Below are 108,328 nucleotides of genomic sequence, written 5' to 3' on the forward strand. Positions count from 1 at the left end.
TACCCCTGGGCCACGCTTTTGACTGAGGGGGGTTGCTGCCCAGGGTTGGGGAACATGTGAGTGCAGGGAAAGAGCAGCTTGGGATCCCATAGGACTAATTATGGGATGTTTGGGGAAGAACCAAAGGTGGGAAAAGGGGGTTTAAGTCATCTAGGGAGGACCAGGAGCAGGAAAATGATGGGCAAAGGGGCAAAAAGGCCTGGTGGCAGGAAAGTGGGTATGCTTGTCAGCCATGCCCGGCACCCAGCTAGCATAGCCTGTCCTGGCTGCTCTCCAGAGTCCTTTCTCACTCTGTCACTGATGGCTCTGTGTGTGTGTGTCTTTGTGTGCACATGTATGTATGTGTGCATGCAGATGTGTGTATGTGCACATGTGCACATGTATGTGCACACATATGGGGTCTGCCTGCAGCAACTGGGATCAGTGTGGGTGGGAGCACTGTGTCCATGGTGCAGCAACCACAGTGGGTGTGCAAGTGAGTGTGCAAGTGCCAGTGAGGAACTGACGTGGTTTAGGCCCAGCTGGCAGCTGAGCGCCACGTGGCTGCTCACTCACTCCTTCCCCAGCGGGACAGGGAGGAGAACGGACAAACAACAGTAAAGCCTCGAGGGTTGGGATAAGGGCAGTTTACTGGGGCAACAAGGGAGAGGGAAAACAATCAACAACAGTGCTGATAACAGATATTCACAAGGGGTGATAACAGAGAACGATTTACTGAACCAACGACTGACTGACCAGACACTCCAGACATTCAGCCTGTCCCGGAACTGCGCCGCCCCTCCCCTACCGACTAGCCCCCCTTTTATGGTGAGCATGACGTCACATGGCATGGAATAGCCCCCAGCCAGCTTGGGTCACCTGTCCTGGCTCCTTGTGAAATTAACTCTATCCTTGCCAGAACCAGGACATTATCCACCCCTTATTCCATACCATCTACGTCATGGCCAGATTATTTCACTGACACCATTCTCTTACTCCATGGGCCATCGCTCTAAAGTGTCCATTGAGTTCATTTAGGCTATGGCTTTGGGTTCCATCTGCCATTACAGTCTCTCAGAGCAGGAACAATGGTGCATGCTGCTGGATTGTTGCACGCTGCATCCGGAGTATTTTTCACGGCTGGTGTATCTGGTATGGTCCATGCTTGCAGTCTGGACGTCACAGATGTGATTTTCGATGAAGCTCCTGGGCACCAGTTGAAGTCAGTTCCAAAGTCCATCCTTCATTAGTTTTGGGTGATTCTTATGGTCATACCATTGATACAGTATATAGCTATTAAGATCATACAATTTAATTTATTGGCTATTTTCACCCAAAATCAGATCCCCTTGGGGTACGCACCGGACTTCCCCATCTTTTCTCATCACCCACCAAGTGCACCCTGGTCCCTGAGCAAAAGCAATCCCGCAGATGGGCTTGCCTTTGCCTAAAGCAGGGATAACCCAAACTGTTTTACCCAACCTATTCTTCATGCGCACTACAGGAACTTTATCTCCTTCTACTGGGAGTGGAAATTTTGATTGGGCAGGGCCAGCTCCATTGGCAGATCCCCTCGTGTTAACTAACCAGGTGGCCTTTGCTAAATGTGTGTCCCAGTGTTTGAGAGTCCCACCACCCATTGCTCTCAGGGTAGTTTTTAGCAGTCCATTGTACCTTTCAACTTTCCCAGAGGCTGGTGCATGGTAGGGGATGTGATAGACCCACTCAATACCATGCTCTTTGGCCCAGGTGTCTATGAGGTTGTTCCAAAAATGAGTCCCATTGTCTGACTCAGTTCTCTCTGGGGTGCCATGTCGCCACAGGACTTGCTTTTCAAGACCCAGAATAGTGTTCCGGGCAGTGGCATGGGGCACAGGATATGTTTCCAGCCATCCAGTGGTTACTTCCACCATTGTAAGAACATAACGCTTGCCTTGGCGGCTTTGTGGGAGCGTGATGTAGTCGATTTTCCATGCTTCCCCATATTTATATTTCAACCATCGGCCTCCATACCACAGAGGCTTTACCCACTTGGCTGCTTGATTGCAGCGCCTGTTTCACATTGATGGATGACCTGTGAGATGGCATCCATGCTCAAGTCCACCCCTCGATCACAGGCCCATCTATATGTCGCATCTCTTCCTTGATGACCTGAGGTGTCATGGGCCCACCGAGCTAGAAATAATTCACCCTTACGCTGCCAGTCCAAATCCACCTGAGCCACTTCAATCTTGGCAGCCTGATCTACCTGCTGGTTGTTCTGATGTTCCTCAGTGGCCCGACTCTTGGGTACGTGGGCACCTACATGACGTACCTTCACAGCCAGCTTCTCTAGCTGGACAGCAATATCTTGCCACAGTGGGGCAGCCCAGATGGGTTTGCCTCTACGCTGCCAGTTGCTCCGCTTCCACTGCTGTAACCGCCCCCACAGGGCATTGGCCACCATCCATGAGTCGGTATAGAGGTACAGTGTTGGCCATTTTTCTCTTTCAACAATATCTAAGGCCAGCTGGATGGCTTTCACCTCTGCAAACTGGCTCGATTCACCTTCTCCTTCAGCAGCTTCTGTGACTCATTGTGTAGGACTCCATACAACAACCTTCCACCTCCAATGCTTTCCCACGATGTGACCAGACCCATCAGTGAATGGGGCATATGGCTTCTCATTTTCTGGTAGTTTATTATACGCTGGGGCTTCTTCAGTGCATGTCAGCTCCTCCTCTGGTGACATTCCGAAATCTTTCCCTTCTGGCCAGTCTGTGATCACTTCCAGAATTCCTGGGCGACTGGGGCTTCCTATTCGAGCCCGCTGTGTGATCAGTGCAACCCACTTACTCCACGTAGCATCGGTTGGGTGATGTGTAGAAGGAACCCTACCTTTGAACATCCAGCGCAGCACCAGCAGTCGGGGTGCCGGGAGGAGCTGTGCTTCAGTGCCAATCACCTCTGAAGCAGCTCGAACCCCTTCATATGCTGCCAATATCTCCTTTTCCGTTGGAGTGTAGTGGGCCTCGGATCCTCTGTATCCCCGACTCCAAAACCCCAGGGGTCAACCTCAAGTCTCCCCTGGTGCTTTCTGCCAGAGACTCCAGGTGGGGCCATTCTCCCTGGCTGCGGTGTAGAGCACATTTTTGACATCTGGTCCTGCCCGGACTGGCCCAAGAGCTACAGCATGAACTATTTCTTGTTTAATTTGTTCAAAAGCTTGTTGTTGCTCAGGGCTCCATTTGAAATCATTCTTCTATGCAGGTTACGTGGTAGAGAGGGCTTACTATCAGACTGTAATTCGGAATGTGCATTCACCAGAAACCCACAACGCCTAGGAAGGCCTGTGTCTCCTTTTTGTTGGCTGGTGGAGACATGGCTGCTATTTTGTTGATAATATCCATTGGGATCTGATGCCGCCCATCATGCCACCTTATTCCTAAAAATTGGATTTCCTGCGCAGGCCCCTTCACCTTACTTTGTTTTATGGCAAAGCCAGCCTGCAGCAGGATTTGGATTATTTTCTTCCCTTTCTCAGAAACTTCCTCTGCTGAGTTGCCCCATACAATGATGTCATCAATGTGTTGCAGGTGCTCTGGGGCTTCACCCTTTTCCAAGTGCAGCCTGGATCAGTCCATGGCAAATGGTGGGGCTGTGTTTCCACCCCTGGGGCAGTCCATTCCAGGTGTACTGGATGCCCCTCCAAGTGAAGGCAAACTGTGGCCTGCACTCTGCTGCCAAAGGGATCGAGAAAAATGCATTAGCTGTATCAATTGTGGCATACCATTTGGCTGCCTTTGACTCCAAGTTCACGTTGAAGTTCCAGCACGTCTGGCATGGCAGCACTCATTGGCGGTGTGACTTCATTCAGGCCACGATAGTCTACTGTCAGCCTCCACTCTCCATTGGACTTCCGCACTGGCCACATGGGACTGTTAAAGGGTGAATGGGTTCTGCTGATCACTCCCCAACCCTCGAGTTGATGAATTAGCTTGTGGATGGGAACCAGGGAGTCTCGGTTGGTGCGGTATTGCCGCCGGTGCACAGTTGTAGTAGCAATTGGCACCTGTTGCTCTTCAACCCTCAGCAACCCTACAACAGAAGGGTCCTCTGAGAGACCGGGCAAACTAGACCATGGTTCAATTTCCTCCGCTTCCAAGGCGGCTATTCCAAAAGCCCACCGGTACCCTTTTGGGTCCTTGAAATACCCTTTCCAGAGGTAGTCTATGCCCAGGATGCACGGAGCCTCTGGCCCAGTCACAATGGGGTGCTTTTGCCACTCATTCCCGGTTTGACTTACTTCAGCCTCCAAAAGAGTCAACTGTTGGGATCCCCCTGTCACACCAGAAATAGAGATTGGTTCCACCCCTTCATAGTTCGATGGCATTAGGGTACACTGTGCATCGGTGGCCACTAGGGCCTTGTACTCCTGTGGGTCCGATGTGCCAGGCCATGGGATCCACACAGTCCAATACACTCTGTTGTCCCTTTACCTCCACCTGGCTGGAAGCAGGGCCCCTCTAATCCTGCTCATCATATTCACTGCTCACCTCTTGCAGAAAGGACTTAGAAGTCCCTTCAAGAGGATCATAAGTGCGATCAGGCCTTCCACGTGAGCTGGGGGGCTGCCCGGTGGAAACTGGAGCAGCATCCTTTCTGGAAGAGTTCCTTTGTACAGCTGTCTTGCCTTGTAGCTCATGTACGCGTGCCCGCAGGGTTGAGGTGGGCTTCCCATCCCATTTCCTCATGTCTTCTCCGTGGTCACGCAGATAAAACCACAGGATACCTCGTGCTGTGTATGCTCCATATCCTCTCTCTGGAGCAGAAAACCCCTTACTCCTAACAGCTGAAATACGGGTCTGTGCAGGTGGGGTGTACGATATATCCTCTTTGAGTTGCTGGACGTCCTGGGACAGTTTCTCCACAGCCGAGACGAGGGAGGAAGAAAGGCTCTCTTCATATTGCCAGAGTCGGCCAGCCACTTCATCCACTGTGGGTGCCTCTTCACTCTTCCAGTCGATTACTGCCAGTGAGTTGGCGTACGATGATGGTGCACTTCGCACAAATTTTCGCCACATGGGTGGGGTACACTGGACTTCATCAGGGTCTGTGGGCAACTTTGCGTTGTGTGGATTGTACTAAACCATTTCCCGCACAGCTAATTCCCTCAGATATTGGATACCTCTCTCCATGGTGGTCCACTTGCCTGGCCGACATACGACATCTTCGCTGAAAGGATACCCTTCCCTCACACTTGACAGGAGTCACCTCCAGAGGCTGAGGGCCTGCACCTTCTTCCCAATCGCCTTGTCAATGCCCCCTTCCCTAGACAAGGATCCTAGCTGCTTGGCCTCCCTGCCCTCCAGTTCCAGGCTACTGGCCCTATTATCCCAGCAGCGGAGCAGCCAGGTAATAATGTGCTCCCCTGGAAGGCGGCTGAAGTCTTTCCGCATATCTCGCAGCTCACTCAGGGACAGAGATCGGGTGATCACTTCTGGTTCTGGCTCTTCTTCTCGTGATGGCCCTGGTTCATCATCATCTCTCACTAAGCGAACCAATTTCTTTGTGTATTTCTTTTTGTGTATAGGGGCGACTGATACTGGTATGGGTTGATCTTTTGGCTCAGCTACAGTGCCTGTTGCAGGGGCTTGAGCAGCTGCAGTGCCTGTGGGTCCGCTCTCTCCCTCTGGATGGTGCTTGTCTACTATCAAGCAGTGTTTTGATAGATTGTGGCCAGGGACCAGCACAGCACAGTAAGCTGTGTCTCCTTAGAATCCCCACAGCATTTTCCTTTCAAATATTCTACCATTTTATCAGGGTCTTGCAATTGTTCAGGAGTGAAGCTCCAAACCACTGGGGGTGAAAAGGTCTCTAGATACCTGCCCATACTCTCCCACATGCCATGCCAGCCCTGACCATTCAGTCTTGGGGAAGATCCCTGGGTAATATTCTTGAAACAATTTTTGCTAACCCTGAACAGGAGTTGGAAAACATTCAGGAGACCTAGCAATAGGAATATACTGGCCTGAATATTCCAAGGGTATTCAAAATTCTCAAAAACTGTCATGACCAACCAAAAAGGAAAAGGGGAGGTGAAAGAGTGGGAGAAGGTATCCCCCCCTGTCTTCCCCATAGATCCAGTGCAGTTATTAATCAATTCTGAAAAATATTGACTGAGGTACGAAATGCTACGTACAAGTACCAGCTCAGACTCATGACTGTTGATGATATCATAAGTCATTATCACACAATACAACAATATGAGAACAGGAACCCCTCTCCCAGAGGTGATGAACAGCACCACAAGGATTATATAGAGTAAACACGGGTTTACAAACCAGAGCCATGTAACCAAACAGAACATCATTATGACCAGTGACTGTTTCAATAACATTATAAATTCTTATGACAATTTTTCGTTAACACACTTGGGTCAGACTTGTCGTTATCACAACCCCTCGGGCCCCACGTTGGGCGCCAAAAAGGACTCACGTGGTTTAGGCCCAGCCGGCAGCTGAGCGCCACGCGGCCGCTCACTCACTCCTTCCCCAGCGGGACGGGGAGGAGAACGGGAAAAAAAACAAGGGCAAAGCCTCGAGGGTTGGGATAAGGGCAGTTTACTGGGACAACAAGGGAGAGGGAAACAATCAACAACAGTACTGATAACAGATATTCACAATGGGTGATAACAGAGAACGATTTACCGAACCAACTACCAACCAGAGAATCAACCTGTCCCGGAACCGCGCCAAAACTGCGCCGCCCCTCCCCTACCCGACTAGCGCCCGCCCCCCCCCCCTTTTATGGTGAGCATGACGTCACATGGTATGGAATAGCCCCCCCGGCCAGCTTGGGTCACCTGTCCTGGCTCCTTGTAAAATTAACTCTATCCTTGCTAGAACCGGGACAGGATCATGCTGGATGGAGCGTTGGGCTAGTGAAGTGCCAGGAGTAAGTGGGTTGTGGGGATCTCTGAAAGCAAGAGCACAAGGGTATGGGGACAGGGGAGTCCCAGCCAGCTCTCTGTGCATGTGTGTGTGCGTGCACATGCATACGTGTGAGTATGCGTGAGCAACAGTCTGTCGCAGCAGCTGGCGTGGGGCTGCAGCCTCAGGGGCTGTATGTTCCAGTGCCAGCAACTGGGAAGACTGGGATCCAGGGGCCGCTGCTGGGCAGGCTGAGGGTCTGAGCCAGCTGCTGGAGGGACCCACCTTGTCCATGCACGTGTGTATTTTGTCACTTGTGGACCCCTACCCTGCTCTGCCATAGAGAGGAGTGGGATGAGACCCTCGGTGCTGTCTGTGCCTGTGTGTGTGCGTTGGGTGTCTGCCTGATCCGTGTGTCTGGACACGTATAGGTATGTATGAACGTGTGCTCTGTGTGCGTCTGCCTGCTGGGAACACATCTCCAGCCTTGCTGCTGGTTGGACCCAGTGACGTGGAGCTGAGCAGCCTCGCCTCTCCCAGGCTCTTGGATCCGGCAGCATATACTGTCCTGCAACCTAAATACGTATTTTTTAAAAATGAGAATAGAATTATTTCTGTGTAAACAGATTAATGACTTATCTATCTATCCAGAAACAAAATTTTACTTATAACTTTAGTATCTATACAAGCATAATTCTTGAGCCTATTAGGGGACTTGGATTCAGCTCCTGGGCTGATTTTTTTTTCATAAAAGACATAGCTTGTTGGCAGTTTTGTCTGAAATAGCGCTGGCTGAGGGCTATGGTCTTGATTCACCAATGATCTCAGTGCAACTGTAAGGATGCCTGCCAGGCTCAGCTGGTCTGTGCAGAAGCAAAGTAGTCATCTCTGTGAAGTGGCAAATATTTAGACTCTGGCTCACCAGTTAAATTTTAACCACTTCCCTACTATTGGAAACAACTATATCTTCTATTCCCATCTATTAACAGGATTTGACATGCAGGTTACACATGCAGATTCCATCTGAAACTAGTCAGGGTTTGTGCCACTATTTCCACTGGAGGAGTATTTCAGAAACACATTCTTCTGATGATTTGCGATTGTCTTTAATTTTTAGTCTGAAGCCAATCCCGGCTGATCTATTTTTCGTTGGTGATTATAACTCTTAAGCTCTGATGGTTTTGTTTCTTCCCTAGCATTTATCTCCTGATGCTCATATAGAGAGCAAATATATCCTTAAACAAGCCAACCATTTAAAGATTAAGTTCACCCTGCATATTTGGCCCGTGCCTGAGACTCCTAAATTTTTACTGCATCCAAACTGACACACAGCCAGGCACCAGCCTCTCAGTTTGAAAATAACAGCTAACAACTGGGAAGCAGTAAGGAACAGCTTTCTAAGCCGTCTCTCAGCTGTGACTGACAGAGCTATCCATTTTAATACAATTAAACCTAGCCAGACTGTACCCTTTACTATTCTGCTGCATATAGGAAGCAAATAATGCCTGTCCACCAACTTCCTGGATGTCCTTTTCACTTATTCTTGAACGCTATCTATTTTTTCAAGGATGCAATCAAATGCAGTGTGGTAATGCAGATGTGACCTTTCTGTCAAACACAGCATTCTGTACAGAAGAGTTTACTCCATCAAATATTGAAAAAGACTACAAGTATAATCAAGTCTTTGCAAGGCTGCATGTAACATGAAAAGAATGCAACTGTCACTTTGAGAAAAAATGCTTTTGGTATTAATAATTACTAAACATTAATTATTATTCTGGTGGTAAGAATGTGCTTGCTTCTGTTTATCTCACACATTATTCAGGCATGTAAGGATTAATTACTCTCCCTAGGGAAAAAAAAAAAAACCAACAACATATGCAATTTACTAAAAACTGTGGAAACAGTGGAAGATCTCAAGCATTTGTGATGAATAGTAATAGAAAGTATTTTAGCTTGCTTTATGGAACATATGATGAAACTATTGCATCCCATGAAACTGTTAATGTCTTTGTAATCAATGAGATTACTCATGAGTTGACCATATCATTAACCTAAATAAACTGGGATCATAATCTAGATTCCAGAATATAATCTGCAGAGAAACAAAGTATCAGCCTAGCTATGTCCAGCAGTTTCAATAGGAGATAAGTGGCCAACAGGGAGGTATCTTAATTGGCTGTTAGTTGTGGAACAGAAGATGACATGAGGTCTACTTAAATAACACAGACACAATCTTTGCCCTTTCACAAGTGTATCAAAAACATTTATTTGTGTGCATGTGCTGGTAATAGACTTGTAATACTGATGACCTAGACAGGATCTGTCCAAAACTGAATAGTTTCAAATATCCCATTTTTTTAAACTACTGATTGAATATTTTAAAGCATCTAGATTAAGTGACTTTCCTCATCTGTAAAGTGGAGATTTTCAGTAAGTTCTAGCATGTATTTGGACTCAAGTTACATTTGAAAATATTATCCTAATTATCTTTCACTGCATTTATTCTATTGGTATTCAGAAAAAGGTTGTGGTGTGTAGTAAAGCAGTAAGATGCTGTGCCATACTTTACCTGAATGCCTGCAAAAACCCTGCTGGGAAAAATTAATCTCTGTACACATTCATATTTTGTTTCCAAAATACCTTTTCATGAACCCTGAATTTTTGTTTGTTTGTTTGTTTGTATTCCAGGAAAGAGTAATCTCTTATTGTTCCCTGTCCTGGTTAGGATAGAGTTAATGTTACAAGGAGCCAGGACAGGTGACCCAAGCTGGCCAGGGGGCTATCCCATACCATGTGACGTCATGCTCATCATAGAAGGGGGCCAGTCAGGGCGTGGCTCAGGGATGGGCTGAGCATCCTGTGGGTCTGTTGGATCGGTAAACTGTTCTCTGTTATCACCCATTGTGAGTATCTGTTATCAGTACTGTTGTTGATTGTTTTCCCTCTCCCTTGCTGTCCCAGTAAACTGCCCTTATCCCAACCCTCAAGGCTTTGCCATTGTTTTTCCCGTTCTCCTCCCCATCCCGCCGCAGGGGAGGGGTGAGCGAGCAGCAGCGTGGTGCTCAGCTGCTGGCTGGGGCTGAACCACATCAATCCCTAACACTCAAAGAAAAGAGAACACCCATTCATTGAAAGTATTTATAGGGCAGGGGTCTGCATCAGGCACCAACAATATTACTGTAGGGTTTCATTAAGAACCTTTATTTTGTGTGAATGTCACTGTGAAGTCACCATTCATACTTTTTCCTCACTTCATGTCAATTTCTTTCTGTACGCAAGTAGTGCATTATACTGTTAATGTACTGGTACTTGGCTTTGAATCCTGAACTGCTTGGCTACTCTATTTCATGCGTACTTGCATATCCTGGATTTCCAACACTCAATGACAAAATTACATTTAAGATTTAAAATGTGAAATAAATAAGTATATAATACCAGAAATTCTTACCATTTCTATGGCAACATATACTTTTAAGTTTTGGCTACAACAATGTCCACTGTGTATACTTGTTCCACCTGACCAGAAATTACAGCCATTTCCTCTTCTGTATATCACTGAAATTTTTAAGGAGCATCTTAAAGCAGTGCAATACAAAAAAAATCTGGTGCTGTGCCCCACTTGACCCCCCCCAAATTTCACTTTGCCAGCAGATCGTGTTTGGGAACTGAACATGTTTTTTTCAAATGTACAACTTCCTCTCCTGTATAGCAGTCCTCTCCTGTGTTTTAGCTTGGGAGAACAGACAAGAGAACTTTTAGAACAGCAAGAGGCAGAAATTCAGCCCCTAACCATCTTTTTCTATAGGCATGTAATTCAGAGACACCCGATTGCTGTCTTGTCTCTTCTCAGCCAGCAGGATATGAGCCCTGTCATTTCGGAAGCTGCTCAGATGTCATAGGTTGGTCCGCTTTATGTGGCATCTGTCACAGACATGCTTCTGCACCAGCAGCTGTACTAGAGCTGCCTCAGAGCTCCCTGGCTCACCTGTACTGTGCTGGTGTGGGCCCACCTACTTCTTGCCATCAGGAAGTAGATCACATAAAGCTGTGGTACCACGTGACAGCTCAGACCCAAACACCCAGGGACTGGGCAATGTCTGTCTCAAATCACAGCTGACCTTTGTGACTCTCTTGAGTATGTCAGTATAAAAGTGTACGGAAGGTACATTTGAGAAAATTTGGAGTTTCCATTAAAAACTGGTGATGTTAAAAACCATGATCTACATTCTAGTTGGAGCACAAGCTATAACTTATGCAGGAATTATTTCCTGAATAATCAAAATTATTGATGATGAGCAATGGAAATATAGATGATCTACTTGAGCTTACCTAGCTTGGAAAAAAACTAGTCACCTTCAAAGGCTAATTTAAACCATCTTCAAATTATTATATCTTCATTGCTACAATGCACGTCCCCACCGGGTGTTGTCTTTTGTTTTGTTACACACCCTAAATTGCTTCTACTGCAATGCATTACAAGAACTATTTTCTGTCATCACTCTGCATGCTTAGAACAGGTTTTTCACAGAGGAAAGCACATCGGCTTCTGTTAGTCAGTTTTCCACTGGGAATGGATGGATTTTAGTTAGTGAATAATACAGAATACAGCTGCTACCACTCTTCTTACCAAAGGCAGAGTATGAAATAGAGAGGTTTTCTAATATGAAAAGTATCTTTTTTGTAAGGAGACTACATTAGCTATCCACCAGAAAAACCAATATGTAAACCTGCTATATGTTACCCAATTGTTTTAAACTAATGATAATAGTAACATCACATATCTATATATTCAGAAATTAAAAATATACTAAGATAAGCCATTCTGGAAAAAATGACACTATAGGAGAAATTGTGTTTCACAGATATATGATTAAGGACAAGCATCTAATAGAATACAATGACCCTTGCAAATCATGGCTTTTCAGGAAAATTGTCTAACCCTATCTCATTTTACAGACTGGAGCTTGGTAAGTCTTCAATGTTTCTCTAATGTGGAACTTTGAATTGTTACGCACTGCTGGTCTTAGCCCCTCCCACAGAGTGCTCAAGTATCCTCTTGGGTACTCATTAAAATAAAGTAACTGTCTGAACCAGTAAAACTGCTCTTCTTTAGCTCTTCAGTTTCAGCCTTTTGCTTGACCTCCACATAATTGTGAGAGATGTTTACCTCTAAGGAGGGAAGAGTGGTTCCTCAGCAGACTTTAGCCTCTCTTCCCCTTAATGTTGCCCCAGTAGAGAGATATGCATCTAAGCATTCAACTACTACTGCTTTCTGGGAGGAAATCTGCTATTTTGCACTCTCAGTCTTCTTGCAATGTTTCCCTAGAGTGACCAATACTATGCATTGAAAGGTCTGTCTCCTGGAGCTGGCAAAGCCTGCTCTGAGCCTTTGGATGGTCCTGGCACTTCTTGTCACCTCCTGTCATAGCCATCCATCAATGTCATTGAGTAGCTTCACTGTACTGGAGCAGGTTTAAGAGATATACTATTCAATGGTAATAGCACTGTAATGGATTCATGGCCTGAATCTGACCATGATACAGATAAAAAAGATTCTCCTTCCTCTCTTGATATGCTTTAAGCAAAACTCTTCTACTTCTTAATTTGGGAGAGGAAGGGAGATTTTTAAAGGTGGGGGTGAGGGAAGGAAAATCCTTAGAGATACGCTTCTCATTCTTGGCTTGTATCTGAAGTATTTCCTACTTCTTTTGGTAATAGCAGACAATACCTGTCAGCTCCTTGACATGGCAGGACAATCATTTCCTTTTAAGTGTATGAAAACTTAAAATTTATTCCATGTAATCCCTATTTGCAGCAGGCTACTCAGAACCCACCTTGTCATTATGCATAGTTAATGAGCATGTCAGGACTTGTCAGAGAAACCAGAGCAGGGAGGAATTAGCAGCACCATCGTAATATATCTCCTGTGGTGTGTTGTTTCTGGTGATTTTAGTAATTGCAGTGAAACTGCTCCTTTTAATCATACTTACCAGCCCAAACATGTCTACTAAACATTAGTAGAACTGTGCAGGTACTTCTGGTATTTAGGGCATGGGATTCGCAACTGATGGCACCTTGAGTATTGAGTCAGTAGGCACTAAGATCATAAATCTGTATTTACCATGGTTCAGTGATAACCCTTTCCTGTATGGCATGGTTCACCCAGTTTTAGATTGTCTTTGTCCTGTAAGGATCTTGAAATAGCCTTGAAATTGCTAGCTGACGACCTGGTAATCCTTTGATTCCTTAGAAAAAAGGATTTTGACTAGCAAGACCCAACAGAATTACTCAACATGACAAATGCTCCAAGATTTTCAGTATCTCAGTACAAATATATTAAAACTAAACAATGAGACCGTACATACACACACACAAAAAGATAATGTCTGTAAGGAATCTAAATTTGTCTTTAAGCTAAGCCAGAGGCATAAAGTGGAAACACTGATGCCACGAGGTCGTTCAACGCTCTAGTAAACAATTAAGACAGCTTATTCAATGGTTCTTTCCATCAGCAATGTTTCCTACTTTATGACTTGGGAGAAAATCTGGATGGAGTCTTCTCTGCAACACCTCAATTCAAATCCTATTGAAATTACTACGATACCAAATGAAATCTCTAAATTCTGGATCAAAATCTGAAGGCTAGAATGTCTAATGTGTTTTACTGGGACACAAACTATCTAGATACACATTGGAACTTCAAAAAAATAGCAGCATTACACTTAATTTTAATAAGCTCCTATGAATTATGGAAACAATGTGGTAGCCAAACACCTGCTGTTCCAGATGCCTGAACAATACTCTAATATCCCGCTTCAAGTGTTCAGCTGAACTAAGGTTTTACCAAGAGTTTTGTTAACCTGAATAGGCAAATCTTTCTGAAAAAATAGTTCAAATATTCTCATTTGGATTAATTGCAAACATCTGTTTCCCTGTGGCAGCACAGCAAGAGGCTGCCTTTAATGGATTTTGGATCAATCTAACAGTCCAGCCCCTTCCCTGTGGTGTGAGATGAGTGGCACCAATTTAGTCTAACTCACTGAATTTCAGGTGTACAAAGATCTTTTCGCTGTAAAAATCCATGTCCTGTATGGGTAAAATTATTCCAGTTATGATGAGCTACGTGGTTTTTGAAAGCTTTTAGTTTGTCCAAGTCACAGTTGTACATATTCCTGCTCTTGAAACCACAGTGCAGGTAACAGTTCATACCTGGCTCGGGGACATCAGTGCTGAGTATGTGGTGATCTGTGTATGTCTTTGCTCTAACACCTCCCCCTTCTTTTTTATTTTGATAGCAGAATGTTTACCCTTCCAGTTGGCAATTTTTGTGATACTCAGAGCCAAAAAGCTTAGCAGAGTCTGCTTTCTGGACAGTTATAAGGTAATGAAAACAAGGTAAAATCAGTCCAGGAAAGGAATAAAGTGCACAGCAAGACAGAGGCAAGGACCTCTGTGACCTACTCAGTTTTTGCAAACTTAAGGTATGTAATTCTATGTTAATAGATGTTCCAGTTTCTTAACATCCCTATGGAAAAAAAAATCAGTAATAATTAGGAAACAAGTTTTCTTTCTCATTTTGCTTTTGCACTTCACCATCTATCCTCTATTAACTGCTCTCTTCATTTGCTCAGTCTTGTCTCTTGAGCAGATAAAAGGGTTTCATTAAAGCAAAGCTTAATGCTGTCAGTGGCAGGAGAGCTGCCAGCCCTGGTGGTTTTAGTAAGCTGACGTAAGTGTGCTAATACTTAATAAACTCCTTCTATTCACAGCAGTCCTTTGCAAATATTCCTTTATCTCATATGAAAAACTAAGTTATGCAATTCAAAGGAGTAATAAAAGACCAGACACCACACTCTACCTTATCTTTATTTATATCTATCTATCTCTCTATAGTTCTGTCCTAAAAGAAGCAGCAGCATAGTATCAATCATAACCTCTGCGGTACCAGAAGCACTTCTTGAGATTACAGAAAAGTCTAACAACAGCTTCATGAAAGAATTCTGTTTCAGAGATTATTAAGAAGAAACCAGCACTGGACAATCAAAACAGAACTTTTTTTTCCAAGGATTTCCTGCCATAGTCCATTTGCAGAGCAGATGTTCTAAACCTATCTGAAGGATATCTGTTATAACCATCTAGTATAGTTTATCTCTAATTTATCCAGAGGGAAAAAAACCCCCAGATTCTACAAATCACTGACACCTTCTGTCACTGCCATAGCACTTAATACGGTAGAAAATACTCTGAAGAATACCAAGTGAGCTACATAAAAGTACTAGTCAGCATCATTGATTATCAAAGTAAAAGCCTTTATCCTCCTTAATATTATTTGCCTTTCTTCAGGGCTCCACAGCTCCATCTATTACTTCATGTTTAATTGAAACAAAGTTTTTACAGCAACAAAGCATTGAACAGTCATCTCTTACATAAGAGAACAAATCTGTAGCAGTAGAAGAGTTTCAATTCAACAAAAATTTTGAAAAAAATTCTAAAAAAGAAAAAATAAGAGTGCTTACATCAAAAAGAGAAGATTGATCTTAATTCTTCTCTCTTGAAAGATTAATATCATTGTTTAGATAATGTAATAAATATGGGAGAGAGGGGTGGGATGTGTGTGGAGGGACAAGTCAGGAGGGAGAAGGCACAACCCTGATGTCTAATAGAAAACATACTCAAGAAGCAACATGATTTATTTCAGTGCACATTTGTCTGAGAACTACTGTCAGGCAAGGGCAGAAATGATGGTGGAGCACTCCCATAGCATCATTTCTCCAGCCATTTGTGACAACCATAATAGAAAACATTGTCTAGCAACAGCTGATTTTTTATTCATTGCCAAGGGTACTAAAGACCTTACTTGTTTTAGTTCATACAAAATTACCACACAGGTGGAAAAATAATAAAAAGACCATGGTTTTGTGAATAGAGAGGATTGTATTTTAAACTCAAAACCTAAACTGTCTCAATAAGAAAAAAAACCCATTAATCTTTGTAAGGTTTAGCAAAGAAAAACTAATGATGCACATGCCTATTATTATATTTAGTGTAGAATTTATACACCAGCTACTCCAGTGAGGCTAACAACATATCAGCCACTTTGCAGAGAGTCAGAAGACCTACCAAGGAAAATAAACCTGCCTTCTCGATCAAGGACTGTCTGTTTCCCCAAGGAAAGATAAATTATGCTGAAGTGACCTACAACAGGTAGCACTCATGTTGCTTAGCCATAGCTGTGGTGAAGCCTTCAAATAAAGCGCAGCTTGGCACTTCGTGATGGATTAGGCTTCTTCATGGTCACCCGAGTACACTCCTAAACAATTCTCCTCCATGTTATTTCATTAATTTATTTCATATCCTTGCAGGGCAAAACAGTACTTAAACTAGATAATGCAACAGCCTGCAGACCTCTTCTCACACGGTTCAGGTCTGCTGTTCTACTACATGGGAACACCCACTTGTCAGAGACAAGAAAATAGACATGAGTTAGAGCATGAAGAAGCAAAGCAAATTCTCTCCTGGGAATAAAGTCATTTTACTTAAGAGAAATGTGGCCACATTTTCCTTTTCTTTTTTAAATAAATACTCTTAGAATCTGATCTGAATGACTCGTATGATGCTGAGTAATGCACCCATCTAATGAAGGAGAAAGACTTCAGTCATTCTGCCCCTGAATTCACATCTAAGAGCTCAGTTTTATAGCATAACACTGGGTATTTCTACATTTTATTTTTTAAGCTTATGGAAAAACACCCCCACAAATTATGGACCTTGACAAAAACCTTGTTTGCCACTGAAGGCTATGCAAATAGAAAAAAAAAAAACCAACAAAAAAAAGCAAAATCATCACAGAGAGTATCAATGTATCTTATAGATTCTTCTCTAGTGCCAAATGATTCCCCTTGGGGTAAAAACCTTAGTTAGGAAAGGAGTGTGTACAAAGGAACTCGTGACATCTGCCCTCCAACATATGTTTGTACAAAAATGGTAATTTTTTCATAACAAATACAATTATCTTGTAAAAACCCATGTATTTGTTATTGAGGAAATTGATACTGTTCAAAAAAAAAAAACAACCAAAAACACAACCCAAGTGTAAAACACCTGTTATCATTTTTCCTTCAATTACTAACTCTGGGTACCATCAACACATAAAGGTAAGAAAGGAATAAAACCATTATTTCATAAGAAATGTATAGTAATTTTGTGCACAGCTGCTGATTTATGTAAGTGGACTTTATACTGCCAGGCAAAGTGATTAATATACCAGAAAAGAAGGTAAAAAGTAGGTCAGTGATATAGGACAATGGTTCTTCAACTCGACTCCCTGCCTCCAACTTGAAGTGTAACATTCATTCCTCATATTTTGGAGCACTAAATAACATTGTAACTAGATGCAGAAGACAAGAATTATTAGACATTACCCACCCTTGATCTTTACACAAAATTCCCATGACATCTATAGAAATTCCACAGCTGCACAAAACAGAATAAGGTCCATGGCAAACACAACTTTCAGGATTTGCTCTTCAATAAATATCACAAGTGTAAGAGAGACAGCAAATGTTAACATTTTATTGTTTTCAACATATAAAGGTTGTAACTCTCTGAAACAATTCTTGTAGAGCCATCTTGTGGGAAAAATAAGCAATTGAAAACAATATATGTACTCTAACTGGTTTTCTACCAAAAAGATCACTGTTCAGTATGACATCTTCTAGTACTCTTTTAAAAAAAATAAACGTCTCAGTCACACTGCAAACTTTATACAACATTGTTTAAACCACTGGAACATGAAGTGCCTTTATGAACAATCATTTGTTAAAAGATTGGTTCTGGATAGAAAAAAAAAATCATTAAGTTAAAGATGCTATTTTTCTGAAGAATGTTTTTAGGCCACCTTCCATTCAAACTCCACCCAACTGCAGCCCACAAAAAAGCACAAAAACCTAGAGAAGCTGAGGTTTCCTTCAGAGCTCGCTTGGCCAAATGAGTAAATCAGATGGAATTATTCAATCTAACTAAAATGTGGTAAAAAAAATTCCAAATAAATCTAAACGCAGTAGTAGATTCAGTACTTGACGCTGAGAAACTTCTGTTCTTTAACATCCTTAGCATTGCCAATTTATTTAAAGTTTTGGTGATCTGCTGGTTCTGAAGTACTTTACACCAGTTGTTTACAAAGAATGCATTAAATGACAGTTTTCTGTTTGTGTACGCTTAAGTACAGGGTCGGGCAGTCATTTTCAGAATAGCTGAAAGTCATGATTGCAGGCTTCAGCTACCTAGAGCAATCAAACATCCACTGCTGCTTGATCTATGTGTCTTGTCTATGAAGCTAAGCGCTTAAATTTTATCCTAGAGAACAAAAGCGCACATGTAGTCCATATATCTTACTCATTTTTAACTTATGCCCTATTAAAATACTTCATTTAAATAGAACATTACAGCATATGACATCACATTTATCCAATACATAATTATCTTCTATTAAGACAAAAGTAAAACAGAATATCACAGAACAATTCTACAAAGTGCACATTCAAGAGGTGTCATAGAAGTATGCACTTTTTGGAGCTGTTACAATCACTGTGTAGTATAGACTAGCAAGCATCTCTGTTAATTTTCGTTTTTTAAATAAATAAGGAAATTTGACAACAAAAAGGTCCTATGCTACCCAAAGCCTTTGGACATCTGTAACTAAAGAGAACATACTGGCACCCAGATGTATAACCAGACAACTTTGCTAAGGCAAGCACGAGTATGCAATTTTTAATTTTATACTTCTACCAAACTTTGAGTGAAAGAAGGTGTACATGTGCGCTTACAGCTTTCCTTCCTCCTTAAAGATGACAATGAGATCTGCTTCCTCCACATCCTCTTTAAACTTTGGAAAGGAGCCCTGACTCAGGGGCACTCGCCTTAATGAGATTTTGGATTTCTTTGAATTTTGGATGTTCTTTATCAGCTACCAACTGCAGCAATATAGCTTCGCTAGTAGTAACTATAATTCCAGTACGAGCAAGACGCTGAAAGAGAAAAGAGCAGACAATAACATGAGATACTTGCAAATGTGAATGAGTACACATTTTGTGAAAAAGATGGGTGCTATTTTTTAAAACATCTCCTATTAACAAAGTATTGCAAATTCCATTCCAGCATTTCTTAGTGGTGTCATTTACAAAGCTAGGATGGTAAGCGACCGGTTTTAGACTTCACTGAGGAAAAAGGGTGCCCTGGATTATAAATAAGGCTTCCTACTTATACTGGATTCTTTCCCCATGTCAGATTTAATATGCAGAAGACCCACTCCCTCTTATATTAACAACCCTTTCCGCTTGCATGGTCTCAATGATAGCTTTCTTCACTCCCATGCAGATTCAAAAGGCCTGGGGAAAATGAAAATAGTGAGGTCCAAGATGAATGCATTAAGGAAGAAACTTAATTGTAACAATTTCTCTTTCAGGGCTTGTTATGCACTAGTACTTGGGTCTTTGGACTACACAGCACGCTAGTACTAATAATCTCAGGAGACAGAACAAAAAGGTCTTCTACAGACCTTATAAATCATATTGGCACAACAGCCACTCCTTTTAACCAACACGTCATTACAGCCTCAGTAACTCCCGAGTTAGTTCTCACAGGCTACAAAATAAAAAGCATTGCTACGTAGAAAGCAAAACTGAAAGACATCTGCTAGATCTTGGAAGTGTGCAACTAAACAGAGCAATGTCTCATGTAGCCCAAGCCACAGGACTTATTGCAAAGTTTCTGGACTTTTTAAGACTGTGGTTGTTGCCTATGCAGCAAAGTTATCTTTAAGTAAAGGCTGACCACCTCCTGCTCCCCATCAGCTTCCCAGCAATCATACAGATGCTTTCACAGTAAAACCCTTCATGGATCCAGAATTCCCTCCATCATCCTCTAATCAGCTGCATGCCCCACCAAATCTAATGGGGTCCTGAATGAGCCAAGGGAAGGCAAGAGGCAGAAAATACAGATACATAAGCCTTCAGACAGGTTTCAATTGTAATTGCTAAAGGAAAGACAAGCTCCAAACTTTCTAGGGCAGACATAGATGACTACTGTTTAGTTGTTCAATTACAAAGCAAATGATGGGATAAAGTTATTAATTTTAGGGGACTAGTAAAGTATATGTAACTACAGTCTATATAACGATAAACTAACTGGGCTAGATTTACTCCATTTAATGCTTCTTGCTTGCAGTAATGGCAGCAAGCCTTGGATATTCTTAAGTTGAAACAAAGCAGATAGCTTCTCCAGCTCTCCTACTCTGTACAACGACACATACATGTGGTTTGTTTAAACCATAGACACATACAAAAGAGAAAAAATAGGAAAACCAAAATGAAATATTATGGTAATGTTTTCAAGGTGTACTTCACGAGGAATACAAAGTTTTTTAACTAGTATGGATGACAGAAAAACCAGACTGTTAAAGAACCTTGCCCTCTGATGAATGTTGATTGAAAAAAGAGAATGTCTTCTCTTCAGAAGCAAAACATTCTGTAACATGTCAAAGAGGATGACATTGGTTTATACTCTACTTATTGAACTAAGTATAATTTATATAGTTTTGAGATTAGTAGAAATGAAGAAATGCACATGCTAAGCACACTGGATGATTTTCAAGGAAAGGAAAAGTTTGCTTAGAACATAGTCTTTCAGACAAAGGGAAGCAGCAAGCGTGTGTTGTATACACGTCACAGAAACAAGTAGAACAGAAAAGAAATCCAGCAAGAATAGACTAAACTGACTCAATCTGAGACCAAGCAGTGACACGAGGCATCTTCATCAGATAGGGCAGAGATTAAGATAAGCCACAATCAGGTATGGAGGAAGTTTGCACAAGAGGCAATGTCAGACTCCCTGATTAAAAAGGCATGACTAGGAACTGTCAACTGTATGGTCAGACTAAAGCAGGATTACCCAATGCTTTAGTATTCTACCAACCTCCCTAAGAAACATATGTTCAGTTAGGATTACTGACATGCCCAGTACATGTGTCCCTTTCTCCTGGTCTCCGGCTCCCAAGCATGCCCACCTCTTGCTCTCAGTAGCATTTCTAAGAGAGGGTCTACAGCACAAGAAGGAGACAATGTCAGCATGTGCAGGCATAGAGGAGGAATTACTGCCACACAACTGGCTGGCTCATCACAGTAAACCAGCAAATGTTCCCTGAATCATGTATTAATGATTACTACTTAAGGAATGACAGAAAAACATTTTGTTTGTGCTTGGTGAGAAAACATTGCAAATACATACTAAAAAGTTACCTAAAACTGACCAATTTGCCTGGATTACAGCTTTTGCAACCAACCATGCTTTTAAGATGGTCAATACCTTTTTGACCAGTAAGAAAAGCAAAGCTAGCTAGTCACTGCTTTAACCTCTTTTACACTGAACCAACTTCTATACTTGCAGACAAAGTGTAAGTGATCATCAAATATAGAAAATGATACACAATAAGGTAAACAGATTTCAGTTTTCCTCTATTTGTTTTGTCTGCTGCTGCTGTACCACATTGACTTGGGAAGTCCATGATTTCAGTCATTCCTGCATTCTCTGTGCATCACTATGCTTTATGTGACAGACAACATTAAGCTTCCACTTAAGCAAAGTCATGGGTTTCATCAAATGCTATATGCTGGTGATTTTCCTTTAGCCTTTAATTCTCTTATTCATGAGAAACAGAAGAAATTAAAAGTCTTCTCCAAATCTATGAAGAAAAGTATAAAATACTGCAGTTATTGGTTTCAATTTCCAAATAATTTCTAGGCCCTTAGGCAAAAATTGCAATACTTAATGTATGTATCAGTTTTTGATTTCCAACAGTGATTTCTGTAGGCAAGTTACAGTATACTATCAAAAAATCATTTGTATGAATTTGCTACTACAAAGTTGTACATGCTTTCAAATCTTCTTGTTACATTTATCTCCACTTTATCAACATTTAGTTAGACTAAGCTCCTAGAAGAGTGGGAAGAGAAAAAAAAAGAGACTTTACTATAATCACTGTCTTGAGATTAAGCTTTAATTTGCACTGATCAGGAAAAGCAGAGGGAGGGACAGACACACAAGAAGGAGCTTTGAACGGGATCACTTACTATATTCCATTGCATTTCAAGGAATTTCAATAGCAGAACAAATACTGTTTGGAACGACAAAACCAAAAGCTCTCTAGCACTTCTACTCTGCAGTACAGTTAACACTCACAAGAAAATATCCTAAAATGCTAATGATTGTATAGAGTAACCTAGACTGCATGAAACTATCACTTTTAAAATCCAAGTGTCTGAAATATGTTCCACATAATAAATCATAATTTAGCAAGGAAAAAGAAGGGAGTAATCGTTCTCCATCCTGGAAGCTATTCTGAGAATCAGAGCACTGACTTCTTCTCAGGTCTACATTTGTCCACTGCTTACTGTCCTTAGAAATTCCTTGTTAGCTTACAATAAGCAGGGAAATTAACATACAGACCCAAGGTGGAGAAAACCTTGACTAAGAAACTTACCTCAAGAGCAAACATTCTGTCCATCATACTTCTTGATGACGTGGCATCAGCAACGATATGAACTTCTAGACCTCTGCCGATTAATTCCAATGCTGTTTGCTGGATGCACACATGAGTCTACACAGGAGAAATCAAAGGCAAAAAACCCACCAACAAGCCATTATTATAAAACATGAGTAGCACAATGCCAAATTAGAGTACAAAATTACATAGGGTTCAAACATGTATTTTTCTACCCCTTACGTTAGTAGGGAATTCGATGTGGGTTTTAAATGCCAACCAAACTTGAGACAAGTGCCTGTAGTTTACAAATACCTCATTTCAAATTTTATTATGAGATAATATCAAAGACAAGTAACACAAGAATAATTTAATCTGTAGAGGATAACTGAGCCCTAGCAATATAAACTGACTTTTTTTTTTTCTTAAATTACAGAAAGCAATGCTTAATACTATTGTGGGCCAACAGACATTACAATAAAACAGTACAAGAATGGCAAGGCACATACTTCTACTCCAAACAGAACAACGCTGCGGACTCCAGGTATCTCTGCTAATGCTGCTTCGACTTCTGGCAACACCATGGAAAATTTTGTTTTCGGAAGCACAAGTTTAGCTCCTGTTAAATCGATTTCTTGCACAGTGCTGCCAAGACCTTTGGGATACTGTTCAGTTACAATAACTGGAATTCCTAAGAGCCGTGCACCTTGGAGCTGCAAGGGGGCAGGGAGGAAAGTGTACAAGAAAAGAAATATTAAAGAATAATAATAGCAAAGACATTGTTATTACCTGAAACTGGATAATGAGTAAATTGGCCATGTATAAAATAATAATTTTATTATTTTGATCAAAACTCACTACAAGAAAAAAACCAAACACACACAAAACATACTAGTCGTTGGCCCACGCTGATGATATCACCGAAGTACTTGATGGCAGGCCGGAATCGCTCTTGCATATCACAACAGAAAAACACAGTGCTTGAGGGTGTCAGGTTGCCCAAAGTAGTCATCTGAAAAACAAAATAAAGATAATGTTTTCTGTGGCAGTGAAGACACTTTCAGAAAAGCAGCACAATAAGTAACAGTCTGCAATACCTCTGCCAGGTAACAGATTTATGTTACTTTAAGTTAAAGTAGGAGAAACGTTTTCCAAGCCTGATTTTGGTATGTTTCTGAATTCAAATGAATGGCTGATACTGACCAGTATAATACAGTCATCAATAGGTAATGAAGATTTATTAAGTGGGAGACACAAGTCAATGTAAATGTACATGGAAACTTCTGAACCCTGAAAGGAGTTGGAGGAACAAACTGCCTAAAGTACTGTAAAAAAAAAATAGAGTACCAACAGCAAATTACATTCCTCAAATTCATTTTTAAATCCACAACTCTTTGAACTGACATAAAACCAGGATAAATTAAAGTTAAAAAAAGTCAGTCCTCCTCTTGCTTTCAATACTATGCACACATATTTTAAATAGTTTCATTGTGTAGTCAGTTTATTTTGTCTATGACATCTTTTAGCACAAGTCTGATGAAAGTCCAAAGGCTAGAATGAAAGTAGAAAAGCTTGCCAGTATTATGACCAGAAACTGAACTGAATACATTTTAATGATAAAAATAATCTCCCAGAGTTTCCCTTGTACATGCTACTGAGTGGGGTAGAAGGGGGAGGAGGTAAGGAAAAAAATAAATCAAAGACTGCTTTTTCTCACACTTTGAAAGAGTGCTTTGTATTTGTATGAAATTACTTGCACTGCCTACAGAAACAAAGCACAAGGCTTCAGCGGAGGCTACAGGGAAAGAAAGCAGCTACATAATACTATTTACTTGTAAGGCAACTCAAGAGAAATTACATCCATTCAGGAGCTTTTCAGCAGCCTGATAAATCAAATTGAATAAACTGCTTCTGGGAAGTAGCCATTGTTTGTATACACTTCATTTTCTGCAAACTGAGTTTGTGATATTTTAAACTAAAAGAAAATTACAAAATCTGTAATATAAAGTATTTTGGAAGAGCATGGATGCATTTGGTTTATGTGGCAAGGTTTTGGTAGCGGGGGGAGGCTGCAGGAGTGGCTTCTGTGAGATGCCAGAAGCTACCCCATGTTGGACAAAGCCAATGCCAGCCAGCTCCAAGACGGACCCACTACAGACCAAAGCTGAGTCCATCAGTAATGCTGGTGGCACCTCTGTGATAAAATATTTAAGAAAGGGTAAAAAAACCACTGTGCAACAGCAGCTGGGAAAGAGAAGTGAGAACATGTGAGAGAAACAACTTTGCAGACACCAAGGTCAGTGAAGAAGGAGGGGGACGAGGTGCTCCAGGTGCCAGAGCAGAGATTCCCCTGCAGCCTGTGGAGAAGACCATGGTGAGGCAGGCTGTCCCCCTGTAACCCATGGAGGATGATGGTGGAGCAGATATCCACCTGCAGCCTGTGGAGGACCCCATGCTGGAGCAAGTATATGCCTGAAGGAGGGGGAAGACCATGCTGCAGCAGGCTCCTGACAGGACCAGTGGAGAGAGGAGCCCACGCTGGAGCAGGTTTGCTGGCAGAATCTGTGGCCCCATGGAGAGGAGCCCATACTGGAACAGGTCTTCCAGCAGGACTTGTGACCTTGCTGAGGACTCACCAGAGGTCCATTCCTGAAAGACTGCACCCTGTGGAAAGGACCCATGCTGGAGCAGTTCGTGAAGAACTGCAGCCTGCGGGAAGGGCCCACGCTGGAGAAGTTCGTGAAGGACTGTCTCCTGTGAGAGGGACCCCATGCTGGAGCAGGGGAAGAGTGTGAGGAGAAAGGAGTGGCAGAGTAGAAGTGTTATGAACTGACCACAACACCCATTCCCCGTCCCCTGTGCTGCCTGCATGTAGAAGGCAGAAAAATTGGAAGTGAAGTTGAGCCTAGGAAGAATGGAGTGGTGGGGGGAAGGTGTTTCGTTTCTTCTTATTTCTCATTATTGTAGTCTGTTACTGGTTGGCAATAAATTAATTTCTCCAAGTCTGCTTTGCCTGTAACGGTAATTGGTAAGTGATATCCCTGTCCTTATCTTGACCCATGAGCTTTTTGTCATATTTTCTCCCCCTGTCCTGGTGAGGATGGGGAGTGATAGAGCAGCTTGGTGGGCACCTGGCAGCCAGCCAAGGTCAACTTGCTGCAAGGGAATTGGGAATCCTTAAATATTAGTCCCAAATCTTTCATTGACTGACATGACCACATGTCTTCTGAGTAAACCACTTTTGATCTCAATTTCCAAGGCTAAACAACTGCAGTAATGGCCATGCTCAACCATATGGAATGGCCTGTTCAAATTGCTGTGAAAATTACTTGTGCATTATAATTATAAATGCTAAATTCCCACATCTCTCAGACTCAGTACACTACTACTGTCAAAACAGCAAATGTTCATAACCACAGTTCCTCCAGTCCTTGTGGGCAAAATAGCAATACTATTAATATAAGTAGTTATGAAGGCAAATGCAGTAACAACCATAAAGCAGATGCTCTAACACAGGACCCACTGATGCCACAGAAGACAGACAAATATCACAACAGGCACTGGGGAAATCTTTTTCACTAGAAAGGTACAGCTGCACTGAAGCAGGTTACTACCAGTGATGGGATCTCCATCCTTGGAGGTTTTCAGCATTCAGCAAAGCAACAGCTGATCTGATCAAGAATTGGCTTTGCATAGGAGGTAGGGAAGGCAGCCTCTAGATCTCTCCCAAATGACACTTCTGTGATTCTATACCATGTAATAAATGAGGCCTGGGAACAAAAATGCTTGAAAATAAAATTAAATATTGAATAACTGCCTTGTTCCTGAACACAATTCATCTATGTGCTTGAACAACACAGAAGCCAGTTGGTGGGAAGTACTAACTTACAATTTAACACCACAGTGAGCACCTACTGTGACCCATTCTAAGTCTGGCACTTGCTACTGTCAGAACACTAAGTCACGACATTTAACCTTCCTACTGCTCAGCAGCAAAAAATAGAGTAATTGGAATAGACAATATTTATAAGTGTGCCACCTACTCAGAAGATGTGTCATTTTGTCTTGGCATGTATATGACAAGCAAAGACCACTATTTTCTTCCATAAATCATTCTACCACTTTATTTTTTTTAAGATTGTTTTGAACTACTGCAAACCATCACGGATTGTAGTGTGATCTATGTGGAGTTTGTTTACTGCCTTAGTATACACTTCCTATGCCAATGCAGTGGATGGCACTACCATCCTCAGCCAAGGAACAAGTATGGATAGACTAGGAAGGCCTTCAAGAAGCTGCATAGGTTGCCTCTATGGAAGGATCAACCAAATGCAAGTATTCTTCACAGATACCTACCTGGTCTGACCCATCAGCAACACACAATTTAAAGAGCTGCTATAAAATCCAACCCACAGCTCCTTTGTTGTCATTTAAAAGCATTATTTCCAGTTCTCTCCATGGTGGATTTGAAACTCAAGAGCATTACCATCCTCCTTCACCATGCATAAGCATGCACAAACATCTATTGCCATAAGTCAAGACTGAGATCCGATCTTCCCTTAGTCCTTCCCCTCCATTATTCTAAAACATATCTAATACTTTCAATCTCTCCTCCTACAACTTAGATCATTTTCATCACCCTTTCTGGGGTGCTTTTCAAATTGCAGCATATAGTGAGGGACCCAATACTCTGTAACAGTAGTATTTCTCTGCTCATAATACTTCTTAGCCCTAGTAGAACCTCAGAGAAGATAAGTTACTTCACAGACCTTGCAGGTCCCGTTCAATCTGTACTTTCCAGTACACTATTTGCTCTTTTCATAAATGATGGTACTTAGACTCCTAAGGTGCATTTTACCTCAAAATCAACCTTGAACTCTCCCTCAAGTTTTAGTTGTGTAGTTGATTATTTCTATGTTAGTGTAGGAATTATTTCTACCTTTGCTGCTTCCATTTTGAATTGCATTTTATTTCACCTTGGTTCTGTAACTTATCATAAAAAGCCTGAATTCTGCTCTCTTGGATGCTTGCAGCTCCTCCCAGCTTGACACCCTCTGCAAAAACAGTATTTGGCCTAAGTTTTGGCAATGACATGGATGACAATATTTACAAACTGGATTCAAAACAGATGTTATAAAGTCCAATTCAATATTATTCTGATTTCACAGTGAAGCATGGAAGAAAACCCGACTGCCTTTCCAGCCAGGGAGCATCCTCATTAGGCTTCCACTGTATCTATAATCCCATGTGTTTATGACAAACATTACAGGGAGCTGGAGAAACAGCCATCTATCTGCTTTCCTCTATTATCAAGTTGGTTTAATATGATATAATTTATGCCTTCAGTGTAATACCAGCAGCACTCTAAAATAAAGTTAGGTCATCTATATATTTGCTGAATAAAACTTTCACAAAATCTAACACAAATAATTCCTAATTGATTTTTATATTTATTTCTGATTATCCTGCAGTCTGAATTGAACCATGCAACACATGGCAGAATAAAAAGAAACTGGAAGAAATAGATGGCAAGATAAAAAAAAAAATCAATGCTTGCTGGTGTACTTGGAATAGCAGATGTGAGAAGGACAGAGCACAGCAAAAAGCAGTTTGAAATTAAGTTTCATAAATAGTAGGTAATGCAATCTATAAATAAATTCACAGAAGTATCTGCTACGTATAATGAAAAGTTTCCATTTACTGGTTCTTCAGTGTGCCACATAAATCCTACCATTCACTTGCTCTCAAAGCTGTCCTCCTCTTCCACAGCCACACCATGTCAGGGACATGGGACACCTCTACTTCACACATCCCCTGACAGTGAAAACCACGATCGCCCACATCGCTCCAGCATTGCACCCCACCAGTGAGCTGGGTGGGGGCAAACCTATACCTAAACAACAAAACCTGGGCTGGCATGGCAGCACCTGTTTGCTTTCACTCCAAGGAAAAGCAGGCCGTGCAAGGACAGCAAGCCACTGCAGCCATACGGTAGCTGTCTGAATCCACTCCGAATATAACATCTACTCAGCCACAATATCATTAAACAACCTAAATTTAAAAGCAAAAAAAAAAAACCCCAAACCCCAAATCACCCAAAGTTCCCACATACAGTATATAACCTTTTCCATTTGTTTCACTTCAGTCCTCTCAGTCACCAGGACTTTCTTCCCTCCAGCTGGAAGTTACCCACAGCACAACCAGAATAGGTATGTCAGGTGGACACATAACCTGATGCAGCTCTTTTATCCAGTTAGAGAAGTCATCTCTAGGATCTTGTCCAGACCAGGATTTAAAGGTATGCTGTCACGAGTTACAGCTTTAAATCTGACTCTAGAAAAGGCTTAGGTGAGAAAGGACAGGTGTTTTTTCACATCTATTTAATCTCTGCTGATTATTATTAATCATACAAAATGTGACTGTGATGAAGTACTGTAATTACAGAATCAGCTTTACAAAAATATTCACATATACTGCCTCTGCATCTGTACTGTCCCTGTTCAAACTTCAGGAAACCATTACACATACAAAATGCAATTTTCCCCCGGTATTTGTAACGAACAAGAAAATGGAAGAAGAGAAATAGTCCCATGCGACATTACTAGTCACCTCATAAATCTCCTGCCAAGGTTACCCACTAAAAGGGCAGACAGAGCAGAGGGCCTCGCAGCCTTGGTATTCCAAGGATAGCATAAAAAGACAACAATGAAAATAAGCTGCCATATTTTCTTCTCCTTTATTTCTAAAATGGAATCTGTAAGATTCATTCTTACTTTGCTGCTTATCTTTCAAATGAAGAAATTCAGTTTAATGTGTTTTAAGGGAAAAATAGTTTACAAGTCTTTCAACTTAGGAATAGATATATTTTATTTTATGCTAAGCCAAAGTGCAGCCTTTTACATGCAATTCAGCATTTTAAAAGGACAGATTTAGATAGATAAGCATATGATGTTCATATAATTAAGACAGTACAAAATTCTTCATCAAAACCCAAAATGACCAAAATGCTTGCTGCAAAGATACACATAGAAGGAGTCTGGATTTGAAGAAACCTCTCTTTCCATATTTTCAGTCCTTTTTTTTTTCCCTTCTTTAAGGTTCCAAGTGCGGCTTTCTTAAAAATTTATTCAGAAACATTGTATTTAATTGTAGCACTAATGTATCAGAATTTATAATTGCACCTTTAGGACCAAAAAGCAAACAACTCCCCTCATCCCCTGACCATATCAATTGAAGGACTCCTATCCTTCAATTTATGCTTTGGCTTTTCCTGTAAGTCTTCAGGAAATAGACTTATACTCCTGAGTTAATGTTACTTCTATTTGCAAAGCATCTGAATATCGCAATATTGGGTATGTGTAAAAAGAGTGAAAATCTGTGTAGAAATAGTTCTATTTTATTTACCTTATCTTTCAGCAACAACTAAGTATCATTCTGCAAGCAGCTTTCTGCAGAAATTATATGCCTGAGACACCAACATGTCTTTTAAAAAAACACCCTGAAGTAGACGTGCTTTATGCAATGATTTTAATAATAATTTTACCCTTTTACCTCTAGCATCTTAAGGTTACAAGTTTGTAAATGCAGAACACAAGTACTGCTGAAAAGAAGTCACCTTGAAGTTGTAACAGCGACTGTGAAATAGCCTTTCTTGGGCATATATTCGAATGCTGCCTGACCTCCTCTGTTATATGGCTGTAATGAGCACACCTGTCTTATCTTCTGGTATCTCCAAAGTGTTTTTCCTTACTGCTTCTCTCCTCCAAAGGAAGCCACAGCAGTTACAGCAAAACACAATAGTTTTAGTAGCACTATTTAGCTGCATTTAGAAGAGGTTAAAGTGGTCTGCATTCTCCCCATTCCAAATATAAATACTATTCTCTTACAACTTTTAAAATATGTAACATCCATGAAAAGCAGATGGCTCCTTTCTGCTAGTACTCAGTCCTTCAAGTTGCAAGCAAATGCCCTTCTCACCAGCTGGGAGAGGTCAAAGGAAAAGTCCCTCCACACTGCAAGTCTACGGTTGAGGACTTTCAAGAGCAGCAGCCAGGCATCAGGGTTTACTGCATCTCACCAGCTTGCCTAACACTGGGTGGCTATTAAAAGTTCAAGAGGCTATTTTGCACCAGGACAGCTAAACCAAACAAATGTACATATACGAGCAGAGTATAAAGGCACAAATACAACTGGAGAGCAAAGGTCCCTGTACAGATCAAGCCTTGAATTGAGCTGTGTGGAGTGGCTTTCTGAGGGCAGCATATGGTGATTTCTCCATGAGATTACTGCCCCCCTCAACTGCAGGGACAGGAAATTGAAACAGCCCAAACACCATTTGTGCTGACATTTCTTGAGTTACTGCAACAAAAGGCATCCTTCCATGACAGGTCTGCACAGGAATCAACTGGAGGACATTGTTCCACAACTCATGGGTGCTACTGCCCTACGGGTTAAAATGCCAACCCTAACTAAATGCATACATATATTTTATAAAGCACACACAGAAAAATACTGAAATTATTGTCTAGGGATATGAATGCTAGTATCTGTGAATCTTAATTTTAAACCAAATATATCTTTCCAAATATGCAAGTCTAATCACATCAGTGAGCAAAGGTTGTCCCTCTTGAAAGATACGTTCAAAACAGTATTTCAACTAACTATGCCACATGCAGAGTTGACAAATCTATGTCACATGCAGATAAAACATCAGAAGGGGGGAAGGGCACACAATAGTGGCAGTGCATGAATCAACATACAGAAAGAAAGTGTAATCTTCCCATCAGTAAATCCTAAAGGTTTTAAAAAGCGCAGCTGTGACCGTATCAGACCAAATGTTTCCCCAAAGGAGTGATCTCTGAGCACCTGCTGGTGGCTTAAGGCAAGCTGACTGACATCATTGTGATGTCTCCAGCTCATTCTCAGCTGCTGAAGCACATCAAGGAGGCAACTAAAATAATATGAAAGTACCATCATTTTCATATCAATAGTTGCTATTGTCACAGAATTGCAACAGTATCGGTGAAAGCAGCTAATCAGTTAGGCAATAATGCATTAAATATTGGTTCATCCCAAATGCCTGCAGTCAGTTAAACCTGTGTAGTGCATCTGCACCCTGGGAATGACGTATCCTTCCATGTCTCAACACTGACCTTTTACACAGAGATGTACATCCTGCTATGAGCGCTTGGGCTGCATGTATAGTTTCAGCGCAGAAGCCATCTGCAAGAGTCTTTGCAGAGCAGTGATCTGCACATATGAAGAAGAAACAAAATTCTGACCTGCACCACTGTTACATGCCCAGATTACACAAATTATGTTTTTAAAATCCTTGCTTGAATTAACAGCCATACCAACTCCTTTTGCAAGCTGCAGAGACTGTTCTTTCCAGTTTCTCTGGCTGGGCCCCCATCCATTCTGTTTCCAACACACAATCACCATTTTAAACTGAATATGATGGGTGATGAATGACAAAATGAATAATAAATGAAAAACTAAGTTATTAAACTAGTTTGGTCTTCTTAACCATTCTTTCCATACATATGGTTAAGGAAAGGACAAAAGACTCCAGAGGCATCCTTGATGTATAGTCTAAGCAAACAGGCCATCTTGACAGTTTATGGGTTCAAGGCACTACAATTAAGCATGGTTTGCAAACAGTGTGAATTAGACTGTTTCTGGAAACATAAAGACAAGCAATATTTCAGTTTTTATGACATCACTTTTTCAACTTGCTTGACAAACTAAAACTTCTTAAGTATAAATCAAGAAGAATGTTCTGAATCAAAACAGTAACTGTGAGTTTTGATGTTTTTGTGTGTTTGTTGTGGGGTTTTTTTGTAGTTGACTTATTTGATGCTGGAGAAAGCAAAAAGCAATTTTACTTTGAGCGTAACTGTTACAGCACAGCTAGCACAAATCTCCAGTGTGCATAAAGACATCTTAGCATGAAACACATGCACATATCCATCTGGCAGTCTGCTTTCCTGGTTTATGGCCACAAAACTAGTAAGTTATGAACCTGTAAATCGGAAAGCTTTTTTGGAGTAAGAAGGGATTCAGAAATCCTAGGGATCTATGAGCCATGAGACCAAGGTCTAGCACTGGCACGCTTTGAGTTTCCACCTAGCAGCTTTACCTCCAGTTAAAGCCGGGTAGCACCAGCCGCCTGTTTTAAAGACGTATTGATTATTTCAGCCACCAGGTTATTTTCCCATTCACGGGGTCACGTTAAGTTCTGGCTCGCTGAAGGCAAAACCTGGTAACCAAACACATGCGGCGCGGAGCGCACCCGCCTCACCGCCTTAGTAAAACAGAAGTTTCCACGGAAAAGTAAGTCAACACGTCCTGGCGGTGCTTCGCCCGCAGCTCTAGCCTGCTCCAGGTTCCCGCGGCCACCGCCCCCCAGCTCTCTCCCCCTTCTCCCCGGAAGGATCCGGGGGAGGTCGGGCAGCCGCAGCTGGCGGTGGGACGGGGCTACACGCCCATGCGCACACCTGTGGCGGCTAGCGCTGCCCCGCCTTCGGGTCTCACCTGTATCTGCAGCGGTACTAGGCGCACCTTGCAGCGTTCGCTGACCAGGAAGCCCTTGGGCAGATCTATGTACTGGCTCCACTCCTCGGCGAAGAGCTGCACCACGAACTTGCGGTGCATGTCTATCTGGTCCCCGTAGAGGCTGAGGAACTTCTGGATCAGCAGCTCGTAGCCGGCTCCATGGGGCACACTGGAGGGCCGCGCGAAGACGGAGAAGCAGAAGAGGACAGGCACCGAGCCGCCAGCGCCCGGCGAGCAGCCCCCACCGCCCGGGGCGACGGTCGCCTCCACCGCCGCCGCCATCTTCAGGGGCAGCCGCGCCGAGCCCAGCCAACTCGCCGCTGCCCGCGTCGCCGCTCCTCCTCCTACTGCCTCTTCGCGTCGGCCGGGCGGGCGGCGCCGGCAGCCCCCAATCCCGGCTGCAGCTGCTCCTGCTCCTCCTCCTCGCCATGGGGCTCAGCCCTGCCCCGTGAGCACTCCGGGGGTGGATGCGCCGCTGGGACGACGACGGCGGGCGGGCACTTACTCTCTTGCCGCCACTGCTGTCCGTCTTCAGAGGGCGGGTGCCTCCCCTTCAGGCGCGTGGCGGGAGGAGCAGTAAATCTCTGCCTTCGTCCGAGCTGACGGGGAGAGCCCGGCTCCCCCGGAGAGGGACAGGTGGCGGGAGGCAATGGCACCTCCCGCTGGGGCGGCCCGTCGTGCCCTCGGCGCGGCCGGCAGGTAACTCGTCCCTCGCCAGGACGCAGCCCACCGCCGCCGAGCTAGCGGCAGAGCCTGCTGGGGGGAAGGGGCGCGGGCTTGGAGCCGGAGGCCGCGACGCCTCGTCGGGCGGGCGCGGCGGCGAGCGGAGACGGCGGCCTCTGCGGGGCGGCTGGCAGGGAGGGAGGGGGGGCGGCCGGCCGGGCGCCGTGACGGTCCGCGGCGGGGGCCGGCGGAGACGGGCGCGGCCGCGCCTCGCGGAGGCTGTGGAGGAACCTGTTGATAGTGCCTGAAAAACGCCCGGTTTCTTTCAAGCGTTATCCAGCCCGATCTTAGATCTCGATAGGTAACAGTTGTTCGCTCTCCCGGTACCGACACCCGTTGTTGAGTTTTACACGAGGCTTTCTTCAGAAATGTTAGTTTCTGAACAGCATAAGGTACCTGAGCTGCTGCACGCCGAGGCTCCGAACCTGCAATTGTATCAACAGATGAGAAGTGATCAGGATGCAATGCATCTTCACATTTTATCCTTTGTGTTCTCTACAAAATTTCCAGATTCATTAACTACTTTTTTTTTTTTACCAGTAGTGACTGGCAGCTGGATATGTTGCCAGTATTTTTGCTATAACCACCAGATTTTCTGTTGCACTTCAGTGTGCTTGAGGGAAAGGATCTGAGTGGTGTGTTACATGTAGAAAGAAAATACTCTCCATTGAAACCAAGTAGATGTTTTCATGTGCTATCCAGTGCAGTGGCACCACCATCAAGGTTAATGGATGTCTGCCTGGCTAAATACCAACAAGCTGAAGCTCAGAATTGTTTTTATGCTTTACTGATGTTGGAAATCTGGACTGTCATGTTAAATGACAGTATTATATTTTCACTGATTTTTTTCCCCCAGAAAATACACTGCTGATGTGAATTGATTTAAAAATCACAAGTGTTAGGAGCCTTTCACAATTATATACTTACATACTTACTAGGCATTGAAGCAGCCTGATGTGATTATTTTATACACTACCCAAGAAGCAAATGAGTTCTGCACATTACAGGAAAAACATGCAAATTTTACTGTGTCTAGGCAAAAATTACACAAAGTAAGGTTTTAAAAGGATTCAATTACAAGTCTAAAATATGCATTAATTCTGCTTTCTTTTACTGCCATTGAGTTCAGTAGATTCATAGAGAGTTTGCACCCTCTTTCCAAAGGAGATAGTGTCAATCTGATTGTATTCAGTGAAACTGAACACGTCTCTGTGATTATTTAAAGAGTGAAAATGCAGGAGATCCTGTCCATCTGGGTTCCATTTAAACACTTGATCCTGTCCTGTGTGTGACAATATTTAGTTGGGGGGAAAAAAAAGCAATTTTCACCTCTAAAAATACATATATAAGAGCATTCAGTGAAGTATATACAACTCTGTTCTATGTGCCAGCTCTAAAAATATCCATCAGCCAGGGTTCAGGGCTTATTTTAATTATTTGTCCATGCTCACTGTTCTGCTGATTTAATTTATGAATACACCTGGTGATTAATGTTGTTACAGTAGAGGCATACAGGGTGAACAATTTTATGGCCCAGTCTTAGCTGACTTGAATCAGTTCCAGCTTTCCAAAAGAAGAGGTGACTAATTGAATATTCAGTGAATCCTACTTATTTTCTGGGACTTAAATTGGTTTCCAGATCTTAATTTGTACTTAATTTTAATTGAGTGCAGTTTTAAAATTCTATATATTTTTAAAACATAGCATAAGTAGTGGTTTTGTTGATTAATGGTGTTTTAAATGGGCTTCCTTTTTCCATTATAGCAAGACAGGGCTATGTGTGTTAACAAAATATGCCATAGCAATTTCTTTTCTACAATTGTGTGTACAATGAATAGATTTGAATACAAGTTACTCAGTTATTATGCAGAATACATAACTGATATTTTTGTAATTTGGCCAGATTCAAGCTTGTTTAAATAACAGAATTTTTTTGCTAGCAGGGCAATGAAAATGGCAAGGAAGCAGTACTCAGAGTCATCCAAAGTCTGGACAAGGAGGGGCTTCTCTGCTGCAGCTGACCATTGCCCCCCTCTGTCTCAGGTCAAGGCACAAACAAGAGATGGATCCAGACATGCAGAGCGGGTGCTCTCTGTGCCTCCCTCCCTCCCCAAGGTCTTGCAGACAGAGGAGCACAACCACCAGATCCCTGCGCATATACAAAGGTAAAGGCTGAAAGCTACTTTCTTTACCATGTAACCCATTTGTCCTTAGAAAGTGGTACCTAACCTTGGCCTTTATCTGTGTCTTAACTCCACTCGCATCATACTATACCACTTTGGATCTTCCATCTTGGATTTCTAATTCTTTGTCTTCCTCTAGCAAATCCACAGTCAGTCTTTTCACTTGTAGTTTATTTTTTCTTCTGAAAGCACGTAAGTCTTTTTGAGTAGCTGCCTGTGCTTGGATGGTACTGTCCCATAGAGGAAGACACTTCTGACAAAAGCAGATGTCAGACTACAAAGTTTTCGTCCCCCAACTCTGGTTTTCAAAGTATTACCTTGAGACACAAACTCAGGAAGGGATGTGTTCCAAGCATCACCAGCTGGAAGTAAGTTAGATTCACTGACCTTTCATGTGTCTTTTAATCATACAGCTCCTGTGGCAGTGGCAAATCAGACTACTTTTAAGTTGTAGAGGCATGGCACCATCACAAACATGAGGCGCTAGCCCACCTATAAAATTCAACATAGCAAGTTCTGCTTCACAGAAAGAAAAGAGGGTACAATGCACTACACAGGGAAAATGTCCAATGATCCACATTACTTTGGCCTAAAACAAAGATGTACTTTTTACCCAGTTTGAACAATAGAAGTTTCTAAGCATATTTGTAATATGTCTCTTCAGCACTTCACGTTGCAAGTACTGTGTGATCAGTCCACATACGCAATAAAGAAAAATACAACTTCTACTAGAAAGTCAATGTTACTGATCTCCAACCATGTTTTTTTAAGATGCTGCCAATTTTGCACTTAGAAGCTCAGCATATGCCAAAGTCATAACAAAGGGGATATAATCACAGTGAATACGCCTCTTGGGCGGTATATACAACACCACACTATGAAGAAATTTATTAAAAACTACTGAAGTAGCAAGGATTTTAAGTGAAGATCAAATTTCCTTAGCCTAATTCTGAAACATTTATGTCTATATCAAGCCTTCCTACTAACAAGTCCATTGGCATTCCGCTCAGACACAAGGGTCTGCCTGCCACATGGGACCTTCCTTTCCTGCTGCACAACTGAACAAGGTCATCTGATCTGTAGCCTCTGGAAAGCAAGTTTTTGTTTGTTTTCATCAGTTAAGGAGCACTTCCATCAAGAGCTAGAATGGATAAGGTGAGAGAGATGGAAGCTCATGCTATGTGCACTTTAAAAGTAGAGCCATGCGTTAGCTTTCAGATCAAAGGTCAGAATTCAGGGCATTAAAATGTAAACCTCTTAGTGTGTAAAAAGAAACGAATTTACATTTTTGTAAGACAAAACCAGTATTCTAACTTTTGGATGACTTCCTCAATTCCAAGTTTCAGAAGTGTATTTTCTGCCTGATTAATTTTACTTGTTTATATCAGTCTGCCTGAAAGCCTATTATATGGTCATCTTCTGTAGAACGAAACACAATGTCAAACAGCATCACACTCCCCAAAGTACCCTGTTGAAAATTACAGTAAAATCATGTATAGAGTAAGCCCTAGAGAAAAATGTTTACTGCTTTGTTGATGCCCTCTCTATCAGTGAGAAATATGTGAACATTGAGGCACATTGAGCAGTTAACCTTTTTGTGTTTTGAGAGTCCAAGCTGAGCAGGTAGCTTTAAAATCGGAGAGCGCTGACATTTCTTATAGTTAAAAATCCTCTTTGGCATAGCAACTGCCTGAAATTTACACAACATCTGCAATAGGAAGGAAGTCAAGGAAAAGGGAACAGCCATACTACTATACTTCATAAGCTGGCATGCATAAATACATTGCTATTCTGTGCAGTTTCATTGATTTTCTATTATTTTAATGTTACTTGGTTCCCCTCTGATATTTCAGAATTATTTTCATCTCACATCCAAATTACTGCTTTTATTCCCTATGAGGTCATGTCACAGATTACATTGTTAAGGCAATAGCATTGCCACAAAAACCTTTGTTAGATCTTGCATCTTGCCCTGCAAACCTGTATTAAGCTACCTTGTTTTTTAACCATATCACACAGCTCAGCAACAGACAGTTTTGTTTTGCAGTCCTGGCTTTGCAGTCCTCTCTGTTGACTTTAATATATCTGGCTACATCTGCGTTGTATTTTAAAAGTACCCTTGACACTGGGCTTACAGCCAGATTTATGTGCTATTTGTGCTACATACCTGAGATAGCGTCCTTTGCACTGGCTCTGAAGTAATTCTGCTGATACTGCTGGGGCTAGGACTTTGCAGGTGAGTACTTTGCACCTGCGAGTTGTGCCAGCTGCAATGTGGACTTGCCTCAGCACCCCATACTTGGCACAGCCACTTCCATTTATCTCATCTGCAGGAATACTGTATTAACATCACACAAAATCCTTTCTAAGAGAGGTGTGTATTTCTGCTGCGGTTACATGTAATGGTAATCTCTGTACAGAATGGTGGAGTCTTTAGGCATTCTGGATGTCTGTCCACCATCTGATTTTGCAGCTTGATAGGTGTTTTAAAGCTCCACCATTAATAATAAATTTGATGCCATGCCACCTAGGCTGTATTTTGATATTCTAAATTCCTTTAATGTATAACAGCAGTTGGAACAGGATAGTAAAATATGACAATAGTAAGTATATTGATGAAATATATAGTGATAAAATGTAAAAAAATAAAGAGCTTAGTCACTGAATAATTATGATTGTTTTCACTATGATACGTGAAAATAAAATGTCTTAGATATTTTTTCAGATGTGGTAGCCCTCACATTTCTACCAATATGAATAATTACATCCTTCTTAATTATTGCCATTAAATGTGGTATGGCAATTCTGTTAAAACACATTCTTAATTATCTGATTATCTTTTACCTTCCTCTGAATCACAAAGTACAACAGAGTTGTCAACATTTAGCAATTATTTCAAGATCAAGTATTGCCACCATATCTTTTCAGAGCACAGAATTACTTGGAATTACACCATTGATCAAAAATTTCAGTTAAGTTTCTGTTTGAGATGGGTTTATTATTTTTTTTTTAAATGTAAATGTACAAACACATGCTTTGCTAGTCAGACAGATTCTCACCAAATAGGAGAGGGCTTTTTTCATCCCCTGGCTTCAAGCTGGCGAATGACAATTGTAGAGATGTTAAGTCATACCTGGTAGAATCCATTTTGTTGGCTGAAGGTTGATGAACCTGAAAATGTATAGCATTTCCTTTATGATATAATTGATCTGTGTCTCTTGTAGTCACTCTTTCGTCATCTTTATATGCATTAAGTTTTGTGGGTTATTTAAAGTTCCTACTTAATTTTTCCTTTGAATCAGTAATGTTTGGTCACATGGGACACCAGTTGCCATAGTGAAGATTGTTTTCAGTGTTGTCTGTACTGTGCCTTTTGCTTGACCCACAGTTTATTTTTACGTCTTTGAAGACTTGGACATTTTTGGATCAAATAGGCATTAGTCGCAAGCTACTCTTGAAAGAATTCTCTATGCAAGTCCTTCTTTGGATTGTGTAGTTTCTCTCCAGTTCAGCAGAATTCTTCTAGTTCCTGTAATCCTGTCATATATTCAGAACTCACTTCATTTGGTTTCTATTTTGTTTATAAGGCAGAATTATTTTATAAAAAGTTGCATTTGAGAGATCTGTAGAGTTTCCACAATCTCAACAAACCTTTTGTGCTCATACTTGGAAGAGTTCCTACACTACCCAGCAGGCAATATTTTTCAATGTCCAAAGTGGCACCTTTTTCTCTTCATTCATGCTGTTAGCAGTTATGGACCTTTCCAGTTTGTCTGATTGGTTGGACAAAGATCTAGGGAGCTATCAGACCAGTCGAGGTTCCCCAAGTAACCAGGTTTTCAAACTGTGAACGTTTTTTCTCCTGCAAAATGAGCTGTTTATTCATGAATGAGTGGCTGCCAGTTCAGCTTGCTCCCCAGTTTTGTTGCCATCTCTGCCATTACACTCTGCTTCGTTGACTTTGTTGACAGGATGCTTTGGCATCCTGTCTCTGTCCCCAGCTATGATCACTTTTGCGTTTTTGCACAGTGGCTGTAATAAATGTACACGTGTGTTCATATTACTAATATATAATAGTACACACTTAATGTAATATATATAGGTACTGATTGTAGCTGTGGTAGGATGGGCAAAGTCACACTTGGGGGTGGAAGAGAAGAGTTATGGTGAGATGCCTGGTTTCTTGCAGAATGACCAGCCTCTCCCTATCAGTGCACTGATGCCTTTTCCACACTGGAAGATGTACATTGTGCTCAAGGACTTTTGGTAGGTGACACTTCTTCCACAAATGGGAGTAGTTAAATTTTTTGAACTGTACTGTCTGGTTTGTTCTTTGTAACTGAGGTGCATGGAATTACAAATGCTGTTCATTTTCTCAGATGATCACTCTTTTATTATGTTCAGACCTACTTTGCTTCTAATTGTAAACTATATGACCTTTTTGTAGTAACTAAAGCAGTAGTTTCCATTTACTGATAAAAAAGGAAAGCATTTGATGCATTTTAATAGGACAATGAAACACCTTCTCAGCTATCGAAGATGAGTTTAAATCATCTCTGTTGTCACATTCTGAGAATGGAACTGAGCTTGCAATAACTGTCCTTTGTCTCTCCAGTTTTACATAGTTCATCTTAGTCAGCTCCTTGAAGACATTAAATTCAGCCAATGGGAATATCTAAATTTAAAAAAGCCTCAAGGAATAGTAACTAACATTATTTTTCTTAATGTACATGTTTTTATGGTCTGCAAAACCCTCCGAGGTGTGTGTTTCTGGATCCTAGAAATAATTGAACGTGTGTGAAGAGTTTGCTCTGTACAAATGGGCTATGCTACCAGGGAAATACTGCCTAGGACCTGCGGGTGGCGACAAGCCAGAAGGAGGCAATGCTTTCACCATCAAGGAAACGGTCCTACAGCAGTCAGGCCACAAAAGCAGAGCAGTTCAGGAACAGCCAAGTCTCTAGCAACGAGGCAGATCCAGGGTCAAGCCGGGAAAGTTGGGACAGTGAGTCAGGGTTGGGATCAGCAAGGTGTCTCTCTGGGCTCAGTGATACCTGTAACAAAGCTCAAAGGTCTGAGGTTAGAAGTAGCTCCCTGACACAGGTTGGAAGGGCCCTGGCGAGGCACCTCGCAGCTCCTCCCCCACAGCCTGGTGCAAGTGCCAGCGGCTGCAACGTGCCAGGGCTGGTCGCCGCAGCACAGGCAGCCAGACCTGGGCTGTGGGGGCTGCAGCTTGCAGAGCCTGATGGTGCAAACAGGGTTTTGACATGAGGTCTGTAATTGTGTAGCATGAAGTATGAAGCCTGGCTTTGGCAGATGTATATTCACATCAGGTGAACAAGTTAGCCTTTAACCTTTAAAAACACAAATAGATTATTTAGTGCTAAACTCTGTAGTGTTAATTTAAATAGAACTGAATTCTTGTCCTCTCTGCTCCTTTCTCCATGTGAATAGCTACCCAAACCAACAAGGTGCTTCTATCACATTTTGCCTTTGTGTTTTCTTTTGACATGCTTTCCTCTTTGCCATGCTTTCTAACCTACGTTGGAAAGTGTAGTTCCACTTTTACAAGGTGTATCAGCAAACTGGAGGAAACTATTACAGATTTTTAAGGAGAGAAGTATCTTCTCTCTGTTCTTTCACTGTCAGCATTCCTCTCCATTGTATCTATTTTAAAACCCATCACCCCAGTCCTCAGTTTCCTGGTTCTAAATATTTTATTTTGAGGATGTAATTTACTAACTCAAGAGCTCTTTCAAAAGCTTTCTGACTTGATTACTGTCATTTGGAACATCTGCCTGACAAACTTCGGCATTAGCTGCTACTGAATGAAATGTGGTTTTCATTTCTCAGGAGATTCATAGGTTTAATTCCAGGAATCCTTAATCCATGAGTGATTTTGCATTGACTAAAGAATTACCGTTTGCCTCCTGTTTCCTTAAAATTAACCTTTTTTTTAGTGGAATAACAGAACATAGGAGAAAGAAGAGGTCCAAAGCACAGATATTTTTAGCTAGAATCTATTGTCAGTATCTTTGAGAGACCAGACTGAATAGCCTCCTTGTCACTCCAGGTCTGGTGACACCTGCAATTAATAGATTATATTCATAACAGCAAAGCTGAGTGGCAATTGACCCATTTTGCAAACAAATACATAAAGGTGTCTGAGACATCACAAAACTGTTTCTTGAGTTGGGCTTTAGTGCTGTAGCATCCAAAGAGAAGCAAAAGATGAAAAAAAGCTAAAACAAAAAAAAGGTGCGTTTTCTTTTCCTTAAAGTTCTTTGTCTTTTCTGGGGTTTCTACTACTAGAGTAGTGTTTGTGTCACTATTTGTTCAATGATGGGGTGTAAAATGAATAATTGTTGAAAGCTAAGGCTAAAAAAAAATCAGTAATTTGAACAGGGTTTTATTAATAAAGGATGATGCAGTGGAATATGCAGGGCCAAAATTATTCCCTGTGTGTTTTCATTGGGTTAACTGAATGGCATTGGCAGTGTTACTAAGAGTTTCAATAGTTGAAATCCTTTCCCTTTTTTCTAATAATCCTTGGGGGTTAATTCAAAGTGAAATGACCATATGCATTATTTGAGGTTTATAAAAGGAAAGGGAAAGCAGAACTCTAGCGCTGACTGCAGGATTATGGCTTTGAGCCATCCATGTTACTAGGCACAATGCGCTATCCTCTCTAAGAATTTACACTGAGAGAAGCTTAGTGATGGTCAGCAGCTGCCAGATGTGTGAATTAGCAGTTGTAATGCAAATTCTAATTGTTCAGAAAAACTTGTACTGAGATTAAAAAAAGCTGCAATTTTGGAAACTGGACATAAATTTTTCAATTAACTGCTTCTGGGTGACTCCAGTCTTAATGTCACAGCAGATAGATAATTCTCTTGTAGTTCAAGAAACGTCTATGTAGAACTATTTTTTCAACAGAGTGACATCAAAATGAGTCATACATTTGTGTTTTAATATTTTAATAAACGCAGCAGGCCCCATGCTATCTAGTGTATTGCTTCAGTTTATTTCTCTGTACAGTTTCAAGGTCCTGCCAGCTCTTGAGAATATGTAACAGCTTTATTTATTAAACAGAGACAGGATGGTGGTGACACAAGGCAAGATACTGTGATTTATGGGATGCAGAAAGATTTTGTTTAAATTCTGCAGATCCTGAATATACAGGTTCTAAACATAGTTGTGGCAATTGCCAACACAACACGTACAGTGCAGCTAACACAAGGGTAATTGTCATCCACTGCCTGGCTGTGTAAATAAAGACTCATCTGAAAAAGCTACTGTTAATTCACTGATGGTCCTCATTCAATCCTGGAAATTGTTTTTCTCTAGAAACTGTTTTTAGAAACTCCTTTTCTGACACTGGTCTTGGTATACCAAAGCAAGGCAGAGATTATGTTAACTAGGTCACATGTTGTCTAAGAACAACAATACTTGTACTGAACATCATATAAACAGGTTCAAGAAAAATACAGACTATAGGATCAACATTTTAGATAGGGAGGCTTTTTTTCATGTAATGTTATGAGCTAGCTGAACAAAGCGATCTCAAAAATATTTGACAATATTTTGCTTTCTTGTATGCCACATTTCTCTAAAGAAATTTAGTTTTAATATAGCACAAGAGGAAGCCAAAAGGTCTTTAAAAATAATCTGTACATCTGCAGAAAACTTACTACCTCAAGGTAGTTCAAAATATACCTGATGAATGGCATAGGGACTTCTCATTGCAGCAGAGATATGCTAGTATAAAAATGGACTAGGACAATGATGAATCATACTTGATGTTGTTTTGAACCATGAATTTCCCAACAAAACCAGTTTGTTAGTGGCAGATTACAGGTATTTGGGTAGATGTAAGCTTCTACTCACAAAAATTGGATTTTTGTGGCCAGCAAAATGGAAATGGAGCTCCAAAAGAGGTTTTCCTCATTTTATGCCACAATATGGCCTTGTTACTGCAGTAATATATGACTGATTACAGTGCTTTCACAAGCCATCAATAAATTATTTCCTCTCCTAATTTTAATTTATAATTTTAATGAAATGCTTGGATAGAAACTGAGTTGAATGCATATGGCTGTCTTTTTGCTGACAACCTGCAGAATGACAAGCATTTGCAAAAAAATTGGTTTTGTGTAATTCCAGGAGAGAGCTCAAATATCTCTGTGCTCCCAGCAAATGAGAATTAGATTCCTGTGTGCTGGCAGGAGATGGATTTAAGACATGATCCTCTTCTCACTGTTCCCCACTAGTCGATTTAAGCAGTTCTTGCTCTTTGAGCTGACTTTTGTGTATCCTGTTCCCAGGCATATAACTTTCCTCTTGAAAGTTAAGGCGCTGTCATCCAATGTGATGTCTGTGAATTTCACTAAGCATTTGAGCTCTTGAGGAAGGCACTGAAACAATGCCTGTAGCAACTCCATTTCCTTCAGCTATTCAGCTTCAAAGATGAGAGTTTGCTCCTAAGCATGATGGCTTCAGATGAAGCAGGAGCTTAGATCTCTCTTTATTATATATAAAAATAAAGAGATATATATATGTAAAGATATAGATATATGTAAAGATACAGATATGCTTGAAACAATAAAAGAAATGATAAAGGTGGAGGGTTATATGTGGAAGGGCTCCAAGTAGTAGAACTTCAAAATGTGCTACACTGTTGGAATTTAATCCAGACTTTTCAAAAATTATAGTCTCTTGGTCTCTTTGTGTCCAAGATTTTGATTTATATTATTACGGAAATAAAGATCCACTTACAAATCTGGAGTACCGTCCAAATTTTCATAGCTAATGTTTTGATTCTTGGTTTTTTAAAGAATTTTCACAGGCTAAGGGCTTCATCCCACTTTCTTATGAAACCTTACTTAGCCAAGAGTAAGTGCTAGTCTCTACCAGAAATGGTAAGGGGTTTGAAACCTTCTCTTTCCTCCCTGTATCTCTATCTGATTGGCTTAATCACCTCCAGTTCTCTAAATTGTAGTGGCTAATTTGGGGTATACTGCATTTACTGCCAATTTGCAGTTTCTTTAACAACTTTATTTAAAAAAATATAGGAAAGGTATCAAAAGTTTGCACTATGAAATGCAGCTAATGGAGATATTTAAGAGGTGTCTTTTTCAGCTATGCACATGGTGTTCATTTAATTAGAACCACAACAGAATTATACTCTAAAAGTATTGAATTTCATTGTAATGTTAGTGCAGTGGAAAGCAGTGTACAGTTCCTGCATGCTGTTTTTTAGAAGCTGACAGACATAAATACCTTTTAATTTTAAAGCTCTACTTTGACATTGGAATGAATGATGTCATACATCCACTAAAGGTGATAGCTGGTACTTTTCCTTTATAAAAAAGTTAAATGTCAGAAGACAATTTTGATGTTCACGTCAGTTTTGCTGTCTATGAATACTCTTAACTTACTGAGAAGTCATCATTCAAATGTAACTGAATTATAGATCTGAGAGGGATCTTATTTAACACAAATATATATGTGTAGCATCCTGTTTCTACATACCTTTAGGACAAGAAGCTGGTAGAATGAGATAAGGTTCAGGCGTTCCTCTCCAGAGATCTGTGTTCAAATTCATGCTTTTACAATACCAGTAAAAATGAATCCTCATACATGGAGGATACAGTTTCACACAAATCAGTCCCCCTTCATAGTTTGCTTGTGAGCTAGGACTGGTATTTATTCCTGAGCTGGAAAAGTTGTGTAGAAAAGCATGTCCAGTGTGGGGGTGGGGGGGGGAGGGAAAGGCAAGCAGAAAAAGCAGTCGTATAGATCAAGTCTTTTACTATTAAAGTACAGTCCACTCAGTTGAGAAAAATACTAGCATATAATAGAAGACAGGTGTGTTAATATATTGATAGAAAAGTACTGCAAGGTACCTAGTAGCAATGACTTCGGAAAAAAGTAATTTGGAAATACCTGGACAACTAGGCAAGTGTTTAATAATCTCATAGCTACCTATATTTAATTAATTATGTTGGTATTCGTAGAATTTTTTAAAATTCATGTGGTTATGTCCTACATTTGGAGAAAAATTTAAGTCATTCACCAGATTTTCAAAGGCAGCTACCTGGTAAAGTCTGCATGTTTAATTTTGTGCTTTCAGTGAGGCCATGAGCCTAACTAGTCCAATTTTTTAAAAAAAAAAACCCTGAGTACATTTTCACATATCTAGTATAAAAATGTGTCCAGATTACTAAAGTCAGTACTCATGACTAGGTCCGACAGAATTCCCAATTAGCATGACCAGTTTCAGCATTAGTATGTTCTATTCCCTACTTACTATTATCATTTTTTTAAATAATTAAGAATGCAAGTATATTTGTTATTAGCAAGGAGAAAAGAATGAAGAGTAAAAATAAAATTGAATGGAAATTGTGCTAATCACTACAACGTTTTTCTTGAATCACAAGTAACACCCTAGTTGGCATTACTGACAAAGTCATCACTTAGTTTCTCTACTATCCATCATCCTGTATAGGCACCTTTTGCTCTTTATATTTGTATTTGTTTAGGTTAAGTTTAATCAGGAAATACTATCTTAATGCCCATGAACACTTTAATTTTTAAAACTGTAAAGATCCTGTATATAACCATCTGATTAATTTTTGTTAACATAAATAGTGTTGATGTCAGAGTTTGTCAGTTACAGATACCTTCCATGTAAACTAGATTAAATCAACTTGTCTGATTTGGAAACCAGTGAGTATATTTTGGCCACATATAGTTAACAAAGATGCACAAATACCTGGCAAAAACAGATGAGTACTGAATTTTACCAGACAAATAAATTGTCTGGGTTTGGATCAAATCTACTTTTTTAGACAGTATTTTAAACCCAAAGATATGTCCTGCCATACAGTAAGCACTGTACAAGACTAACAACTCTGTTTATCTGTACTCAGCAGGTTGTGCTGAATGAGGAGGACTCTTCTCATGTTACAATTCCCATCAAGTCATTCACTCCTTTCTTGCAAAATGTGCTTCAAATAATTGAGTATTCAGTACTCAGTTTGTTGTAACATTCTTGGTTTGGTTTGGTTTGGTTTGCTTTGCTTTGCTTTGTTTTGCTTTAAGTGAACTAAGCCATTTAGTTGAGTTCTAAACCCAGAACTACCACAAAGACCAACTTACCAGACTTGGCCAGTCCTATACTAGTAACACTGTCCATACATACTTGCAAGAAGTATTAGTTTTGTCAGCATAGCAGTATCAGTTACTTGAAGAAAAGGAGACAACAACAACAGGTGGGTTTTTGCCAGTCTAAGTGCACTTTTTATCAGTAAGAAGTATTCCTGTATATGGTATAGCTGACATAATGCAAAACCTCCCACTTCTAATGCAGGACTATGTAATAACGGGAACTATGCAAACCTGATGGTGCCACGAACAGCTCCAGATGGAAATAAGTCAGTGTATCTCCTGCTGCAAGGCAGCAACAAAGACTGTTATATTGCAAAAGCAATTCCTGACACTTTGATTTGAACTGTGTCTGATGCAGGCTTGGAGAAATTGAATGAAGACTATTTTGGTGAAAGATTCTCAGACTTTGGGGAACTTGTGGATTTGTTAGTGATACAGGAATTTCATTTCATTTTGGTAATGACCTAGTTTATTTAAAATGAGCATTGCCTCTACATCATATAATCTGTTTGTGTAATTAAGAGTGTAATGTGTCCTGAATACCAGGACACAATCTGATGATCTGATGTTACCATCATGGTGAAATTATCAGACTGTCAGTTATTGACAGTACTGCTAATAATATACATAACATTTTTTACATTTTTTCTAAAATTCCTACCATTCATGTGCCACTTTCTTTGGCTGTCTGCTGAATCTTTGCATCTAATTTCACTGTAAACAGCATTTTTTGAGATAGCAAATTTTAAACAGAAGGACGTTAATTGCTTGAAATTAGTTTTGACTTAGTAAGTTTCATAAATACTGGTATGTGTCTTATAATTTCTGCTGTGTGAGAGAATGCACATCAGATTACTAGTTGCATTGTTAGCTGGGGACAGGCACCTAAAAATGTATCATCACATTTGTTTTTTAAGTAGAGGGTATTTTTGTCTTTCCTCCTCCCATAACCATCCAGTGATTTTTAATTTTAAAAAATGCAAACAAGACTGCTCCTACCTTTACCTCTTCCTTCTTCCATGCACAAAAAAAACAACAAAAAAAGGAAAACCAACAGTAGAAGACGTTTTCTGTATGTCATGTGCAGGGAATGTGTAGGTCAATTGAAATACATTCTTTATGGTGGCTGTTACAGGTATGGGAATGCTGGTGGGAGTATGAGGGACAGTTGAGATGCTTCATCTCTTGAAAAGCTGTATCTATCTGACTTGGGTATGTAGGATAAAATTCCTGCTATCTACTGATAGCAGATAGATCTGCTATCTACTTCATAGTTTACTGTTTCCTGGGGATCTTGAGAAAAATTTACAAAAACTAGTCCACACTATAACTGTATTAACTGTACCAGATTCACTAGGACAAGAGAGTGAGTATGTGTTTACCCTTGCAGAATTTTACGTCCCCTAAATGCTAATTCCAATCTCATTTTTTTAAAATAAACGTTTCTTTCATCATTGACCGTCCCATTGCAAAAGAAGACTTAAGATATATACGCTAAATCTCATAAATAAATACCTTTATTTTAATCTCTCTTTTTACTAGATGAGGTTACCAGTGCAGCTCTCCATCCATACCCCAGCCACCTTCAGCTGCTTCTTTACCCCTACTATGTGAAGTGAAATTTCCCAGGCAGATACTGGGGTGTAATTTTTCAGCAACACTCAAGCCCTCAGCTCTAAAGCATTCCAATGTTGATCTGGGTATGATGGTCGGAAACAAAGAATTTGGGCCAAATATTGTCTCATTGTGAAAGGAAGGCCCTCCCTGGTGTTTGACATGAACATTATTATAATCCAGCCAGTTCAACAATTTACATATCCATGGGAAATGTGACATTTTGCTGTAACATGCTTCAGTGTATCTGCTGGCACCTAACCTACTGGCTAAAAGAAGACTACTGGATTGAAAATAATATACTGTTTTCCATTTAGGAAATACAGAGCCTATGGTTCTGTAGATTTTCCCTTTATTATTATCTTCATGTCATAAGCATCCTGTCTTTGAGACAGTGCATGGGACAGCACTCTTATTAGCCTTTGAACACAGGTAGATTGCCCAGGCTGTCCTGTTCACACTAAGGAATACAGAGGAGTCACTGGAATTCTGTATTTCTATAGTGGTCACAGCTGGGAAACAAACTCCTGTAGGCTGCTGCTCAAGCTGCTGCTGCTGAAATACACTGCAGAGCTCAGAAACACCAGTTGGCTGCCCCAGTAGTGGACAGAGCATGAAAGTTAGCACACATGCATTTTTCTTCGTCTCATGCTCTCTCCACGCTAATCACTCCACACAGAAACAATCTTCTTTATCTTAGATACTTTACAAAATAAGCCACCAAATGATAACACTCAGAAACAGTTTTTTAGGGTGTTTTTTTTGTTGTTGGGGTTTTTTTTGGTTTTTTTTTGTTTGTTTGATGGAAAGGTATTTACTTGTTTTCTTACCTTTTTTATCATTCTTCACCCCCCACTCCCTTTTTCTGTTGCATCTAAGTGGTAGTACCTTTTCACTAGTCATAAATAGTACCAAATATTGTAAAGCAAAATAAAAAAGTGGCAAATCTGATAAGAAAGCTAAGCATTTGATTTCATTATATTCATTTATATTCTATTACAAAGTTAAACATGCTACTGTGGATCTCAGGGTTACAATTTTTTTTTAAATTATTAAAAAAATTATTATTTGCCATAGGAACTACATAATTTTTACATCTTTAATAGAAGAAAAGGGATCCTGAAGTATATTCAGCACACACTTAGGGTAAGATGGGCATAAGAGATAAAATGCATACAACCAATCCTTTGCTCAAAATTATAACCTAACTTGCAAAATTGGGTTTAACTTCATGGTAAATACTTGATTCTTAAATTTGCAGTCCTTGACTAGGAAATTGCAACTATCTGCAGAACAGAGCAATGGTACTGCCATCTGTCTGAATAAGCGGCAACCCACACCCCGCACCTTTCTGTCAAAGACAGCCATTTTGGTAACTACATAAAGAGATATAAAAAGTGGGACTGCTCAGGAAGTGCTAGACGTGCTAGACCATAATGACCCCTTCCATCTCTTCCCAGCAGTCCTCTCCTTTCCCCATTATGTCCGTAACAAATTACTTCTACCATAAAGCATGATGTTGATGTAAGTGCTGTTTGGTCTTGCTGCTTTGTAAACTGCAAAATTGCACACTTGCGTATTTTACTAGCAGTCCCATAAAGAATATGGTATTCAGAAATATAAGCAAGCTGTGGATTTTCATATATGTTTTACTGCATCCTTGCTTTGGGTTTTTAAGGAAAATCAATGACAGTGATAGAGAGTCAAAAGTTGACACAAGTTCTAATGTCGTTAGATGAACAAAGTAGAAAGAAACAAGAAAAGATAGTTATTTTTTTAAGTATGTTACATCCTGCTCTTTTATGAGAGCCTGATTTCATACCACAGTTATGACAGAAGAGGGACTTACGATGCCCAGTGTTAAAGAGTTGCCCTTTCAGTATTCTATGATACTGCTTCGGGCTGATCAAACCTGGCATCGCGATCCATTAGAGGAGGACACTATGCAAACAGTGTATCAGAACAGGCTACAAAACAGACTTTATGTGGACTTAAATCAAACTGAGACACTGTGGAATTTGGTTGAAATAATCTTCTAATTTATTTTAAAACTTTTAAAAAGCAATGCATTAGAACATATGATTTAGAATTTTAAAATTTCAGCTATATTTTGTACTCATAAAATAATAATCTCTGGTAGTCATTAATAAGAGTAAGGAAGCTATTAGTCAATATAATGACTTAAAGTGCTGCAATAGTTCTTTTTATGCTATATAAGCAATTTTCCCCAGTAAATGTGCACATTTTCTCTGCGTATGGTTGATCTGCTGCTAAACATTTCACAAAAGTTTGCCCTCTCATCAGAAATGGACACTCCAAACAGCCAGTTTAACAAATGAAAGAGCATGGATTATGGCAAAAAATCTCAGCAGTGATGTTAGTATAATCCTCTTAGTTTTGGGTTTGTTTGGAGGGCTTGCTTCTGCTTCACTCTCTGTCATCTTATGTTCCATCAGGAAAGTCCTCTGCAGAAGATTTATTTCTTCCAACCACTTTATTTCTTAAAATATATATTCAGAAGTATATATGAAATGTAAATTACATTTAAAAAAAGATGTTACTGGCGTATTTTCTTTCTCTAGAAACAACAACTTGTGTCACAGTATCTTTGTATGTTGAATTTTGTTTTACTATGTTTCATACCACATATCATTCATGTTCATTTAGTACGAAGAAAAACTATCAGACTCAGCATTTATATTCCAAAATTAAGATGAAATAGATTTCAGTCATGTTCTACAAGTCATTTACTTAGAAATTGGTCTCAAGAGGTAAGAAATTATTAGTGAACAATAATGATCAAGTGAGGAAAGATACAAGACATACCTGCTCGTAAATATCAACTATATAAAATATTATTCTGGATAACTACATATAAATACTGGTAATTAACGTTACTCTTTTTTCATACAGTAGCTCATACAGACTGTCCCTTAATAGACTAGTATTAGGTTAATTACAGTTTCATTTTCCCAAATAAGATCAACTCATGTACTTCTTTGGTTAACAAGACATACGCTTTCTTAGAATTATCTAAAAAATAAAGAGGATCAGTAATTGTAGATGGATTAAAACCTTCATCTACCAGTTGAAATTTTTGGTGTTTGAATGTTCCAGTCATTTCCATTTTTTTCTGTAGAAGAGAGAAAGATTTATTATTCAATAGAAGAGCTTCTTTTCTTTTGCTGACATTCACAATGCTTTTTAAAAATGTTACTTGATATAATACTGTTTAATTTCATAAACTGACTACTGCAAAATTCTTAGGTGTGATCTTGCTTGCTCCTATCAGAATGCTGCTGCAAAAGGTATCTTCCTGGACTTATGAGAGAGATATACATATATGTATATGTATGCATATGCATATATTTCAGTTTCAAGATCCTTCATAGCTTTTTCCTTTCCCTCCCTCTATTCTGAATCAGTATTCAATCTCTGATTGGCCCAGGGAACCAACTTCCATAATTTATCTTCTCTTTTCAAATAACGATTATTTTTTTCATCTTCTCCTCAGACTTAGGAGACTCCCTTCATAAATCTCTTCAAAAACATTTTTCTGTTTGCCTTTGTCATGATGTTTTCAAAACACTTACCAGAAATGAAGAAGCTCATCAGACTTCACTTATCGTGATGACCAGTATTCTATGTTTTCTATACTCTCTCATTTTTTTCTAGCCATATGCAGTCCATTTTATTGCATTTACATTTTTAACTCTCTGTTGGTGGACTATTTTTTTCCTAAATTGGACAGTTACTACAGCAAAGTATTAGTACACAAATAGGGATGACTTTGATGATTATGGTGGTGACAAAAATAATGTACATTTTTAATCCATCTTTTCAATTTGCCTAGTACCTTTTCAAATGCTTTAACTTTTGTCATTATACTACACAGCAAATAACATTTAATTATTGTGCACAGTGTCTCCTGTTTTAGCTCTACTTCTCTCTTCTTTCATTTTCACTGAATAAAGTAGATTTTAGATTATTTTCTTCAGATGCAATTGTTCGCATTTCACTAATCTGAATCTTTTTGTTTTCCGATGTTCATGCTTCTAATCTCCCTAAATCCCTTTGTATGATCTCTATCCTTACTCATTTGTCCAATTCCTCTCCTTTTAACATAATCCGCAAATTTTATTGACTTTTTGTGTAATTCCTTTCCTAGGACTCCATTAACGGAGACAGCAAATAGGACCAGTCCTAAAACTAATCAAGTGATATATGAACAAGTACTTTATGTTATTCATGTAGCCATCTCTGTGTTCAAATGATGTAGATGTTTGTATGGACTATGCAATGCAGCTTACCTGGACTCTTAAAAAAAGAGGACAAGCGTAACTTGGTAGATAGGTCACTACTTGCTTATACATTTGCTCCAAGTCTAATGATGTATTCTGCTTTAAAATAAGAGAGGCCATTCCTGCTTTTCCTTCATGATCTGGGGGAAAAGTGAGGTAAGAATTTTGAAACATTAATAAATAAAACATAAATAAATTTGACATTTTAGTGATGAACTTTACAAAAAAGAACTGTAGTGCATTAATAAACTGACAGTCATATATCATCTTCTGAGTTTCAGTAAAGCTGGAAGATTAAATTCATATTTTATATGATATCACATATATTTGGAGATCACTCAAGTGAACAATTAAGCAATAATACTGTAAATGAGTTTGGCAGGTAAGAGTAAATGGAGTCCCATGCTCAATATTAATCAATAAATGTGGACAAACAGCAACACCATTCCTATCTCAAAAACAAATAGTGCTGAACCTCTTTCCCGGATTAGCCAGTTATGTGTTCTCTTAGTTTTAGCCTTTCTCTCTTGCTAGTAAATTCTGTCAAAACTGTCAATCTGGAAGGTGTTAACAGAGAGATTAAAAGTTCTTACTGGTTTGTCTGGAAAAAGAGAGCACTGTAGGTCTATGGGAAAGACCAAAATGGGTAAAATATAAAAGCAGTGAACTTCAGCAAGCAAAAATAACTGCACACTTTAACCATTAGCTAGTAATAACAGCAGAGACATTCTGCCAACCTTTTGTCTCCTTTCTATATTTTTTTTGCTAATGCTACAAAATCTCTGATGAACTTGTTTATGTTTAAGCACAATTATCAAGACAGTCATATAGCCAGGGTAAGTATCTGCAAGTAAATGTTGCATAGGAATTAAGAACCTCTTATGGTTTTGAGTCTGATTCTCAATCTTCTTTAGTACGATCTTCTTGTTGTTTGGCTTTAAAATAGAGGCCAGTGGCACCTTTTTCACATTTTAAACTTTTATCATTTTGTAGTGGGTTCACCCTGGACAACTGCAAACATCCAGCCAGCTTCTCACTCACTCCCTTCTCCCATGGGATGGGAAGGGAATAGAAGGAAAGCAAGACAACTGTTAGCAAGATAATGGCAGTTTAATAGGGAAAGCAAAAGCTGCATGCACAAGCAAAGCAAAACCAGGACTTAATTCACTATTTCCCATGATCAGGCAGATGTCCAGCTACTTCCTGCAGGGCATGGCCTCACTCAGCACATGCGGTGGTTACTTGGGAAGACAAATGCCATAACAAACATCTCACTCTCTTTCCCCGAGCTTTTATTACTGAGCATGGCATAATATGATATGGAATATCCCTTTGGTAAATTTGGGTCCGCTGTCCCATCTACATCTGCTCCCAACTTCTTTGCCACCCCCAGCATACTCACTGCAGGCAGAAAGCCTTGATACTGTGCAAGCTTTCTTCAGCAATAGCCAAGCTCTGGTAAGTTACCATCACTGTTTTAGCTACCAGTGCAAAACAGCACCGTAAAGAAACTTACCTATACCCCAGCGAGACCTAGTACATATTTAAAAAAAAGATTTAGCATGAATGGGAATCAAGCCCAGATAATCTCATAAAAATAAAAACACCAACCAAACAATAGAAATTAATGTATTTTCTTTTAATAACTTTTCTCTGTTTTCTTTTTCACCTTGTCCTTCATTTTGTAATATATCTGTATACAGATGATTTATGAGACTAAATGAAAAGTGAAGTAAGACAGAAGAATGTCTTCACACAGTTTCCTTTAGAGTTACTGTAATTCTTACCTTTTTGACATTTTTACATAGGAATGTGTGGATTTTCCACAGCTGTGAATTTAATAAATCTTTACACTTTAATTTAGATCATGTAACTATCACAAATTCATGAAAGATAACTTTTCAAAAATACCTATCACTGCATACACATAAAAATGCATGATTCACTGGCTTATTCACAATCTGGTGGTATTTTCATTATGTACGTCTACACTTTAGCTAGCTATTAAACAGATGACTTAATCAGAAGAGATTCATAGGTTTAAAACATGAAATAACATCGTTATGAGGGTTAACAACTAACCTAGGGGAAGAAAAACATACAGTTAAAGCTTCTTTTACCTGGCACAGATACACCATACACATTTACTTCTTGTATGAAGTCCAACATTACAATGACATCGGAAACTTCTGTAGTTGCAACATTCTCCCCTTTCCATCTAAAACATGTGAAAAAAAAAATTAATCCCATGAAATATACGGCCACATTAACTTTAGTAGGAACTCCATTCATTTCAGACTACCACCACCTCAATTTGTTCCTACTTGTCACATTGGTATATTGATCTGATCACCAGAAGACAATGTTTGCAATTCAGATGGTACTGGATGTTAGCTACAAAGCACAATGAAAGCTTATCATAATCTGATACAAATTTTAAAAAATTTGACATGCACCTAAATGTATCAAATGTGACCAGTCTTCACTATTTGACATATTCTTCTCCAGTATCCAACTTCCTTGCTCGCAGCAAAACCATCACTAGTTACTATGCTTACTGGAAGGACTGTTCAAAGAGCTGTAATTCCTACAAAACATTCTGGAAATGAGCTATTGAGTTCCATGGGAACACTTTTTACAAAATTAAGCCCCTATCATCCACTTCAAGATAATTGTAAACTACATCACAATAGTAATAAACTGATCACTTCTGGTTGAAAACAAATGGAATGCTATTCTACATGTCCATGTTTTTAAATGAAGAAATGTGAAAACAAAGTGATTATACCTGAAGGTATCTCCAATCCTGTCCCAAAAATAAAGAAAATTCTCATGGTCTTGAACCATTAGATCTCCAGTGTTAAAATAAAGATCTCCCTTCTTAAATACCTCACAGAATAATTTCTTTTCTGTGTGTCTCTTGTTGCCAGCATAACCAAAGAAGGGGTTCTTCGCACTGACTTTGGAAATGAGAAGACCAGCCTCACCTATACAGAGAAGTTGAAAGAATGTAAACCTAAGATATCATTCCACATTTCCTATACTTTAATATTAATTTGGTACATACAATTTTACAAGACCAGGAAGCAAGTTTGGCAGGGTTCAGTACATAAGACCTAATAATAAAAACTTACCTGTTTCTACTACTTTGCAATTCATGTAGTCATCTCTACATGCAAAGTGGCCATAAAGACACAGTACAGTATGTCCACTCGAATTCCCAGTCTTTTCTATTTCTTCCTGATGACTCATCAGTTTTCCCTCTGAACTGTCATCTATCAATTGTGAATTCACAGGTAGGTTTACTCCCTTCTCAAAGTGCACATTTCAAGTGAATGTTATGTCCTACTCCCCACACCTTACTGAATTTCCAGTGATGAGTCTCAACTTCATCAGCTTCCTACTGAAAAACTAGTGTTAATAAAAAGCAGGTGTTCAACCCAGGCATTAAATCCCTACTTAGTCTCCTTTCAGAAGTTCTGAGAATACTTCTTAACAATTTTCATTAATGGGATATAGCCTCATTGCTTTCTTTTTGGAGTAAAATATAGAAGTTTTAACTTTTTTTTCTCAAAAAATAGGGAGAGATGGGGATAGGGTTATCTTGTTATGCATGTAGAGTATCAGGGTGTTAATTTGGTGAAAGTGGAATAGTTGTATGGACTCCTCACCTTTTTGGAAGCACATTCTGAATGATAAAGCTTAAGAGTTATATGACTTTGTATAAGAGACAAGAATTGTAAGTATGAAAATATATAAAAATAATAATGTATCCAAAGTTATGCAACTTTTTTAATTTAAGATGGCCTCCTCATAAAAGAGCTGTGCCTTTTTTCCATAAATTGGTAGTGTCTAAAGTGAAAGCGTTTAATTCACTGGTAGTGTCACTGCAGCCATGATGCTCTAAAGATGCAGGGCAGGGGTAAGACAAAGTCTAAAGATAAATGCTTTTTCTTAGATTCACCGGTATAATTGGAAAAAAAATTAGACCAAAAAAATCAGAGCGTGTGTTCCCTTCACAGGTCAGTCTAACATCCTTAACAGATAATTTCCCATAAAATTTCATGTTTTGGGGACCATATTTTCCTGAAAATGCCCATCTTTGCTTAAGACTTGTTAGAGGATCTTAACTTCTTTGAAAAATCTGCCTCAGGTCCCTGTTAAAGCTGCCTGACTGACCTTGACTTGACCTTTTTTTGCACTTCAGTTTTTCCGGCATTAATTATAGCTGTTACCTTCCTACAGTACAACAGAGATGCTTCAGTATCTGATAAACACTTTGAAAATAGGTAGAATCAAGAGATACAAGACATTTGATAAGTATTTTGAAGACAGATATAATCAAGCAATCTCTTTATTTAAAAAAAAAATCCTCCCCCCCCCCCAAATGTATAAGATTAATCAATTTACTTAGTGAGGAACAGTTAATCTCTCACCAAAAAACATGTTCTCTAATCCACCCATCTTGTAGATTTCTTAGGCAACCATCTCACTATGTTAACCTCCTTTAAAAACCACAGATGTCATTATCTACGTATTCAGAGATAATTTCACATCACCACTTTTGAACATTCCTCTTCTGTGAATATATCCAAGGATCTCCTAAATTCTTTTGGTGTCAGCACTTGTATGTTTAATGATGTTCTGCCTTAGATCAAAAATCATATTGCTTTTGTCAAAGCAAAGAGTAATAGTTGATGTTGGCATAGTACAGTAACACAATAGCAAGGCTCCTTAAAAAAACTTCTCTGGAGTATTCATATTACAATCAAAAGGCTATTACACTATTAAAATACATACTTACCTTTCTTGACTTTTTCACACCAACCCTGCTTATTTCTAATTGGTTCGTCTTTTTGGAAATCATACTTGATTAAATCAAATGGGAAAAAAAGCTAAAAAGGGAAAAAGGGTCATCAGTTATTCATCTACACAGTGACATCTGGTGGCAGCAAATGTAAGCAAGGAAATCCAGTCTTGCTCATCTAAAAGTAGAATGTAGTTTCATTTAAAACTGAAAATACTCTGTATGTAAAGTTGTACCATTTCCTGGAGGTAAGCAACATCAAAACATTTTTACAATCTTGTCACTTTCAAAAATACTTTGTGAAGACATAGAACCATAATTTTGTTAATTTTCTTACAAATAAGTTATGGGATCCACATATCAGTGGAAAGAACCTATGAGTTAGGATAACAGAAGCATATCTGGAATTTAACTGACATTTAATGGTGGTGGGCATTATGAAAAGTGTTCTTGGGGTCTTCTGGCACCTAAAACAACTGGCAAAGCAAAGGCCTAAATCTCCTTACAAAGGGAAACCTGCTTCCTGTTGGGCTTTATTCTTGCTTAACTAGCCTCAGTTCTTCCCTGGAGCTTTTTCAGGCTGGTGTATATATGGTGAAAAGCCTTGATCATGAGCACCAGCAGAACGATATGTACTCTCATGTTATTTGACATAGTTGTGTGGCTGTGCATGTTCCACAGTTATTTCAGGGTTAGTTCTGCATTTTTCTTAAATACTGTGAACCCTTGAGTTCTGACACTGCTGACCTAACTGACCTCCTAGTTTTACAACTAACCTTCCTCTTGTGCAAGGATCACAGAGAATGTGGCTCTGAGTAAGCTGAAAGAGAGGGCAAGATACTCTTGTCAAGACTAGAAATTCCAATACTTTTTTTCTCCAATATATAGGGCCTGACTCTTATTATACTTCATTTTTCTACGATGATATAAATCCAAATTAGACCTTTAAGAGACATTGCCAGATATGATATGCCTGATACTACGTGGACCACTGTGTTAGCAGTTACTATCCTAAGGCTTCAGTTTGCCTAGCTTGGGATTCTGATTCCCCTTTTCATAAAGAAGTATATCAGCAATCTATTTAACACCTAGTCAATTCAAGGATATCCAATTATCTTCTCTTGGAGAAATCTTGGGAAGCAGAGAGAACAATTATAAAAACACATGAATATACAACTGCACTGTTCACAATATGAAATGCAATATAATTTAAGGATGGTGTTATGAAAGCAACTGAAGTAAAGGACTGATGCTAAAACATAAACCCCTCTGCTTTTCTGCAGCTAATTTGGATGAAGAATTGCATAATTATTTTATCCTAGATTGAAATGTTGCTGTGGCTGTACCACATCATTCAGGAAGTCTGAATAGATAGCAACTTCAATCAAACATCAAGCACACAATTTCACCCTCAGATGGACAAACTTGTTTCACTGAGTCTTGTCAATGTTCACCACATTTTTTTCCTTCTACTCTTAAGTCTGAAACACAAAGGTATTTTTAACAATTGATCAAAGGAACAAGGTCATAGTGTGCAAAATCAATTTATGGTCCAAGAATTGGACACTTTCTGAATAAAGTGAAAGAAATTTTTTAAAATATATAGCACTTTCCAAAGTCAAGAATTTGAGAGACAAAAATTTCACCTTAATTGGAAAATAATTGTCTTAGTCTTGATGCCCAGAATGAGAAGTATTAATAATAAACAGAAGTAATTTTTTCTTAGAGTCTTCTCTTTTGGCTGTCTACATTTAATTGCTGTTCTTTTTTCATTTTCTTTTTTACATTGATATTTACTACTTTAATAGGTTTCATATGACAGACCAAATGCAATGAATAATAATAAGAATGAAGTGTTATTCTGATATTTTCGTGTTTGATTAGAACAGAAGTATGCCCTGTTTGGGCACACTGTCCATTTTTATTGGTTCATTCATTCAGAGGTCAATAGCTGTATCTTGTCAACATATTAGTCTGTGTAATGCATTATTTTAAGTTGTTATAAATATGCAGAAACTTTGATTTACTGACATAATCTAAAAAGTGTTGAGACTTTTACTATTGATGTTGCTGCATAAATCTTTTAGTGTATGCAACTTTAGAGTATTAACTATGCCTATTCCAGTTAGGTTTTTTTAAATGAGTAATGCAAATACATAATTAAAAGAGGAAAACGCCATATATTGCATTAGACATATGAATAATGAAATTATGCCAATATACATTCTGTGCAAACAGTTGTCTCTATGCAAACAGCTTTCTTTTCATATTAAATACGAAAAATGAAACCTTCAGAGCAAAGCATTTAATCTGGGTACAGGCCTACATTTGTTTTATCTCATTATTTAAAATTTATTAGAAAAGAGGGCCTGAGCTGTTGAAGCATTAACATATTATTTTCACAGAATACTGCATGCAGCATTCATCATCTTAATCTACATTTTACACCCTAAAGCACCACATAAATGTACCAAACAAAAGGCATAATTTATCTAGCTGGAACTTAAAATGAGTTAAACTGCAACACTATTTTCTGTTGCTATGCTGCCTGGATGTTATCTATTAACAGCACACTATAATCCACACCCCTTCTTATTTTAATTGGCTGGAAACATGTGAGTTTAAATATTGTTTTGAAAATAGTTTTGAAATTCCTAAAGTTCTTATAGTTTCAACTTATAAGGAATGCTTACAGAACCTTCATCAGAGAACAAAGATCACAAGCTATTACTTTTTATTTAGTTATTAATTTTTGAGGTGACATGATGTTGAATTCTCTAGGAGAATATGTGTTTATAAAACAAAGCATTACATTTACTAGATTTAGTTCCAAGCATCTTAAAAAAGTGAAATTTAAGGAAAAATATTCTGGAGCATAGTATCATCGTATCTTAAAAATGTTTTAAAAATATACTTGTAATGACTTACTTATGCTGTAAAGAGTAGATATAGGTCCTCTGCATAGTTTTGTTAGCCAAAGTAAACAAAACCAAGAAAAAACCTTATAAAGTTATGCTTGATATTAACTGAATCACCATATATTATAATAAAATACCTTGGAATACACTTGAAGTACCTTAGATTGCTTTACCTCAAAACTAGTGAAAAGAGCAGAAACACCACTAATTTTCATTGGCCAATGAATTTTAAGAACTTCCATTGCTTGGATTAACACATGCCAATGTTCTTCCTGTGAATCCAGTTTTCCGGGATGTTAAGATCTGCTTAAACCTAACTTTGTTTCTTTTTAAAGTAAAAAGTATCTCTTCCTCCACTTAAGTTCTATGACTGTATGAAAAAAGTGCATAATACTAATTCTGCATTGCTGTGTAAAAGAACATATTTTATATGTTGAAATGATTTATAATTTGTTATAAGATTTAAATGTCTCAGCTCAAAGCAGATTTTGATCCATATAATTTTGAAAAGGAGAGATTTAGATTCCTGTAATAGTTGAATATTTATGCTTAAAATAATGAAAAATACATTTATAAATAAAGTTTGGAATATTTTTTTACATGCTGTTTTTTTCAGGTTTACTTGCCATGGGTTATTTTTAGCTGTTCTTACAAGCTTCCTTGGATCTTATTAGTCCCACTCTCCCATTGCATGTTCTCTGCCGTCACTCAGAATTTATTTCAGTGTAAGAAAGAGATAGATAGATAGATAGATAGATAGATAGATAGATATAAAATAGACACAACTGAGGGTCTGACAGATTTTTCCCATATCATGTTTATATAAATACACACATAATGTATGTCATATATAATAAAAATAATTATTACTATTAACTATATACATATGTATGCCAGAAGTAAATATTAGACAGTAATTTATTATATTACTATATTCTTCTTTGTAAAACATTTAAAGTTTTACCAGCTAAATAGCTATTCAGAGGCTTCTACTTTTCTGTTCATTGACTTTACACAAGCATCCTTTTTGAAGGATTTATTCATATACCACAGTGCTGCTTTCAAGCACATGAACCAATCCCTCTTACATAAAGAGTATAGTATGAAAATAAACAAGTGCAAACAAAAGCACTGCTTCAAGTTAACAACTCACATACAGTGGCTTCTTGTATGTCTGGCAAATGCTACAACATTCAGCTGTTACTTCCTATTAACCGGTGTCTTCCCAATTATTTATGAAAATAAATGTGTTATGTAGAACCTCAGTATTTATCACAAGTATTTGTCCCCAATCCTTGACAGTTACTGACAGAAAAGTTACTCTGCTCATTCTGAGAGCTCAATTTGTCTTTTAAAGCTCTAACTTTTTTCTGCATTTCACCTTAGGAAACTGTCATTGCCATTACCTACAACAGAAATGCCTTCCTATTTCTTTTCCATTTTCCCTGCAAAAAATATACTTTGAACCTACCTGCTATTATTCCCACTCTCAAGATCTGTATGTATGCGTTTTTATACTGCATTTACTTCATTCTAATTGTGCAATTAGGCCAGTAGAAAGAGAGTAAGTTTATTCCTCCTTTACCATATCACATATATGAACACACAAGCCTCTTTTCCCCTTTCTCAGTTCTCTTTCTATTCCCAGTTTAAGAATAGGTGTTTAGGAAACCCCTAGAGAGTATGTCTAAGGGTATCTCCTCATATCATCTCATGTGCCAAGCGAATAATGTTTCAAAAATTGTTGTAGCATTTCTTTCAAGAAACAAACAAAAAAAGGAATTGGATGGCAGGGCCTTGTCTGTGTTGTCTGTGCATTCTCTGCTTTCCAGCAGGAGATAGTTTCCCTTTCCAACTTCAGATCATTCATGGGTCAGCAAATCACAAACAAGGCTGCTCTCCTTTACATATCGCTAGATGTCCAGCGGATGTCATTCAGACTGAAGTAAAACAAACACAACAGCTACACTTCATAATACATTGTTTAATAATCTGTAACCTGTAAAATGTATTTTTAAAAACCCACAAGGAATGCCTAAAATAAGTCAAAATGAATTTATCTATGGCATTAAAATACCTAGTTTGTGCCACAATACTCATAGATCGCAGAGTAACCAAAAACACGTATAGAAGGTCTCCAAACTTAAGTATTTGTTTAAATATGTATTTTTTAAAAAAAATTTTAAAATCACTAAAAAGTATTTTTCATGATATTTTCAACATTCCTTCTCTCTCTTAACCTCTTCTAGACTTTTCTGAAACTGCAGTATATCTAAGCCTTTGTTTCTGTCAACACTACTCTGTGTCAGCATACGAGGGAGCTAGCTGCTCCTGCAAACAAGTGTCATGAAGCAGACTGAAGGAACTGCCATGTGGAGGAATTGCACTGGTGATAGAAGCAGGGCACCGCTAGTTAACAGATTGCAGAACTGTTAATTTGAGACATGTAACTGTTGTAATATTATTAATAAGACATGTTGTTTCACAGACACATATTCTTTCAGACAGAGACACTATGTATGTTGCACAACCTAAGTGCTCTGGATCAAAACATATTACTTAGGAAAAAGCTCCTGATGGAGCTTTGGAGTAGTCTCTGAAACCTCCTTGATTTGGAAGAGATTTGAGGCAGTTCTATTTCCACATAAAATGGGTCATATAATCCACTCAAGGAACTGGCTAGACATACTATGCCCATGTAACCAAGGCAAGGTCTCTGCACTCCATTTGGTTGTCAGTGACCTCCTTCATTCTTCCCTCAAACTCTACAGTCATAGAATGCCAAATGTATATACATTGCAGGAAGGGTTGGGAGCCAATACACCTCAGGCCCCTTGGAGAATGGTAGTAGCTAAAAATTGAGCCTACTCACAAATAATGTGCTTTAGCTACTTTCCTTATGACAGAAACTAAGGAAATAACTGAAGACTTACTTCCTTATGACAGAAACTATGGAAATAACTGAAGACTTACTGTAGATTTATCTCTAGGGAAAAAAGACTATTAAAAAAGACAGAATAAAATTGTTTTCAAGCCAAGCCAAATGGAATGAATGGCTTTTTCTGGTTCATAAAATATGTTATGGTCTTTCCATACTCATACTGAGTAAGCAAGGGGACAATCCATAATTATCTTACCACACAATACTGATGTTTCCATAGACTATAACAGCTCCAGCTTGGAATAGTATATAAATTATAGAAAAGATGTCTAGTGAGATCAAGTATTCAGTTAGAACTGCATTTATTTTGTTATCACAGTTTATATGAGCTATTCTTTCTCCGAATCTGCAGTGACTAACACTCAAATCATAAGTCCAATCATTAAAGATTAAAAAGTAGCATGTTTCATGTGCAAAACACCCCAAAATACTAATCTTCCTTTTGGAAACACAAACAACGTATGTTATTGACATATGAAGTGCCACTATTAATAACATGCAAAACCACTACACTACTTGATTAAAAATACAGATAATTAAATCAATAAATAGGCAATTTCAAGTCTAATTCTTTATCTGCTCTAACCTTTACATGGTATTTCCAAAAGGTTAACGACTTATGACAAAACTCTGTCAAAAGTTCTGAAGCACTGAAAACAAGTTTACTCAGGTTTGGAACAAATGCAAAATTTTGTAACATTAAAAAAAAAAAAAGGTTTAAAATAAGTAAAGATGTGGCTTAGAAAGTCCAAAACAAAAATTAACATTAGCTCTAAGGTTCCTGGTTCACCTGCTACTCCCTAAATTCCAGAGTCCTGATTTCCTGTAGTGGATCTGTACCCTTCTAGAGACATTCATCAGCACCAGATATCCACCATGCATACTACAGAGTATCAGTCATGTAGAACAGAGAATCAGCATAGCTGGTCTGCTTAAATTCCTGAGCTCTCAACAGTATCTGAGAAACCACAGTAGCTCTTGTGGTGTTTTTCTGAATGTTTCCAGGTTCCTCCCTGCAGCCTGGGTTCCTGTTCCAGAAATTAAGAATTCCTCTGGCCCTGAGCTGTAAAGTAGTCTGCGGTAATTGTAATGTGGTGATGCTGCATTGAAATTGTAGACTCTGGAACATATGCTGTCTAGAAACCTATTTGCACGTCACCAGAAGATACCTCTGATGTATTTCCAAACAATATTTTTACATCATTCTCTGAAAAAAGTTTTGTCTGGATATTTTACCATCAATTCTCCTCAGGAGCATAAATGCAACTTAAATCAGCAGGTTTTGCATATATAGATAGGTGTCTCATTATAGATAGGTATCTCCGTTAATTTGCAAATTCTAGGCAATGCATGTAGTCCTATTTATTTCAAGAAGAGTAAAAATTGGCGTAAATAACAATAAAATGTTAAATATCCAGTCTCCTAGATCTGCTAGAAAGCCTTGCTAAATAATCTTTATTACTACCTAAAGGTTGGGACACAACAGCTACTTACTGACTTCTTAAACCATTTAAGAGATAGTATTAATAGGACCTGAAGGCAAAAATCTGTCTGTGAATTTCAAGCTGAAATAAATTGTTCTTCATTTACTCGGAAGAAAGAAGGAAAAGCCACCATTTGTGATATAAATAATATGTATTCTTCTTCCCTAAGACTTCCTCCATTGTTAAAACTGATGAAATATAAAATAGAGACTATTGAACAAGCAGTGAAAAAAATGTAGTTTTTTTCTAGTTTTAGTAACCTAGAACAAACCAAATAAATATAGCAGACCCATGTCCTGTGGTCAAACTGAGAAATACACTTACCTTACCATTTACAATGTAAATAAATAGTCACCTTATAAAAGAAATTGGTGCGTCCAACAGATCCAATTTTGCCTGTGTGGTTCATGAAACAAATGTTTCCTTCAGTAGCACCATAAAACTCACAGATCTTAACAGGACCAAATCTGCCTAAAAATTCTCTCCATACATCACTTCTTACTCCATTTCCAACTGCTAGTCGGACTTTGTGATTTTTTTCTCCTTCCTTCTGTTAAAAGAAGAAAAAAAGAATTTAAAATATAATATACTTATAACTGCATTTGATTGTTGTGTATATTGGGGGGGAAATGTACCTTCTTTAAATAAATCAAGTATAAACAACAAATAAAGAAAACCAACAATTAAGAAGTTAAAGAAAGCTGGCATAGCTTGCCTACGGTTACACTGTAGCAAACTGCAATCAAAACCCTATTATCTTGTTGAACAAGCAAATTATTTCCTGAATAATGGCCACATTAATTTATATAAATGCTTCCATATTTTAAAAGTTGCATCATCTTAGCCTGTTTCCACTCAGAGGAATTAGAAAATTGTGAAGAACAGAGAAAGGCAGGAATTATTTTTGTCAAGGGATTAAAGTCAGCAGAGATTAATCGCTACTTTCTTGTGTGTTCAGACTGATTATAAGAAACAATCAGATTTCACACTTGTAATGTCTGTTCCTTCCCACACATTGCATATGAGTCATCTTCTGTACTTCTTTTAATATTAAGACTTGTAAGGTTTTGTTCAATGTTACTTGGAATACATTATTTCTTGGTGATCTTAAGTTTTTACTGTTGTCAACTCACATGTTTTATTACAAGAAACACAATAGTATGCATTCATCCATTTCAGTGAGACCCTCTAATTTTGTTTACACATTCCCAAACCTCGCGATTGCATGGAGCACCTTTAAAATACAATCAGATTTATGTTGAAGTATCAGAAGGCAAAAGATCTAAAATGTTGTTCTATCGTTGGTTTGTTGTGGATTTTTTAATTTCACTTACTTTAAAATAAGACTCCCTTTTTCATCATTGCAACTGGCAATACAGAATGCCTTAGAAGTGAGACAGCACAAAATGGGTATAGTTTGTTACCACATACCTTTAGAACTGCATAGCATTCTGGTACTGCAACACTGTCTGTACGTACCTCTATATATGTACACTTAATACAACTGTATACAAACACCTCTGTATCTACCTATGTACATATTCACATTCTATATATAAAGTGTGTGTGTATATATACATATATATGTACACATACATGTACTGAAAAAAAGCAGATACTCCATATTTTCTGTTCTTCTATTCTAGTTTCCTTTTCCCCTCCCAACTCTAATCCAGTATGAATTAAGTATGTCTTTATAATGAAAATCCATTTTAGTACCTTTAAACTGGCATAAAAGCACAGCAAATTATTTCTGCAAAGAAACATGGTCAGCTGACTAAAACAGGAATCTGTAGATATTTTTTATGTTAGAAACAGTGAAGCTTCTACTGAGTACATGGACAGGAGTGTTCCTCAGAGGCTTATGTCTTGGCCAAATTCTATTTTTCATTAGGACTGTGAATTCTTACTTCTGTAACAAAAACTTCAATCACAGTCATATTTTAAGTTCCTCTAAATCACAAAGACCAAGTTTTTTTCTTCCCTTTTCAAAACCAGTAACTCATAGAAAGATAAAAAATTACTTTATTAAGCTTCAGAGTCTTTCTTCTGGAAATTAAGTCCTCTTGCTGAGATGATTCAGCAAGGAACTCACCTATTTCACTACATGCAGATAGCTCTTGGCAGATCCTTTGATCCACAATGAACAGAAGATACAATGTGCGCATATACACACACACACACACACTAATTAAGTGGGTCATTCATCAGGCTAGGAACATTCAAAATCTCTAGAGACCAAATTAATAAGCAGGTGAGTTTGCTCCTATTATTTATATTTTAAGAAAAATAAAAGCATTGATGGCTGTCTGCTGAAAATACACAAACTAGGATTAACTAGATACAACAGCCTACATGGATTACATTTTTTTTCCAAAAGGACAAATACAGCATCATTTATAAGTGCAGTTACTTCAATACCTTTAATTCCTCATGTTATTTGGCTGGTTTATATTACTACAGCACAAAGTTGTTTCTCTAGTGGAAAAGATGCAGAGTAAACCTGACAGGTCAGCATTCTACTGTGCTTGCTACGTTAATACTTTGTTAACGTATTATATCAACAATATAATGTATGACTATCTCACTTTAGGAAGTATTCTCTTAAGGCATTCAGCTCTTGCAAAAACACAAAGAGATGTATGATGTCATCAAGAACCAAATTTTCTTAAAAGAGAAGGCACTAATTCACTTCACAACTAAGGTAAATTTTCTGTTAGACTGCATTGCTGCAACTGCCTATTTGTGGTTTAGTCAGCTCCATCAGTTATACCCATCTGTTGATGCAAGACTCCCTGAAGAGTACTGCAGGGCCTTCTGGGGAAAAAGACATTAAAACTGTCATGCATTTAGCTGTCTTTCCACTGTAAGAATGGAAACTATATGTAATCTGATCTCCCAGCAGGTTTAACAAGTATGAAGAGAATGATTATAACGAGGGAAACTTTAAACAGTGATAATTCACATTAGTTTTACATGTGAGTAAATTAATATGGCTATTTTTAACATATTTTTACCTAAAATTTTGAATAACTAATATATGACATTAATTCATGTTGGCTTTACGTTTAACTTTTATGTTTTCAATGGAAAGGGAACTACAGTAAAAAAAACAGAGTTAGCCATTTTAACATCTTTTTCATGACTTGATATTTATATTCATCATCTGTATTATTGTTCAGATCACTGCTAGAGTCCAAGTCTAGGGCAGGCATGTTGGTATCCATGGGCACTGTGGCCAAAAATTTATGCAGTAAATAAAATGCAATAAATAAGGGGAAAAAAAGGGATGACAATTACAACAAATTCTAGAAACATGTTTGAGAGATGCACACATAGGGTGTCCTAATGTATGAAAATAAAAATAAATTAAATACGCCAGAACTTATGCTTTAAACAGACTATGGCACCAAACAGTCATGCTTGAATTTCTGCCATACTCCGATGGCATTTTATCAACTAGCTTCCCTTCGGTACAGTATTGTAGGCGTAGGAGGAATTCCAAAGAGTCACCTCGTACACACCTCTTCTGGGAGATAATTTCTGCTATCCCTGTGCCATTCTTGACACCTGAACAAGCTGTGGCATGTCAGCCAGTTACCGTGCAACAGCTGGTATGCAGCAATTGTCTGCATGCGTATTCTTAGCTGGCTGCAACAGCACAGCACCTACTTAACACTTCCTTCACTAAAAGCTGTATTTCCTCACAATACCTCATTTATGGAGGACTTAGTGCCTTGCCCTGGTCAACAATCACAAATAAGTCCAAATAATGTGTGTCCTGTGATAATTTGCTCATGCTATGTGTTTCTGAATGTGATTAATAGTTCTCTACAGATAGGAAGACAGATTTTATAATACCAGAATGTTAGAACATCTTTCCAAGGTTTTTTTAAATGTCCATTTATTTTCCTGCACTGTGATTTTCTTTTCTTACAGAGTGATTCTCAGATAAAATGGGGATTCAGTCTATATCCACTTATTTCCAACAGTAAAGGTGAAACATTTTTTTCAATGCCTTTTTGAAGCATCAATAAGCAAGAACTGTTCTTACCTTACAACTGGACTTGAGTTCGTTCTGCTAAGATCTTTGAACCATATCTGCCTACATCATAAATCAGTTTCTGACACACTATTTCTACATTTTGAGTGCTGGTTTCATTTGTATAGCAATTAATTGACAAGTCAAGATCTGCCTTATTACGCTAAATACCACATACCTGGGATTTTTCAGCTGCTAGTCTTTCCTCAAGTGTTCTTTGTAAACTATGTGGACTACCTACATGATTAAGTTGTTGATAAAAGAAATGCCTTTTAAATTGCCACCAATAGTATATTAATTGGTGCAGGAAGGATGCATGACTGCAGCTATATAAAATGTACTTAGCAGTTGCTTTAAAAGAACACAAGAAAACAGGTTCATTGTTTTACTTTTACTGTTTCTGTAGCAGGAAAAGCCAAATGGAGAGAATCAAAGGCAACTTCAAGCAAAGGAGGCATGAAATGTTTCCTGTATGAAACTAAAGGTGTTCTCAGGACCTTAGAAATGCAAATATCTGCTAAATGCAAAATATGATGTACAGCCCACACAGGATTTACATTCATTTATGTACAAAGAATGTGTGTAACAACATATTCACCCATTCTCTACTGATACTTTGTGAGGGGCCACATCTTGAGCGGACTGTCTCAAAACTTGTTTGCAACCTGGATAAGCTCATTGCAAGACTTCCTGACAGTTTGGCTGAGCCCAGCTGCCATGAACAGATCAGCAGGGGTGAAAGAACAGCCACGTCGCTTTGGGAGGGGGTATGTCTAGACACAGGCAACCATCCCAGCCTGCCAAGGCATGTGGCGAAGGATCACGAGGTGGTCACGTGCACTTTATGGGACCAGTGTGTCTAGACTGAGAGCATGCGCAGGGATGCAGTGCATGCTGTTGTCAAGGGAACAACCTCCCCGAATGCCCTATAAAGGACTGTGTGATTTAACGGTGAATGGCACCTCACCACTGGAGTACACAAGGACTGCAGACTAATGGAATGCCGCTGGATCCATGGTGGTGACTATCTTTCACAACTCTATCCCAACTGCTTGCTAGATTTCCTTCTCTTCTATTTTCTGTCCCCTTCCTATCGCTGCTTTCTTATGACAGAAAACAAATACTTGGTTCAGATAAGCAATCAATAAAGTCCTTCGATTAGCAGCATTTGACCTTGTTTCTGTCTTAATCTCACTCTGGGTATAACAATGAATCTTCCTGGCCGAGGCCCTCCCGGAGCGGAACATACATTAGCCCTGAAAAAAGGGGTATCAGCTAGTTAGTAGAGAGACTATAAGATGAGAGGTATCTTACTGTCGTTATGAAAACAGACGTAATAAATTCTTCAAGATGTATGTTTACATTAACTTTTCAGTAATGCCTAATTATAAATTGCAACTAGATTTTCTGAGCTAAATACATACCCAAATTTTAAAAAAACAAGTAAAAGACAACAGGAAGAGTACTAAAGAGATGCACCATAAGAAAGGAACAGGAATTCTAGGAACAGGACACATCCTTCCGGTTCAGGAACTGGCTGTTAGTATAGCTCACTCTCACGGTGCTTTCATTAATCAACCTCCTGATAATCTAATAGGATTACATTCTAACAGGAGTTTTCTTCCTTTAGCTCTTCTAATAGGAAATGTTTTCTTTAAGCCATATTTCTATTTCCTCAAAAAATAGCTACCAACAAAAAAAGTCACTTTTGTCTGTGTCCCGCCCAGTAATAAAAGTTAGATTGTTGTTTTTGTGGTGATTGTACCAGGACCCCACAAGTTAAAATAAATTACACAAAAATTTCCAAAGGTCAATTCAGAGAATGAAAGCACCAACAGACTAATTCTTGCACTCCATATTGCACACAGTATTCTGTGAGCAGTATGAAACTTCCCTTTGTAAAAGCAGGATTGTGATTTCTAGACTCTGCTATCAGGACATTTTCTGCATGACTCCACTGGCTTAACCCAAAAGATGAGTATCTAGGAAAAGAAGCTGGAAGGAGGGAAACTGTCAACTTAGAAACCTCTTAAAGACTCAGAAAAGTCCAGAGTCACCATGCTAGAACCAGTAGCTGACATTGCATCTAGCCTTCAGTGTTGTTTTGGGTATGGAAACCAATGGTTTCTATGGCTTAAGGAACTCTACGAATATTACAGAAGACTTTTTCAAGAAGACAACCTGAAAACCTTTACCATTATTAGTGGGAAGAATGAGAAAACAGATACAGAATCATCATGTGGATGGAGTTCAAGAGAGGTATGCCAGCACATTTAAATATCAGAAGGCAGTAGTCAAAATGGACAGGATTATAATCTGCTTTTAAACCCACTTTTTAAAAATAATACTGTTGTAGGCATTGCAGTTTAAAGCACAGATGAAGTTTTTTCTGATATGCAATATGTTTTTTATACATACAGTACATTTTTTATTAGATTAACTGATACAGTCTGGAGGGGAAAAAATACAAGCTTCCAAATCTCAGGTCCACTTATAAGCTTCAGTTCAGATGTGCTGAATATGTTCTTAATCTAAAAATTCTATTTTCTCTAACTGCACGTACAAACAATGTTCAATTCTCCTTTTAGGCACTGTTAATACTATAATAAATCAGTAACAGCTTGGATTAAGAATGACATCTGCTTACAACATACAGAAGTGGTCACAGATTTTAAAAAAAACCTCTATAGGTTAGTAGAAGAATAAATAAAGATGCAAAATTCCCCCCAGTAAATAAAATAGTAATGACATATAAAGATTATTCAGAGACCTCAAATGGAAGATACAGATGTGGATGTCTGTAACTGTGACACATTACTAGTTTGGGGTATTTAATAAAATGTTTATGCTGAAAACCTGCAAGGGGCTTGACAAATTTCCACTCCACATTTTAATGATAAAAGAAAGAACCGTTTTCAGTATGGAACATAAATTGAGCTAAACTTTAACGGGGAATAAAATGCGACATCAAGTAAAACCTGCATTGTAGAGAAGTGCCTGCTAAATAATTTTTCCTTCTTTATCTGACTATCAAATTCTTTTCCTTCAAAGAAACCTGTTTTGAGATGGGAGACAGTGTTATCCAACATATCTAAACCCCATTCTTACACCACTTCCCACAACACTTGAGTCACTAGCAGGGACAAAAGTGTTCATGCTGTTTGCTTATCCCAGCAGCATTGACTTCCTTGTTTTCTCCTTCTAAATTACTGTTGTTCTAACACATAAGAGTTTTAATAAAATAAATCCTTAAGCATCTTTTCTAAAGTCAATTCAGAGAGCTTAACTCCATCCAAAGAAACCTGGGCCAAACTGGATCTAGTAGAGAGATTGGTTTGCTTCAGCTTAACAAAATGAAGTCTGAAAGCTGATAAACATGGTCTTATACACTTAAGGTAACCCCAAGAAAATAGGAAAAGTTACTGTTGCCAAAGGATAATATTGGCTCAATAAAAAAGGACATAAAACAGGACAGATATTGAAAGAAAATTTCTAGGCAACGACATAAATAATTGTTAAACAGACTTTGACTACAAGTAGAAGTGAACTCTGGCTTTAATACAGAGCTTACCAAGTTAATGCAAGGTATCATAAATCATACAATTAGTGTCATAATGTATGACAGCTTATGAGAGTAGAAGACAGGACATAATGATCAAGAAAACTGATTTCTAGCTTCTGTTTGTAAACCACTTCAGGATTCAGGTCTCCTTTACAGAAAAGCGCAAAGATGCTCCGTTACTATTCATATATTTCTAAAAGCTTCAGGATGCAATATATTATTTAAATAGGTCATTACTTCAAATTTGAAATAAATCTGCAAATGCATTAGGAAGATTTTGTATACACTTTAAATGTTAAATTTTAAATGTGTTGCTACCTTCTAAGGAAAATATATCCACAGGTTAGTAGAGAAGTATTTCCAAGGCCTTTGCTTAGAGAGGAGATAGGGAGCTATGCTGTGCCGTACTTCTGAAATTTTGTAGATCACTGATAATAGACACTTTGAGCAATGTCAACCAGCAAGACCAAGTTATTAATTTGCTGAATATTCTCTTTCGCTGGAGTAGTCATGCTAATATCTTCGAGCAGATTCCATTTTCTAGCTACTAATGGCTACTAGCCATCAATGTTGGCTCTTGTAGTTTCACTACGATTAAAAGACTGCAGAAAAAGACCTTGGAAGAGGACAGACATGAGTATAATTCACTTAGGAGCCCAGCAAAATCTATGAATATTACATAAGGCAAGGTCTTTGTACTTGTACTTAAAGAAAAAAGACAACTTCATTCTAATGAATGTTCTTTCCTGACAACAGGTTACTAAACCAAACTGGATGCAGAACAAGTTTCAGAAGAATTCTACTGCAAAAGAGTCTTCAAGAGCTGTTGCAGATGTGAGTGGGAGGCAGAAAGATCAAACAAAACAAAATTAATAAGGAAACGTAAGCCAAGAGTCTATATGCTACCACAGAGACTTGCCAAAAGTTCCATTCAAAATCTATGAAATGAGAGGCTACTCTGTGGCCTCCAACTATTAGAAATATACCATTTATTTCAAGTTTAGTGTTAAAGAAACAAATGAAGCGCTTAAGATAATTGCTATGATTTTAACCTACGTTCATTAGAAGGGCTTTATAGTACTCTAACCTTGAGAATACTGTCCATATGTGGTGATTTAACCCCAGCTGGTAACTAAGCACCACGCAGCTGCTTGCTCACCCCCCATCCCCCAGTGAGATGGGAAGGAGAATGGAAAACAACATCATGGGTTGAGATAAAGACAGTTTAATAGGATAACAAAGGAATATGAAGGTGATGATGATGACAATGACGACGATGATAACAACAACAGCAACAAGAAGTGATGCACAAATGCAGTTGCTCACCACTTGCAGAAAAAAACAACCTGATCCCCAGTCTGTTTCCAAGCAGTGAATCTGCCTCCTGGCTAGCTTCCCCAGTTATATACTGAGGAGAGCATGATGTTATATGGTAGGGAATATCCCTTTGGCCAGTCTGGGTCAGCTATCCTGGCTGTGCTCTCCCAGCTTCTTGTGCACCTGGTAGGGCGTGCGAAGCTGAAAAGTCCTTTACTGAGTGTAGACACTAACTACCTAGCAACAACTAAAAACATCAGTGTGTTATCAAAATTATTCTCATCCTAAATCCAAAACACAGCACTATACCAGCTACTAGGAAAAAAACCTAACTTGATCCCAGCCAAAACCAGGACACCACATAATATATTCACAGAGCTTGAAAAGTTGTATTAGCCATACCTTTATCATGCTGCCACTATATATAGTACTTCTAAGTTAATTAAACTTAAAGAGAGATAACAACTTGGCAAATTATTTCACGTACTTGAAAAATAATAATGGATTGCACGACATATTTTAAATCCTTCCATTTATTTGTGTGAACATGTTTCTTTTCCAGTTTTAACATGACAAATACGCATTATCTTTCTTCAAGTACCTAGCTGTCAAACTGATTTATTCTCTAATTTTAATTTTTCTTGGTAAGGTACATTAGGTTTCTCTTTATCCAGCTAGTAAAAAAAAAAAAAAAAAAAAAAATCCAAAACCAAAAAACCCCTGTAGCCTCATAGAGCAGAGTTTAGGCATGCTAGCTGCTAGAAAGTATACATATAAATTAATAAATAGAATAGTTATATAGTTAATGAATAGTTAATGATGGTATAAATATAGTATGTAGTACATACATAGTTAGTGATGGCATAAATAACTTTATTTTTAAAATTTAAAACTCCTTTCACTTTAGATGGCTTGTTAAGGATTTAAAATGAAAGAGTTTGTTTTAGAAAATTAAGTATATTAATCTGTAATTCTTGCTTTAAGATACTGAACAGGATAAAATGAGTAAAACAAAATGCCATGCTCTAACTATACAGTTAAAAGACAGAAAAGAGGAACAATTAATATCTGAGACTGCAAACACAGCAGAAATTGGTAAGTGTTAAAGAGAAGGGAGATGACTTTGGGAAATCATGATAGCCTACAATGAAGAAAAATGACAATTTATAAATACTAGGCTCTTCATATGTTTTGATTTTCCTCATGTCTTTAACTTGATTTTTCATTATCCTGTAACTTTTTGTTTATTTTATTATATAGATGAAACCCATTCAAATAAAAAATCCCACAAAAAAAAAAACCAAACAGAGACAAAGGTATCTCTATTCTGGTGTCACATCACAACCAGTAGTGGTCACTGGGACATCAGCCTTGCCCTCTGATTCAAGAACATTCACTTTGCTGAGGCATACATGGATAGTGCTATAGGATCTATGACCCATCACTACATTACTGAAACACCTGAAAATTTCCAGGAGGAAAAATAATCCAATGTCTTATAAACACTGACCTTTTCCATTCTTTGGTCAGCAACTTCAGATATTAATGCAAATTGTTATTCTGCTGGAAAACAAGACTCATTTGCACTGTCTTCAGATTATTAGAACACTGCTTAAGGAGGACATTATTCTGGAAAATCATAAAATGAGGACTTGGATTAGAAAAGAATTTTCAGATTAATTAATTTGAATTATTGGCACCATTTCCTAAGAGATGAGTCATTTCAATAAAATTGACTGAAAAGGAAATAAACTACTGATTATTTTTTTGAAATCACAAAATGAAATTATGATAGAGACAAAGGGACAATGTTCAAAGAGATAACAGTTGCACTGCATCCAACTTCTCTACATTTTCACAAATCTCTTTGTGTTCTCCTAAACATTTTGTTAAATTAAAGAAGACACCGTTCGTTTTGCTTAATGTTATACAGGTATTTGGAAGCTGATATTTATTTTTGTTTAATATTCAAAATAAAAGCTGTTTATGATCATAAGTAACTGTGTAAAGTCATCTGTTAAAATGCTTAACTAATTAAGAGTAATGTATGATGTAATATTTAGAATTTATAATTGAAACACAATAGGACAACCTGCAGCTCATAAATGGATTGAAGTTGCCAGCATTAGCAAAATGAATTTTAGTTTATACTGTGAAACATTCAGCACTACCATTCGAGGACAGAAAGTTAGTTAGGTTTATATCTGTCCGTCTACATTATTCTATACATCTTGAATTAATTCCAAAAAATTTCATTTAGCTTAGCCTAAATATCTACCGTTAATGGGTAGATACAGAAATGTACCAGAAAATAGGCAGATCAAGAGTTAATTCAGTTAGCTTGAGTCAGCTATTCTTGGTAATTACAACATGTTCAGCATACTTTGTACTTGATACCATGTAGATAGACCATCATAGCACTGAATTCCAAGGCAAAAGAAGTATTTTCAAATTAGGGCTAACACAGTTTCAGAGAGGAATGTCACGTTAACAAAAATAGCTTTACTATCTGAAATAGCTTTCTAATTGGAACAAAAGGCACTCTTCCTTTGAGCTGCTAACCTAGACCAAAAGTACCAAATTTTAAAATATAGTTTAGATGGTCTCAAAACTAGCACATTCCACAAGACAAAACAGTGGTAAAACATGACCTACAAAACTTGAGACCTCTGTTATACTTCTGTGCCAAGAAACAAAATTTTGAAAATTCTGAAAAGACACTGAAAAGTAATCGTGGTTTTCTGAACTTACATTGTGAAACTCTGTGAAATAGTAATTTTTCACCAAATGATACTGAACCAGTTTTCGGTCTCAAAATCTTTTTTTTTTAAACACTTTAACATCTTCCTGATTCAAGCCATTTGTTTTTTTACAGTCTACAGATCGCCAAATATTTGAAGAAGGGCAGAGGGACAGGTTCAGTACAGTTTTATTTCCCCTTTAACATAACCACGTTAAGAACAATAAATGTACATATCACTTACAGACTAACAGCCATCATTTTCGTTCCACTTACCACTGGCTGGCTGCAAAGGTAACGGCAAAGTTCTCCAATGTACTGGATGACAGTCACATTGTACTTTTTGCAGTCACTCCAAAACTGACTAGCTGAGAACTTCTTTTTTAACACGCAGGTTGCACCTTTATGGAAAGAGTAGAAAAGGAAATGAAGCATTTTATCTCTATAGCAGCTTAGCTAGCTATGTTCACTATTTCTACAAAAGAACATAAGAGGAACTAAGAGAAAACTCATTCAGAGAACCATATGATATTTAAGCTGTTTTATTAGATGTGTGTTCAAACCTGGCAGACAAGAAGGAGATGAACCCAGCCTCCTCCTTGGTGAGACAGCAAACTGATAGAGAAGAGGTTAAAAGCAAGACGACAGCTTCTCTTTGTTGGTGTTATAACATTATTCAAAATAGTTTAACTGAAAATATCCAGAAAAGTCAGCCTGACTTAGCAAATCATTTGGGTATCACTGAAACCTCATCTTTCAAAAAAGAAAGTATTCATTGATGCAGATTCAGACAGAATTAATCCATAATCCAAAGATCTTTCCCTTGCTCTGACTTGCCCTTGATGCTGTGTGATTTGTCTGTGCCCAAACAGTACACAAATTAAATAGGAAAAAAGGTGTATATTATCTAATGATACATGACAAAGCTGTTTACTACAAATGTATGTCAGTCTTTTCAAGTTCACCAACATACATTTTAGTTCTACTCCACCATACAATGTTTAGCCTGTACATATACTAATGCACTGTACACACTGCCAAAATACTTCATATGTTCTCAAATTCCTTTTCATCTAAATATAACAGAAATTAAAGACATTTGTGACACAAATGACTATAACTAATTCTTCTCCAGTACCACAAAGATAGCTTGTAAGAGATCCTTTGCTATTACAACAGGCCTCATCCCCAAAATACAGAAATATAAAGCTATTCTGAAAAGACTATTCACTTGATTTCAGCAAAGCATTAGTTCCCCTAATGGCAGTGAACCTAAGTGTGTTTTATTAATTTTTATATTAATTAATTCTCTATTAACAATACAATTAAATGAAATGAGCCCTACCCAATTCAATGCATCCACCGATGCCAAGAAGAGATGCTGCACTGTGATAAAGAGGCAGGGTAATATAAATTATGTCTTCTGCAGTAGCACCAAAAGCCCACAGTCCAGCAGCTCCTTTAAGAACCTGCATGTGACTGATGACCGCAGCCTTTGGAAGACCTGTAATGAAAACACAAAACCATGCATAAAGCTTTTCTTAAAGATAATTCAATTTTTTTTTCCTGTGTAAAGTCTCTAAAGTCATAAAAGAATCAATTCTTTCTTCTGTAACCAAATTATCAGCCACCTGTTCAGATGGCTGTTAATGGACAACTGGCTGTTTAATACAGTATTGCATGTTTGTTCTGTACACATAGAGATACATAAACCGGTTTGTAACCTCATATGTTACTTACTTAATCTGATGTTAAGTCAATTCAAATAGGTGAAAATATGAAGAAACTCTACAGTTAGCACACTATCAAATTATATAGAGCCAGCAAGAGCCAAAAGCATTTACTATACGTATGGACTTCCTTTAACATAGAGACATCACACTAGATCTGTAATGTGACTGTAACGTAATTATAAAGGTAAGGAATCTACACAAAGTAGATCATATAGTGGGTGCTTATCTAAGATGCGTACATCTAAGTCTACCTATTTGTTTTAGAATGCTATGAAGACTATGTAGAATAAAAAAAAAAAAATCCATCAAAAAGTCCACTCCAGTTAGGTTCTTCTTACATGAATTTCCTCAGGTTCAGCACAGAATTTCTGTTCAGCAACACGCAGACTCACATGCAAGAGCTGCTATTCTGGTACCCATTATTTTGAGTAGGGGATGTGTTCTTGCTTCATATATGTTCTCACACACAAATTTCAGGCAGAGTCCTGATAATGAACAGTGAGAACTGTTTAATTTTTAAAAAATGTAACACTTCAGAAAGTTTTCTCACCTATTCTAGCAAAGCTACCACTAATTTGAAGACTTAACTACAGCTGTTAACTGGAAGTGTCATCTACGGAGATTCTAGCTACACCTCAAAGCTATTCCAAAACCCATCGCACCACAGAGAAAAGGGAGTAAGCCTATGTTGCCAATGAACCACTCATAGCAAGAAGTGCTCTACAGAGTCTTGAGTTTTTCCTTCCACCTTTACAGACAGCAGACTACAGACTATGCAAGATACTTCTTTCTTTTAACCAACTTTATCAGTCATTGATTTTAGGGGCAACATTATGCTCTTGCTTTATCAAAAAGTGTGAAAATGCTCAGTTACTTTACATTAGTTATTCCATACTCTTCAAACTAAACAAACCTTATTCTTTTAGTTACATGGTACATAAAAGAAATCCAATGTAAATTAATGTAATACATACAGACACTCAAAAATATTCTAAATTCTACATAACTAAAATTTGAGACTTCATATAGATACTGTGAATGCAATTATAAGAACAAAATCCTCCTACCTGGACAATTCAATAATATTTTTTAGCTAAAACTTCTTACTCATTGAACAGCAAGATCAACCATATTTATACTAGTAGTATTGCAAACATGCCTGACTTCTTGGCAATATTTATATCTTCCTATGTTTTTATTCTATACTGGCATTTTTATTTCCTATTTTTTCCCCCAGAACCTGAAGGAAGTAAATTAAATAATTATTTGTATGAGGGAACAAAGCCATAAAACACATCTTCATTTTAAATCTTCATGTGACTAAAACTGTTGTGTTCAGCTGAATGAGAATGCCAATCTGCTTATCTTAACAACATTATGCTGCTTTTCATGTCAGTGATCAGTTTTTTTAAAGTCTTAGCTTCTTAGCTGCTGCAGCACTGGTAATAAATTCAGCCATCTGTTTCTAAACTAAAACGCTAGCAACTTAATCCTATTTTCCATCTCTACAGTGACGTGCATGGAACATGACTTAATGAAGAAAAACCAAATGTCTATTTGCTTGTCTGAAGATTGTTTTTTAAAGTTCTAGATACAATGTTAGCTATATTAGCTAGGCACTGGTATGTGATCACAAAATAATATTTATTATAATTGTAAACCCACCACAGAAGCAAAATGTTTTATAAACACCTTAGCTGTGAAGTAATAAGAGGTAAAGTTTCTCATAGTATTTGCACAGTGTGGCAGGAAAAAAAAAAAGAAGAGAAGCCCATAAATCACTGCATATAAACAGTCACTTACAAGAAACATGCTTTTTTTATCGCTTCTAGATAAGAAATATGATATTCTACTATGAAAAGATGAACCAAAAGATTAGAGCTTTGGAAAATCAAGTTTCTGAATGAAAGCTGAAGGAAAATATAGACTCGTTAGCAGATCTGTACCTGTTGTTCCTGAAGTAAATATATATAAAACAGATGACTTGAGGTTGTTGGCAGAACATCGATTAACTGGAACAGGATCTTCAGATGCAGCCTCTATTTTGTCTAAAAGGGTATGCACACTTGGAAAAGTGGAGTCTTTGGTCATTATCCAAACACTAAGGTCTTTTTGGAGGTTAGGAAGAATTTCTTCCAGTGTCCCAAGCAAATCTTAAAAATTAACATAAAATAATGTTACTTACACTATGTCTTCACAAAATCAGCAAATTAAGTATTTTTCCTCTGAAAGTTTTACTTTTTCTAACAGAAAGAGGAATGACAGTCATCTCCATGGACATAAATAAATTCAATAAAATAATGACAAACTAGAATGAAAATTCACTGAAAATAGGATATAATGTGGTAAAAATACTGCTGAAGCCACAAGGTCTAATGGTCAGTTAGCCCTCAAGGCAAAATGATGAGCCTTGATTACTAGCCACTGCTTCCCACTTAATTTTGGATAACTCTTGGTCATTGCTAAGACCAGAATGAAGTGTAGTTCAAATAAATGATGAAGAAATTTGTTGAAGATGCAAGGCAAATGTATACACAGCTGGTAACTACAGTGCAGATTTCCCCGGATGCCCTCACCGCCAATCTCTCATCAAGCAGCACTTTTTTCAAAAGCACAGAAATGACTAATTTAAAAACAAACACACAAACAAAAACCTGTATTGTGTATGTAGGTACCTGAATTTCACAGAATAGAAATATGATACTAGCCTGTGGCTTACTCAGACACTGCCAAAGAACCATGTGGCTGTTCAGGTAGTGGTTTGAGTGTTTTAGATACCTTAATGAATCCAATTTTAGGTATAACAGCCAATTTTTTTTTTTTTTTTTTTTTTGCAATCATATGTTCATTCACTGAAGCCATTCCTTCCATTGGCTTTTACCTGAATATAAATACAAACTCACTTTTATAAAACAAAACCAGCAGCATAACCAAGATCTATTTTGTTGGCTTATCAGGAAAGAATCCATGAGATTCTCACATTAAATAAAAATAAAAAATATAATAGAGGCCAATCCCTAAGTAAAACATTTGGTATTTATGTTTGTATTTCTAAGCATTTTTACAACTTGTCATTTTCTCAGAACACTACACAGGCATTAAAGTACTAATCCAGGAAAATTCTCAACAATAGGAATAATACTGCTTTCAATAGAACTATTCATATACTTAAAGACTCATTTAAACTTAAGTGCTTTGCTGGATCTCAGCCTATGTAATTAATCTTGCAAATATCCCTGTGGGTATAAATTTATGTTATTGTCTCTGTTTTTATAGATGAATAAACAAAGTTGACATGACTCACCCATAACCTCATAATGAGGCATTACCAGAGCCAGCATTTGAAATCCTGATGTTAACTCCAAACTCATTTAGAAAATATTAAATATGGACACCATTAATAGAACCCCCTTGCATACATTTTACACCAAAATAACTGAAGATTTTTAATCTTTCAGAAAATTACTTTCCTAATGACAGACTGTAGCAACTATTTTAATGATTGATATACTAATCTCTATTACTGTAACACAGATATAGCCTACTGTTGCCAACTAAACATGTCTTAAAAACCTAAAGCATACAGAGTACAAGTTTTATTTATTTTATGTATGTGTAGCAAATAGATCTGATGGAGTGTGGCTTTAAATTTTTTGTATTCTAACTTCCTGCACTGCAGAATGATTTCAGGAAGGAATCACCCAAACAGCCTTCTATTTGAATCATTGGAGTAAGTCCCCTTCCACTATACATAGCAAGAGAATGAAAAAGTGTTAATAAAATGTAATGTTAAGGACAGTAGTGTTAACTGCAGGAAACCCAATGCACTGAACATCAAGGTTCATTGGCATACTAATTCTGTTTTGCTGTTGTACTATAAAACGAGAGTATATTTTTCAAGTAGTAAATATGAAAATACAATAGTAGTATTTCTAATGAAAACCAGCTATTTAATAAACTGTGACAGAAAAACTATATACTTATTACCTTCTAATACTGATTTTTTTCTTCCTTTTATGCAGATAGATATATATATGTCTCCTAAATATAGTAATGATAGTTTGTGTAGGTATAAGTTAGGCTGAAAGCCCAGTAAAAGAAACACAGGTGTTAGAAGTGGCTGGAGCTCCATTTCTGTTCTCAAAAGTAGTAAAACAATATAGCATTCTCTGTCATTCTTTATTGGTGTACTGGCTCCAACTACAGTGCCAGCAAAGATGTTAAAGATTGTTAAGGATTGTTAAGAATTTCTTGGCTCCTTCAGCTTCCAGTAAGCACTGGAACCAGACTCAGCTGTCCATTCTGTGTAGTGTCCTTCTTTACCAGATAACAAACGTGAAGTACAAATATTGAGACAAGCTGCCCAATAAACATTATCATGCAAAATTATCCCATGTAACTAAAGTGTAAATGTAAATGAAATTTCACCTATTGTTTAACTGAAAACTATCCCCTTGCAAAAGGCCTGTCAAAAAAACACTCAGTGAGTATCTGCCTTTTTAAGTACTGCAGTTACCAAAAGGATCATTGTGACATCTCCTTATTTTCTATAGATAAATTAATTCCTTCTTGCATTTCCTTTAATTGTTTTGCTTTTTACATTTTTGAAAGTGATGAAGCTGAAGCTGTATTACCTACCAACTCTAAACTTCTCTACAGAAGACCTTTTTGTTTAGGACTGCACAACATGAAGAAATTCACAAATATTTCTAATTTTTTTAGTATTCAGAAGTTCTAGATAAGATGTGCACCACGTTCTTTGTGTATATGAGTAACATGAAGTGCAAGTCTGTAAAAAAGAAGAGGACTTACCTCTTCTTTTTCTTTTTCCCTCTTTTCTTTCCTTCCTTCAAAGGAAGAAAGATGGCAACTATTAATTGCAACTCTACAGACAATCATTTAAGATTCAAGAATGACAGGAGGGCATAATTCCCTTTTAGAAGACTGAAACATATTTACTCTAAATAATTAAGATCAATCTTCAAATTAAACATACACACTGTTTATTGTTTCTCTAAACACTCGCTCATAAAACCTATGGTTTTTATTGCTGCACAGAGGCTTGCTTTGGTTTTTAACTACTATTGAACTATGAATGGATTATACAACAGAATTCTTCTTACGTGCTCAAGAATCTAGTACTTGGAACAATATGTGAACAACTTGTGATAATAAGTTATCTTGAAAGAAATTGCTAGTTAGACAGCAGAAACAATAACTGATCTCTTGAATAAGAAAAGGTAATTTAAAACAGCTGTATTCAAAGTGCTAGAAATGGAAAATTACTTCTGGAACACATAGGAGCATGGACCGTTTAAAGATAACTCAGTTGTACTAATGTATTTCCAAATAATAGTTCTGATGATAGTCAGCAAATGTTTTGTTCCATGAAAAAAAGAACTTCTCTGCCAGACATTGTGTAAGGCTCCATTGGTCTTTACATATAATTTTGTCCACGTGTCAGGAAAAAACAGCCCTCTTGGAGGTACTATAGTTTGATTATTTTTAGAGGTTCCTGGTATGTGTACTTTACCATATAGGAAAGCAATTATAGTAAAGCAATTTAGCTATTTAAGCTTGTGGTTACTCTCAAGTACTTGTTTGCTTGTTACACTATGAAAGTATATTCAGGTTTTGGTTTATTTGTTCTGGAAGAAATGACTGCTTATCTAAAGTTTGGCAATGTAGTCTATGTGTGTTGTTTACATAGTTTGTATATGAATATTCACCATTTGCTAAATATTTGGCTTCTACTGGGAAAAAAATATCTGTAACTGGTCAAGATGAATATGCTTCTCTCTTTGCTTTTTTTTTTTCCCCTCTTGCATTTAAATCATTTAATTATTCAACAAAAAGTTTGTGAAACTTGTTACATTAAATTTACATGAATACATAACTCAGTCACATATTTTGAGAAAGTAAGGACAAAACATTTTGGTTTTGAACTACTGTCCTAGGCTTCAAGTTGCACAAAAGGTTTTTTATGTTATTTTCTAGCAAAAAAACAATGCAGCCTGTTCGCAGGGATGCAGTCCTACACTGATGAAAGGAATACATCAGATTATGAGATCAACTTGTACTGAACAGAAAGTTACTTGGAAGGAAAACTATCTGAAATGGTTCTTGCATAACTTTGTTGTGTACCCTAGTTGATATGCTCAGTAAGCTATGGCAAGTCCCAACTCTTCCCCACACTGTCTAGCCTCAGAAAATAATTCTTACTTGTACTTGATCCCCCAAGGGACTCCTTACACTCAGCACTTATTCTCACTAAGTAATAACAACAGAAATTAAAAGTCAGACATGGCTCAGGATCAGTTCTGGTATCTTGAAATGCCAGTAAAAGCAGTAAAGGTAGTAAAACAGAAACCGTCTCAGAAATCACAGCTGGCAATGTTTTCCATTGAATGGCCATCTAGGACAGAGACACAGACTAAGTAAAAGCAAGTGATCAAAGAAATACTGTGTCTAACACAGCAGGTAAGAGTGTCTTTTGCAGGAAAGCTATGGTTTCCTTGTCCCAGATGTTTAAATCTAAATAGCTTTTTTGTTCCAAATAGTTAAGAAAAGCTGGGTTTGATAAAATCCATTATTTTTTTCACTCAGTGATTAACGTATGAGAGATTATACTGCTACTTGTATATAATACCATATAACTTTAATCCACAAATACCAAAAAAGACTTTGTTTACTCTTTTTCTCCAGGATGTAGACATACTTTTGTCTGAAATTTACTCCTGCCAGCATAAACCCTGTTCTGAGCTCAGAAGGCAAGAAGTTCAGAATATACTCAGCAGCAGAAACTGCTGATGCCTCATGAGTAAAGAATCCTAGGCTGGAAAATGCTATACTTGAACAGCTGGGAAATGTAATTCTGTACAGAGTTACAGAATCACAGAATGGCTGTGGTTGGAAGGGACCTCTGGAGGTCATCTTGGTCCAACACCCGTGTTCAAGCAGGCCCTCATAGAACAGAATGCCCACATGTGTCCATGCGTCATGTACACTCCCTGAATAGCCTTTGCTATCAGAATTCATGTAAACCAATCTCATGGAGTTCAGTAACACAGTTGAATCCTTGCATCAGAAGTCATGACGGCTATCTGGGATGTCCTACTAAGAGCTGAACTCTTCCAAGTAGCAACACACTGTAAGTGCACTAGCAAATTCCATTTGTACCCTTCTGGTGGGTCAGTAGATTTTAAGTGTTGTTTAATAGTATTGCTGTTATACAGGTACTGTCCAAAAGATAAAATGTAATCCCTTGTTCAAGCTGTCACCGAAATTCAAGAATGAAAGAAAACTCCTTAACACCAATTTAGCATTAAGAAGCAGGCATTTCCTTTATTGCAGCGCTGGGTGTCAGGAGGATAGTTCCTCAAATCAGGCACACCTAATGCTGGTTCTCTTGTCATATTTATACACAAATGTTACAAAGATTACAAAGTGGTACACTCCGCGTTACAATAATTGGTTCATATTTCTTCACCTAGTATGCAAACTAGAACACATGCTCAGTTCCTTTCTCCGCCTCTATCTTTTGAGAAGGTGGTATAATTTGGGTAGGGGGCTTATGGGTCGGTGGTCATGGGGACCCTGGCCCAAATTACCTTTCCCCTAGTTTCTCAATATTTTGGTGTTGGTAATTGTTTGCTATTCACCTCAGAAAGATAAGGATGTTGCTGGAGGCAATTAATGTCCTCCCTTTCTGCAAAATATGTAATAAGGACCTTGAAGTGTCTTGTAGCTCCTCCTTTTTCTCATGATGTATAGCAGGTGCTCGTTCTAAGAATCGTTAGCCTTCTACCTAAAGTAATAATGAATAGTTTCTTATCACATATAATACAAGTAGGCCTTCATTACAGGCCTTTCTTCTTGGCTACATTTTCTTATTATGTATAATATAAGCAGGCCTTCGTTACAGGCCTTTCTTTTTGGCTACAAAGCAAGACTCCAAAGAATAGAAATATTCCCTAGAAAGGACACAGTACCTTAAAAGGTGCCTTCATTTTAAGCAGTACCTTACTGTTCAACCAGTAGTTTTAAAATTAATAAGGGTGGTATAATCTGGTAACAAATGCAGTAAGGATGAATACCTATCATCAAACAGTTCAGATTGCTGTTAGAGTAAGTTAATGCTGGCAGTCCAATAGGGAGAAGGGCACACAGCTTCTTTTTTTTTTTTTTCTCCTTTACAAGTTCCTCATTTACTTACATGTCAGTCAACTGCTGTTTTATTAAAAATGCAGTTTTAAACTCCAACTTTTGACTATCTTTCAAAAAACATTCCCCAGAATGGGAGTGGTGGTAGACAGTGTTTCTGGGAATGAAAGTGTGAGAATGTTACATAACAAATTAAAGCAAGAGCTAAATGCTCTGGGGATGCAGCAGACAAATGAAAGTAGATGAAGCAAAAACTCTCTCTCTCTGCCACAAAGGCAAGTGGAAATACTGGAGAGGAATTAAATATTGGTAAATCAGAGAATCTTTATCTGCCTTACTGTGTTGGATAAGAAGGAAAAAAGTTACTAGATTGTGCTAAATGAATTAAAAGAACATTGCTGTCATAGAAAAAAATTCAACCTTTTAGAGATACCCATTTCATGTAAGAAACTGACAAGAGGGAGAAAATTTGAAGCTTTTATAATATAGCTGAGGCTTAAGAATAAAACATTCAATTGCAGAGAGTTTGTAGAATGCATAAGTCAAATCCAAACACCCAAAACTAAAGTACTATTGGAAGACTCCAATCTAAAGTTAGAAAAAGCTGTCAAAATATGAGAGAATTGTCAGACCGGAAGAAAGTCTGACTGCAAGTGCTGAAGGAAAGACAAGATGATATTAATTGGACCAGGTTACCAAAGCACAACCTCTGAAAAATATGTAGGCACAAAAATGAAGAGTACAAATTACACAAATGAGAGTGATCTTGCAAGAGGCCACATGAAAAACTGAACAAAGCATGCAAGAAAATGCAACCATAAATACTACCCAGCCTATTTGGACAGAGGTATCACATTTGTAAAAAATAAAAGCATTTTGGGAAAATGACAAGATGTACCAAAAGAAAGGTATAACAAATGGTATTGGTTGATGGCCAGCTGAATATAAGCCAGCAGTGTGCCCAGGTGGCCAAGAAGGCCAACAGCATCCTGGCTTGTATCAGAAACAGTGTGGCCATCAGGACTAAGGAAGTGATAGTCCCCCTGTACTCAGCACTGGTGAGGCCGCGCCTCAAGTACTGTGTTCAGTTTTGGGCCCCTCACTACAAGAAAGACATTGAGCTGCTGGAGAAAGAATGGCAACGAAGCTGGTGAAGTGTCTGGAGAACAAGTCTTACGAGGAGCGGCTGAGGGAACTGGGGTTTTTTTAGTCTGGAGAAGAGAAGGCTGAGAGGAGACTTTCTCACTCTCTGCAACTACCTGGAAGGAGGTTGTAGTGAGGTGGGTGTTGGTCTCTTCTCCCAGGTAACAAGAGACAGGACAGGAGAAAACGGCCTCAAGTTGCGCCAGGGAAGGTTTAGATTGGATATGAGGAAAAATTTCTGCATTGAAAGGGTTGTCAAGCACTGGAACAGACTGCTCAGTGAAGTGGTTGAGTCACCATCCCTGGAGATACTTCAAAAGACGTGTAGATGTGGTGCTTAGGGACATGGTTTAGTGTGGACAGGCAGTGCTAGGTTAGTGGTTGGACTTGATGATCTTAAGGGTCTTTTCCAACCAAAATGATTCTATGATTCTATAAGCTGGAAGATGCAATCATCTTACGCAGAGAAAGGCTACACTACCATTCTGAGCAGGGAAGATTCACCAATGAACAATTATCTGTGGGAACTGTTCCAGATATTTGCAGAAGGTGGAAGGTTTCGTTCAGCAGAAACGAAACCTTAATGTTAAATAGATTTGAATACAGGTTCCTGATTTGATGTGCAATTACAGACAAGAATTTCAAGAGTAAATTTGGTCTTGCTGAGCACAGTTAATGGTCAAGTTGTTAAGGGGATGACTTCTGCTGTGCTGCAGTATATGAACAAGATTGAAGGTCATCCAAAATATTGAAAAGATAGTTTTGTAACTGTTACAAGAAATGGAATTGCTAAGCCAAGCCTTTATTTGTTTGTGGAGTGTGAAAAAACTACATATTTTTGAAAATTCAAATTTACACTATCCAGAAATAATGCCATTACATACTAATCTCTAAAAAACCAATCTTAGTTGCAAACATTTTGCCTGACTGCGACAATGATAGATAATGGACCACAGTTTGATTGTTTTTAGTGTAAATATTTTGCAAAAAAAAAAAAAACAAAAAAAACCCCCCTATGTTCAAGCTATGCACAATCCTGTGGAAAATGGTGCCACAAGAGCAAAACACACAAGAAAGTTCAAGTTATGCCTACTGATAAGGAAAAAGGTAGATAATTCTCAGAGATCAGTTAAACATAACTGTGTAACCTCAGTTTTAAACACTGCCCTGCAATTTTTATAAACATTGGGGGCAAATTATTATGTACAATAATTATGTATAATACGTTTTTGTTTCAAGAGTGGTATGAATTAGTCCTCACAGCCTCTGAATGGCAATAAATCTTCAGTTCCAAAACCTGGACTCCTTTGGAGAGGCTCTTTTCCATATGACGTGGCCAATAAACAAGGACATAACAGAACTTCAACTTCTTTCACAGATACAGAGAAAAAAGAGCCTCTAAGTCCCAAAGACGAGTACTGTGAAGCCTTGCAGACTCAAGGGATTGACAAACTTAATGCAGAGACTAAAACTGATTAATAAAGTAAGAAGACCAACACATAAAAGACCAGCTTAGAGACTAATTTGTTGGTATCTCTGTTGTATCATCTGTCTGCACATAGCTATTCTTTTGTGAGCCGAGGCAGACACCTAGAACAAGTTCAACATAGTCACTCTTACTCTCAGCTGCACAAATTGAGTGGAGAAACACGGACCCCGCCCCTGCTTTGCAAATACTTTTTTTCATTTGTTAGTTAACCTCTCATTTAAATAGACTACTCTTAGATACAAATTTTGATCCAAAGTTCTCCTTCACCACAGTCAATGAGCAAGAATTTCTTAATTCTAGATCTCAATACATACACTCAAAAGCACATATTCATGACAGGATGTTAAATGAGATTTTTTTTTAAAGTAAGAAGGCAAAATTAAAACTTGTCACTTCAGAAGCATTGTTAAATGCTTTCTGGGTTTATTATGTAAACTGGCTTTTGTTTCATTAGCTTGTTTTAATTACCAAGCATTCTTAAACCAGCATATAATACACAATTGGAATGACAACACTTATAATTAAAAAATATGCAAGGGAAAAATATTAAATACATTTTTGAAAGCACAAATTTGTAGCAGCACAGAACAGATGGAAGGAAATCCCACCACTTAGGTGTCATGGATGTAAAACCCCACAACCTGTGTAATAGGAGTAAGGCAAGAAGTTGTGAAATAGAAATAAGGCAGACTAGACTTGAAATAATATTTTTTATAAAGGCAGGTCAATATTAGTATATTTATATTTTGAAATATCCTCCTCCAACCAAATGTGAAGATGCTGTGTGATCTTGTAGCATTGCACGTTCACTTGCACTTGATTATAAATGCTGAGGCAAGTTTAGGTTTTGGATCTGTCTTCAATTTACACATCTCTATAATTGAAGCCCAATTTGAATATACAATGCATATTATGCCTACATCAAGATTTTAAATTCTTTTCTGGCACTTAATAAAAATGTAATACTTTGGAAACTTACACAACACACACTATTATCTCCTATTCAAATACCAGAATTTCTTCTACAATCCAATGCCCACATTAAGTTGGTTATTACAAATCAAACTCCTATGTACTACACCTGTAAAAAAACCCTCTCAATTTTAGTCCCTGGAAGACTATTATACCTCTGCAAACAGTTGCACAGCAGAGGCTGTACAGTCTGAGCTTAGACGTTCTAGTTTGTGTGTACCTGATCACTAGAAGATGGGGAGGTAGTACAGAAGAAAGTCCCTAACTTAAATAAGATTGACTATTTAAAAAGGAATGGGAAATTATTCTTAATAGATCACTTAAAACTTTTCTGAGACACATTAAGCAACTACTGAAGTGATTAAATGCTTGGAACAAGCTGTGCTTAGATGTTGCAAACATTGCTTCAATGCACTTTTTTTTTTAAGAAAAGCTTAAATGGATATCCCCAGAACATGGATATACTTGATTCTGCCTGAGAGGCTTAAGCTTTATGATCACCTAAGGCCCCTTTTAGCCCTGAGTTTCTTTCATTCCGTGAACACCTGAAAATTAGGTTTTCAGTAAAGGACCTGCAGAGACATATGGGATATGTGACACTAAAAGCTTTGGATGTACAAATCAGGTGTATACTCTACCTGCTCCCACCACCAGTATCTTGGGCTCACAGCTACTGACACAGTGCAAGAGAGATCTGGAGCGGACATTGAAGTTGAAGAAAGCCACCACGCAGCCCAGCTTGGCCAGTCCAAACCACACGTGGATGAAGTCTGGCTCATTGCTCATCAGCAAGGCCACCGTGTCGCTCTTCTTCAGAGCCCCATGGTGCAGGAAGACCTGTGCTATCCTGTTACTCCTCCTGTCCACATCCCGGTAGGTGTGCACCTTTCCTTCATAGATGAGGAACGGCTTGTGAGGCTGCTTCTCAGCCAGCTTCACAAACTTGTCCAGGATGGTGACAATCCTCCCTTGCAGCCGGTACATCTCCACTCTCAACCCATACATCAATACTTTCAGCAGGTATCTCAGGTCAGCCCAGAAGTAGGGGAAGAAGAGTTTCTGGATGAGGTGCAAAGAGACAATCGCAGCGGCAGTGCCATGCACCCAGGAGGGCAACACTGGGAGTGGATAAAGGTCGTCCCAACCGCTCATCTCCCTACAGGCAGGCGGCTTGACAAGCGGAATCGGGACGTGGTGAACAGTCAGGCAGGGTGCGGGGTCTGAGAAGAAAGCTGGTAAGGGCTGAGGCTTTTCCTGCCCTCTTCTACTCCAGAGAGGTGCGCCGCTGCCCAGGGAAGCCCGCACCAACTCTCTGTCAGGGTGCAGCAGGGGAGGAGGAACCCAGCAGCCGACGGAGACCGCCAGCCACACACCTCGACGCCGTCGCCCACGTCAGGCTACCCCGCTGCGTCGGACCCCGCACCTTCAGGACGGCACGCCCCGGCGGGAGAGACGAAGGCAGGCAGAGCGGAAGCTCCTGTCCTCGCCACGCGCGGCTGAGGTGAGAGCTCCCCTTGGCCGCCCTTCCCCCCCTTCCCCCCCTGCGACTGACGGGCAGCACCGAGCAACTGGCGCGGCAGCAGTGGCTGCTCCCTGAGCCGGTTGCGTAAGGCGCGGTCTGCTGCCTCACCCCACCCCCGGCGGCGGGAGCGCGGGAGGTGGGCTCCTGGGTAAGGCGGCGGCCGAGCGTAGGAAGCCTTGCCCGGGGATGGCCCTCGCCGTGGCGAGCGGCGGCAGAGCGAGGGCCTGGGCCCGGGACCCTGGGAAAGCGGTGGGACGCTTCGGGGAGCTCAGGTGCCCTCCCCCGGGCTGTTCGCTCGTTACTTGAAGCGGTTTGGCCCCGGGAGGTCAGTTACACCGCTGGTCCCTGGGGCTCGACTCCACGTTGGGGCGTCGCGCAGGGCTCCACATCCAGGCACTATCACCACAGGGGCCAGGCCAGCCCGCTACCTATGGTTACACACCACATGGGCCTCAGGAGCAGTTTTAGACTGAGGAGATGAGCGTTGCAACTAGTGCAGGTCCAGGAAATGCCTTCAGGACTGCTTTAGTGCACCTGGAAACTGGGGGCTGTCCCAAGGCCATGGGTCAGTGTACCATGCAAACATCTTCTTTGTGCTGGAGGGATGCTGCTGGCAAGAAACAGTCACACCTGAACATGGTGCTGATCCCACTGCTGCTGAGGTCTGTCACCCTAAGCACATCAACACGCTGATGGCTCTCTGCCATCCAAAGGCATCTACTGCTGTTGCCCTTGGTGAGATGCATGTGATGTTCATGTGTTCACGTTTTAGTGCAGCTAAGTCTGGACTGAAGTGGACCATGAGAAGCTGAGGTCATTTTACACCTCATGTAAAATGAGGAGTCACATGTTTTCTGCCCGTGTGTTGGCCACAAACAATTTGAATTCATTACTCTAGTGCATCATGACAACAAAGGAGAAGGTACTTACTTATTTTAAAACTAGCCTATAGTAAATGCATTTTTTTTTACAGGATACAAATGTGCTTTTGAAAAATTGTGAATTTTCTAAAGTCGTAAGACCGTAAGTACTGGTAGTTCACAGTATGAACTCCTGTGTCTGCCTGTTCCCAATATCACACCAGAATAATCTAGCCTCTTGCATGTTCCTCACCCCTTTCCTATTGTTTGCCTCATGTACTGGGCTAGTGCTCCAGAGTGTTATCTTGACTTGTGCTCCAGAGTGTTGTTGCAATATCTGCAAGAATGTACTTCTTATCCATCCAATCGGCACTTGATATTCAAATCTTTTTCCTCCCCAAAATGATATGTCTTAATTGTGAGATCTGAAAACTGACAGTGTAGCCCTTGTTTCCATTGTCTTCTTCAGATACCAAGCCAGCCTGCTGTATCATTTATGCACTTTGGAGTCAGTGAGGTAAATCTTCCTTCTCTGAATAAAGAAGAAATTTATGTACCACAGGATACATCTTCCAGACTCACGTTGAATTTTATGAGTAGCATGGAGGGAATCTCATACCTGAAAGGATATGCTAACCTTCTTGAGACTGTCTAGCACACATGTTATTAGAAACCCTGAAGAGTAGTAAAGCCTGAACAGTAAAAGCAACTTGTCACTCAATTATTTCTAGAATCCTCCCTCACTACATCCAGACAACATCCCACAATTTCTGCTCTGCAGTTCTTCCAACCACTGCTTGTGCTTCCATGCTCAGAGCCTTAACAGCCCTGACAGACCTTTGCTTCTTTAAAACATTTATATGATATCCCATTCATCCAGACTGCATCTAGCCCATTGGGACTGTCTCCTGTTCTGCTAACCCCCTAGCCATTCTTCTTTGCTACCAGTTTACAGTTTCTTCTCCTTTTTTTCCTTTTTCTTCCTTTTTTCCCCTTCTTTTCATTTCTCTCCTGCTGTGAATATCAGTCACTCTTTTAGCCTGTAAACCATCCTATACTATGCAGCTTTTCTTTCTAGGGCAGATGCAGTTTGCATATGGCAAATTAAAATGTTTACTTATTGGAAATACATGTGACAGTTACGGTTTAAGCATTTCATACATTAAGCAAATGGCCTAAATTTGTCCAGAGTCCTCCTTACAAAACTTAGAACTTACTTTGAACCATGGCGTTTTTCTGTCAAAGCTTGCTTCATCTAACTTTGGTGGGTTTCTTAGCTAACCCAGGTCACCTCAGTAAGAAACTCCTGTCAGCTTCTTCCCCTCTGCTGCCCAAATCTTCCTCTTTATGTCTAAGGATCTTCTTAGCCTCTTTTAGAGGCAACAGCTGCAAAAGAGCTGAAAGGATGATCTGTACTGATAATGAGGAACTCAGTTTCCAGGCAATCAAATTGAGGAATGTATTGTTTCCGGCAAGCCCAGGAGGCCTGCACTCTGATTAAACCACAGAACAAATGACTTATTAAAGGACAAAGGTGCCCTCTCACCAGAAAAGGATGACAACAAGGTTGCAGCATATCACATATGCCATTGCTCTCGTGTTACCAAATAGGTGGTAGGAAAACAAGGAACTAATAAAGAACTCAAGGGATGTAATTCAAATGCTACAAATAGATTCCTGAAATTGTCATGTTATTACAAGATTTTTACCTCCACAGATTTCTGTTCTACAAACTCAAAAACTTGTAAATCACCCTAAATCACAGTGCACACTGCCTTTCTCAATGTTTGAAAAAATGACTACATAAGGCTCATAACAGAAGCAATGGATCATTGATTTTTCAGGATTTTTGGCATATCTTCCGCATCATACAGTTGAGAGTTTATTGTTGAGAGAAAAGACTTGATTCAGCCAGAGCTTTTGAAGGTAGATTTTGTACTAATCCCCCACTAATCTTAGCAGGAAAAGTTGCAGTTTAGTCTGATTTTTTCCTGCCCTTGAAACTGAGGAACACAAGGAATAACGGAAATTTAATTCTGGCCTTTTGACTCAAGCCAAAGCTCAGCTTCATGCTCATTTTTCCATGTCACCATGTCATTTGAAAAAACTTTTTAGCTCTTGTGTTAACCTTCAGAATCGTATGAACTGTCTCTCCTGTGGTCCTGTATGCACTGAAAATTGAATGAGAGGATCATGGAAAAAGATGAGCTGAGGCAGCAACAAACACGTTGAACAGTGGCAGGCAACAGTTTCTTAACACTGTTCTCAATACTAAGTACGCTCCTTATTGTGGGACATTTCCTTTAGGTCATTGCATAGTCAAACTATGTTAAATCATGAGTGGTCTTTCTTTGTCAGCTCCAACTGCAGAGACAATCAGTTTAGCTCAAAACTCTATGGTTTTGACTAGTTTTTATCTAGGCTAAATCATTTGACTTTGCCCCAAAGCAGAACAGGCACTTGAAGAGTTGACTTCTGTTCTCAGCTGGCTCTAGTATTGTTATTTTCTGTTTTCCTTCTAAGACTGAGGCCTGATTAAGAATATACAGACACAGCTTTGTTATATGAGTGCTGTCTGGACATCCATTGGAAACAAATTTAAGCAAATTAAATAGTGCAGAACTAGATTACAAGTAGATTTCTTGGCTCTTTAAAGGCAGTAGGCTAATAGTTTTTTAATGATACGGTAGCGTTCCTTACTTGTAAGGTGAAATGGAGGTATTTGTATATGTTGTATCCTGTATAGGGGTACATTTACAGGAAGACAAGTATTTTGTTTTGTGAGGAGATAGAATATTAGCTTGCTTTTCTTAGGTGAAGGTAACTTAATGAGCCAGAGTTTGGTTTTTAGGGTTTTTTTGGATGGTTGGTTTGTTTTTCTTAATAAGTAAATTAAATGCTACAGTAACCTGTGCTTAAAATAATGTAAAAAACCCTACCTGTACAGTTATGTGGTTGGCTAGAGTTTGCCATTGTTAACTGCTACATAAATGTACATAAATAATGATAAAGGGAAAGACTGTGAGTTTTAAAGAAGATGTGTACTTACATGTTGATTTGAAAGAAGATAGAGGGAATTTGAAAGATACTTTTTTTTGCAATGACTACTTTGAAGAAGGCAGAAAGAAAGCTGAAGTGGAGGCATTCTTGCCCTGTAGTGCAGATGTCACAAGAAATGAGAACAGTAATTCTTGAAGAGTCAGATCTATGAAAAAATCTGGATATACTGATGAGAGTGAAAGGAAAAACAATAGATGATAGGTAATTGATAGAGCGCAAAAGGAAGACAAATCCAGAATGGCCTGTGGATGACAGATATATTTTAAATATACTGTGCCATGAACTGAAAATCAGATAGGCAAGTGAGCAGGAGATTGCATTTATTAAGGTGACCAATCACACACCACCACAATCACATCACCAAAGACATTAATTGTGAGAACTGAGAGAAAGAATTTTGTGCTTTAGATGTTATCAGTGCTGCTAATGCCAAAGAATAGAAGTGATGAGCAAGATTTTAATGTAAAGACTCTGATACTCTGAAGTACTGAGTTTCAAAGGAAAATTGTAGTTTTGTCATTTCTGATTGTCCCTGTTCCTCTCAACTGTGCACAGAAATTATATCAATCCTCTGTACTCATGTCCAAGTTTCTTTGTAAAGTTAACATTCACGTACTTCGTGTCATCGTCCCCAAGGGAGGAAGGAAATTTCTATAGTGCATTGAGTTGTCTTTCAGTAATTTTCTCATTTGTTATAAAAATGGATAAACTGAGGCCAGACATTTCAGAAGACAATGAAAGAGACATGGAATTCAGGTGAAACAATACTGGAATTGGATTTGATCCCAGCCTGTGCCAGAATTCCTGTACGATACTGGATTAATCACTTACACCCTTCCCAAACTGAGTGATTTAGCCTAGCTATATGCCTAGCCTTGTACTTTACCTCTTAGATTCTTGATTCAGTGGTTACCCAAACAACTATAAATTAAGACATGGGGAGCAATGCTTTGTATGCTATGCTAAATGGAATGCTGAAAAGTTCAACCCTTAAAAATTATCAGATGCGTTTGATTAATTTTTCTAAGTCGGATTCAGCTCGTAGGTATTTGTGAGGTAGATGGATGTCTACATGTGAACATTGGTTATAATGGGAGCTTGCACAAGAAGACTGAGTATGACTAAGGGAATTTAGAGTTGCTTATCTGACCAAATGCTGATGTCTAATTTGGGATGAGTTGAATTGCTTGCTAGACTATCCTGACAAGATTTCAACTTAACTGTAACAGCAGAGTAAGAATGCAGCTTATGCATAGGCATTGGGTATACCTTGGGCTTGAATCAGCTGCTCATGATTAGAGATCTAGTACTGTTCTAGATTCATTGGCAATACATGCCTGACCTTTAGGTGCCTATGCAGAAGGTGCTGAGCTGTTGAGTCATAGCTGCCAGTCTCACGCATCCCAAGTGGCACTTGCATGCCCAAGTTTAGGTGACTGATCTAGCCCCTAAAGTTAGGAGACATAAATTCACCTTCAGTATTTTTGCTTTGTACAGTCTCATTTTTTTATCCAATGGCGATGTATGCACATTTATTAATATTGTTTAAAGTAAATAGCATAGGATTTGAAAGGCTCACAAAAAATTAATAATTTTATTTCATATTAACTAGTAAACATCAGCAATGAAGATAAAAATTTCTGCATGCATGGGTCAATGAATGTAACAAACTACTGAACTGTTGTTGAGAAAATACAAGCTGCCATGTGCATTGAATAAAGCAATAGTTTTCTGGGGAAAATTGTGTGTTATTATGAGATTAAAGTGACTAACATAACACATACTTGCAGGTGGTAAATTCATGTTGTGAAGAAACCTTAACTATGGCTATTCTAAATCTTAACTCTAAAAAACCTCTAAAACCTCACATTTTAAATGTAGTGATGTTTATTTTTAAGTAAATAAAAGTATAGCAAGAAATTTACCTGTTAAATGGCTTCTTATTACATGTTGTGAGCTGGAATCTATTTACTCTTGACATTATATAGAACTCATAAACTCATACCACAGAGAAACCACTGAGCCCTGAGTTATTTAGTACGCTGCAATTATTCTGCTCAATTTCCCTTCAACAGAAAACATGTTGATGCCCGAGAGTATGGCATGACCCAGTAATGAGATATAAAGGAGTTTCATTTTCTTCTGGTGAAACTCAGATGGAAGAAAAATTTCTTTTTTAAAAGTATGATTAGATAAAACTAAAAGATTTCGCTGAAGCATCTCAATGTAGCAAGAAAATATACACAAATTACTGAAATGCTTCTGTAGTGTAAAAAAACCATGTAGTTTCAATATTATCATTTTGACACATTGTGCACAATACAGTGCTGCATGTATGTTTGTATTAACTCTGAACCATGCTAATATGCCTAAGGGAATTAGCTTGTGCTATTTTAGTAGCATAAGTGTCCACAAACCGAGATCTTCAATTAAAACCAAAAAGAGGGGGTTTTTTTAAATAAGGTATTTATGTGTATGAAGTTTTGGGTTTTTTCCCCAGGGAAAATAATAGCATACATTTTGAAGTGTCAACTATTTATTTCAGTTTTTTATTAAAGTAATTTTAAAGTACTGACTTTTCTGCTGGAATAGAAGTTCTGAATTTTACAGCAGAAAAAAGTGAAATAGAAATTCCTAGAAGAGTGTCTATGAGTTAAAAATAGACAGCTAGCTTTTCATATTGTCAGAGAGTGCTATAATATGGAAAAGGAAGAAAACAGCTTCACAGTCTGAAGGTTATCTATCTTGCAGATTGTCCCCCACTATTGAATTCTTCCTTAGTATCTGTTGTATCCTTTTCTATGTTTTAAAAAAATAGAAAAATAATCTAGAAAATCTATATAAAAATAAACATACCTTGAAAATGCAATTCCCAGCTCTTCATATCTTACTATTCAACTACATCCCCATTAAAGTAAAATAATTATATCTAAATAATTGTGTCTATTAAGTTCCACAGTTTATCTGTGAAATTTTTGTCTAGCAAAGTCTAAAATCTAAAATCTAAAACTAGACAAGTAATAAGCAAACCAGGAATGGATGGCTGAGTGACCAGTCAGCAAGTCATAGTGCTGAAACAGCCACACAAAACTAACTCTTGACTAATACTATCACATGCGGCTTTGGGCAATGAGTGGTGTAGTTGTACTAGAGTTATTGCAGGGATCTGAGGAGGTAAATACTAAAGCTGTTATGGTGGAAGGGACAGGACATTATGGAAGGTTTTGATCATTGGAAAGCATTTAGGACTCAAACCCATAGGAAATGAAAGATCATTTTTATAACATTTTGGAATGATTCTTTATTCTGTGGTTCTATGTGGACATTCATTTAAAATACTTGAATTACATGAATTGTCTTGTCTCAAGTAATTCACTACAGCATGTCAACACTACCAACTTGGGTCAACCTTTCAAGGATGTAGCGAAATACTGTCTGTGGTAGATGTAATTTTATTAACAGAAAGCTTGACTATTACTGTAGTAGATAATTAAAAAAACCCACTTTATTATTGTCAGTTAATTTGCTTTGAATAAACTCTATGGGTAAATGTATAGTTTTGCCTGAATTCATGAAATTGTGTTCATACTAGGAGCCATTTGCCAGTTTAGCCATAACCTCCCAGAGAAGTAAATTGAAATATTCAGATTTTCTCACTCCTTGAACAACTTTGTTGATTACTGATGGAATAAGCTCACAACAGTGGGCTTTTGGATCCTGCAAAGATAGAGTTGGGGTTCAGTCTCACTGTCATACAGAGAGAGAGCATAGTATTCCAGAACATTTATAAAGAGATATCAAATAATAAAAACATACTTCTATGTAATCGTATCTTGGCTTGGAACAAGATACTATAGGAGTGTAGCAGTCTTCCAGTGATTGCCAGAGAAATTTTCTGGCATGTTGGCCTATGTCAAAACAGCATGAAGCACATCTGAGGCATGAAGATCTTGAGCAAAACTGCAACAATGAGTAAATATGACAAACTGACTTGACAAACTTGCTCTGAGAAATCATCTCTGAGCTAGATGCCTAGCATTTCCATTCTGTTTGTTTCTGCTTTGTGGGTATGTGCTAGGGACACTAAAGTTAATTTAAATGAAAATAAAAAAACCCAACTTCTTTCTAATCAGAGTGTTTTGAAGTTGGAAGTATTCAGCTTTTTTATTATCCTGTTGAATTTGTAGGTGAAAGGGCTGCCAGAATCATCTTTCAAAGGATTAGAACAGGGTGTTTGCCTTCTGTCCCTTCAGGCATGCCTAAGATAGCTTTCAACTTGCCTTTGTTTTCTGAGCTTTCATGTTTCCATCACAGAGTTGGACAATATGCCAGAGAACATCTGTCCCTTATTTGTGCTTTCATTATTTTGTACTTTGATTATATTAGAAATTTTATCTGATGACTCTGGAGTTAGTATTATCAACGTTAGCTGATAATAACAGTTTGTTACTGTGGCCTCTTTTTGCTAGCAGTACTTCCCTGTACTTGTACTCCCATTTCTGAATCTGTCCCTATGTTTTAAAAAGTTGTGTCTTGTTTATGGAACACCACTTTCAGGAATACTTTGCCATCTCATATAGCTTGGCTATATGCTAAAATACTGATTTCTTTAAATTCAGTAGCAAAAGCTTTTGCTCATTTGTTTAGTTTTCTCCTCACAGGCTCCTTTTCTGTTGTATGGAAATGAAGAGAGGGAAACAGCTCTTGAAAGCCCAAGAAACAACTTGCAACAGGCAAGGGAGAAAAGAATTTTAGGTGCGTAAGAGCTACAGCTACTGGTACTTCTCTGCACATGTTTGGGCCATTTCTTCTGAATCCTGAAACCACAGTCATTTTGTGGTGCAAGAAACTCATTCCTCAAGCATCTTCTACCTAGATCCTGGTGAATGTGATTGTAAAGCAAATTGTTCTTGCATTAAGTCTCCTGTATTGAGTTGGTATGGTTTTTTACAGCTAATAACCATTTCTGGCAGACATGAATTTCAGCCTTGCTTGAAGCAATGTTTGACAGGCTCTTCGTGCTTGCCTTTTTTCCTGGTATTCTCCTTTCCGCCTTCACAAGACAGCTTAGTCTGAGAGATGACTGAAGAGAAAACTCCCACTTCATATTACTGTGGCTCCGTTTCACATAGTGTCACCAAGCAGCAACATCAGGACTACTCAACAAACTGGGGGACAAACAGGTGCTGAGGATGCCCACAACCCAGGCAGTAGTACCCTCCCTGACCAGAGGGCAGTCCTGCTACACCTGAACACACTGGGGTCTGATGTACTTCAACAAAGATGCTGTCAGCAGTTCCAGACAAGGTAAGAGATGTATCGGGTCCAGTGTCTATCCAGTGAGGCCAGAGGTAGGACCAGAGACAAGGATACAGCAAGGTTGATCCACAGGACAGAACAACATAGTTCAGGTAGGAGTGACTGCCCAGGCCTGAGCTTAGATAGAGCTCTTGGGGCTCCTCACACACCTTTGGGTGGAGGGGAGGAAATCCCAGGTGATTAAGGCCAATTAGTGACACTTGCCTGTTGTGGCAGTGCCTGGGACTTGAGTCTCATAGTTCTAAGAAGCTTCAATGTCCTCTGACTCCAGCTGGAGCCTCATGTGTTTAGCGGTTTTCTGAAGTTCCTGAAAAAAAAAAATCCTTTATGTTCATTCAGGTAACTTGTCATATAAAATGTAGATGAGATCTGTCATATGCAGATTGATTGATAAACCTCATGAAATTAATGAGGAACAAATAATGTGACTCAGATATTTTAATGTCATTAACTTTGCATTGATTTGATATAGTCAGTACTACACGCACAGAAAATATTTTTGTATGTGTCATTTTATGGTGTTTCTAAGCTGTAAGCCATGAACATTTCAGGCAAATTGGACATTTTCTTAGTTTCTAACTGCCTGGGGTGTGTCTGTGTTTTTAAGTGTTATCTTAAAAATGAGGAGGTAAATATGTAGGTATCTTCAAATACTAGCCTGGTAATGAAAGAAAAAAGAAAGTGGTAACAACAAGGCATGTATAGACAAAAAAAAAAAAAAAAGCATTATGTGAGCAAATAACTATGCTTTTGTTTCTGACGGGATTTTCTTGCCAAAAACTTCAGCTGGATGCAGGTTAATAACTTTTTATATCTATATGAATGATCTTGTTGTGAAATGTAACTTTCATGCCAGGGCATTGAAAAAGTAGTTTTCAAGGATATATCTGTGTGCAGTGGCCAATTTATTTTTTTTAAAGGGCTTACTGTAATGAACATTAGTAGCCTGTATTGTTCACTAGTTCATTAACCATTGAATAAGTGTTCTATTGGCTAATTGCAGCCTTGTAGTCCTGTCTCAAGAGTGTTAATAGTCCCCTTACAGCATGAGTGTTAGTGGTCAGTGAGGTACTAATACATGCTGCGGTAATTCCATTTTGTATTTTCATGGCTAGCACACTGTCCACTCAGGTGCCACTGTGTCAACAGCACTGAAAATTGCTTTAACAGCAATTAATTAAGACTGAAAGCAAAAGGAATTCTGGAAGCTTTCGAAAGGTCAGCTGACCATGCAAAGATGTACAAAGATGACCAACCAACATTGACTGAAGTAATTTGTGGTTAGTAAGTCTTACTATGTTTTCATCTGTCTGTGAACCGTGATAGCTGAAAAATGACAGCTTGGGGAAATGAGCTTAAAAGTTGCTTTTACAATTGCTACAGAATGCCAAGGCAGGAAAGTTTGTGCCTGATTGGTTTGTGGATTCCAGGTTTTGAATAAAGAAATTATTCTCTATTATTATTACTGTTGTTGTTGCTGTTGTTGTTATAATTACAGTATTATTCTCTATTTATTGTTGAAATCATTAATGTGTAAGGATTTTTTTGTCTTTTATAGGACTTTTTTTTGTCTTTTATAGCACATTTTGGTCTGCATATGAAAGCATCAGTCCCTCAGTTTCTCTAAGGGTCATCTTATTCTATAGGTGGCTGTTGTTTCACACCTGTCTGTGACATAGGTTAATAAATTATTTATTTAAAAGCTCTTCTGTACTAAATTTTTTTTACTATAATATTTTAAATTAATATTTATTTAAAAGCTCTTCTGTACTAAAATTTTTTACTATAATATTTTAAATTAATTATTATAACAGTGGTTTGACTCTGGTTTAAACACTGAGTTTCAACTGTTGTCATTTGTTTAAGATGGTTGTACAGTCCCTGATGGAATTCTTTTATGAAAGTAAGTTTCTTCAGTAATATAATTTTAAAAATTGAATGCATATCTTCCTTCAAAACAAAAGCAGAGTCATCCATACATGCATTTGAAATAACAAATGAAGAGATATTACTGATACTGTTTTGAACTGGGTGTTTGCTGATATGAGAAAGAAACAATGTGACAAAACAGACAAGATGCTAAAGTCTGATATGATCATGGAAAGTACCTAAGGAGAAACAAAAAACATGAAAGAAAAGTTGACACTGAAAGAGATGACTAAAGGCTTTGAACTGTGAAGCAGATGAAAGTGTATGGAAAAATACCTGACTCTGCCATCTGTTTCTATTCTTACACAATAACCTTACAGATCTTGAATTTTGGCAGGTCACCCAGACCTTATTCATGCATACAGAGATTACTTTTTGTTCTGAGATAAAACTCCTCCTGTTTTTAAATAAAAGTCACAAAGAATAGGATGAGGAGGGGGGCAAGAAGTCATGTAGTACATCTTCATTTTAAAATAAATTCAACTGTAAAAAAAAGTCTTCCTGATATTTATCTCACCAACAGATACAGCTTATGAGAACAACATACATGACCAATCCTTGTGCCTATATGAAGATCTCCTGTGAATGCCCATCATGACTGGATGGCTGCTTTTTTGAGTCACAGTATGATGTTCTCAAGTAAGTCCGTAACAAGTTATTGGAAATACCCTGGCCAGAACCTTAGGGCACATTTGAGCTAATTTTTTTTTAAAAGCTTCCAACAACATGTATTTCACAGCCTCCTCATCAGTCTACCAGTTTCTAGTAGTGCGTGAAAGTGTTTCATAATACCTAGCTGCCTTGTTCTCTTCTCCCACCTTGGAAGTTGTGTTTGGTTTGGTGTTCAGGCATTGAAAGGTCTTCACCCAGAGATATCTTCAGTGCTGCTGCTCTACTGCTCATGAAAGTGTGTGCTCATACTCTGGCTTTTCAGGGCCAGGGGAGAATGAAGAGAGACTCGTGAAAATTAAGTCCTTTTAAAGAGGACTTTTACTTCACTGTTCTGTGGACATCTAATTTAGGTGAAACTCAAAGCACCTAGGTTTGAAAGCTTTATTGCTAGTAGGAAGAGATAGGCACTTTCAGAGGCAGTTTGCATGCTTAATTAGGTGGGTGATATATGCTATTACTTCTAGAGGTCATTAAAATTACCTTTTAGCATTTTTGGTTGTATCTTCATGGATGAATGCAAACAGCTGAAATCATCTCTCTGTGCTCTGAGCTGTTCTAGAAGGGATGTAACCATGTTGGCCTTGCAGAAAGAGCAAGCTTTCCTGCAGGTCAAATTATCTTGGCCACTGTGTTTTGTACCCAGAGTAACCTCAGTGGTTTTGTGGTTGGAACTTAGTTTACGTGGTCTGCAGCTTTGATCAACTTGTACCTATGTTGGAAGACGTGTCCTAACCAATAAACCCTCCTCTTCCAAAAATTGCTGATTAGTTATTTTCCTTTTTGTATAAGTACAATTCATTCCTTCTTCCATTTAGTTCTTTACATGTTTTCCATCTTAGTGCTTCCCCAGTTTATCAAGACTATTTTGCAGTCCACTTGTACTGGTATCTTAAAAAAGTACTGATAGGCTCCACCATTGCTGGACAGAAATTTATTAGTATATCTTTTTTCCTTAAACCAGAGATTAAATTACATTTTTGAACTGAACCGGAAACAAAAGAGATGTCATTTCTTTTCTAGGGGTTTGAGAAAACATTAAGGATAAACACTTTTAGATTGAGTGAGGTAGGACATAATTTGTTGCCTGTAAATAAGTGCAAGTGAATAAGCTACTGACTTTTAATTGTGCAGCCAGGGAGAGAATTGTTCTCTTGTGCTCTTCATTATTTTAATTTTTTCTGAAGAATGAATGTTGGGAAGGAAATGAATGTGGAGAGGAAAAGGGTGCAGAAGAGGAAGTAACAGGCGGACAGTGTTCCATAATATATCTCCGTAGTAAGAATAATGCCAGATAGGTGACCAGACTTTTCTCTGAGTTTCTGGGAGCTCTCTTATATTATACTTATTATTAGAAAGTAATTATGTTAAAGCAGTTTTAAAAATTAACAGTGTCCTGAGCCACATTAGGAGGAGTATTGCCAACAGGTCAAGGGAGGTGATCCTTCCCTTCTCCCCAGCACTGGTGGGGCCACACCTCCAATACTGTGTCCAATTCTGGGCTTCCCAGTACAAGGAGACATGGACATACTGGAGAGAGTTCAGTACAACACAAAGATCATTATGGGACTGGAGCTTCTCTCATAAGAGGAAAGGCTGAGTGAGCTGGGACTGTTTAGCCTGGAGAATCATAGAATGGTTTGGGTTGGAAGCGACCTCAAAGATCATCTAGTTCCAACCCCCTCTGCTACGGGCAGGGATGCCCTCCACTATACCACGTTGCCCAAAGCCTCATCCAACCTGGCCTTAAACACTTCCAGGGATGGGGCCTCCACAACCTCTCTGGGCAACCTGTTCCAGTGCCTCACCACTCTAACAGTAAAGAATTTCTTTCTAACATCTAATCTAAATCGACCCTCCTTCAGCTTAAACCCATTACCCCTTGTCCTGTCACTACACTCCCTGATAAACAGTCCCTCACCATCTTTCCTGTAGGCCCCCTTCAGATACTGGAAAGCCGCAATTAGATCTCTCTGGAGCCACCTTTTCTCCAGGCTGAACAACCCCAACTCTCTCAGCCTGTCCTCACAGGAGAGGTGCTCCAGCCCTCTGATCAGCTTCGTGGCCCTCCTCTGGACTCTTTCCAACAGCTCCATTTCTTTCTTGTACTGGGGCCCCCAGAGCTGGACGCAGTACTCCAGGTGGGGTCTCACAAGAGTGGAGTAGAGGGGCAGAATCACCTCCCTCGACCTGCAGGTCATGCTGGTTTTTGATGCAGCCCAGGACACAGTTGGCTTTCTGGGCTGCAAGTGTACACTGCTGGCTCATGTTGAGCTGCTCATCAATCAATACCCCCAAGTCCTTCTCCTCAGGACTGCGTTCAATCCATTCTCTGCCCAGCCTATAGTTGTGCTTGGGATTGCGCTGACCCACGTGCAGAACCTTGCACTTGGCCTTGTTGCACTTCATGCGGTTCGCACGGGCCCACCTCTCCAGCCTGTCAAGGTCCCTCTGGATGGCATCCCTTTCCCTCCAGCGTGTCGACCACACCACACAGCTTGGTGTCGTCGGCAAACTTGCTGAGGGTGCACTCAATCCCACTGTCCATTGTTGCCGACAAAGATGTTAAACAGTGCCAGTCCCAGTCCCAACCCCTGAGGAACACCACTCGTCACTGTTCTCCACTTGGACATTGAGCCATTGACCACAACTCTTTGAGTGCGACCATCCAGCCAATTTCTTATCCACCGAGTGGTCCATCCATCGAATCCATGTCTCTCCAATTTAGAGACAAGGATGTCGTGCAGAACAGTGTCAAATGCCTTGCACAAGTCCAGGTAGATGATGTCAGTTGCCCTTCCCTTATCCACCAATGCTGTAACCCCATCACAGAAGGCCACCAAGTTTGTCAGGCACAATTTACCCCTAGTGAAGCCATGCTGGCTGTCACCAATCACCTCCTTATTTTCCATGTGCTTGAGCACAGTCTCCAGGAGGATCTGCTCCATGATCTTGCAAGGCACAGAGGTGAGACTGACCGGCCTGTAGTTCCCTGGGTCTTCCTTTTTTCCCTTTTTAAAAATGGAGGTTATATTTCCCTTTTTCCAGTCAGTGGGAATTTTGCTGGACTGCCAGGACTTCTCAAATATGATGGAGAGTGGCCTAGCCACTCAGGTCCCATGGACTTGCGCACCGTCAGGTTCCTTAGATATTCTTGAACCTGATCTTCTCCTACAGTGGGCGGTTCTGCATTCTCCCAGTCCCTGCCTTTGCCTTCTGTGACCTGGGCAGTGTGGCTCAAGCACTTGCCAGTGAAGACTGAGGCAAAGAAGCCATTGAGTACCTCAGCCTTCTCCATATCCTGGGTAACCAGGTCGCCTGTTTCATTCTGTAGGGGACCCACATTTTCCTTCATTCTCCTTTTATCGCTAACATACCTATAGAAACTTTTCTTGTTGTCCTTGGTATCCCTGGCCAGATTTAATTCTATCAGGGCTTTGGCTTTCCTAACCTGATCCCTGGCTGCTTGAACAGTTTCTCTGTATTACTCCCAGGCTACCAGCCCTTGCTTCCACCATCTGTAGGCTTTCTTGTTGTGTTTGAGAAGAAAAGGCTCAAGTGGGATCTCATCACTGTGTGCAAATACCTGAAGGCAGGGTGTAAAGATGACAGAGCCAGGCTGTTTCCAGTGGTGCCCGGTGACAGGAGAAGAAGCAATGGGCACAAACTGAAACACAGTACATTCCTCCTGAACAACAGGAAAAAGTTTTAATATCAGGAAAAAGATTTTTACTGTGAGGATGACTGAGCACTGGTACAGATTGCCCAGAGAGGTGTGGAGTCTCCTTCCTCAGAGATACTCAAAAGCCATCTGGGCAGCTGGCTCTAGGTGTCTGCTAGAGTAGAGGGGTTGGACCAGAAGACCTCCAGAGGTCCCCTCCAACCTCAAGTATTTTGTGATTAAAAGTCAGATTTCTGCTGGTTTGTGAAATTCTCTGTGTTGAAACACAAGAGGAGAAAGCGAATACTAGTAATGTTCAGAAATGCTACCATCTTGTGGTGCCTGAAATGACTGAATGTATTGGTAGCACTCTTTACCCACATAGTATATAATTACATGTAATGTCTACATGCCTGCTGAAACAAGCTTTGAAATTAGTTTTGTGATTTCTTACTACTATTATAGTAATTTCTTTCAGTAGATGATGTTTTAGTTTTGAAATTAAATACCTTTTAATTACTTTGCAACAAATTATTATAAAAGATTAGAAATTATCTATGACATAGTGATATAAAAAAAGATTTGTTTATGAAACAAAAGTCTGTTTTGAAGGGTTCTATGACCCTCAGAAAGACTCTCAAAGCAGAATAAAATTATCTTTGCTGTGGAGAGCTTACAATTAATGCTCTCCTTTTAAGGTTATACTATATGAATGTAGGGACTCGATAGCAGCTTATGTCTTTTATAATGCTTGTTAAAGACTTTGTCCACATTGATTTTGTACTGCCATTAGCATACCTTGGTGTCATGTGACATCTAACCTTTCTAAGTATCACTCCCCCTGGCACTAATATTATGCCTTTATCTGTTTACATAATTGTTCTCAATTACTGGAGAGATTTTCTTTATTTCATTAGAGAGGATACATGGAAAAATATATTTTACAAAAAGTGTATATAGTTTGGGGTTCTTGATTACAATGTATTGAAAATTAAGCTAAAAGCTTCTAATATTACGTTTAAATA

General features: G+C 38.7%; 2 protein-coding genes across 4 annotated transcripts; both read right to left on the reverse strand.

Annotated features, from left to right (window-relative positions):
• Nucleotides 1-17,438: 17,438 nt before the first annotated feature.
• On the reverse strand, nucleotides 17,439-33,349 carry ISOC1 (isochorismatase domain containing 1). Its single transcript, XM_075740092.1, has 5 exons — nucleotides 32,962-33,349; nucleotides 23,321-23,440; nucleotides 22,938-23,141; nucleotides 22,429-22,545; nucleotides 17,439-18,919 (listed from the first exon to the last, which is right to left on the reverse strand). The coding sequence occupies exons 1-5, from the start codon at nucleotides 33,262-33,264 to the stop codon at nucleotides 18,773-18,775; spliced, it is 891 nt and encodes a 296-aa protein (XP_075596207.1). The 5' UTR covers nucleotides 33,265-33,349; the 3' UTR covers nucleotides 17,439-18,772.
• Nucleotides 33,350-50,577: 17,228 nt separating this feature from the next.
• Nucleotides 50,578-91,765, reverse strand: LOC104642356 (long-chain fatty acid transport protein 6). 3 transcript variants are annotated; one of them, XM_075740116.1, is made up of 10 exons: nucleotides 90,922-91,765; nucleotides 80,463-80,669; nucleotides 78,129-78,287; nucleotides 77,060-77,184; nucleotides 65,478-65,669; nucleotides 57,777-57,867; nucleotides 55,761-55,959; nucleotides 55,093-55,190; nucleotides 52,982-53,112; nucleotides 50,578-51,804 (listed from the first exon to the last, which is right to left on the reverse strand). In XM_075740116.1, the coding sequence occupies exons 1-10, from the start codon at nucleotides 91,433-91,435 to the stop codon at nucleotides 51,628-51,630; spliced, it is 1,893 nt and encodes a 630-aa protein (XP_075596231.1). In that variant the 5' UTR covers nucleotides 91,436-91,765; the 3' UTR covers nucleotides 50,578-51,627. The 3 variants fall into 3 exon arrangements, with proteins under 3 accessions (XP_075596231.1, XP_075596232.1, XP_010309614.2); XM_010311312.2 differs by having other exon boundaries at nucleotides 50,579-51,804; nucleotides 65,478-65,672; XM_075740117.1 differs by lacking the exon at nucleotides 57,777-57,867 and having other exon boundaries at nucleotides 55,862-55,959; nucleotides 65,478-65,672.
• Between the last annotated feature and the right edge of the window lie 16,563 nt (nucleotides 91,766-108,328).

Source organism: Balearica regulorum, chromosome Z, assembly GCF_011004875.1.
Source record: "Balearica regulorum gibbericeps isolate bBalReg1 chromosome Z, bBalReg1.pri, whole genome shotgun sequence".
Lineage (NCBI taxonomy): Eukaryota > Metazoa > Chordata > Aves > Gruiformes > Gruidae > Balearica > Balearica regulorum.

What these genes read in the sequence shown, in the direction of transcription:
- ISOC1 (XM_075740092.1), bottom strand. Translation starts at nt 33,264, where the DNA reads ATGGCGGCGGCGGTGGAGGCGACCGTCGCCCCGGGCGGTGGGGGCTGC. An exon ending in TCAGCGTGGGCCAACGACTA is followed by an intron (nt 23,142 to 23,320) that starts GTATGTTTTGTG and finishes GCCCCCTTGCAG; the next exon opens with CTCCAAGGTGCACGGCTCTT. An exon ending in TTGTTCTGTTTGGAGTAGAA is followed by an intron (nt 22,546 to 22,937) that starts GTATGTGCCTTG and finishes TCTCCTGTGTAG; the next exon opens with ACTCATGTGTGCATCCAGCA.
- LOC104642356 (XM_010311312.2), bottom strand. Translation starts at nt 91,435, where the DNA reads ATGAGCGGTTGGGACGACCTTTATCCACTCCCAGTGTTGCCCTCCTGG. An exon ending in GATACTGGTGGTGGGAGCAG is followed by an intron (nt 80,670 to 90,921) that starts GTAGAGTATACA and finishes TTAATTTTTAAG; the next exon opens with ATTTGCTTGGGACACTGGAA. An exon ending in ATTTACTTCAGGAACAACAG is followed by an intron (nt 78,288 to 80,462) that starts GTACAGATCTGC and finishes TTTTCATTACAG; the next exon opens with GTCTTCCAAAGGCTGCGGTC.